At 40.4% G+C, this 144,179-nt stretch overlaps 1 protein-coding gene across 2 annotated transcripts; it reads right to left on the bottom strand.

The window, feature by feature from the left end:
- Positions 1-33,273: 33,273 nt before the first annotated feature.
- On the bottom strand, positions 33,274-108,721 carry LOC307084694 (EGF-like repeat and discoidin I-like domain-containing protein 3). 2 transcript variants are annotated; one of them, XM_079749166.1, is made up of 10 exons: positions 108,252-108,721; positions 91,031-91,060; positions 84,105-84,233; positions 70,514-70,627; positions 62,830-63,011; positions 57,720-57,875; positions 56,026-56,170; positions 55,078-55,262; positions 42,958-43,113; positions 33,274-35,772 (listed from the first exon to the last, which is right to left on the bottom strand). In XM_079749166.1, exons 1-10 carry the CDS (start codon positions 108,313-108,315, stop codon positions 35,623-35,625), a joined length of 1,311 nt encoding a protein of 436 aa, XP_079605292.1. In that variant the 5' UTR covers positions 108,316-108,721; the 3' UTR covers positions 33,274-35,622. The 2 variants fall into 2 exon arrangements, with proteins under 2 accessions (XP_079605292.1, XP_079605293.1); XM_079749167.1 differs by having other exon boundaries at positions 91,031-91,057.
- Between the last annotated feature and the right edge of the window lie 35,458 nt (positions 108,722-144,179).

Genomic DNA, 144,179 nt, shown 5'->3' with positions numbered 1-144,179 from the left:
AAATTCACAGTTCAATTCTTTTTCACAGTTCACATACCTTGTTAATGTTTACCTCCTCCCTCCCTTGGTTCCTATGAGCATATTTAGATACCCCACATTCATCCATATTCAAATATGTTTAAAGAAAAGTACTGTTTCCTATGAGACAAAATGAAAAAAAAAAATCCAGAACATCACATTGTCTGATTTTTTAAGAATTTATTTGCAAATTATGGTGGAAAATAAGTATTTGGTCACCTACAAACCAGCAAGATTTCTGGCTGTCACAGACCTGTAACTTCTTCTTTAAGAGGCTCCTCTGTCCTCCACTCGTTACCTGTATTAATGGGACCTGTTTGAACTCCTTATCAGTATAAAAGACACCTGTCCACAACCTCAAACAGTCACACTCCAAACTCCACTATGGCCAAGACCAAAGAGCTGTCAAAGGACACCAGAAACACAATTGTAGACCTGCACCAGGCTGGGAAGTCTGAATCTGCAATAGGTAAGCAGCTTGGTGTGAAGAAATCAACTGTGGGAGCAATTATTAGGAAATGGAATACATACAAGACCACTGATAATCTCCCTCGATCTGGGGCTCCACGCAAGATTTCACCCTGTGGGGTCAAAATGATCACAAGAACGGTGAACAAAAATCCCAGAACCACACGGGGGGACCTAGTGAATGACCTCCAGAGAGCTGGGACCAAAGTAACAAAGGCTACCATCACTAACACACTACGCCGCCAGGGACTCAAATCCTGCAGTGCCAGACGTGTCCCCCTGCTAAAGCCAGTGCATGTCCGGGCCCGTTGAAGTTTGCTAGAGAGCATTTGGATGATCCAGAACAGGATTGGGAGAATGTCATATGGTCAGATGAAACCAAAATAGAACTTTTTGGTAAAAACTCAACTCGTCGTGTTTGGAGGAGAAAGAATGCTGAGTTGCATCCAAAGAACACCATACCTACAGTGAAGCATGGGGGTGGAAACATCATGCTTTGGGGCTGTTTTTCTGCCAAGGGACCAGGACGTCTGATCCGTGTGACGGAAAGAATGAATGGGGCCATGTATCGTGAGATTTTGAGTGAAAACCTCCTTCCATCAGCAAGGGCACTGAAGATGAAACGTGGCTGGGTCTTTCAGCATGACAATGACCCCAAACCCACCGCCCGGGCAACGAAGGAGTGGCTTCGTAAGAAGCATTTCAAGGTCCTGGAGTGGCCTAGCCAGTCTCCAGATCTCAACCCCATAGAAAATCTTTGGAGGGAGTTGAAAGTCTGTGTTGCCCAGCGAAGGCCCAAAAACATCACTGCTCTAGAGGAGATCTGCATGGAGGAATGGGCCAAAATACCAGCAGCAGTGTGTGAAAACCTTGTAAAGACTTACAGAAAACGTTTGACCTCTGTTATTGCCAACAAAGGGCATGTAACAAAGTATTGAGATGACCTTTTGTTATTGACCAAATACTTATTTTCCACCACAATTTGCAAATAAATTCTTTAGAAATCAGACATGTGATTTTCTAGATTTTATTTTTTTCATTTTGTCTCTCATAGCTGAGGTATACCTATGATGAAAATTACAGGCCTCTCTCATCTTTTTAAGTGGGAGAACTTGCACAATTGGTGGCTGACTAAATACTTTTTTGCCCCACTGTATATATATATATATATATATATATATATATATATAAGACAAACACAAGATTATCTGGAGAACATAGGCTATATGTCAACGCCATGTTTTGTAACAGTACATAGAGTCCAAAGTACAACCATTTCTGTCTCTATCTTGTCATTGAAGATGTGTGTACCATTGAGTACACACTGAAGATGAGTGTTCCATTGTATTGCCAGCACTGTCTGCTTTAAATAAGCTTGGACTATCTGGTTCCTTTGTGCAGATGGGGATGTGCAGCTCGCTTGCCTATAGCAAGCAACGTCCCTGTTCCCAGCAAACACGGGGGTCGCAGCTACAAGAGAAATGGTTCCACATGTAGTTTGAGCGAGAGAGAGAGAGAGAGAGAGAGAGAGAGAGAGAGAGAGAGAGAGAGAGAGAGAGAGAGAGGCCAGCCAAAATGAAAGCTGTAAGCCAATCTGGATGGTCAATATGGAAAGATCATGCTCACTACCTTGTACACTTAAACCAGACACAGCTGCTACAGAGGTTGCACCTAGTCACAGTCAATTGACAATAAGCATAACTATGAAAGGAGAATGAATAAAACATCGCCATAGTGGTATCATAATCAACTGGGCCTTAAAAGTGTTCAGAGCATGCATCAACCTTGACTCAGACATTTATGATGAAATCATTAGCTACTGTGCACGTAGAGTATGCTTCCTCAACTACTCAATGCTATTACAACCAGAAGATATTCATTGGAAGGAAACAATGATGAGCTGGGGAGAGGGGGAGCTAGTTGTTTGGAGAAACAAAGAAATCGAGAGTGAGGTGACGAACAGTGTTGACCCTCACTTTGTTGTTCCTGCTGTCACAAAGAGTCAAGTTGACTGCTGAATGTTCTTACAAATCCATCAGAGGGCATGCTAAATCATTCCCAGTGCATGGAGCTTGCCAAAAATATCTGCAAATCGAAAGCGAACAAAAGGTTCCATGTTTTCTGACAGGGAATCTGTCAGAAGAATTTAACACACTGAAACTCAACAGCTTGATTTCTTCATTCAACAAAATGAAGGTGCACTAGTGAAGGTTTCATGCAGAAGTAAAAGTATACACTAAATGTCTGCGAAGACTTTGTCACGTTACCGAGTTTGAGGTATAAATAAAGTAGTAGTAAACGGTGAATTAATACTAAATTCAGTATTTATGTGGAAAAAAATCATAATCCGTTATACATTATTGATAAGATGAGGAGAAAATGGTTTAAAAGGTAATTTATAAATCATAAGTTGATGACTTAATAACTATTTATCAAGTGCAAATAATGCTTGATGAACATATAATTATGCTGCATCAATGATTCATTCAGGAAGTTATAAACCATTAGTTAAGTATTTTGTGTCGGCTCAACTATTACTCTTATTATTTGAGACTGCCGTAATGCCACTGGAGGCATTTCAAGCCTCTAAATATAATGCTTGGTAAGGCATATAAAGTCATCAGGTTAGATATACTTACGCAAAATACTTAATTTCACCATAATTCAGGGTTTTTCCAACATTGAAAATTCTTTGGCAGTCACCAAAAGTATTTCACTGTGTGCCAAGGTAAAATCCTGGCAGCCAAACAGTGAATGTGTAAAAGACTATAATTTCTGAATTGATCGACTTTGGGTCCAATGTGGTCTTTTGGCCATAAAATGGCAAATGGTTACGCTGTAAACCTACTAGTAACCAATTAAAGAAAGAGTAAAGTGTGTCCCATGGATAAGAACGGTCTTCGACTGGCTAGCATTGAAGACGAACATACTTAATATTGAGCAATTCAATTACTCAATACTGACAGGACCAGTCGGTTCTTATATTGGACCAGTCTGTCCTGTACTGCATGAGTGGCATTGAGAAAATAAGTGGATATTTTTCTGCATCAAGCTATATATCTCAGAGTCTAAATACATCCCAGACCACTTTATTTTAAAAGGATGTCTACTAGAATTACAGTAACAACAAAAGTTTGCAACGAAAATGGTAATGTGCCTCTATTTTCTTGTGACACTGAAGAGCTAAGCCCATTACTGTCATTTGGTCGTGTGTATATCAGGCTTCTTGTTTGGTTATTTTGACAGTCAGACTGCATGGAGATTGTAATAGTTTCATCGCAAAAGAAAATTTAAAATGTGATTATTTCTCTTTTGAAACTGTTCCTGCAATGATGTTTCTTTCAATCTGCAAAGATTTGCTCGTGCTTCCATACCAAATTGCAGTAACAAAGGTGCATAGTAGAGCCAGAGTAGCTTATGCAATGAGTAGAAATAGGTAGAATGCAGAAGGTCAGAAATGGTCAAACTGGATGTCATAAGCTGTGTCCGGCTAGTAAATCAAAATCTGTTCCAATGAAGTTCAGTCTGTGTTATAAAAGTTATATAATTGTATTCGTTCTCTTTGCTTTTACTGTTTGTGGACTGATAATGCTTATTGTTGTGTGTAGTCATAGCCTGGGAGGAACCAGACGAATCATGTGAGCTCATGTGTTAGAATTAGGTATAGAGCTTAGTGTGCTTATGGTTAGGGTCAGTACTGACATCACACAGAGGGGCGGTGTTGAGGAGCTCATTAGCTGTAAATGGCAACAGCTGGGTCTACAGGTGAGCCTCAGGAAGTGAGACTCTTGAGTTGAGCGTCTGTGGAGGTGGCTCTTTGCAGGTGAGACTCTGAGGTTTACCACAAAGGACGCACGGTTTTGTTCAAGACACTGCCATGAGGGAACTTTTGGTCATAAATATACAGAGGAAACTGAATTGACGGGTTTCAAAGCGCGGGCTGGTCACCTGGAGACGAGGTGCCGGTGCGGCGTGTCACTGAGAGAGAGCTGTTCGCTTAGGTTGGCTGTGGACCCGCGGTGAGTACCTTGCACGTAATCCCTCTAGATTGGTAAGATTGCATTTAGCCAGGGAAAGTTTATGAGCACGAATCACGTAGGGACGTTACGGGCTGGCTAACCGGGTAGTAACAAAATATCTCATTTGCTCTGCAGATAAGCTCTGGCTCACCTCCAACACAAAAAAGATTGCTACCCTGTACGAGATAGGCCGACCAAACACAGCCTTTTGTCTAATATGAGGAGGGATAAATACGATGACTGGGCAATTGAGTATAACAAAGATGGCTGAAGGAACTATATGTTGATTATGCTACCGTATATTTTAACTAAAAGAACTGTACTCAAAGCTTTTGTTGAGAAGAAATATGTTTTTTGGCCGTTCAGTGCTGCGTCACCGGTTTTGTTGCTATGTTTGGTTGTAGGCCTATCTAATTGCGTCCAGAGGCATTTGTTCTGCTGCCATTTGGTCATCGACAATGAACGGAGATGTTCCAGCCTAATTACAGTTTGCAATTTGTCTAGGATGCAATTCTAGCATAGTCACTCCCTGAATGCCCATTCTGACTAGGAAAAAACCCTGTAATTGCTATAAAGTTTGACTCAGGTTTCTGTTTCCTCACTATCATCTTAAATCCCTTCTCTCTCTTCAATGTTCAAATGGTCTTCTCTGTCCCCTAATGTTGCAAACACTCTTGCGGTCAGTTTTCATGTACAGATTGAGTTGATAGGCTACTCCATGATGTATTTTCGGCCTCTGGGTCTGAAGTCTTTCAGATCTTTGTTACCCAGTAGCTGTATTGCCTACTCTACCGTCAGACCTTTAACTGCCACACCACTCCTGCTGTAAGTTAACTAAACGTATCCGGTTGGACTGAAACGGAAAACATCTGGACACTACATTACACTGGAAATGGATTGCTTGAAGACCCTCATAGGGAAATGTGTATGCTCAACCCGTTGTAGATTGATATAATCAATCTACCGCTCATAGTCATGTTTAATGTTCAATGTAAAATTTATAGCACATTTCAGAGTGCATGTCAGGACAACTAATGCACATCTAATCTTTTACCATAGTTGTGTATCTTGTTGGGTAAAAGGACCCACTTATATGTATGTAAGCTTGTACACATGTGTGTGTGTGTATGTCTTCTTGTGGATTTGTGTCCTTGTAGAAAACCTCGGGGAGTTGCAGTTCCGTTCTGTTCTGTACATTCTGACTTCCTAGACCATGGCACTGGATTCTGATCTCCTCCAAACAAGACAACACTGTGCCATTGTTAAAAAACATTTGGTTCCACTTATGTGAAATGGCCTTTCTATGCATTCAATACTTGTTCTGTATGCCCTGTTAAGGCTCCTATCAGGATGTATAAAGGGTTAGCATTGGTCTAATTCATTTTATCTGGAAATGGATTGTTGTATAGTTGATACACATTTACTGACACTATACAATACAATTATAAAAATTGCACATTATTCTTTGCTGGACTGACTAGACGCCAGAAAATTCAATTTTCACCATTGCTCTATTGTTTATTTACCTTAAAACAATAATCTCTCTTTTACTGCTTAACATCAACACAAGGGTGTATTATATATGATGATACCCTTCCCAGTTTATGATCTTATCCTCCTCAAGGACCTTCAACTGTTGAGGGACAACAGCAAGACTTAGTGATTGTCAGATATATAGTAACAGCTTTCATGCGGCTTTTCCTCCGAGATTCCCCACTGAACAGTAACAAAGGAGTCTGCCATTTTTCCTTTTCAGGGATCCATTTTTTTTTATTAATGTCACAGCTGTCATTCATTTAATGGACTCATCTTAAAAATCATTTCAAAGGCTTCAGTGCCAATTCCAAACAGTGTTTGTTCAATGAATATGGAGAGCATTTGAACGATATTGTAAAAATACACTGATAACTTTTATTGGTGGCCTGAACTACAGTTCCCATGTGGATGGATGTGAAGACGACGTCAAGAAGTTATCCCCAAGACATGGGTTGTACTCTTGCCTTTGATTTCTCATGACTGTGGTCAAAACAAAAAAATTCCCCTCTCATAACTCACACCTTATGCTCATTAAGTAAGAGCACCAAATCAAATGAAAAGCACATGCATTGAAACACAATGAAAGTGCTGTGACAATGTATAACTTTATGTATTTCTTCAAATGCTACGTTAAAATATTATAGCAGCACTCTTCATCATTGTAAACAACAAAAGTCAGCGTGCCTGCAAGACCACCTGCTCACAAACACAGCAGGTCTGCTAATGATTGGTTTCACTGTGTTCTAATTATACGAAACACAGTGGTACAATCTGTGGCAATATTTTCAAACAGTGTACACACATCCAAGCACAAATTATTGCTCATACACACATGCGCACCCAAGGAAGCTAGTATATAATGGTTCATATGACACTGACAAGACAGAATAGATACATTTTGCCAGAAGATTGAGAAGATCTGAAAATGCAGAAGCTAAATAGATTCTGCATTATAGATCGTGCTCATTCCTTTTATCACAGGTATAATTTCAAAAGCTTGACAAGAACACATTGACAGCACAATTTAATAATTTACAATACAATTTCATTTCAATTAAAATTTTCAAATTGGAAGAAAAGAAAAGCCATCAAGTGAAATCAAGCGAATGAGAAACCCTGAGAAGAGACTGAGGAGAGAACCGGCATACATATCCCTGCTTGATAAGACTACATACCTAATGAATATATTAGATATAATAACGCAGATGTCAAATGGGCTTCATAATGTGACACGCATAACATAGGCAGAACATTCACCTCATTCATTGTAGGTTATTTATGGGAAACAATGCATACAATGTGAATATACTGACATGAAATATGAAATCCCAATGTGGCCAAAGAGAAAACAAATAATGAACCTGCTAGGCCAGCTCGCTTTAATCTCTTATCAATACGTGCAGACCTCTTAACGGATCAACGGCTGTAGGGGAGCATTTAAACCCTGCAATATGCATGTTCAACCATCCTCTTTATCTGTTTAAGTGTTCATGAGAGAAATTTAAAGACATCCAAGGAAAATATGGTATGTTCCGTCGTGAAAACAAAACGTAGCCAAACTCAAAACAACTATTCTTACTTGGTGTTAATATTGTTCAAGTATTTTTCAACGTCAAAATAACTTTTTTCTCTAAGGTTTGATTCCCCACAACACTGAATTCCCATTGGCTGCTGAACAACTGGACAAAGCAGTAGTTTCTGGTGTTGGGGAAGATATTAAACCTCCCAGAATCCCCTGTTCCTCCATATTTCTGCTAAGCCGTTTTTCAATTCCCTTTCCAAAATGTCACTACAAACGAATGCCAACTGCCTGCTTGGCAATCTGAAATATGCAGGTCGGTGTAAAGTTCTGCACACACACACTGGTCCATGTGGAAAATACTATGTATTAATTTTTCATATACTGTGAATTTCAAATCCCTATGAAAAGTTTGAGAATAAACATTTGTGAATAAGGAAATATAGGGATATATCCTTAATATGTTGGGTTACTTCTCAGCAATAGAAAATAGGGTTCCATGTGAAATTATACAAGATAATCTCTTTAGCGCATTTCCAGTCAGGCTGAGGCACATCATCTGTAGATGGCCAATGGAAAATACTGTATATCGCGAAACATGCTGGATGTACAGATGCACAGCAATGCAATGCAAGCAGAATCGCTGAGACACAGAGACTCATACAAGTATGTTATCACACCATCTCGGACACACCCTGTCAAGTCTGACTCCAACTAATAAATTATTATGCTGTCCTACTTAGGCAGATTAACCGTAATACTCGGTCCCCTGAACAATCTGTTTTCACTGATACTCCACCCGAAATATGACTCCACCCAACACACACACACACACTCACACGCAGACACACACTCTCAGACACACACACACAGACATAGGAACACAAACACACACACACACACACACACACACACACACACACACACACAAAGACAAACGCAGACACACGCACACACAATCACACACAGGCCCACACACACACACACACACGCAGGCAGACACACACAAACAAACACACACATATTCCACACAATGAAAAAATATATTCCAGTGACGTACGCAGGGTGTACTGGGATGGACCCCTATAGTTTCAGCTGTCTGGCTGGTTGTGTAAGCCAACTGCTTTAAAGAACTTTCGAAGGGAATTGAAGAACATCTGGACTATACTTTCCCCTTATGCAATGTTCTCCTAGATGATATGGACTGCCTATCCGTAGTCACTATGGGTATTGCTGTGCTAGGTTAAAGTGACTTTTGAATAATATTTTCAACCACATGGGTATTTTTTCCCCTCAGAGACTATAATTTAGCTTTAACTGCTACAGAGAGCAGTAGTGTTTGATCCTGACATGGAGTCAAGTGAAATCCAGAACAAATGAGCACCAGCCTTGCAAGTGTGTGTATGACATGTTCACATAAAAAAAAATGCCCCCTGGAGGTGATTTGGTAATGATAATTGCAGAAAAACTTCAAAACAAACTAAAGTAAAATAAATTAAACCAACCCCCGGCTTCCTCTGTGGATTCAGCCACTTTCTGTCCGGCACATGTGAAAATGATACCAGACTCTGTCTTCCCGGATTCTTGGTGTTCTTTGAGTTCTCCCTTACAGGGCAACAACTGAGGCTCACAACAGCAGAAATGTTAATGTGTTTGTAGGTGAGCTGAACCTACGAGAAAACTCATGAGCCTGGATCGATTCAAAATCTATAGTAAACTGAAAGCGAACAGGTCAGAGTGCACTTGAACAAATGGACTAACAATTTTAAACTTAAAGGAAATAGTCATTTATAGAGTCTGCTTAAACCGCAGTTACCATGAAGTCATGGACAGGGGCCTTGGACAACGGCCAAGGGCTGACAAAATTGTTTATCACCATGACACAGAAAGACACAAGGAACCATAACGGTTAACAGCCATGGAGGGAAAAAAAAGACATTGTTCAAAGGAGAAATCCTCTGGTTGGCTGCCTTCTCCCTGCCCACCCAGGGGTCTCATTTCACACTTTTGAGTGGCTCGTCCATATATTCCTGAAGCCCGAGTGCCAGGGATTGCTGGCAGCACATAATTCTCTCTATAGTTGTCCCATGAGTGCCGATCTAAGATGTTAGAATGATTAGATTTTAGAAAGAAATGAGTTTTAATAAGTGGAATGTGTTTATATGGGTGGATTTTTAACAGATTTCCTCTTAGCCAGCCTACTTTTTGTATGTATACACTGCTTCTTAAGTTAGTATAATAAGCGTTTAGTGTCACAGTTTGGTCCAGTGTGGGACCATCCAGAATTTGTTGTAGCCAAGACTCATATAAAGGCAACCCAGTAATCTAATGAAAAATCATGTCCTACCCTACGTCAGTACTGGAAACAGGAAACCCATCCCCTAGGCCTTGTACCACACAGTGTTCAGGAATGCTTGAGAGCACTTAATTGTTCTGTGACAGTGCTGCTTCAATCCCAGACCCGCTGGTCTGTTGCCATCAGGAAGCCAGACCCACGTTGGCTGGTCCACAGAGGCCATCATCTGGGCTCATTCAGTGCAGAGCTCTTCACCACTACATGAAACCAGTGCCATTGTGCGGGAAGATAACAAGCTAAATCCATTCCGGACATCGTGCGGTGTTGAAATGCGCCACCAGATTTGGTTTCTCATGTTGCTCTATTTCTAGCAGTGAAGACTGACAGCATGAAATGCAAAAAATATACAGCATGATACGAGGCCACGGTGGATGGGAGTGATTTAATACATGCACAACCACAAAGGGACCCAGAGGGTATATTCTGTCTCAGGACAAATAGATCATCTTCGTCTACATCTGGATTATAATGTTTGCATCTTTCCTCCACATCTGGGCCTCTCCTCAACAAGAAGTCTACACACGTAGGATGTTAAGTTCTTATCACCTTTGAATCTCGCTTTATGTCGGAGTCAGTCAAACATCATGAATACAGTGTCAGCATTACACACAGTGCGTGCGTTAAACAGGTAGGAATCCTTCTACACAGGGGACAAAATATTATTAAATGTGACTGACACTATAAATACGGATGCAAACCAGAGCGTGACATTCAAATGCATTCAACAGGAGAGGTCGGTAATCCTTGTGGTGAAGTGGCCAGGACTGTCGTCCTTCATACATTTCCAGTGGGCCATTCCCGGGTTTTAGAGGCATTTGTTGGCTCATGCGGGTGCTCGGATTGAGCATTTTTCGTAGTTGTCACTTGCAAGTGAAGGAAAGCCACTAGTGAGACGACTGGGGACACACGTCAAACACACAACAAAGGAAATATCTTCTCCTCAAAGCGCAGCGGGGAAAGTGGCGGAAGCAGTTGTCTCTAAGGCAATTGCGACGCAGACCACATCGGAAGCTGGGTAGTGATTTAGAGATTATCTCAGAGAATAGTACAATGCTGTTTGCCTCCAAAAAAAAGTACTGTGTGAATTTCTTTTTTTTATTACTAATTAATTTAATTAATTTGCCTAATTAGTAAAAATCACAAATGTTTTTTTTGTCAGAGTCTACAGCATTGTATCAGAGTGACTGGGAGCACGTAAACAATTGTAATATAAGGCTATGGTTATCTATGAACCAATTAGATTTGCATTTATTGCTAATTAATGGATTTACAGATGACTTGGCCATAGTGTAACAGCATCAGAAAAACAATGTAATTATCCTTTGTTATTAGCCTGCATTACACAAGAGACACATTTCTACTTAATGTAGACCACCCTTCCACTTCTGTTTTCCCATCCTGAGCAGTAGGAAATATTCAGGGAGAGCTCAAGCTAATCTAAAGGGAAACGCTTGATGCTTCAGAAACTATCATAACAATTTATGTATTTCAAGTATTTTAACATGTGGGCTTCATTAGCATCTGTCCATCAGGCTGGGTAACAGGGTTGATGAGAAACACCACGGATATGGTTCAAAACTACTCAATGAATGCGCCCATTCTGCTGGTGCTGGCTGAGGGTCAAAGGTCAAAAACAAAAACGTACAAGCTTCCTTCCGAGCATCGGAGCAAGAAGCATGTATTATTATTCATAATTATCTGCATGACGGCAATAAGTGCTCTTAACGATGATGGCCAATCTTGAAAATTGTTAGAGTGTGGCACTGTTTGCAAGACTAAATTTGCCTTTGTTAATTTCAGCTGTGCTTCAGTGAGCAGAAAACTCAAGTGGGTGTCACCAGTGGGAGAGCCACTGGGAAGTGGACACTCCTTGTCAACACGTTCTGGTGCCACAAAAACGGAAAGACTAGTCGGAGGTCAACGTGAAAGGTCATCATCATTCAGGAGTGGGAACAATGTAGGACACATGGTCAATATTGACCGTTAAGGAGTGTTTTTTCTTCCACTTGGAAATGCTGCATTCCTCTGGCTTTGTTGCAGTTGGGAAGTATAGGGCGAAGAATTGGGTCAGTGGTTGACTTTGTAGTATGAAAAACCAATGGGGCACGTTGATCTTCTTTGTTTGGCTATATACCACCCAACATGACAGAAGAGGGGTTAATAGAACATGGATTACAGGGACGACTTCTGAACAAACAATTCAAGAAGGGGTCAAATCCACTCCATCCAGCTGCGCAAACCTGAAACGTTTTAGGGAGCCACAATCAACAACGTGGGGCATTGGGTGGTTGGGGGGTCGGGAGTGTGATTCTTTGTCTGCTTGAGATCTAAGGGGTGTGAAGTTTCGTTAATTGAATGAGTGTATGCCTGCGTAGGCCTCTGAAACATCCAGAATAAATGCACATCATGTATGCAGGTTAACGAAGCGGATTTCCATTTTCAGGCAGGCATTTTGTATACCGCACTTTGATAACCACCGTTTACTGACCGAGTCAAAAGGGGGCCAAATACAGCTGTGTAAATTAAACGGCGGGATCTTCCTTGTTGAAACACTTTTTCCTCCACCGCCAGTCCCGGTGACTAGGCCTGATATCTCCATGCGTTGCCCGGGCAGTATTGAGCTGTGATTGGCCGTTCAGACCGTCCTCAGCATATCATCCATCAGCCCACATCCAGGTGGCCCATTTCTTTTTAGCCTTATTAGAGTCTCCGGGCCCAGTGCATTGATGGATGTGACCAAAGGGATACTGTTCATCACACAAGGGGATGGTAATGGGCCGGGGACCTCCCGCACGTTCAGTCACCACGATAAAGAGTGGGAAAGAGCATATAGATAGGGGAAGCGGTAGGAGGGGAAGGTTAAAGAACACACACTGTGTGCGCGACTCTATCTGTTAGAGTAGATTGGGGCTGACGCCTTTCGATTGAGTGTCAGCCTCCATTCCTCCAAGGAACATATGCGTTGTCTGCTTTGGATTATTTTACATGGATTCCATTATTGATCGGCGGAAAAAGATGCATTTCTTGCGTAATGCTTTCAGATTTTGTTCCCTTGTTGGCTTGTCAGATAAAGCAAGAACAAGACGTCCCTTTGGACTGTGGCTACTGGCTTTTGTTATTATGTCTTACATTTTATAGACAACATGATTCATTTATTAATCAATCAACTATGAAAACAAACATTCTTTGCAGCCCTTCTCTAGATCGCCATATAAAAATCCTTCTTAAAATACCTCCCTTAAATTCACATGTAACTGAGATTGTTCATTGTACACTGCACAAGTATTTGTTATGATTTAGCAAGGACAATAAAAAAAGGCTTTTTACATTTTAAAGCAAACTGCTTTTAGAATGAATCAGTTAGTTGGTTAATTCCAGGAGCTTTTTAAGGTTTTAAACAGCAGATGGCGCCATTGCACTCCCCATGTGTATACTGTTCTAATGCGCTGCAAGAAAAAAAATCTATAAAGACATTTTCATTAGCAGGAGAACAGTTTGGAGGGAAGAGGATTCGAGCAGACTATTCCTTCTCTGCGCTTTACGTTCTCTATGTGCTAGTGTACAAGAGCTTGCCTCCTCACCCTTGACTCAATGGCCTTTTTTATTTTTCATTTCACAACATTGACACGGACAATACCATGCATCCACATAATAAAGGTATCCACAGCAATGATTGGAGATAGAGTGCATTTCATTTTACACAGCACAACCATTTTGTTTAGTACATCAAATTCACAGTGCTGAGGTGAACCGATGATATCAATAAATGTGCAGTTTAACCGCTGGGGAAATGATCCATAGAACACAATATGACATCTATTCACTGTGTTGGTACTAGGATGCTAGACATTTCAGATAGAAGTAACATTCAATCCTTGAAAAAAGGACATACATTTTGCAACTAGATCCTAGGTCCTGGATGAATTAGATGTACATATCATAATACCAAGGTGATTTGTTACACAATTTTTATGTCAAATATTTACATGTATTTGGGCTTGTATGTGCTTTAAAACAATCAGGCAAACTAGCCCGCAGGTCAAATGATTACGAAAGGTAAGAGGTTGAAAGGGTTGAGTCTTGTGAATTTTGTTTTTGGAGCGTATAGGCTACAAGCAGGAACCAACGTCGAGGTTTGATGTTGAGCAGTGGAATGAAACAGCTAGAGGGGGAACGAAAGAAGATGCTCTGTGTGGGTGGCTTGATGTCTCAGAAACATCTGAAGCAATTCCAACCAGCCACCCTTAAAAATTCCCTGGTAGGGGACTTCTATATTAGGAGGAACCCTTAAAACTTGCTCCATGTGCAGATACCAATGGCTGGTGCCTCTTGCCCAGGGCATGAGTCGGGCGCTGAGGTTACTTCAGAGTGTGTGATTTAAATGGGTGGATGACAAAAGTTGAAGTGGTTGTGTTTTTTGGGGGGGATTTTCAAATAATTTGTGAAGGCGCGCTGTTTATTTCAATATCCAAAGATCAATCATAAGGGGAAACGTACTTCAGAACAGACATCAGGCTGCTATTTTTGGTATAAAAAAAGATTTAGGAATTTTCTACAGCCAAGCCATTCCATATGATTTATATAAAGCCCAATTTGCATATCTATGGCAGTGGTCCATATCAGTCCCCAGCTGAAGGGGAACTACAATGCATTTATCTCTCTTCAGATATGGCCATTCACAGGGCCTCAAATGCCCCCCACCCCTCGCTTTTCCCTCATTCGGATTCTGGTTTGGACAGGGGGCCAACAGGGAGCTGAGTCGAGGCCAGAGCCGCCGATGATTGTGAGATTTCTCCCCCCCCCCAAATAAGTTACTTCAGCCGTTGCCCCCACAGAGACCGAAATAATTACCTGATAGAAAACAACCTTCGCCGTGGATGTCCTTCTTTTAAATGAACCAGTCAAGCGATCAAATTAAAATGCATCCAAAGCAACAATACTCTGCTGCTGTGGCATGCTAAACATAATAATTAGACTTTCTTGTGCTCGCCGTAGAAATATCTCCTCGTAGTGATTAGTCCCAGAAGCTATCTGGCGGCCATGAACTGCATTGTGCCCTTGTTTCACGTGAACAAACTCCAAGGAAATCCCCCGGCACTCAGTCCAGACGCCGAGGTCACTGAGCTCAGGCTTAACCTCAGATGGTTTAGCAGGAGGAAATTACTTTCCTGACCATGATATTAAATGAACATGCTTGGGTTGATATTAAAGCTGCATTATCTCTCTCAATTTCCCTCTCTTAGTATCCCGTACATCTTGTTTTACTTCTCGTGGATTGTGGGGTTAAAATGGTCACAAGCAATTATGTTTTGGGTGACGTCGTGCTTTTTCCCCGCTCCCTTTTCTTCTGCTATCCGCTACGAGGCTTTTTTCGGCGTTCACCTGTTTCGTTTTGTCCTTGGTTATTTATATCTTTGCTTTCTTCTCTTTGCGCCGCTTGTTTCCTTTGACCTCTCTTTTGTTCAGCGGAAGAGGCGCGCTGTGGTATTGAGGTGCGCTCCCAGCTCCCCCGGCTGCGGCACTCTCTGGCCCTGCATTATTGAACACACTGCAGCACGGGCCAGGTCCGCAGCACACAACACACAGGGTCACCGAGTCACTGACACTCCCTTCCATGGCACCAGATAGATTCCAATCAGCGACGGGGGTGGGGGGGAAACGGGGGGAGTAACAGTTGTTCCCCAGAGAGGAACGGCAATGCTCAAGATGGCCATCAATTGACAGGAAGTCCCTGTCAAGAAGCGAGCGGAATGAAATGTCGCCCGCTCAAATTGACTTATCCTTCTGTTGATCATCTCCGAATGGATCCTGTCCAACTTTAGACGTCATTGATGTGGAGTTCAATGGGCTCATCCCTGCCAGCGAGACTTAATGGATAATGATTACATTCCAACATGCTTGGATCAAAGAACCGATCCGACACCACTGCTCAACCCACAAACGGAGGCAGAGAATCATTACAACGATGCCCACTTTTAAACCAGGAATTCAATCGACCGCTGGTTTGGTGTGTGGAGGTGGAGATAGGCATGTCTTCGCCCAAGTGTGGCTTCCGATAGATACCGTCTTAGGGTTATTTATATTAAGCAGTAGTGATTCATTACAAGAATCATTACAGGATCAACATTGCCCTCTCCTGGGCAGGATTTCTGAATGATTATCCATGTTACTTTGTGGTTTGCAGGCACCATAATGGATCCAGACCAGGCAGCAGTAGTTGCTGGTGGATGCATTGCCCTACACAACAGTGGCCATTAAGGGAAAGGTTCAATGCGAGCAACCACCGGCAGAGGAGAAAGAACTGGGGGGTGGGGGCTTATAATAATAAGCTGTATTATTTTTATATTGTATTATATATTCTGTTACACAATTGTGCCTTTCTATCTTTTTTTTTTACATTCTCATTAAAGGTCTTTTGTTTCAATTGTGTAGAAAGGCGGTTCTAAACACTTCAACCAGTGTGGTGTTATTATCTTAAGGTTGTGTTCGATTTTCCCAGACTCTTGTTTCTCCTATTCTGTCATGAACTCGCTGCTCTCAGCCTCTAATTTGGATAGTTCCTCCGTAAACACTCTCTGCCTCAGGGTATCAATGTTACTCGTTATCATTGCCCTTGATGCCACGCGTTTAAATCAAGGGTACCGTCGCTGACAGGGGCTGGTTCGGGGTGCAAGCAGGGGTCTGAGGGGCTGGGGGTAACAGAGGGCACCGTCGGGTTACCCAGCTCGAGTCCAGCCACAGCAGCTATTTGTTCTGGGCTGGCTATCTACCTCATCTGTATGTTGCATGAGCAGGGGGTTCTGTCTCACAGTGTGGTGGCTGCATCGGCCAACCACTCTGCTCTCCCTTACAACCAATCACAACCAGGGATTCCTCCCCCAGAACATCCAGCCTCAGGGTGGAGTAGAGCCAACTCCAGGTCGTGGATCACCTCCTATTGTGAATGGCTTTGACCTTGGATAATCTTCTGCTGCCTGGTTTCTTGGGTAACTCCGCTTTTTCTGGACCTCCTTGACAACTGTTACCTCCACCCCTTTGGCGTTTATAGCATTGGTAATGGTTTGACAGCTTGTTACACTTTGGTGAATTTAGCATGTAATGGAAATTTGCTTTCCCTGACTTCGCTGATAAATATACAAGTTTGCTTGGATCTAAGATTTGGTTTTGTTGTCTTGTCTTCCATGGTCGTAAGTTAAGCCACTATGTTGAAAGGTAGCAGTTTGAGGGCTGGTGCTCCAACCCAGTGAAACAGTGGCAGAAACAATCTGAATTTAGCTTTTGATGATCATTTAATGTTAAAAGGAAATGTTTCACAAACTTTTTACAACCCAAAACTAAGCATAACAAAACATACCGTAAAGTTAAACCTACTCATTAATAAGGTTATTGCTAGTTTGGACATTACTTACCTATTAGTAGTGCAACCACATTTAAACACTACTATGAAACTAAATAGTGGTTACTAGGAATTTAGTAAGAGACACCCAGTCCTGGGAACAAGGTAAAGAAAGAAAAATGAACTTCCTGAAAACAGATAGTACATAGAAAACAACAAAATGAGAAGCTTTCATATCTCATGAGCAAAAGTTACACAGATCAGTATGGGGCCACATGGGGCCATATGGGGCTCTATTTATAACTCTTTCCTGATGGCCACAAAGCTCTGCTCAACTTTCACGCATAGGCACAAGCACCACCAGCAACCAGTCAGGCTTCTGACATGAGGCTGCTCTTTTACATTTACATACACTTATTTGATCGGTAGTTTTTTCTTTCTTCACGTCTTTTGGTCTTTCCAGGCTTTGACTCTCCGTTTAGCTATGTGATGCCCATACTCAAACAGTCTTCTTGTTGGCAGGAATGCCAACGCAATTAATCCCGTGAACCCCTCTAGGTCACAAGGTGACATACACGGGCGGAATCCCATTACCTACGAGGAAAATGGTCCAAAACCAACCCTGACAAAACGACACGAAAACAAGCAAGGTTTCTGCCCCTTTTATTGTTGTAAACAATCGTTTAACATTGTGTCAAGCTTTTTGCTAGCCATCCATTGTATCCCCCTCAGTGCGTACTTCAACCCACCTGGGGACGCACACAACACACGTGTCCGAATGATGAAACCTGGTCAGATTCTCCACAGAAAAGCTTCAGCTCACCAATTGAGAAGCAAATATAAACACGCCATCTGCAGCGCCTCAGTATCACTGGCCTCCGCTCACACACACACACACACACACACACACACACACACACACACACACACACACACACACACACACACACACACACACACACACACACACACACAGTGGAAAAATGGGTTGCATCGTGTTAGGTCCTCCTGGATACCCAGGCAGCAAGAAAGCCAGTATAACAAACTACGCAGTGCCTGCCTACACAAGAACAACGACATAAAAAAAACGTTGGCCAAAAGCACTCTGGCATTTCTGGTTGACTCATTATACCGTGGCACTATTTATATAAGCTGAATAGTTGATGGAAGTCTAGGGGGATCGATACTGAGAGAGCACCCAGGGCAAAGTGAGATGAGAGGAAAAATAAATACAGCGTGGGTTTTGATCCTTACATTCTCTTTGTAACACGTGTTCATTTCTACCACACCGAAGGGCACCCAACCTGGAAGACCTCAGGGAAGCTACGTTTGAAAGGCAGACCTAGCTCACTCTACCTCCCCTCCCCACCGACACTCCTTCAACAAGAGTTACTGATGGTGTGTAAAAGGTGTGTGTGTGTGTGTGTGTGTGTGTGTGTGTGAGACAAAGATGCTATGAGGAAAGAGTAAGTGAGATCCTATTTGTGTGTTTAACACATCATGTTCTACATTGGTCTGGTTAAACATGCATTGAATTACACTTGGATCAAAGGTTATGTTTGTTGGTTTTGCTGCTCCTTTTCACTATTAAGATTCTCTCTCTCTCTCTCTCTCTCTCTCTCTCTCTCTCTCTCTCTCTCTCTCTCTCGTTCGTCCCTGGCTCATGCACTCTTCCCCTAGCAGATCATGCATGGGAGCCTGGAGTGTGTCATCTTGCCATCCTGGTGTGCGTGATGAGGAAAGAGTTTGCAACCAGGAAGCTAAATTAATAGATCTCAGTTGGACAATCTGTTATTTTGTGTTTGCGCTTACAGTACTGTGTGTGGCAGAGAGAGTGTGCATGCATGTGTAGTTAATGACGGGATACTAATCACAAAAACAGAAGGGATGCAAGATCAACATGATCTTAAATTCACTGGGTTTCCTTTTCGAGGTGAGTGTAATCAGACATGAATGTTACTGTTTGCTTTTCTATATTGTTTTGCATTTGCATTTATGCATTACTATAGTAAGTGAGTGAAACTGTGCAAAGTCATTTAGTTATTGATTTCATTACAGGTCCTTTAAAAAAATGTAATGATTAACATTGTGTGAAAGTGTGTGAAAGTGCTGGATGTTGTCTTGTTCTCAGTTGTGGCATTAGATAAAGAATCTTAAAAAAACACAAGATGACCCCTTATTGGCCAAGATTGAAATGATTCGGTCTGACATTGGTACAGTAAGTCCAAAGGAACAAACAGCAAGTATGACTGTCTAACCTGTCATAGTAGGTTATGAAATGTGCCACACTTGGCAGCAACATTAAGCTTATACTATTCATAACCAATTGGGGAATGTGCAGGTCTGTCTGTGAGCGTGTGTGTGTGTGTGTTTGTGTGTGTGTGTATGTGTGTGTGTGTGTGTGTGTGTGTGTGTGTGTGTGTGTGTGTGTGTGTGTGTGTGTGGCATCCTTTTGGATGCCTTGTAAACAGCGTGTATTTTGTGTGTACCTTGAGAAGCTAATTCCTCGCAGGTCAACCTTCACTTTGATAGAGCTCGAGTTTTCGCTGCATAAAGACGACAGGTGACAGATATGAATAATGCAAGAAGCCGGTACATGAGGCAGCGCGCACGAACAAACAAGTGACTGTATGAATATAAATAAATAAAAAACTTTTATGTATTCAAGAATGCAGGGACCTACACAGAGGCCGGCACCGTCCCGGGGAGCCCGTGAGGAAAACCATTAGGGGTGTTATTTACACAGATACCACACTGACGTCAAACTAACAGAGAATAAGCGATGCACACTGCGAGAGTGTGTGGATGCTGGCTGGTTTTGTAGGGGCAGCCGCCTAGGTGGAGTGTAGCAATGCGCACATGGCCGTAGCCAGCTATGAGGCCACCGAGGTCCGGACCTGGGCCATTTTTCTAGAGATAAAATTAGAAACCAAGTACAACTGTAGACAAAATCAGCGGTTGAGAACTTCCCAGAGATGAGCAACTACTTATTTCAGTTGAGCCTTGTTACTTTGTGTCTGCCCGTTGTGACTGTTGGGGTAACCCCCCTGCACCTCCCTATTTTTCAAACCCTGGCTGTGGCCCTGAATGCACATGCTACACGTCACCTAGGTGACTTGCATCGGGCTCCTCCAGACCCTAGGACGCAGGGTGGTGATGTTGAAGCCGGTTTAGTGTGGAGATTGCTGATGATGATACATGGCCGGGTGAGGTTGCTTAAACCAGCCGTCATCCACACTCCCCCGAACATACATTCACTGTCCAGAGCGCAACACGCCTGTGAACATATACAAACTTCCCACACATCCTCCGTCCAACTCTGGTCTACTCCATTGCTCACTCCCACTCGTGTTCTCTGCCTCACTCTCCAGGCTCACGAGACAGTCTCCAGCTGCACTTTAATGGCCAGCAGCAGAAAACCACGTTAAAGGGGGAAAGAAAGTATCAGGACTCACCATCTGTCGGTTTGTTCCAGGCTACAGGCAGCAAGCACAGTCATGTTGGTGATCAACAATGACACACCAAGTGTCTGCTATAGTTACACATGAGACAATGCAATGCAATGGCGGTAGCCCTTCGCCGTGCTTTCGGTTCGTGAACGGTTCTGTCTAAAGCTAGTGGTACCGAGGTGGGCCGGGCCTATGGGATGTCTCTAGTGGTGGAAGATTAATGATGTGGATTTATTGCAAATAAAAATTTTAATTTAATGAAATGGGAATGATGGTGTCACTTCCTTTGCTTTTACCTTTCATTTAATTATAATATATATTTTTAAAGGTCTCTTGGTGTTTTCGTGGAAAATGTCACATCATACGGAAATGGGATTTATTTTTCTTCTCAAAGAAACCCAGTAAAGGTGAGGAGAGAAGATGAATAGATGCCATGAGTTAGATAGCAAACCCAATAGTAATGATGAGGCTGATAACAAAACTTTGATATGATGAATAATATGAGGCATTTGAGAGAGGAGGAAGATTAATTTAGTTTTCCCTGGTAGAGCATGCATCTATATATGTATTTTTCGAGTGAACTGATTGGCCTATGTTTTTGTATTTTGCATGAAAGAATAGCTATTCGTAACAACTTGTTGTGGGCCTACTGAGAATAATCGGTATTGCATTCGCATGTGCCCCATGGTACCTAGCTTAACTGAAAAGCGGAAAGGATAACAGCGTAGGTCATGAAGGCACAAAGTTAATCTTCTGGCGGATATGGGCTTCCACACAAATGAAAACACTGCAACTAAAGTATCAATAGTTTTACACGTCAAATAGTACCCTGCAAACCGTGTTAAAACAAAACACCCAGACAAAAAAATATATACAGAACAAGTCCTGACCCCTTTACAATGTCATGTGAAATTAGCACAATGCTGCATCGGACAAGTGAAAATGAGCCAAATTGGCTGTTCAACAAACACAATGGATGACAAGAGCCTCAGTGCACCGGCGTTAACACAGCTCTTGAAAACACAAGGAGACTATGAAGAACAACAAGCAACCACTTAACAGCCCGTCTGTCGGCCAACTATTCCATTTGTGCCGGCATAGCGGATCCAAAATGGCAAGTGGGGAGATTGGATCACACACTGCATGTTAAAATACCCCTGAAGGTACAAAACTACAATGTGAATAAAGAGAAAAGCTTCATTGGCTCGCTCATCAGTTGCCAGCACTCTGTGTGCCATTCTTGTGATTTATTACGAGGTGTAAACGCAATGCCGTAAGATTTAACTACAGTATGTGAGAAAGGTTTTTGTGAAAATAACCGTTTTTATTATTAAAACTAAAGTTAAAATCACAGTATATCTATCAACATTTTTGATATAGATAACATGGGAAATTGAACATGAAGTGAAAATATAAAAAAATGTTTCTTAATCATGATGATTACAAAGCTTTCCTTGAGGGAAGTCCTCCACAACAGCACAATATGCTCCAAATAATAGATGCCCTGGTTCAGTCGAGTGTGAGTGTTTAGCTGCTTCAAATAATTAATGACCACATTTGCACATCCACGCCTGTGTAATTATCCAAAAGGAATATGAGCAGCCTCAGGCATTAAAGACACAGACGAAGACCAAAGAAGAATTTAATATTTATATTTATAAATATAACAGGACAAAACTAACCATCACTATCAACAATGTGTGGAATACTCCAATTGCTACTTTTGATTTTAACAGAATTTGGTTGTATCGTCATAAGTCAAAATTCCATTACAGATTTTATTAAACCACTGTTCTCCGCCCATAAGACAATCCAACATTTGTCCCAGAACGATAACCGTAAAAGGTTATTTTCACTAGATGAAGGTTTGTTGTGAAATAGCGACTCGAGTATTTTCCACTCGCCGTTAAACCGAAAACCCTGCAAGTATCAATACAGCGCGTCGTTCCCTTTGACCGTCACTGAAACACTGCGTGGTATACATTGTTTCTTTTATTGTGGCCTTTTGTTGCACAGAACAGAGCACTTGGCTGAGATAAGGCGTGTCCCCGGAAGCACCACCCTGAGCTTTGGTGTTCAACCCCTGTTCTAAGGCAGAGGCTGCGATAATAACAATAGCTCTTTGATTAAAACACCGTTCATTTGTTACCCCTCTTATCAGGCCACACAGACAGCCCCCCCGCCCCCCTCCTCACACAAACCACTAAATATAGGCACAAGGAGGCAGAAAAGGGGGCTTTGGTGCGTTCAGACGTCATCACGCATGGCCAGTGCTCGCAGAACAGTGCTCAGCAATCTGAAAAATGGGATCTGTGTGGCGGCAGCGGACCTGGTGTTTTGACAATAACACAATACAATTGCGGTCGTGTTACACTGGCTTTCATTTGTCGATATTGTCAACCCCTATTAATATCTCATTATAGGGGTAAATTTGGTTTTGTGATCGCCAGTGGTGATTATTCCCCACCTTTTCACATCTCATTACGATTACATATTGGAGCCCATGCATGTAATGAGACATGGAGAAGTTGCACACACACATATACACACTAACATACAAGCACACATACGCACAAACACAGACACACACGCACACGCACGCACACACACACACACACACACGCACGCACACGCACACAGAGAAAACCACACAAACACTTTCCGCAACTTTGGTCATCAGAAACATATTAGTTGTGTCAGTATGCTAATGATGACTGTGTGATGCTGCATCCAAATATATATAAACTGTTATTTCCTCAGAGCAATTTTCCAGACATACTATGCTCATTTAAAATGATAGATCTCTAGCTGCTTTGTGGTGAAAAACCAATTTCACATTGAATAGAAAAACAGGATGGGAAAAGCTGTAGGACCTGGATGATGAACCCCACAATGTCAATCAAGCCTCCCCACAAAAACACAAGAAGACAGACAAGACAGACAAGCGGGCAGACAGGCAGATGGATGTGTCAACAGAGAGTCAGGCAGGAAGGCAGATAGATGGATGGATTGATAGATAGATGGATAAATTGATAGACAGAAAGACAGACATACCGAGATTGATGGACTTAAAGACTGACAGAAAGATGAGTAAAGAGCAGACAGATAGATATATGCTGTAGATTGATAGTTGGACAGATAGATAGATAGACATACAGAGATTGATTGATTGAGACTGACAGACAGACAGGTAGGCATGCAGATAGGGAAGAGTCTGGCAGATAGACAGATAGAGAGACAGACAGATGGATTGGTAATTCAGAGGTGCCTATGAGCAGGCTTTTTCTTTTGCCCAGGTCAGGATTTTAGTGTGCTAAATTGAAATCGGAGTCTGTTTGCTGAGTCGGGTCTGGCTTTGCTTCCAGTGTTACACTCGGGGCACATTGATCAGACAGGGCTGAGCGATTGGACTGTGTCGGATGGAGCCAAGACAATTTCTCCAGCCAATTGGCTCAACAAGCGGCCGCATCATTACCGGTGATGCAAGGGCCCGTGGCCAACCCACTGAGGTCATGGTAGGTGGCCTGACCCCAGCAGATGACAACACGAGTGCGGACAGCTGTCGGTGGACAGATGTCACCGTTTTGGAGCGAGGGGCTCCACTTGCTCCTAACCGTCCATGTTATTAGCGGTTGGGTTGCTTGGCGTTCAGCTCTCTCCTGATGGGAAATGGTGGCACACGGCTGGCTACCGCAGCATTGTTTAAACACTCGGAGCAAGCTCACGCGCTCCCAGCCCCCGCGAGGCCAACACTTTTATGGAAATGAACCTTGTGTGACTTGCCCCCCACAGAAATGGTGTTTTGTCGTTCCGAATCCTCACTATGAGATTCTTTGGTCTTCTGCCCAGCCTCTCCCTTTCCTTTTGTTTCTGGGAATATTTGTACCCAAACGTAGTCTCCCTTTGCCAGTGTGAGGCCCCCATCACACACAGGGCCGTGTTGCAGCTCCTAAGCAGGCTACCCACTGACAGATTCATCAGCCCTATTTACGACAAAGGGGATAAAAAGGGCACGTTTAATGAGGCCTATCTGCATTTAATAATTTGCTACATGAATAAATAATGTCCAAGTCGCAGCAATTAAAGACGATGCAATATGAAGCAAAAGGGTCTATCAGAGGGAGTGGTATTTCACTGTTGGCCTGTTCCCCCTATACATGTAAACCTGTGGACACCAGTAGCACCGCGTTAAACATAACGTGCATCCGGCGCAATTGACTTAATCACTGGCGCATGCGTCGTTGCTACTTTGCAACTGGCGCAGAGCGTTCTTTTCCCTCCTGCGCCACGCGTCGGTAAATTAGGGAATGATCTTGCGCCCCAAGGGGCGGTTCGGCGAAAGGAGGAGGCGTGTTCTGGCGCAAACGTTCCCTGGTGCCATTTTGCAGTTTCAGAAGCCACTTGCGCCACAAACCAGGAAATACCTGGTTTAAAGTCAGTGGCGCGTTGTTCAGATGCTATTTTAAGGGCGCATGCATAATGTTGCTTGTGCACCTCGCGCATACACTTTGCTTCTCTCGTCTACCTAGCCACACATTCTTGGTAAATTATTTGGGAAAGAACAGCTGATACAGCGGTAATAAGTTGTACTTTTAAATCAATGCAGCTGCAAACACCGTACAGCAAACACATATTTTCTTGACACAGACATCGCGTACATGCCCATAACTTTTAGGGTTGATGAGTATTTGATCGTGAGAAAACATTGTTTTACCGCGAGTGTACAACAACAAAAAGAATGAATGAATGAATGCGAGCGCGCGTGTGTGTATGTGCAAAATAATTAATGAATGTGGGTGAGCGTGTGTGCGTCCATCTGTTTAAACACACGCAAACTAAACACGTAACGCATAATACAGTCCATGGCAATGTATATTAACGGGGGGACACATGCATATTAGGAACACAAGTCGATAACGATAATGCATACAATACAGATAAGAAATGATGTTTATAATGTATTGCGTATATCATTAAATAGAACCACAGTTACCGCATATCATATGTTATATCATGTAAGTTTTCTTTGCCGAAATTTATTTGAGGACTCAGTATTTCTGAAGTTGTGGAAGAAAATCTTATTCCATGTGTGAATTAGGCCATATTATTTGGCCATAAACTGAGCCATTTGAAGTTTGAAATTCATGTGCATCTGTCTCATCGGAGACTGCAGACGCGCTGTCAAAATATCAACTCGTCAGATTCAAAGGCGCTCATGGCTCTTAAAGGGGATGGGAGCTGGCGCTCTCATTGGTTTATTGCACGTTACGCCCAAACAATACCTACGGGTAATTAGGCTACTTCAGACAAACCCTTTTTAGATTTGCGCCGGCGCAAGAGTGACTCTGTGAAAAATTACTCTTGCGCCGGTAAAATAACGACATTGCCATAGAACCGCCCACAAAGCTACTTGCGCTCGCCGCTTCTCACTTGCGTTTCAGACCGTTAAAATAGGGCCCAATGTCCGATATTTGAATAATTTATAAGATGTGCTGCAGGAGATTTTTGGTTGAAGTAGGTTGTATTGAAATGTGAGTGTGTATGAATTAATCAAAGTTAAACCAATTAATCCAAATTGTATTTAATCAACATTATTTGTACTTTTCTGTTTGCTGACAAAATGTCAACACATTATTAAAGCTTTTAAGCCCTTACCTTTTAAGAAGGAGAAAATTCGTTCATGCTTTTGCAGCAATTAATTCCTACAGAGATAACACACGCGTAACTACACGGTGGGGGCCTGAACGTGAATCCACAACATCAACTGAACATTTGCCTCTTGGTATTAGTCATCCACACCTGTGTCATTATCCAAATATGGGCAGCCACAGGCATCAAAGACACAGACGGAGACCAAATTAGAAGAATATGATACATATATGTCTACATATAACATGATAAAATCCACTATCAACAATGTTTGGAATATTCCTATTTCAACTTTTGATTTGAAATGATTTTGGTTGTATCATCAAGTCAGAATGTCATTACAGATTTTGTTAAACCACTGTACGCCACCAATGAGAAAATCCACCATTTTGTACTTTGCTGTTTGACAAAATTATTTCTAATTGCATGCATGATCAACACATTGAGTTATAACCTGACACATTTCTATCTTACGTTGCGCCTTACTTAGTGTCTCGCACACCAGCTTAATGTATCATTTGACAGGTATTTCCCATTTGATCCCAATCCTACCAGTAACTCATAACTTTTTCCTGCTTCCTTCAGTGTATCGATGATGAGTGCCTGACGGGTTATTTGGACAATATATAATGGAAAAAATTGTCATTAAAAACTGTAATATATATACTTATTACATAAGAGGTATATGTGCGAGCCATGGAAGCAGCACAGCACACTCTAATGAATGTTCCTTAGCAGAACTGAATGTCATATCACATTTGCATCAGCTGAAGTGGTCGAATCCAGTCCTGCAACCCCTCATTAGTGCTCCGATGAGCTCTGATTGCTGATTGACTTGATTGAGAACACAAGCATTCAAGTTATTTCCCTTTCCCAAGAATCTCCTGTCTCGCCCAAGCTAGACCATAGTCTGCCTGTCTGGGAATGCAACCAGATCAAATTTTCTTTGCAGATAGCACCTCCAATGTAAAACTCTGTAGGTAAGGAGCAAATTATCCATGGAAAGATTATCTTGGGATCGTTTCACAAAGTAGTAGTAGTAGTAGCTGTTTTTGCTTTGAGTCTTCCAAAACTGTTCTGTTCAGCATTAATTTGGCTTCTGTGACATATTGGAAGAACAATTTGTTTTAAGAGACAAATTAAGGAGTGGCTTTCTGCCCTGTTGCAGTCAGTAATCTATAATTGCAGGTTGTATAAATCTGTAAGAAAAAGGCCTGATCAGTGAACACAGGTCAACAATTGACAGAATCTATTGAATTATTTGTTAGCATTGCATGACAACCACCAACCTCCCCTTGCTTAACTGTTAAGGAGACAGTGTTATATGTATGCATGCTGATGTCTGTGAATCTGGGGCCCAAGTTAAACAACAGTTCAAATTCACAAAATGAATATGTGAATGTTTTATCTAATCTGTAATAGTTGCCTTTTCTGTTCCTGTGTTGAGTGAGTGATATGGGAGCAGTTGCATATATAGTCAAAGGGACCCAACAGTACGCATTGCTTTAGATAAATATGTGTTTACTTCATCCATCACCTTTCTGCAACCTTAAACGTCTGACAGCAGGATGCATCAACGGCCCGAAGCTTCGACACAAAGTGCCCCCCTCAATAACAGCAACAACAACAAGCACCTGTACCTCAAACTATCTATATTGAACATTCATTCCGCAACATTCTCTTTATTTTATAGACTCAGGCTAGACACGTCGCTGGTGCATCACTCTTGGGTCGGCTTTTTCCAACCAGAGCCACATACTATTTTTACCCTCGGGCCACAGGATCTAGACTCAAGCTCTTCCTCCTCTGTATCTGCTGTCGATGGCAACAGTGTCATCCTATGTAATATCCTATCATATATATATATATTTAAGATCATAACCTCATTTGTGTTGCAGTACTCTCCGTCTGTGTGCAACATCGATATGAGTAATGCATTTGCTCAACATAATGCAATGCAATTACGCCAATGGAGAGCAAAGTTCAAGGTTGTCGGACAATAACAGATTCCAGCCTGAGACTAGATGCATCGCATTAACCTGTCCGGTCAAGTTGAGACGTCCTTAGGGTTTGATAATGATTCAGATAATATGTTTAGCATCAAGATAACAAATCTTAACCTTTAAATATCCTACAAAGGGGCCCCAAAGGGGAACTTTTTTATAGCAGAACTTCACAACAGTTTGTTTACTTTTGTACTTTTTTTTTCATCACTTAAATAAAAGGGCCTCCTAACTAAAAAAAGGCAATTTGTTGGTCCCTGGGCCATTTTAGAAGCTATCAGACCTTGTTAGGCTCTCTCTCTCTCTCTCTCTCTCCCCTGACACACGCACACAAACTCCCCGTCTCTCAAACTTAAGTCCTAATGGACGGCAAAAGATTTACCACACCATTAAGTGACTGCCATTTTGTATTAAAAGGCGTACTTTTATTATGTTGCAGCGTGAATTGAAGTGAGAGCAGTATATCAAAGTAACACTCCTGGTGGGACCAATGTACAGAAAGGGAGAAAGTAATAAACAATTGAAAACACTGCAAGGAAAGAAAAGGCATCCAAGCGCTGTTTAATGGTCACCAATGTTGTACAAAAAATACCAATGACAACCATTTCTTCAATTCTTATTGTGTCCTCAGTTAAGCAGTTCCTCACTTCATTTATTTTTACATTACAATGTCTGTTATGCTGTATGGCCTACAACATTACCGCCTACAACACATTTTTCAAATGTTCAACTGCATAAGCCTAGGATACCATCAACAAACATAAACGTACTAAATTTAAGGGCACTGCTACGATTTTCACAACATTCGGCTTGGCATTTGTGCCAGGAACTACGGGTTGACTTTTCAGAGGGTCCTAGAGTCTCCCGTTTCTTCTGACATAGATGGGAAACGTACTGGAGCTTGCTCATGCATCTTTCATGGGTGCTCTGCCAAGATCTTGTCACTTGCAGTGTGCTGTCACAGCTCCAAGGGACAAGGTTTCTTATTTCTCCATCTCCAGCGGAGGAAAAAGTCTCCCCAACCACTTTCCCTTTTAAGGAATTGCTAAACATGAGATAGGCTTTCCTCTTTCTGACCTTTTCTCATCCCTTAATACTCTAAATGACTCCCCTGTATAATCAGATTTTCACAATCTTGGACTGGCCTTTAGCGATCTAAAATCATCCTTAATGACGGATTTAACACAATAGGTAATGACTTTTTGTTTGCGCCCCTTCTTTTGTTGACGTTAGACACAGAACGGCAGTACAGAAATAAGCATGGACTAACTACAACCCCTTTTAATGGCACACAGTGAGATAACCTTTCAAAGGACCACAAAACACTCAAGCTCTGTACGTGATTGGCTCACCCAGCCCACAATTGCAACTGACCGCCTGATATTTGGACTGAGAGCAGACAGGGGGATGGCTGCTTGTCTAGCATGAAGGAAGGAGGAGGGTGTAGTATGCCTCTTGGGCATGCTCACAAGATGACCGCATTAGAACTTCCAATCAGAGTTTTATTTCTTCACTTGGGGGTCATAAAGAACAAATGTTCAACTTTTAACAATATGTCCAGGGTTGAAAATGTACTTTAGAGAGGGTAACATGGCTGGAAAGCCTGTGGAAATACTGTCGGAAAGAAATGTCTTCAACTCCTGATTAGACTTGTGAATAGCTAATCATTCTTTACCCGTGGCTTGTTCTGCCAACAAGGGGGATTTTTGATTAAATTGTTAGGCAGAATGAGAATGTGTTAGGTGGGGTGGAAGTTACATAACTATGCTGGGGGCAGAAAAACAAGTGACAAGGCTCACCTGGTCAGCATTGCTATGGATCTCGGACCAGGCACTAACTAGTAAACTTCTATAACAAGAAGTTAGGAAACCTGCCAGCGTTCTTAGTTGGTTCAGCCGCGAGCTATGCAAAGCACTGAGCCCCAGTTCATGCTGGTCCATTGGGAACACTCTGCAAATACCAGCTCCGGGAGCCCAGTTACAGAAAGATATCAGCTTTAAACTTTGCCCTTAATGGTATGACAATATAAATGGGGACCTTCATAATATTAATGATGCTGCTGATTATAATGTTGCTTAATTTACATGTGTGGATACATGCTTTATTAATTCCAGAAAAGTATATCTCACAATGTTGTTGTGAGTATATACTTTAACAGTATTACCACTGGTTACATTTCAACATTTCTTAAACATGTGCTTCTTATAGTTCAAGGGAATCAATCATTACAGGCCAAACTATTTTAAATTGTCAATCCACCCTCCATGTAGCATATAAACTTGTTGCAATACAGACTATTACCTGAAGATAGCTGTGCAATTGTAATGCAATGTTTGCTAACACAAAAATAATGGCCTTGTATTGTGGTGTCCTTTCTCTCACAGAAAAGAAAAGGGCGCAACCTTTTAGTTACCTCTTGCCTTTTAGTTTTATTGCCGCAAAAAGGCACTATAATTAACTAAAGTGATAAACAACAACATGGTTTTATGATCCTCAAACCATTTTGTATTCATTTGTGCTCCGTTAGTGCCCCGATAAGTAAGAAAACTGGAATATTTAGATTTTCATAAGAATGATCCTCACAGGATTGTCCCACTTTTGCCAAGTAATCCCACATTAAATCATAGATAACTAGAGCTGTTTTACATAGTAATTGAAAACACTATATCCCTCAATATTTAGTAGTTCCACTTTATACTCTTGTGTATTTTTATTGTATCTATGTAAACTTTCACGATTAAAAACCATTTTTTCACTTTGTGATAACAGTTATATCCTTAGGGTTAGCCCTAACCCTAACCCTAACCATAACATTGTTTATGGTTTCTTGGATGACTAACCCTAATGCACCCCTAAATATAACTTGCACCTTAACTGCAAAATAAGAGAGTCACAATGCAACAAGTACAAAATGCATAATAATAAAGAATAAAATAAAAATAAAATAACAGCAAGCAAGCTCATTTGAAAGTGGGGTATGAACATGCTATTAATGCTTAGCCTAATATATTTAGTTATATTCATTGTTTCAAGATGTGATAATCGTTCCCCAAATTCAGATTTGAAATCTAGTTAAGAGACCTTTGTGTAATGAGGGAGTCCAGAATGTATGGCTCTGATGAATCAATAATCGCCTCGGCACTTCACTCAGCTAGATTTAGACGCATGGAAGCCGCTCTCTCAGGTGGCACTTCAATCAGGGATTCTTATGCTGGACATAACATGTTTGTCCTTCCGTTTATGCTTTGATCCCCTGCTACATCTACAGGAAACATGAAACATGAAAAAGGGGCGGCAGGCACAACGAAATCAATGAGGAAAAGATATTCTGTTCAGAAAATGTTGCTACACAACCGAGTGTTGCAGAGCATAGCACTAAGCCATGCTGTACAAATCCAGAAAAATGTGGTTGAAAGATGTGAAGAATGTGTTGTTGTGTTTTTTTTGTTGGTTGATAGAACTCCTTAAGGCACGACACAAGACGTAAGCATGGTCAAATGTTTCTGTGGTCTACCAAATAAACTTGACTTATAATATGATAGTTTGTAAGAGCAATCCTCATAAGATTTGCTCAACAGATTTGCACAAGGACCCGGGCAAAGGGCCGAATCTATAAAAAGGGTCGGGAAACCTGGACCTTTCTCTCTGCACTGAGACACACCAGAGAGAGCAGCTGAGGCTAGCCTTTACTCTGTGTTTGATTTGGTAGGTTCCCTTTGGATAAATGTTTAAAAACAAGAGCTTGACAGGAACTGCAGAACCATGAACATCTATTTTAGGTAATAGTATTAAAGAAAAGTTGTGTTTAAGATGATGTTTATGTTTCTAACTAGGGGAGGGTACTGTGTTCCAGTTTAGGTATATTATTTACTTTTACTTTGCATGTCTTTTATAAAATGTTTCTTGCAAAGTTTCCTTTTGGATATTAATGTACTGTTGTTTCTTAGTTTTCAAACAAAGACACTAAGCGAGGAGCCAACCACTGCTTTTTTCCCAGGTATTTTAGATTTTTCCGTGCCTTTTAATTAATCAATCAAATGTGCCAATTTCCATCTTATACGTCTTTTGAGGCTTTCTTCTGGAATACAGAGGGACTACGTTTAAGAATAGCCATCTTGTATTTGTGTTCGAGCATATGGTTTGAGCCACCTTATTTTGCCGTGAGTAGGTACATTGGAGTGCTGTATAACAGTTAATTTGGTTTGATTTAGTGTGTGTGGAGGTCTCTTACTCATAATTTGCCTGCATATTTTGTCACGATTATCTCTTCTTCAAGACTAACCTCTCTGAGTGCAGTCTAGCCCATCATTGTTTACTTTGTTTGTTTGTCTATTAAGCGTCGATTTGAGTAATGTCTTAGGTCAATGGAGATTATATATTTTTGGTGTACGCGGCTCTGGTTCCAGTTTATTCCAGGTTTTGTATCAAATAATACCTGGTTTGTGTATATATGAGAACAGGAAACAAAGGACAGACCAAAACAAGAGCGTATACAATTTCACCAAGCTCACGGCTTTAGATCTGAGCTCATGGACCTTTTCATACGTTCACACTCAGAAGATCAATACGGCCAAATGCGCCATGCCTTGAATTAGATCTCACCACTTTACTGAGAGTTGAATTAGATGTTGACATCAGCAATAACAGCTAAATCATGTTATTTATTTTGTTGTGAAGCTTTCAGCCTTCACATATTTAATAATGGTTTAGTTTTTTTTACTTGGCATTTGAAAGGTATGCAAGACAAAAGAAAGATTTGAGATATGAGAGAAATGTCCCAATGTCCATAAATAGTATATTTCTGAACGTGCTTCTGTCTATCTTCTTTAGAATAATGTGATCCAAACAGAGCAATTCACAGATATGTTTTTATTAGTCAAACTGAAACTTGTTTGAAGCAACATCATTTTTTCGCCTGTACACAGAATCCGATTTTCAGGTTTGGATTTTACCAGGACATTATCTGTACATTTTCTAAATAGTGGTTGTCACTTGAACAAAGGATATGTCAAATGAAATATGAACATTTAATGGGGAGACACAGAATGAACAGATTCTTACATCCCTCATTTGCAGAAATATGAAGCTTCTCAACACACAAGACGATCAATGACAACAAGAACATAAGGTGCCTGTGAACCTCCTCACCTAGTATATATATAAAGTCCTTACATCATGCAGACCTTGTCAATGGTTGTTAATAATTCTGCTCTGTGAATTGTTCACAGGCAGCAAGTTTCTATAATAAATTGTAAACAAAATAATAATGGTAATGAGATGGTAGGACTTTAACTTTAACTCAAGGCATTTCCTTTTAGGAAATGTCCACAGATAAGATAGAAAATGTATCTTCCAAATATGCCCATACAAATGTTTTTCTTAACTGATGTTTACAGTATACTGTGCCAAAGACTGAAGAACATCAATCTACACCACTAACATTTTTACATTGGTTATGTACACTACCTTTTTGTTTAGCAAAACATGGGTTCAGCAACATAATCTGAGTGAATATTACCAAGCTATCCCACCCAATTATTGGACTAGTTATAAACCTCTCGGTCTAGAATAGTCATAAATCTCTCTTTTGGTTGAACTATCTAAATTTCTGGGTGAAATTCGATAATCGTGTCATAATTTCCATGACAATAATCATGTGATAGTTAATCAGAATACCATTATAGATAAACATTTTCATGTTACAGATTGAGATGTTAGTTATAGTACATAAGTATTTTATGTGGCCAAAATATTGCCTTGTCTGCATTGCAAATTGTGATTATTAAATAAATACAAAATCGGTACAATGTGGATTACGTTTCATTAAGAATCTGCTAATGTAGATGAATCAAACACTGATCTTAAATGAATGTATACGTCCAAAATTATTTGCTAACTGTTGAGACTTGTGTTAAAATGATTTGAAGGTTCACATAGTTTAATCTGACATCATTTGACAGTTTGAATACATTAGTTGACATCTAGAGTCTAGACGATACCATTCTCTCCCACTTCTTGCTCTCTGTACTTTAGTTTTGTATATTTATGTTTTGGTTAATATTTTCAGTTAATTTTTGACTATAGCTCATTTATTTACTTCTCAAATTATTTTACAATAAAGGGATGTCCAGCTTAAATGATACAAAAGAATACAAAATACTTTCTACAATTTGTAACTTAGCAGAGCAAATGCATATGTGTATAGGTATGAGTAGTTGCACATTTATCTGCACATTGGTTTTGCAGGCAGGCTCTAAAAAAAGCAAAATAAAAAGGTGTAAAAACTAAATTTTAAGGGAATCTATATGACAATCCTGAGCGTTTCAAATTGAACATAGATCGTTTTATCAAAACAAGAAATGGTATTGAAGAGACAAATCAGACGCGACAAACTGGTTCAAAATATTCAAGACAAGGCGTTATCATACCAGTTAGCTAGTTACAAATGAAACAACATGGAATCCCACACTGATAGTACAAACACACTTCAACTAGAGACAGTGAGCCTGGGAGTCTTCACTGTAGGGTTTTCACTGTCCCAACATATCATTCAGTGAGTGAAAAAATGCACATAAAAATAAGTCCCTAAATAAAAGCCATTGCTCTTAAGGGGATGGATTTCTTCTTCTTTCTTCCCATCATAATATACATCTATAATTTATAATTTATGAACCATGCAATTCCTTAGTGTTTTACATATAATACAAGAGCATTTCAATTGTTTCGATTTTGATGTTGTGATGTCAGTGGTGTCATTTCATGGTGACGGGATGGCTTGAACAAGTGTCTTTTGCAAATTAAATACATTTTTTATACTGTATATTTCACAACACGGATATGAACGTATGATGGTTTTTAGCATAGTTCAAGAAATAAAGAGTATGTCCGATGCATCATTTTTAATTTGTATTTGTTCATATCGCTGTACAATAGCTTACATGGCAGCGTATCTAAACAGTGGTTGATTATGTGACGACATAGTTGAATAAAAAAGTTTACTAACCAAATGAAAAACTATCAGAACAAAAAACAATCAGAAGACAAGTGAAACAGGGGCAGGTTTAAATAATTGTACAAAAACAACAAAAAACCAACAGCAACCCACCACCACTGAACACGTATTCTTGAAAAAAATCATTGTAAATCAATTTCTTTGTACAGGTTGCACAGTTCATATTGAAACACTGGCTAGGATGCACCAGTATAGCAGGGGGTAAAGGGGGTGTGAGGGCAGGGGAATCGGGTAAAGGGGCTGGGCAGGGCCTGGGATCAGTCTTCCTCTGTGCATCCGAGTATCTCTGCACGCATAGTGATTCTGCCGTACCATGACCAGGGAAGGATCCGGAGAAGGCGAGCGTAGATGGGTGGGTCTATCACATTTTTTCTGTGTGTGTCGTTGTCAAAGTTTCCTTGGAAAACCTAAGGAACAAATAAACAGAAAGGAAACAGTTCATTAAACACAATATCACCAGAAATATTAAGTGTTATGTTCATCATCACCTTTAGCGTCGCTTCCACGCTACAGATGTGTGAAAAGTTGCAGTAAACTTATAATTATAGAGTTGAACACTAAAATAATGCACACTGGGGAGTGAGACTTGCACCCTGGGGAGTAAGACTATTCATCTTACTTTTTTGTTGTAACGAGTAACATCACGCATATGTTTTGCAATTCAAGGTATCGGGTATTTGATTACGTTTAAAAATAAGCAATCAGTTATTATTAAAATCCCAGATGCATCACAGTTTGTTTCTTTCCCACTTCTTGGAAGGTTGCTGTGTATTGTGCATGTGTAGCTCAGCTAGTGAGATTCTATTTACAATGCATTAGGGTAGGCCTGATGTTTCTCTATGAACAGAGTGCAAGATGACTCCATCTGAACGTAGTGCTCTAAATTCTGCAGATTATTTCACATTGCAAGAGTTTTGCACTCGAACACATCTTAAAAGTAATATTTCGAAGACTTCAACAAGCTTCAACAAGCAGTCATATAGAATAGTGGAGAATGTTTTTTTAACTGACACACTTAAGGAATCGCAAAAAGTTTTTTTTTTCTTATCACACAATTTTATAATAACTATAATGGCAGTAATATTGAAATGTAACAAATTTATTTAAAAATACTAAAGATAACTAAATTAATTATAAATAAATCTCATGAGTTCTTTGATTATGGTGTTAAACACCTATTTTTTTAATCTTGCAAAGCCAAACAGCTCGGGGCGACCACTAAGTGCCTTGTAACAACCTCCTCTTTAATAAAAATCTGCATGAAAACAACCATCAGCCTTTAGTCTATCAATTAACATTGGTCCATTTCCGCAGCAGCATGTGGGTCTAGTTATCTTGTAAAGTCGGACAAAGTGGCAGACAGACACATTAATACGAGAGAATAAATAAATCTCGATTGAGGTGAAATAGGTCTCTGTTTCTAATATTTGACATTTGGATTGAAATTGCTGATTGATAAATGAAGGGAGACCCATTCATTTGAAGGACAATATCAGTCAATAGAAGCAGGTACATGTGTTCACAATGTGTCTAACTGGAATTTAAAAGTTGAATGGGTTTCTATCGGATGATAGAAGCACACATCTTCAATAATTAAATAGTGAAGCAAGCAACATACAATCTTTTGGGGTTCACACCCAGGGATGTGTTGTTACTATGACACCAGAAGTTAGAAAGTATAATCGCCCTTTTAAACATCTATTGTGAATAATTAATAACGATAATTACAGACTAATTTCAAAGTGTTCCTTTCAATAAAATAAACAGTAAGTGATTGACATTTATGTTATACTGTAGATGCTTTTCTATATTTCATATATTTCAGTCAGGGTTTCAATCTCTACACCCCACTGAGACTACACTCAAAAGCCTTTCAGTGACCTGTTGGCCGTTGGTGCTGGTCACTGTTCCATTTGAGTGTTTTCTTTAGACCTTTGACACGATCGATCTAATACCCGCTTTGGCCCGGAATTAGGTCTTAAGCCTTTTTGTTCAAAAAGTCGTCCCGCACAGTTTGAGTCTTTTATCCTGACTTGTGATTCAGAGATGATACAGAGTGATAGATTGCTCTTTGATTTCATCTCCCGTTGACGGCTGTAACTCCCAGTATCACTCAGTCAGATACTGTATCTATCCATCGCCTGCACACATTTCTTCTTACGCAGTGCCAAGAAATGTGACCATATAACTCATGTTTGAGTCTCTTTGACTGGTGGCATGTCACTTTGATGATTGATTTTTGAAATTCTTTAAACAACTTCTTTTTTTTTCACACTAGACCAGGTTCTGCTGCTGCTCCCCTGACAACTAAGATGATCTTTTATCCCTGAACGAGGCCGCTCCCAGCCTCTAATCCTATGGCAGGGCAGACGGTGGTCTGTTCAAAGGTCTAGGCTCAAATGGAAAATGATCTACTGCTGCTGTCTAGACCAGTCTACCAGAGGAGATCAGCGGATGCTACAGGAATAGATGGAAATATACGGCTGCTGATTGTAAGCATCTGCCGTTTGCTAGAGAGACACCTTCTTGTGAACAGGAGATGCACAAAAAACACTGTTGTCTTTGGTCCTGTTATTGGCAGTCATAGGGGATCATTATCACCCATAACAATCCCCTATGAGTGCCATGTCGTTGGTGTTGGCCCCATAGGAAATCATTATAGGTCAAATGAAAAGCCTAGAAATAAATATGCAACCACCCTTGTTTAACTGACTCGTATATACTCGTGTTCAGTTCAGCCATCTATGGCCCTTTTTAATAATGGTTAATAATGGCAGGATCTGCCAGATGCATTATTTGCTATATTTATGTCACACCTGTTGCAAGTGAGACCTCCTCTGCTTATCATCCTACATCCATCCTCATATATACATAATGTTTCTCCTGCAGCCAAAGACATCCTCATGCTTATAAAATCAATGCATCCCAGAGCTCTTTGCCCCTCAGCCACCATTTCACCTCCCACTCTGTGCCTTTTCTCTCGTTATTGCTGTGCTCTCTGTGTGTTACGTACAGACTTGGAATGCTTATTAGAGCGGATTTTTAGCAGAGTGGAGACACATCGTTACATCAAATATTGACCACGGTAAATGCAAGAGTGAACCCCTCTATTACTGCTGTGGTTGCAAAGAGTGTTGTTTTTTTGCACCCATGAATAGATTAATTCAACCTACTTGAGATAGAATTTAGTGTATGTTTGTAGTTGTAAGATTAACTCTTTGGAATATGTTATTCAACCACTGCATTCAGAACAAATGTCAACGTCTACACAGTTCATAATAACCTTAAATAATCCATTTATTTGTGCCTCAAATATTATTAAATAAAAAAATATATGAAGTCAAAAGATTCCTAAAAACTGTTTGAAGTTTTCCTGCATAATGAACCATTAAATTCACTCATATTTCTTACTAAAAACTGATGGTGTATCCTGGGAAGGTTCGGTATCGTTTATAACGACACATTACTCTCTGCTTGATATGATTCAAACCACCAAACGCCCATGTCACCGCGGATGAGAAACGGCATGTGAATTTACCAGGAGTTGTGTAGCCACAACAGTAAGGACGGTATACAGCACACAATAGAGCTACTGTATAAAAGGAAGGGCAGGCAGACCATAAAAAGCACAGGCTGATTGAAATATGACAAGAATCTCTCTGCCTTCTCTACTGTCGGGGGACCTTCACTCTTGGCAGCTATCTGTTCACAATAAACCATCTGGAACAAGAGATGAGAAGCCCTTTCTGCTCACAAAACACAACAAAGCAATAAAAATAAAGTGTAGATAGGTGAGGAATGGAGACTATCCCCACAACTGGCCCCTGTCATCTGGACATAGGTAACACCAGCAATGCTTGAACTGGACTGAAATGGACAAAAGCAAATACCAAAATGTATTTTCAACAAAATAAATGAACATAATGTCATGTGGATTCAGTTTTTCACATCAGTGATTCACTGCCCTAAAGTAAAAAGAATTGCAAGTTGAATACTTCTGCATGCCAGCCCACGCGTATATAGGCGTTTGTATGACACATCCTCTTTACAATATAATGATCATCCGTTCTCATTTGAAGTCCCCTTTAGGTTGAACTACACTCAGAATCACGAACACTGCAGCTTATGCCATCGCATAGCACAGGGTCTTCACACGGCATAATTCTCCATTAATACCCTCTGTTAGATCTCCTCGTGGAGTTAACCCCTAAGCCGCTGGGAAAGCTCCTTGTGCTCCAGTAAACTCCACAGCATCTTCTCATGTCCTGGGTGGCATGTGGATGGGCCCCTTTTCTCAGGCACAGCGGCAATCGAACGACTCAGAACCCGTTGAGCACTTTGCCTGACCAAGGGACTCTTAAATCCGTTGCCAAACATTGATTTTCCAGACCAGAAGAGTCAAGGGCAGCCATAACCCAGGGATGCACTAGAGGGGTGCGGGGTTGGTGGGTCCCGGCGACGCACAGCTAGCCATACACTCCATTATTTAATCCTGAGGAGAAGGCCAACAGGGCACTTCTCCCCGATCTATCCACCCTCTGCCCTCGCTGCTCCGGGACGAGACCAAGTCATATGAGGCAATCTTGGCTCAGACCTCCCCCTCTGAGAGAAGTCATCCGTGGTGCGTCGGCCACGGGGGAGATCAGATCCGTTTTTTTCCTTTTTTCAAGTGACGACAAATGGTCAACATTAATCCAAACTCTGGGAGTGGGCTTGTTTCAGGCCCGCCGACGCTGCTATTACCTGGACTGAAGTTGTAAGGGAGGAAACCACATCTATTACCGGCTAATCGTGACTCCGCTTTTATTCGGATTTGGACTCTTTTGACCTTTAACCTGGTGAGAATTGCCACTTCTAATGGCTAATTAACCCTGTGACACCCGGATAGAGCTCCATTAAACTTGAATCAATGACTTTTGCGCTTGATTTCCCTGAGTCAACGTTGATATCCAGCAAACCACGAGAGGTGCTGGGCTATTGACTGCAAGTTACTAAGGCGTGGAATATTTTATCACATATCAAAGCTCATATTATACATGTTTCAATGACCACAGGAATGTGAAAAACACTTCTGATTCAGACATTTTGGGAAAAACAAATGTTGGGCTCTTGACTGCATTTCCCTTCTACCCTGATGTTCAGTTTATGTACTGAGGAATTTTGGTTTTTACACCCCACTCGGGAATCATTGTAAGCAACCCACAAATCAGCCTCTGCTGTGGTGATTCCTACATAAGTGAGTCTGCACTACAAGATTCAATCTTAGTTTATAACTTAATAGAATTTGAGCATTAGGTTTTATCTGAAATACTTCTGAATACACAGGTGTTTGTTCTCTGGCCACATGACAAAAACTGCAAATCACACCACACCACACATTTTGATAGCGATACCACGTTGTTATTAAAAGTGCACCACAGTGTGTATGGTGTGTGTGTGGAAGGTCATCTGTATTCTGCCAAAGCCCCTCTCTCAAACTAAATCCTACTGCCGGATGCTTCTGCCACACAGCAGCTGAGGGGAGAGGCTGAGGAGAATACTTGGAGGCCTTTACCAAAGCGCATCAACCTAACACACACACAAACACACACACACACACACACACACACACACACACACAGACACATGTGCACACATACACACTCGTACACAGACTCACACACACACACACACACACACACACACACACACACACACACACAGACACATGTGCACACATACACACTCGTACACAGACTCACACACACACACACACACACACACACACACACACACACACACATACTGCACATGTGCACACATACACACTCGTGCACACAACACACATACATATAACAAAACCCACAAACGCACAAACCTACTACACGCACATCATACAACACAAAAACCTACACAAACACAAACAAATGCATACACATATATGACACAAGTCAGACATACAAGCATTCATCTAAACACAGACACACGCACGCACGCACGCACGCACACGCACGCGCGCACACACACACACACACACACACACACACACACACACTTTTCGTTGCAGGGCCTCTAGAGTCTAACAGCCAAACATGTCCTCAAGCACTAATGTTTAGGGCTGTCTTAGGATGGGAGCACACCTTGAAGAGTCCCATCTATCTTAACAGCCCCCTTGGCCCAGTCTGGGGAAGCACTGACTGACACCTTCAAACAACATGCTAATCATGCCCTCTAGTCCTGAGAAGCTTTGAAATCTTGGATAATGCTTTTAGTACCTCAAATGATATTCCTGACGGTGACTCAGCTGCCCTGGTTCAACCAAGTAAGTAGCAACAAATAACTAAATACTGGTTCATTGCTATTGTGAACAAGTTTGTTTTTATTTAAACATGTTTCACTTAATGCACGGACAAATGGGCCAACAAAGAAATAAAGAAATAGGTACATCATTCTCTAGAAGGCACATACTGAGTGGACTAACTAGCGATTGTACTGAGAAATAAGAAAAGTAATTGCACTCTCACAAATGCCCCCAGTTCTATTTTTATTTTACACAGATACAATTGCAGGAGCATACGAGCCCAAAGCAGTCGCTATCTCTTGCCCTGGTTCCATTAGAGTGATTGGATTTGATGAAGTTGCTTGGAATAAAATGTAACAACATAGAAATGTAATGATTGAAACAAACAAAAGAAGGAAGGGAAAGATAAAAAAACGGTTATAGCCGTTTCAAATCATTTGTTCTTTAAATTTTTCTCTTAATCAAATAATGTTTGCTCCATCTTCCCTGTCCTGAACCCACAAATGGGTTTACTGGACTGAAACTTATACTGATTAAGCTACTTGCAAGTATCGAAAGATTATCTGGGGAAAATAATGAGCTTATGATGCAGCATTTACCCCGGCACTGGTAAAGAACTGGTGACTTTTGAGGGTTAAAAGCAGGATTTGAATGTGCTATGACAAAGTGTGATGTGCACCCTTCTGAAAATCATCCAAGTCGGGAAAGTAATTAAAATCAAGTCCATCATCCATGAAAAACAAATCAAACTCAAACAAGTACAGTTTGATTTTCTTAAATAAATAGACATACAAAACACAAAATAAAGAAACAGCCACCACATTACTTATTTGGATACTTTGACAGCCAAAACTAGAAAAACTTTTAATTGTATGATAACATGCAGTGGCATGAACCTCTCTCTCGTTTTTTTTTTAATCTGCAAGTATTGCCAGAAATATAAGTTCAATTCAAGTAGAACCCATCATATCTAAAATTCCATTCCAAACCCATAAGCAAATAACCAGTTTGGGTCATTTGTGGGTAAAAAGAGACAACACAACATTGGAAAACGTATCTCCTTTCGCCGTTGAGGACATGCGAACATGTCCGAACGATAAGGAGGTACTGACATCCCACATGGCGTGTCGTCAAATGTACCAGTATATACCAGTCAAAATGTTTCAGCACGGCTTTACTGTTTTGCTGTATCGCACTGTATTGCTAAGCACTCAATCAAATGCTGACAATCTCTTTCTTTTGTGACTTGAACTGAAATAATCAGCAGCGTTGTTGTTTAATAGGATAGATAGAAGGTTGGAGTGCGCCTTACCTTATCCTTGCCTTGCTTTTGATCTTGGTATACAGTCCACCTCTCACCGTCGTTGCTGTGGGCCACTTTGTACGAGCCAACAAACTGGACGTGGCCAAAGTCTTTGGCTCCCTGGGTGATGACGCCTGTGATCTTTGTCGGTAGCAGCATGTCAACCTAAATGTAAGGAGAGAGAGAGGGGAGATGGACGAACGTGAAAACGGTGAAAAGGAAACACACTTGTTTTTCCCTTCAAAGCGTAGGTTTCAAAGCGGCAGATTCCTCAATTTTTCACAATGAATGTCTTCAAAAGATTTATAAAGACATTGGCTGTGAGAAGTCGCTTTCAATTATTTACAGGGAATTGAACAACAAGGCTAAGCCCACGACCTTGGCTCAGCAAAAAATAACAGCAAACGCAGTTGGCAGCAGCTTCCAACTCAGACACCTCCATTTGGGTCAATTTTTTATGCATTCTCAATGGTTGCAAACGACTTACAGAACTCTGGCACGGGGCAGTCAAAGCATAGGCTGTTACTTGTATTGACAATTCACTGTGCAACAAGGCATCATTATTTAGAGTCTCCGCCTCACAACCGTCTAATAAATATGTGTTACATACACTTACTGTACTGAGCTCACTCTTTCAACCAAACAGGATACATGTCCACCAGTATATCCAATTAAGTCAATGTTTTTCCCGGGCCATAATTACGCCGGATGAATAATGCATTTGAATCAACATTGCTGAACAACTACAAATCGTTTATATATTAGGCAGACAAACAAAAATTTAAGGCACTTTGGTGCTAACATGGGAAAATCTAGGGCAGCATTAAAACTTTGCATATTTCAACGGCAGATCAAGAGAGTTGTACAGACCAAATTACAGGATTCATCTTTCGTAAGTGAGAATGAATCTATTATGGGGAATTGTGTTTTTTATAAGCTGTTACAAATAATCAAAAGGGAGGAAAATAATATGTAGAAGAATATCTTTTTTGATTGTATTCACTTGTGTTTTATTGCTTTACTGTCAACATATAATAATGAACCCCAAGTACCAAGGACACTGTCATTGCTTATGCCGACTTTGATAGAAAGGCAGAGAGAGGGTGAGTTCAAGTTCAACATCACAAAATAATACATTCATGAATAAAATAATTGTATCATTTTCGCTTGCATTCATTTTGCTGAAACCAGAGCATCGAGGAGTCTCCCATACATCTTACTAATTGACCTGGTTATAGCCTAGCGCGCTTGAACGCCGCACAAGACCAAACACTGCCCAGCGAGACCAAATAAACCGAGAAGGAAACATGGTGTCCCTAATTATCTCAACCAATCATTGCCCGCTATAACATGTGTACCACCACAAAAACACCACCATTAGATTTGTTTACAATGCATCAGCACACCATGACACCGATGTATTTGCTCACAGGCTCTTCACTAGTGTGTTGCCACAGCAATGTCCACTTTAACTGTGCCTGCTCTCATAACACAGAGGGCAGTGCACAGGTCCAAAAGCCCCTCGTTTATCAATGCAGGACCCTTCTATTTGAGGATTCTTACGCCCCAGCTGTGAAGGTGGGAGCAGGGTACTGAAGGTAACACACAAGGTACTGACCTTGTGTGTTGTTTACCCTCACTTAACAATTCCTGCTAACAGGAAAACACCTTGAAGTTATCAGTACGCAACAAGGTTCTACACATTAAAGTGTCTAAATAATTGAGAGAGGCGATGTCAACATTTGTAGCGGTGCCTGTTTGTACATGTGCTCGTGTTTCATCCGGTTTAATGCATTATAACAATAAAAGCCCTGTGTGAGTATGAGGCTATCATGAATAATAAGTGTGAAAATGGCTGCAGCTCCAGGGCAGCAGCCTGGTATGGAGAGGGCCGCGACACCTCGCACGGGGAGGCTTTGATTACCCTCCAAACGCTGAGCGCCGGGTAATCTCATTGTAGCCAAGCAGTCAAGTCTGACACCAAAACAAAGGCTTTGCTTGGAGGGGGGGGAACCAGTAATTGCTGTTACAGGTAGCGGTCAAAGAATACGACTGGCCCATAGCGTTGCAAGCTCCTCTTGCCTTGATGGCCGTAACTGAATTAGGGGCCTGCGATAAGCTTCTTAGAGTAGGGGCCTCTGTACACCCCCCCTCCCTATTTCTCCCTCTCTCTCTCACTCTTTTTCATCACAACCCAAAGCCCATTACCTCATGCACAAGCGGTAGGCCTAGGTGCACCAGAGGTGTGTGTGTGTGTGTGTGTGTGTGTGTGTGTGTGTGTGTGTGTGTGTGTGTGTGTGTGTGTGTGTGTTTGTGTGCGTGTGCGTCTGTCCAAACCAACCCCTGGCCTGTCTCTGTGAAAGCATTCAGGGAGTTTGTTTTATGGGCTATGTTTGCCTTTTTTTGTTAGATGAGATACCACAATAATTGTGAAACAAAGCCTAGCACTCTTTCAACCTCCCTGACAAATCTGTTGTGAATCAGTAGGGCGTGGAAGGCCTACTAATGAGCCCCATCGTCATGTGTCACGCCGGGAGGCAGCATGCTGTATGCACCATACACCCTATACACTGGAGAAAACCCCTTCATGTGCTCATTAAAAAATGAGAATGGGTGTGTAGGTCCCCAGTTTCTGCATCGGAAGTAGCCATGCCCGTGGATAACATAAGTACAAATACAATGAGAAGCCCCCTAGGAAAAGACTTCCAGCTGACATTCTCCCTTCAGCTGTGCTAATTTAATTGTGTGTGAAGACACGTTTAATCTACACTGCTCAAATACCCTGACCCACTTCATAGCCTATGGGACGACAATGTACAAACGCGGTGCCTGTGTTCGTACATTTTCTTAGAGCCCGCCGAATGATCTAGTATTGTGAGCATTAACAAAGCAATTGTAATCCCCCCCCCCCTTTTCATGATACAGTAACGATCGCAATTACGCTCGCACAAACAAACACACAAGCAATGGGAATGCACCTGTCTGGAACACACACACGCGCGCGCACACACACAAACACACACACACGCACACATACACACAAAGATGCTATCCTCGATGTACACAGGGACCTCATGTCTCATTTTTTATAATGTTCAAAGTGCAGCTTTGCCTACCCTGACTTCTCTCTGACCCACCTGTATTCAGGGGAAAATAGAACATCAGACTACAGTGGTTTGAAAGGACATCAGTAGCCGTTGCTTACTGGCATCGAGCGAGTAGGAAATATATCCGTGCTACAATGGCTATACAGGACGGAGGATTCTGGTGTATGGTAAAATTCCTCTCTCAGTATGATAATCCACAGTGGCAAAGAATGTTCTTTAGGGAGCTTCAAAGCATTCCAGCTATAGAGCAGGGTTAACATCTCTCATCTGAAGCTTTGGGATGAAAGTCCCTTATTTTGACACTCCTGGCTTTCTTTGTTACATATCTTTCAATGGGAAACACAAATAAGTATATATATATATATATATATATATATATATATATATATATATAAATAAAGCAAAAGGATCAAAATGTCAACACTGCAGCGAAAATATTCGGAATAAAACTGTATACAGTAAATACGATCAGTAAAAATGAGCTGTCCAACTGTCATTATATTCAAGTACAATATACAAATAGACGGCAAGGTTTAAATAGCAGATCATGCTATGAGGCTACATACCAACCAATGCTGCAATGGATGTTTACAATAGTTTGCTATATTTATGTAGTTATCATTCTATTTTAAGATTTAGAGTATATAAATATTCTGGGGTTTTCCTGCTTCAGAATAAGGCTTATAGGGGGTGACTTTGCTTGACAGTTTCTGTGGTTTGACCGGCTTTGAAGCGTATACTCGATGTGTCTTCAGCGTACATTTGGACCGTAAGTTCAGGTCTTCAAGATGCCACTACATTGTGTTGAGATGTATAACAAAATTAAATGCGTGATTAAACATTTCAATATTATTTTCTGAAGGATTTGTAAACAACTGTACCCCTAACGGTCATGATGCATACAACCAAAGAAAAACAAATATTATTTTCAATTTGGTTAAATGTGATCACCTTGCTTCTCCCTAATCTTCCTCATATTGGGCTCTTTTAGTAAAGAAATCCCAGATTTTTCCTTTTCTCTCGTCCCCGTCATCGGACAAAAACAAGCACCTATTTATTTTCTATTGGGGTCTTATTAATTTGTTTATTATGGTTGTTGTGGTGGTGGCGGTATTCTCATATTCTTTTCTTTTTTATTCGTTTGACAATGAAAGTTATTTTATGTTTGTAATGATGCAGCATTAAGTGCCTAACCACCCAGGCTACACTTTTGTGATCTCTCGGCTCCCCTGTGTATGCCATCGACTCTTCCTCTCCAGTCGTGACAGCTAGCGCTACTGTCTATTGCTTATATATATATATATATATATATATATATATATATATATATATATAAATATATATATACCTCTTTCAGCATAACCTATCCACATCCATATATCTATATACTGTATATAAAGATCTGGTAGTTATAGTTCAAAACAAGTTTGATGAATTGCTTACCTTGTAACATGTCTGATTTGTGTGCATTAGCAAACATCTGTCGCTATAAGAGACAGCCGTATGTTCAACTCAATGACCAATTTTCTATCGCTATATATATATTTATATAAAGATAGTTGAATGGCCCCTGCTGCTCGGATGAACGAATTGAAGCAATAGATTCACGTTTTTTCTCCTAGAAGCTTAAGTGGGTTGAATAAGTTGTTCTTACAACTGATTTAACTAACCGGCGTCCGAGAGTGGTTTGATTTTGCTTTTTCTCCATTTCACTGGAGGAAAAAAATATTTGTGCAACATGTATTACTGTTTTATTGGTACAACAAAATATCCTATACTGGCAACCATCATCTTTTAGCAATTCATTTTTAGTTCCTTGGAACTGGTGCTCTGCATGCTCTGAAGCCCCTAAGCTTTTTTTCTTTCAGCTTTTCCCATCTACATCCCTATATCTATATATATATATATATGGATCTGGTAGTTATACTTCAAAACAAGTTTGATGATTTGCTCACCTTGTAACATCACAGTCTGATTTATGTGCATTAGCAAACATATTTCGCTATAACAGCCAGCCGTGTGTTCAACTCAATGACCAATACAGAGTATTCACACATGAGAATACTCTGAGGCCTCTATGATCTCACCCAGACAGGTGTATAGATGTTTTGTGCGCATCAACTGTCAAATGGCAATTAAGCTCTTCATCGTTTCTCATCCTAGTCGAACGCAACCTTCCTTGGGATCAAATTAACAAAGAATGCGTGCAGTACAGATCCACCTGGAATGCAAATAGGCAACTTAGGAGCATGCACGCGTGAACACAATTGCGCAACTTCCTTATGTTGAGACTAGGTTGGAGCAAACAGAGCTACGAAGGGAGTCGACCATAGCGAAAGGAGATAGAGTCTGAATCAACCACGGGGGATTATTTGGAGGCATTATGGAGAAGAGGAGGGCATCATTCGCACAGCCCGGCATGTCTGTAGTGGGCATAAAGAGACAGAGAGAGAGAGAGAGAGAGAGGCTGCTCAACGTTGCATGGAAATTGCTCCCGCACTGGTGATGTTGAGGGATTTCACACTCGCAATGTAATTTCACTTTGAGTTGTAGGGTTATAGTCGCTTATTCAAGGCAACATAGATTAGTGTGTCAGACTGGGTGATCTTCTTATCAAGATGGATAAGATAACAGGGAATGATTCAATACAGACGCATGTCCTTGGCTGATATTTCTTAACAAAGTCTTGCCTAGTCGTTGGCTAATCAGCTAATGGTTTTCTCTCTATAATCTCATTTGTGTTGTTCCCTCCCAGTTAAGAAGAACAGGCAAGAATGATGCAACTTCTTGGTCTATAGTCAAAATCTTCAGGGCAATCTTCAATCTTTAAGGCAAAGTTTGGGTCATCTTTGGAAGAGCCCATCTGACTGGAAAGTAATTTGTCATCCTACAACACTTAGACTAAATGTCATCTACACCTCAGGGACTTTTCTTGGTTTTTGGTTATTTTAATTTAGCTCTTAGAGAAAACAACACAAACATTCAGCTATGCTTTAACAAGATAGTGCCATCAAAATAACCATTAGTGCACCACATCCTACTAAACAAAATGATGGATTGCAGAGAGGTTTTCACCTGCCAGCAGACTTTTAAAGTGTTACTGAAACATAAAAGGACATGAAGGTCAATGTCGTTTGTGTGTCTACTGTTTTAGTTGTCAGCATTGAGGAACTGTTTTTTAATAAATTAACTCCTTTGGCAGAAGGGCGCCGCCATACCGGATTTACACACAGCCGGTGACGTCACCAGTGTGGTTTGTACACAAAGTACAAAGTATAGCCAGCCAATCAAACAGTCCAGAGACATGAAATTGATGTGGAAAAATATCTAAACTGTCAAAGAAAGAAGCAGGGATGCTTTTTCCCAGGGTGTATGACAAGACCATGTTGACGTGAATACATTATTTTTTCAAGATAATTTACAAATATCAAAACTTAGTTTCAATCAGTGTTTTATACAGTTCATGTGCATTACAGCCACACCGGAGCTCCAATGGTCACGCATGTCAGCAGCTAACATGCTTTATCCATTGGGGACATTTCTACACATGACAGATATCCAGTTTGATTGCTTTTTAGCTAGGCTCTTGTTTTAGGTCAGGAGGATCCTTTTTAATTGACCTTTTGTGTAGAAATATTGACTGAACGATTGGGGACTGTAACCGATGACCTTGTATTAGCAGGTATCGTCCCTATCAGAATGCATCCTGGGATGTTTTGTTGGCAAAGAAAAATTTGAAATCCACATAAATATACCGGAACCAGGGCTAATGAAAAGTGTTTTGCCAAGTCTTGCCTGAGAAATGCTTTGGCAGTTTCAAACACAATGTTTTCCCATAATGACAAATTATTTCACGATTGATTACTATGACCATGACCACAAAACCAATACTACCAACCCAAAAACGATCATTCCGATGCTCCTATGATTCTAAAAAGGACGTGTTCATTGTGATCACATTTGCAACGCCAGTTCAAAATGGTTGAATGAATACGTAACACAGATTATATATATATATATATATATATATATATATATATATATATATATATATATATATATATATTAAAAAAATGCTCCATGAGGAAAAGATACAATTCTTCAAACATAATACAGATATGTATGTGTTAAATCAAGCCTTGCAGACCAAGTTTAAGTCAATCTCATGTAGACCAAGATGACATTTGGAATTTCCCTAAGAAGCAGCCAGGATTCTAGCTTGGTCTGTTGGAAACCCATGAAGCAATCATTCCCTGATAAAGTTGATGTATGCCTCCTGTGTCAGCCTTGATGGAGTAAATGGGGTTAATAGAAAGGAAGGACAGAGAGAGAGAGAGGACCGGAGATCGAGAGAGAGAGATGGAGCGAGATAATTGGGGTGCAATGGGGAAAGAGAGAAAGAAAAAAAGGAACAGATAAGATGGTTTTCCCACATAATGAAAAGATGAGAGTAGCATCACATGAATTCAACGTAGTAAACGTTGAATTCAAACCCAGTCTTTAATATTATAGTGGATTTAGAGCCATCGTAAAAGCCTCCATTTGAATGCAAAAGCTGTTGGTTTCGCCGTTCCCTAAGAATCTTAATTTAAAGGCTAATTGAATCAGCATGTTAGCTGCATGGAAAGTGAATGAAACTGGGTAGAGCAACTCACTTTAATGAAAGTTGCAGTTGACTTTATCTTTTATGAGCCTGGTCCTCCTTTCAAAAATATTATTGGACACTTTAAGAATGTTGTTGAATCATATTAAATGTTCTTAAAGCATTGGTTTACTAGTCAATCGTGTAAGCAAGTAATTAATTGCTTACTGCAAAAATGTATGAAAAAATACACAGATTTGTACCCACAGCTTCAATAAAACATGTTAGAAAAACGACAGACTAGAAGGACATTATACAGACAAGCCCTTTCCAATATATTTCATATTGCTTTCTACTTTGGACGAGAAGGAAAACCGCAAGGATACTCTGTCTCTCCAACAATGTTATTTTAAATTAGTTTGGTAGGGCAAGTTTGCTACGCGTGGCATGCAGCTCTTATTTATTTTAGCTGTCCATTGTGTGATAATGGTAATAAGACACATTATGGCAAATTATAACAGAAGCCTGAATATTATGGCATTTCAAAATTCCAAATGTGATCCGAGGGCTGTTAAACGCATGTTTGCCTAAACATTTATAACAGCGGGGGGGGGGGGGCTCCTGCAGATCAATCAAACATCACACCATTGAATCCTTCTAATTAACTTTACATTATCCTCGCAATTCCTGCGTAAGACATTGCCAGCCAATACTATTCCCCTTGTTTCCAAAATCTCCCCCTGGTCATTCTTACTCAAGTTGATCACAATTCCCCTTAACTCCTTTATGCTGTTCTCTCTCCCCATCTCCTCCTCTACCTCATTCCCCATCTCTTTCTATGTCACGCTCTCTCTTTAAGGCCTCTGCTGCTCTTATGAAGAACGCAAGCTTTATTGTCTCTGAATTAGCAGTCAAGAAGAGACAAGAGTTGCGATGGGACAAATGAAAGCTGTGCTCCACAGCGAACAAAGGCCCAGCTAATTCTTTTGATTAGGAAGAAGTGGGTCGGTCGTCACCAGTGCCGTATTTGAAATGGATAAATTGGCATGTTAATCTCCTGTTAACAGGCCCCGATCTCAAATTATGGCTGGTCTCCTCTACTCCCCATATAATAGCAATAGCAAGTAAACACAAAGACAAATAAAAATCTGCTGACAATACACATGCATATCATTTACTGGGGCTTTAGTCTTATTATTAAACCATACATATTTCCATAATATAGACAAAGTATAAGACTGACATATGCAGATTAAATCACAGAACTTGAAACTCTTCAAATCCCTCTCTGATGCACTCAGAAAAAGGTATTTGTAAATATATTAATGTCGATCTATATCAGGGGTCAGGAGGATAAATGTATTTACCACAGCACATCTTATGGAACCACACACAACCTTCTGAAAAAGAATGCAAGTTGAACTTCAGGATCTTAAAGATCGTCTTTCAAGTGCCCTGTTTATCCAGGGAGACTTATGAGCTTTTAAGGAATGAACCAAAACAAATCTTAAATTCTGTTTTCTCTGATGAAAGACATCTAGTTTTGGCCATGGCCGACCTGGCTAAAGGGATGGTTTTGTCAATCTAAAGTTTGAATTGAAGTTCAAATCTACATTGTTTATGAGAACAAAAAAGGTATACACACGTTTGCTGAAACTGACAGTTATAAGAGTGATGCTTTTATTTAACTATTCATCAACAAATCTATGGTGTCAAACCTCTTTTCAACAAAGCGCACCATTAACAATGTAATCTAAAAGCTAGCATGTTAAGTGTTTCCAACTAACTCATGCGTTTGTTGCCAAATTAAACAAACTGTGTTCATTCATGCAAAAATCCTAACCAGAAGAAGAGCACATAGTGTGTTATGCTTTAGATATCTTCTCTGAACATGGTAACTAGAGAGCACCTAATGCCTGACTGGCAAATACTCATCAGTCCGTGGACACCTTAATGTCCATAATTAGCCAATCAGAATCTGCCAGCTGGAACACTTGGCTGTTCCCCCCGACAGCCTAGGAGTTCATCTTGAAAGCATCTTTAGAGATTTTGATTGACTCTGCTTTTGTGTGATGCCCCCCCCCCCGTCAGGCGAGGATGGTTGTGGGTCGGACACCACTCGAGACGCGCAATTTTGTGGTGTTGACACGCTTTAATTTTGGAAGTGTTGTCACTACTTAACCACAACCATTGGATAAGAGGAGTCATTTGAAACATAATAAAACAACACCCTTCAAAGTGAGTCGGGTGTGCTAATAATGGTTAGAAAACAGATGGATTAAAGAGTGAATTAGCATAATCTGGAGTGAAACTAAAGGCAGTTAGGCTCTGTGAGCTTGTTTCGATAACCATTGTGCCATGTGTTCTGGCCATCAGGGGGCACTGGTAGGAAATTTGCATTAGTGTGTGTATATATATATATATATATATATATATATATATACATATATACACATACAATGAATTTTTAAATGGGTGATGGCTGGTAATATGTTGACCACACCTTGCTTTTGCTTCAATGAAACCACATAGATGATAACCATAATGATTACACCCTGCATTCATCTAAATGAAATGAGGCGCCCAAGGTTTATCATTGAAATATAAAATGTTTAAAGCCTATATATTAAGTTGTATAAGTCTTTCTTCTCTCTACTTCTTCTCTTAGCTTGATACAATTTGAAAGCGCGGCAAGGCCGTTGTCATGATTAATTGGTGTACTTAAATTGTCATTAGGTCTTGTCAATTTCAGTAATCTATCAGGTTTCAAGTCTTGCTCAAAAGTCAAGAGAATTAATTATTCCCCGTAGCAACACATGTGAATGGGATATTAAGAATACATTTGAATGAACATTGTTTCCCTTTCCTAAAACCATAGTACCGTCCTATCTGAAGGATCGAGCCCGTGGAGGCCATTGTATCACTTCTGTATCAACCCCTCCACCACCCACAGCGTGTTGTAAGAGTACACACAACTTAGCCTCTGCCCATAGCAAACAATTTAGTAATCTGAGCTCCTTGATATCTGACACTCCTTACCCCAGTAATATTAACAGTATATCTGACTGGAAGCCCTGCTCAAATTGACCAACGTCCAGACAGGACGTGCAGCCAAGGAGTATGACGTGTTCATGCTGAAAAACACCAAAAGGGCTCAGTCAGGCAGGGAGGCCCAGGGAGCAGAGGAAGCAGATCTCTGATTTCACTAAGGATGAGCCGCATCAGATTTCCTATGTCTGTATTTGGTTAAACAGTGTTGGATCTCAACTTTAAAGCAAAGAGCAGCAGATTTTCAGGTCACACGTCGGTGTAGGATGACCCTCAATGCCTATGCGTGTATATTTGTTAACAGTGTGGGGTCTCTGCTTTAAAGCAAGGAGCAACGTAGATACAAGGTGGATGTTGGTGGAGGGTGACCTTTTTACGGAGAGGAATACTGATTGAAAAACCATGCTGTGATTTTGTGGGGTAATCATCATTATTGGAGATGGCATCTGTCTCCCGCTCTGTCTGGGGAACATTATTGACCAAATTTCTAATTAGACCAGAGACTTTTCGGGCAATGAAATTAAGAGAGACTAGAGAAGATGACACCTCGATAAACTAGTTTCTCCCGAAGTAGGAATAATGATTGATAATAATTAATGAGTGCTTAAAATAAGTCACTTGAGTACAAATTGTTTCTTGATTACCCACGCCTGCCACATTTAAGTACCTAAGGGTTGGATTGAATAGGGCTTGATGAGGTAGGCTAGCCAGGTACTTAAACACTCTGATGGGCACATTTCAACAAACAGGGGGTATCACTAGGGAAAAGTGAATCGCACGGCAGTATAGTCATATTTTTATACCTCGCTGGCATACCAATTCCTGCAAAGTATTTAAAACAAGAATAAACTGTTAAACTGTCCAGCAGACAGGCCAAAGACAAGCTTCTCTTGGCTTGGCTTTTTCAAGAGACATTTAAGACATCATTCTAGCAATGAAAACAAATCAATTAAGGATTTGACTTTAAATGGCGGCTGTTATCTTTGCAGGGCGCCGGCCAGTCTCACGGTAGATAACGCCACTAAATGTGATCCAACAGTTGAGGGAATGTGGGTGTGTTTACACAAGCCCAGAAGAAGACACAGATGTCCGTTCTCTTCTCTTTTATACTTCCCGACTGCTGCGCTATCAAACCAATTATCTAATACCTAGGAGGAATGTTTTAGAAATGTTTATTCAAACTGACCTTGTTTTGTATTGAGAAATATCAGATGCTTCAAACCTTGCTTCTTGTTTTTGCATTCAAATATACATTCAGTTCACACAATGACAGCGAGGTAAGAGGTTTAAAAAACGACAAGCCAAGTGCATGTATCTGTGTCTTTCCACCACCCTTCTGTCTATCGTCTGTTAAAGATGACACTGATTATAGAACATTGGTCGGTTCAATACCTGAAGCCACTGTGACTGGTCACTGCGTCCTGCTGTCCAGGCGTTGACCTTTCCCTGCTTGTCCAGCCTGGCTTTGCCGGGCTCCCAGGTGAACATGTCCATGTTGAGTGTCCTGAACATGCTGGAGGCGGTGATCTGGTAGTCCTGGATGTGGCCTGACTTCATTCCCATTGGCTCAGAGCAGCCTAGAGCCAAAACATCCCAACAAAACACATGAGCTGGCTTGCACGCTGATAAAAAGACTATGCAGGTCTGTCGATTTGGGGCTTCTGTACACTCTTTTGGGTTCCAAGTGTGTCTAACCACTTGTTGTGGTTTGAACCCCTTCCTTCTCCTTAGTCAGCTCTTAATTACTCTGTAATCACTAAATGGGCCATCTTGTACAGCAACGAAAACTGTAAACTTTAAAGCAGCTTTGTTGACAATTACATTTTACACTGAGTCATGTATCGTTTCTATTCAACTTGACGCCAGGGGAGTACAGAAAACAATCAAAGCAAAAAAATCAATATGAGCGCAAACACAAAAGACATGTCAGTGCTGTGCGGCCAACGTTTTGAAGACACAACCTAGTAGGGAGCAGCTCTGAGCTAGCTGAAGGACTATAACATCAAGGATCAAACCACATTAAAATCACACTTTTCTGGCCAACACTGCAATAGGAAGTGGTAACCATGGCGACAACACAAAAATAACGTACTTCACATTGGGTGTTCTTCAAAGGGTGACTCATTCACACAACATCGAGGGAAAGTGACACTTTAGACCCCAGAATTCTTAAAACAATGTTGAAATTGGTGTGTTCACATAGGCTGTGGAACTGCTGTAGAACACGGACATTTGACAGGCTACAACATAGTGGCTGCGATTTGCCGGCTGTTTGTCAGCCATTTCAATTCAAATTTGAGTATATGGGGGTGCCTTTTAGCATTGCCTTGTTGGACCCACCTGTCAGTTCACATCCGAGGAGCTCCATGCGCAAGGTGCAGTGCCTCCTGCAGACTTGTGGGTAAATGCGCACATACTGGGCCTCTATGGGTGGGGTGAAGGAATTGGCCGAGGGAGCGTTGTTGTCGACGTTCCCTCTGAAAATCTGTTTCAGGAGTGGAAACCAACAATAGCTGTAAACAGACATAGCAGAGCTAACATGCCACTGTGTGTGTGTGTGTGTGTGTGTGTGTGTGTGTGTGTGTGTCTCTCTCTCTCTCTCTCTCTCTCTCTCTCTCTCTCTCTCTCTCTCCCTCACTCACACTCTCTACCGCTCTCTCTCTATCTCACTCTCACTCTACTGCTCCCTCACCCTCTCTCTCTCAACCTCTCTCTCTCACCCTCTCTCTCTCTCTCTCTCTCTCTCTCTCTCTCTCTCCATCTATCTCACTCTCACTCTCTGCCGCTCATGTCTTCTCCATACTTGATACATTGCCATCATCCAAGGTCAACAAGATAGATTTACAGGGCCCATTTCTCTGCCCATTTGAGCTCGTAATTCATTCAGGCAGAATGGTATGTTTTTACATTAGTGGTCCAATTATGTGGCGATACCTTCTAGAGTGTATTTTTAACGTAAAAAGAGCTGAGACAGAGTATGACAGACCCAGCTATTTAACTGCATGATTTGTATGTGCGTGGTTGAGACAGAGGCAGAGATAGATGGAGAGAAAGAGGGAGAGAGAGAGATTGGTGAGGAGAGAGAGAGAGAGAGAGAGAAACAAAGAGAGAGAAAGAGAGAGAGAGAGAGAGAGAGAGAGAGAGGGTGATGGAGGAAAAGCAATATCCATTGAAATGCAGTACATACAATAGCACCAACTTGTAGAACAAATAGAGGTTAGCAACGACAACTGAAGGTTAGCAGAAATAAAGAGTAGTCCCGCAGAACAAGGTTATCAAGCACATCTAAAGCAGGACTTATTGCTGCAACCCCACTGTCACCATTACATTCCCACTCCCGTCCACCACAAAATGTATGAATAACTCACCTCACCCCTCTCCACACTCACACACAGGCACACACGGACACATACACATACACACTTAAGAATTCATACTATATATTTGAGTTTGCGAGATACGCAGCGGAAAACTCAAGTGCATGGAGATCGCTGGACCAAGCGATAAATGTCGAGGCTTGGCAGGCTGGTCATTTGGGGCCTGGCTGTTTTGAGGACAGCCACGGTGGGCTGTCAGAAATGATACAAAGCCGGGTGGGGCGTTTGGTGGCTATTTATCCCCAAATAGTATAAAAAAAATCCATTTAGAAGTAATAAACGTGGTAGGGGGCAGTGAGATGGGCCCGGTGTGAGCAAGCTAATTAAAAAGCCATCTCATCATGTCCTTCAATCTGCCCTTGACTGAGTGCATGATCTCCACTCGCTGTTTGTGGCTGCTTGTACAAATTTGTTTGAGTGTAAGTCTGTGTGTGCGTATGTGCGTGTGTGTGTGTGTGTGTGTGTTTGTGTGTGCATGGTTGCATGTAGACTGTTTGATAGAGATAGACTGATAGGAGGAGGAGACCAATGGGAAGGGGTAGTGAGAGACATAATCAGGTGTGTGTGTGTGTGTGTGTGTGTGTGTGTGTGTGTGTGTGTGTGTGCGGGTGCATGTGTGTGTGAGTGTGTGTGTGTGTGTGTGTGTGCGCTACTCACCATGTCCCCATCCGTGCCCTTGACCTTGTACGTCCTCCATGTCTTCCCGTCATCGCTGGAGGCTACTTTGTACGACTTGACGTACTCTGGGCTTCCGATGCGCTTTGCACCCTGGGTAATTAGGCCCGTGACCCTCATCCTCCTCTGCAGGTTAATCTTGGGTACAGAATAAGAAGCACAAAAAAAATAGCACCATTACCATTCCCATAATTTATTTTCTATAATATTTCATGGGAGCTTGTACATGTGATTGTTGCTATCAGCGTGAGAGCGAGATTTTGCATTATGTGCGTGTCTCTCTCTCTCTCTCTCTCTCTCTCTCTCTCTCTCTCTCTCTCTCCCTCTCTTCCCCAATCCTTTGTAATTTTTCTTAAGTCGTTGGGATCAATTTGCCCCCTGGTATCTATTGTGTCAGAACCATCCATCTTGTTCAGAAGGGGTGTGATGGGATGGAGCATTTAATCAATCCTGACACCCGGGATCCAGTGTGTCAACCCCCACGTAGACACTGTCATTACAGAGCCCATGCAAAGCGTCTTAGCGTGCCAGGAGCGTGCAAGAGGGAAGAGAGCCGAGCGTGGAGAATGTGATTGATGTTTAGATACACACAGCCCCACGATTCGTATCGTAGCACCGCGATCGGTGTCTGAGTAACTACTCCGTGTTTGATGATACCATGTTAATTCAAACCTTTGATGAGCACACTTTCTTTGATTTGTTTTTCACATAAAGTATTTATATTGGGAAGACACACAACACAAGACCGTCCGTGATGTTATTCTCTTATTCTCGTCTGTGGTCACGGAAGAGAAGGGATTTGATTGTGAGGTTATTTTGTCCAAAATGTATGTGGGAATGTGTTTGGTTTACAGTTCCTGTTGGTTTATTGTTCATCCTCTGGCTCCGTCTCTAAGTTGCAGAAGCTAAGACCCTACGATGCTGTGCTGCATGCCAAGCGTGAATGATGGTTTGAACTGGCAGCCAATCTTTTAGATTCACTTTGTCTTTCATGAAGATGTTACGTACAGATTATGTTTGTGGCTATAGACACATGCTAGAAAACAAAATCCCAGAAAGAGATTTGTATGTGTGTCCCCAAACCAACTCATTAAGGGCTGTTTTGTTTTAGCGTTGCTTCCTCTGCTGTATGTATGCTCCGAGTGAGAACATGTCTGCCTGCCAGTTTTAATGTCTTAATGTGCTTTTAAATCCTCTGCCCAGGGACAAGCACTGAAAACTAGCAGGTCAGCTAACACTGACATATTTACTTAAATGTTTATCAATGTCCGGCATTAATTAATCACGTCATCATGTTTGCAAGTCACTTTGGATTAAAGCGTCTGCTAAATGCCGTAAATGTATTTGAATAACGTGCTCCTAAGTTTCAGTGACACAACTTCAAAAAGGTTACCAAAGCCATGTCTGTATGCATGGCCAGGCTTTAGGGCCTTCTTCATTCATTAGTGCTGATTGTAGCCACAAGGAAACTGAGCTCTTTTGAAGTGATTGCTATTGTACATTAGCCATACTCTTTATGTTAACAGTAAGGGAACATAAATGTCAGAATTTCCCCTCAGAAGTGTGTGAAACCCTGCAGAGAGAAGTGTATTAATATAAAAAAAATGATTTCTACCTTTGAGTGTCAAGAGACAGCTGGTTCAGCAGGAGGTGAGGAGCTCAGTGTTTAACACTTCTTTCTAAATCCATATTCATGCAATAAAACACCTTTCATTCTCTGGCGCTATTGCTAGAAAGATATTTTGACTGCATAACATGACATGTTATTAGCGCCAAAGATGCTGGGATTTACACAATGTGTAAGGGTTAAGCCTCAAGCTTGTTGTGTGCGCTTAAAAACACCACCATACAGCAAGTCCAAAACAGATGTGATATCCAACGTGGATTATGACACCTTGTTGGTCCAGACAGTCACCTTGATCGGACAATGCACAATGAACAATGGCGTCGTATATGATCACGCCGTAGGGCAATTTGGGGATTTACAAACAGAAACGACCAGATATGCTTCAGTTCAGTAATAGCTAGTGGCTGAATTAGTGAGACACATAATCACAGTACTTAAGGCATAACAGCCACTTTTACACTTATGCACACACACACACACACACACACACACACACACACAGATTTTGATGTTCAAACCAAACCTGCTGAAAGTAAGGTAAGTGTTCTCCTTAAAATGTCTCCAAGTTTGGGTAATGGTCCTCTTCTCGGTTCTGAAGAACTTTCTCTGATTTCCCAGAGGTTTTTCAGAAGTACCCAGGAATGAGCACAGAGTGCGTCTAATTTGTCATGAGCTTTGGAGTCCCACCGATTCTGTCTTCATTAACGCTGGTACTTTGTTATATACAAAAGGCTGGATTATGTTCTTAAATGTCCCTTGGAGTAATAGAGAAATGGATGCTTGTTGGGCACTGGAAAAGGTTATTATGTGTCATGTATTACTCTATGTCAAACGCAACACAAATAAACCATTAATTGATATAAAAAACGTCCCAGAAGCAATGTATAAAAGACAGGCATACTATGAGATAACTCAATCAAAATGGTCACGGGTTTGGACTTATCAGACACTGTGACATGTTTTGTCAGAACAAAACTCGTAACAAGTCAGTAAACAGCCAGATAATACGAGCCAGGCCTTATTAACTTTTTATCGTAAACCAACACATCACTTCTGAAGCTCTCCCTCCAGGTACACTTGTAGAGAGTTGGCCGCTAATTGTTGAGGTCACTCTATACATCCATATGTATAGAGCTTTGTTATGTTGGAAATTAACTGTATACCAGTCCAACAAATACAAAGACGTGATTATCCCTGTGTAGGACAACAAAATAACACTTAATCTCAAACACCACCATCTCCTCTTACTCACAAACAAAATATAGTCCAGAGTAGAATAGGAACATGTTAATATCGGAGCACAACAATAAATGTTCCTTTATCCCATAATTATTTCATAACTATTTGGAGGGGTGTACCCCAAAGGTTGAAATCATAGTTCAGCAAGATTTGTATCTTCTCAAATTCTTTTTATTTTTATGGACACATGAATATTTTTACTATCCATCCATTATTTTCAACACTGCTCCTAGTGTAATGTTACGGTTGGATCAAGCATACAGATCGATCGCTCCGTCCCTTCAACTTGCTTCCGTAACCCTGGTTACCTTCAGGAAGTCAATCAACACATCCATAAGTCAAGAACTCGTTATAGATCCATGGCGTTTTGATCTTGTTAAAGCAATCTTCAGCAGGGAACTAATGGGACAATCCATGTGGGTCTAATGATGTCAACTGATGTCAATGAAAACTGAAAACCCTGATCCATGGCGTTAAACTGGGGGCAAAAAGAGAGGTGATCCCAGTCAGGTTCCAGCCATTAACACCGCTAGACCCATGGTTGGACCGCAGAGGGTTCCTTTTGCTTCCCACTTTCGATCGCGGAGCGTGAATATTTCTTAATTATCCATCCCTTATTCTCCACATTGGTTCCCTTGTAATGTTATGGTTGGATAAGCCAATAGATCTATCACACCTGTCCTTTCAACTTGCCTTGAATCGGCAAATAATCAATTGAACTGGCAAATCAGAGTCGAGAGGGCTGGAACGGGTTAGAGAGTGCAGGATGGCACAGCTCTAATTGTTTGGTATTTGTATGTGTCGATTTTTACATTAAACAGTTTGTCCATTCCCCACGGGTCTGGCAGCGTCCTGGTCTGACTTAACATGCAGATCCATCCACTTCGCCAGTATAATCGGTTTCAAAGCCCCCTAAGGCAAGCAAACCTCAACTGTGAAAGCAAACCTTCTGCCTAACACACTGCCAGTGCGTTGACATCCCTTCGCCGTCCTGTTTTTCTTGAACACATCGGCCCCTTGACGGCTCCATGGCGCCCTCAGCGTCGTGTGCTACTTCTCATGTGGCATCATTAGAGTCTGACAAACCGCCTGAATATTTCATGATCCATGCTCTGTTTGTTATTTGTGTTGCGGGCTCTCTTTATAACGTCCATTTCCTGACATTCTCTGTTGCTCAGTCTGAGTCAGAGGGTGACCTCTGGTCGTTTTTTTTCTTCTTCTGTGTTATTGGTACTCATCGTGTTGGTCAATATCTCTTTGAAGTTCTGCCTGGTCTTTTTTTAGTCCCACATCTCTTTCAGTCACTCACTCGCTCTGTCTTTCTATGTATCTTTCTGTCTGTCTCCGATCCATTCACCCATCCACCTAATCTTCTAAAGAACAGGCACCTGCTGGGTTTCTTTGTGTTGGTTTAAAGTGGAACAATCTGTTCACAAGTCTCAAAATATCTGCAATTATTTGTGGTCTCCTCGGGCCCCGATCCACCCGGTCAGTTAGTGAAAGAAGGACAGCACGGGGCAGCCAACTGGTGCACTTATAACTAGCCTCATGCTATCCATAGATGCACTACACGATCAATCATATTCTATTTCATGCTTAATTGTGCATCAAGAGGCGGCAATCACTGACGATCATGAATCATTGACGATCAAAATTTCAGAGATAACAAAACAAACTGAACTATAAAAGCAAAAGGCTCTACAATTAAACACGCAACTTAAGAACTATCACAACCCTATGAAGAATGTCGTTGTTTTCCACCTCCAAAAAAACATAGCACTGTATAAACACTTGCTGAATGAAGCGGAGCCCATGATAGCGCTTCCTTACACTCCACTAGGCTAGCAGCTGTTCAACCCTCTGCTTACACTTTTAATTGCCCTCCGGAATGAATCAGTAGCAAGCCATCAATTCATCTGTGCCAGTAATTAACTGTAAAGCCAGCCACATTAGAGATATATGATGGCGTTTCCAGATGCATTTCCATAAACAAAACAATTCCCTCCCAAACAAAGACTTTTCTTCTTTAAAGCTGACTATATAAATGTTGGTTTAAGTGTCTCACACCGAAAAGCCAAAGTATGCGTTGCAACAGTTTTGTTTACTTTTTTTGCTTTCCAGCCTTAAACGATGCCCTTTTAGGATTGTGTTTGACGGGATTGTTTTTGGTGGACTCATGTTGCACCGTGACATTCAGTGGCCCCAGTGTTTGTGGAAGAGTCTCACCTGGATCCAGGGCCATCGGTCATTCTCTGCAGCGGTCCAGGCGTTGACCAGGCCCTTCTTGTTGAGCCGTGCGAAGTAGGGGTACCACTTCTGCAGGCCAAAGAGCGCGCGGTGGGTGGAGGACGCTGTGATCTGCTGGTTGGAAATGATACCGCCCTCCATGCCCAGTGGTCCAGAGCATTCTGGGGAAAAGCAGGAGAGGAGACAAATGAGAGCCAGCATGCATATGTATGCTTGTTTGTTTTCCCTGGTTACAGTTGAGCGGTATTTCCAGAGCATCTTTGTCACCACACCGTGTTTCCAAGAGTCATGCATACATTCATAGCGTGTGAATTAACAATATAGTGCAGACGAATTCACATGCTGCACATGTGATTCATGCACCTGTCAGAGAAACCATGTGTTGCCATTTCACATTTTATTTAATAATGCGATCATCATGTGCCAGCCAAGATGGGCTACCCTTGGCTCATGGCTGGACACCATCTTAAGAGCATCCTGAATTTCATAATTAGGAGCAAAACCTGTCTCAGTGACAGCTGGGGATGTTTTCCTCTCTGGCTTTTCCATCCATCATACACAAAGGACACAAAGTGTCTATGGAGAGTCTCCGCCTGTGGTGCTAGCAGAGGCCACTTCAAGGTAGTCTGCCCCACAAGTCTCCAGTGGGTTGGTGCGTAGCCCGTTTTGTTTTTGTCAATCGAGTGTAGTCATTTCTTTCTAGGCGGCTGCCCCCTCTTTAGTCCTTCACATCATAACAAGGCACCATTGAAATGCTGGCGAAGAAGACCATTTTTTTTTCCTAACAAGCAGCACATACCTAGCGAATGTTAAATTACACAAGAGAATAGGTCATTCTGTTATGATATTTCACAAGAAGAATTAATGAATTAAAATCAGATCAAACTCAAAATAAATGGGGATTCCATTGAGGCTAGGAAAGGGTAGGACATGCTTGGTGATTCTTCACGTTGCTCATTTGGCCCACAGCTGGTTTACGATCAAAGATGCTGTGTTCTGTTAAGATTCCTCCAGCACAAGGCTGTATTCCATTAGAGGGACATGTGTTATGCATGCAAATTTGATTATTTTCCCTGCCATAGTCATGAAATAGTGCATCCTGCGGGCCGCCATTCTAATAGGAGGCACAGGTGTGCTGAGAAAACCCTGATCATAAACAATAAACTGGGCTTGAGTGCAGGTCTCTAATGACCGTGGCGCTCTGCCATCCACAGTGAGCCACCATTAAAAGCTGTTCATGGCTACTTTGCTCTGAATAACTTGTGCGGTAAAGCTCCATGTCATCTTTCCCACTGGGGCTAACCTTAGGCTCCAGTAGTGTCATAACCTGCTCGGTAGTTCAGCTCATGTCAATGACTTACAGCAATTAGAAGCTAGCCCTTGTTGCTTAAAACCCCATTTGAATTATTTGATATACAAGCACCGAGGAGTAATGAGCAAGAACAAAATTTTCAGCGTTTATTTTTACCTCCTCCTCAAGCTGTGGTTTTATATCGTCAACAAGAGCTTTGAAGAGAGGCAACATCTGTATTTTATATTCAACAAGAGTTGTTAAGAGAGGCAACATCCTAATACACTGTAGCATGTCTTTTAAAATAGGATTGTTTTCATTCTTCAGAGATATGTTCCAATCCTGAATAGGGCATTCATTGAGCATAAACAGGCTTCAGATGAAGGAAATTAAAGGTTGATTATTTTCATTTGTCAGAAAATAGAACCGGGGTCACCCCCATCAAAGATTGTTCTTATTTTTTCAGGTTTATCACGGTTCCTGCGTACTCCATGGAATACCTGCCTTTTGTCGTAGGCTTTATCATAGCTGTGTCAAACTAAAGCTTACTAAACCTCCCAGTGTTATCCTAGTGAATCTTTTGAGATCAACCGTTTTTATTGATTTCCTTTATGCGGCACTCACACAAAAAAATAAATACATATGTATATATATGAAAAAGGAATTGTCTAAGCATGTGATTATATGGCCATTGCCATTCAACTGTCAGAGGTATTTTTCAAATGATTTCTACCTGTGCAATGTTTGTATAGTGTTGTAAATTAAAAAGGACATTTGTATGCTTTCATAAATGGCCACAGTTGCAATGTTAGTAGTTTTTTTTGTTTCTTATTGTTAAGTTTTCATTTTTCGCAATTGGTCAAAACCAAAAACGGAAGACCACATTTATAGAAAAGTGATTAACATAAATGAATAGCAACTACCAGGGGCTATGGATAATGGCGTTGAAATTACTTTTTCAGAATGTTTGTTTCACATTGCCGCGACACATTCCCTACGCGACTGCAATCACATAGCTACTTTTGGTTAAGTATTAAACATTACCCCAAAAAACAGATTATACAACAGATAGCAATGAAACAGAATTATAAACTGTGATTTTGATGTAGCGATGATAACCTATTAAAATGGAAAAGTAGCTGCGTACCACATATATAATATAAATTAAGTTGTTGTAACAATCTACATTATAGCAGCCCAGTGTATTCTTTTAATTCAATAGGCTTTCAATAAAGCATGGGAACACCATAAGATGTAAAATAAAACCCAATCAAAAAAGGATATAAACATTTGATTGTGTTTATGACACCATAGGGTGAACCTGTAGAAGACCCAGGCCTTGATTATATCTTTTCATTATCTTCATGTCCTCATTTAGATAAGCACACACCCTTCCTCAACAACTCACACATCTTGTGAGGTCCGTCTGTTCACTTCTGAAGCTATTCATTGAATTTAATTCCTTATTTTTTTATCTCCAAATGATAATTAGATAGATAAGCTAAAATATGATGATTAATCAAAAAATTTAATATTTCAGGGAATCCCCAAAGGACTGGAATACATTTGCTTACTGCATCTGAATGTAATGCTCAGCCTTCAAGAAAAAGCAGCAGCTGTGGTCAATAAAAGCCTCTGTTGTGGAATGCACCTATCAGACATTGCGTATTTCTGATATTAGAAAGGTCAAAAGGACATTGCACAACACATTAATTGCCATTAGTTGGCACTTTTCTTTACAATCAGTCCACGATTGTAAATTAAATGTTTTTGTCCTGCAACTTTATTTTCTCCATAGTTAAGCTTCATACAGCTGTGTTTTTTATCATACAAATATCTCTTCCTTGAAACTAAACACAGAGTGAGATGTTCTGGTATTACTTCCTTACCTCTAACTCTCTTTACGATTCTAATAGTTCCACAGCACTAAGCGACTTGACATCTGTAACCACACACACATGGTCTCTGTATTTTTTTTAGTGCAAGCACAGGAATTTGTTAACAATAAAAAAAGTGTGCGATGAAAAAGAAAGAACAGACTTGAAAAATACTAACCATGTGTTTGAGTAGTTTGAGGATACAGCATCAAATAATTAAATGTCTATGGAGGAGCGAATGCCTCATCTTTTCATTTCAGACCCAACAGAGTCTGATGAACTGATATGTTGATGTTAAAGTGGGAACATTTTGCTTTGTTCACCTGAATCCCAGTATGAGCCTGTCCAGTTGCCTTTAACTCTTGCAGCCCCACAAAACAGAAAGAAAGAAGGGCTGTCCTAACTTATGCATCTCTACTCTCTACGTTGGAAAATAGAACCTGAGGCTATGAGTACAGTTGGACTCGCCGAATGTTCAAACAGATTCAGGAAGATCAACTAAACAGGGAGTCAGTCAAGGATCACAAGCAGCCAGGAGTTTTGTTTGTTTTGCTGTTTGTTGGACATGTTGCTGCAAAGGAGGAACTCCACTGTTTCGGAGGTCTCCAGTTTCGGGGTATATCCTATAACATTAATTGCACTCTTATACTCATGCAGACATAAAAGTGTCTGAACTGCTGTAGGTTAGTAATACACTATATTGTTGGTTGAAAATTAAATTACAATCATTTGATAATGGCATTAGTAATTTGATGTGCCATCAGGGTGTTGATATTTTCAACCTTATCATCCGATAGAGGAATCAGAACATGGACAATGATGTATACTATGTTTTGATTACTAAAAATATAGCTGGAGGTTGAAAGTTCACATCTCCCATTTTTTTTAAGATGTAGACATCAGACTGTTCTTCTAAGGATAGAATGTTTTCGTAGCCTCTGTGTTAAGGAATTTGTTACGTAAGAAAAGCAGACTCCTTCATGGGTATGTTAAGGCATTTATCTCAAACAAAACCACCAAAACTTTTTCACTCTTAGGTTGCACAGGCCAACTAGCGCAAAATTGCCACCATTGCAAATCAAAAGCACGCTTTTGGGCTATTCTACTGTGGATGAAATGCTTGTGTGAAATGTTTGTGTATGGTATTTCCTTACTGCTTATTATTTTTGTAAAACTGCTCACATATTACTATTACTATTATTATTGCTAAAGGGCATTCTATACAGTACATGTCAAGCAGAAAATCAGAGAGAGAGAGAGAGAGAGAGAGAGAGAGAGAGAGTCAGAAAAAGAGTGTGAGAGAGAGAGAGTCAGAAAAAGAGTGAGAGAGAGAGTCAGAAAAAGAGTGAGAGAGAGAGTGAGCTTCAGAGAGAGAGAGAGAGAGAGTAAGCTTCAGAGAGAGAGAGAATGTGGCAGCACTGAGAGGCAAAACAACTTTGAGCCCACAGAAGACTGGAACAATGAAAACAATCCTAGCACGTAATATCCAGCTGCTGGAGCAGTGGGGCCGGAGCCAACGGGGATCCAGCGAGACAATGAGTAATGTCTGAGAACCTTCCTGCAGGGTTCGTCATGTCTCTGGAAGCAAGCAAGATGTGTGTGTTTCAGCTGACTAAAAGCTGTTTGCATACCACTATATTATTATCAGCATTCAAACAATCTAGCATCTGTATTACCTACCCACACTGCCTTGGTTTAGCTTAGCTCTCGTCTTTTCTGGAAGTTGTCGAAATAAAGGTATGGGGTATTTTGACCCTAAAGGTCGAAATACACGGGGCATGGATGGGATACCTCTCGCAGGCAGGGCGAGTAGCGTTTCTTTTACCCGCTAGACGGACTCCGGTTTGTAGCTTGTGGTGACGTACGTTGCCAGTGTTCTTCCACCTGGAGGATCAGCGTGTTTTGCGAGGTGATAATGACGTTGGTTATGCAGGGCTTGAAAGTGTCGGCTTTATTAGCAGTGAATTAATTAACTAGGGCATTTTTACTGCAGGATGCACATTGATTTGATGGATTTCTTTGAATGTGCAGTGTTAAAACACCCACGAGGTCGCTCTGCTGTGTTTCATTGCCTCTGGTACAATGAAGTATTTATTTTAATCATTTTTAGACAGACCTAACTTTTCTTCGGAGTTTGTTCCTGTTTGAGCCGTGCGTGGAGAGAAAGAAATAGACCACCCGGGCAACGTTAAATGTGAAGCCATTGTAAAAGCTTTAGTTGATTATAATTTACACACTTTCTTGCGGGCAATCCGTGGCATGGATGTCCGTTGCACATGTCATTTTGCTGTAACAGTGTTCCTGATAAGTCTGTGGAAATGTCCAGCATGAATTGGGGAAGAGTTAAGTTTGTTTTGATAAAACTCATCTTTCTTCAGAAGGAATACCCGCCTCCCTAATACACCTCCAACCATGACCTTGAATGAAAGTTTCATTCCAGGTTTCAGAACACAGAGACAACCTTCACCCAACATAATGACATCCATACTGCTGTTGACTCCTGAAACATAATCAGTTGCACAAACCTTTCAGACGCTTTTATTATAATTATTATTATTATCACATATCTCAATGTGGTCTCAATGTTAGATTTATCCTGGTTTCCTGCTTTCTCACCTTGACTCTGAGGAATTTGTCACATTTTGGCTCTTCTGGATACAACCTGGAACAAGTCAACCAAGGCATGTACCAGACTCTGTCCACAGACTGTCTTCAGCAGCTAAATGCTTCCCCTTGGTCAGGGCATTCTACTGCCAATTTAGATTTTATTAGACCAGACACAGTTTTTCCTGTGTCTGGTCACTCCACCAACTGAAAGCGAAACTAAACTACCTGAATAGCACCTGAAACAAACAGCTCTCTCAACCAGAACACAGGGTTGCAAAGCGCCTCGCCTGAAAGTCGGACATCTTGTCCTGTCCATTGGAAGGCTACACCATCTCTGAAAACCTGAAGTCTCTGTATTTGAGTCCTGCAGGAAGTATGCCACCATCTCCGCCTACTTCTTCATCTGACAGCTAGTGCAATGTATCACAAAAGTAGTAAAAGTAATGTAGTATGTTCTCCAAGAGCTAGTTGATAAATTTTGAGGAAATATCCGGAGAAACGGTTTAAATGGCAGTGCCTCAACCTGCCTCAGTAGATCACCTTCTTCGTTCTCATTCATCATGTAGCCAGGTTATCTTTGCCAGATAGTTGATGTATTTCGTTGAACAGACACAACTCTTACACAGCTGTGGCTGTCCTCACCTTGCCGCTTTTATTGAAACCTGTGCTAGATGTAGTCTGTCAGGGCAGCTGGGGGGGCAACCCTCCAAGCCCTGGCCTGCTGGTCCCCGTGCATACATCAGCCCTGCGACAACACACATCACTAACACTGACACTGCTGGGCTCTGACAGCTGAATCCATCTCCCAGAAGCCCTACAACTAAAATCCCAACCGTCTCGCAGAGCCTTGCTGAATTAATTACACACACACGCACACACACACACACGCACACACACACACACGCACACACACACACACACACACACACACACACACACACACACACACACACACACCGATCATAATGTGGCATTGAGATAAAATTCCCATGATGAAAATTGGAAATAGGAATCGTGGCAAAATGTTACAATTAACCAAACAAATAAAATAAACAAAAAGGCAAGCAACCCCAATATATATTGGGTTTAGCGGGTTCAGGGCTGCATTCCATCTCTATCATAATCCTGACATATTACTTGGCGGAGAAAACCCAATTTCAGCACCGCATAATAAACAAAATAAAACCTATTGAGTTTTACTGTCTCATAAAATGAAAACCACTTGTAAAATAAGTGACAATGAACAAGCCCATCTCTTACTTTAAGCCGGGGTTTGGAAAAGGACGAGGGTTAGCTAACACACTGGCTGTGACGTCTGCACAGTTCAGTGTTTACTCCCTGTGATTGGGTTTCCAGGGTACGAGGCCGTTCAACTGCCAACAGTGCTACATGTGGGACTAGATATCCTGTAGCTTATTAAGACATGAAATGAAGAACTTAAACTGAGCATTGAAGGATCACAGAAGCAATATTGTGCCTCAACCATCCCGTCCGCCCGACCCATCCCCTGCCTTGCTCTTTTCTTTGTGATCCATTGGGTGGGGCTTTTCACCACAACTTCAAGCAGTGTTGATTCAGAGGATTGCGAAACAGATACTTGGAAAGGAGAACAAAGGAGTGGTGTGATCGAGTTCAATGGAAACCCCAACTTAAGGGTGGTTTGTTCAGAGAACAACACATAGAATGTGGAAGGTTAATCTCCACTCCAAGTGTCTTTAATGCATGCAATGTTTGGTTCATAACACAACATTCATTATTGATCACTCTTGATGCACACATTCAAGATTGGTTTGAAAGGGTTCCATGTGCCACGCTGGCCTTACCCTTTGAAGAGTACCAGGAAAATATGCTGTTTTAGCAAGTTAAAAGGAGAAACCATAGTACTTACTGTATTGGCAGTTCCTTCCCATGTATTCCCCCGGACATTCACAGGAGTAGTTGGCCACCAGGTCAGTGCAAATACCCCCATTTTTGCAGGGGTTTCTCTCGCATTCGTTAACATCTAGAAGAGCCAAGGGAGAAAAAAACAAGAGCGTTTGTTTCTTTGAAGCGGACATGTAGGCAATTAGAAAGCCCTCATTCTCATTAGCATGCATTGCTGGGGAGCATTTATTGAATTTGCTCCATTTGGTACCTGCTTTGGCCTGACCATACAAACTTTCACAAAGACATTGGCTTGGGGATTGAAGAAATCAGACGGCTCCTTTGGAAGTGATGAACGCTAGACACGCAGTCAACTTCTAGATTGTTAGGAATAATAAACATATTCTAAAGCTGTGTAACAAATGATTACATTTAAGGTTATATTTTTACTGAGTATCGTCTAAACATCCATTGTTTAGTATAAGTACACATAAAATGTAATGTATGAACTTCTAGTGGAAGAACTAAGATAGCATTTAATGTAACACATTACAATACCCATTTCAATTAAACAGTGTGTGTGCGTATGTTTGCTCATCATTTTGTATTTCAGCATGTGAGCCAAACTTCATGAATGTTTCATAAAAGGCCATTTTGTTGGATCTCAAATGCTGTCATCTTGCATATTAATATACCTCTTCCACATCTCACACATCAGGGAACCCTTTTACAGACACCAGAGTGGCCTACATTTCCTGTGATATATTTATGATAAAGAATCCTGCTCTGCTTGCTGTTACACTGTGGTAGTTAAAAGTTGGGATAAAGAAAACGTTGCATGCGCAGTTTTAGTAACCTGCAAAGTAGTGCATGGCATGCCCCACTGAGAACGATTATGGTAAATAGTGTTATTAATGGGGCTACAGGATTAGGATTAGCATTTTAGCACCTGCACTTTACAGAGGGAAAAAGAGATTAAGCTAAATGCAGTATATTGATTGTCAGCCCCAAAGTTATGGGTTGCTCAAGTTCAGGTGATAAAAATAAAAACACAATATCAAGTCAGTTTGACAATCCAGTCCTCACCTATGTTTCCTTAAATTATTATGTTGCTTTAGAAATGCAAATTCACAACCACTTTTACTCAGAAATATGTGACCAAAAATGTACATGGCCAGAAGGGACACTTTTTATGATTCATGCAGGCTGTGTATTTTACCAGCCATGTTGTCCAGGCTGTATGAAATTGGACATGGAAAGAAAAAAATAATCACTACAAATATTACGATTTTAAGAAATATTTGTCGTTCTGTGGACCTTTCCTCTAAATTGATGTTGTGTTGCATGCATTCTGGTCAAGTCTGTAATTAGCTGCTTGTAAGCCTCTTCTCTAACAACCCATCATTAATTAAAATAAGCAAACACCACACTTGGAAGGGAATCATCTTGATTGTGGGACGCGGTTACAATTAAGGGGGATTAGGTATTAATTAATTCCGGCTAAACGGATTCCCCTCAAACTCTTAACTTGACAAATGCCAACTAGCCCTGGCATTTTCAATCATCAGTTGAGTTTTTAAGATTCACAAAACTATTGTAATGCTCATTAACACAATGCTAATGAATTTGATTCAGAAGTGTATAATAATGTCGCCAAGCAAATCTTTTGTTCTATTAATTCTTAAATATATTGTGGAATGAGGGAACATTTATCTACCAACAAATCCAGTATATGTCAGCATTCTTTGAAGACCTAAAGCCAAGTCAAATTTGTACACACATACAAGTTAATGTTTTTAAACTGCTTATTGAGGTGTATAATGCAATTTGGACACAAAACACTGAAGACCAGTGTGAATGCTCGATTAAGTGACGATATCAGGCCGTCCACATATTGATGTCAATAAGTTGCCCTGATACCGAGATTAGCCCACCAGAATTTACAAAGAGCAATAACGTGTTCTGCATACAGCACAAAACAGCTTTAAGGGGTATTATCAGCGTTATCGCACAGCAACCAATGTTGTGATTCCTCCCTCTCTTATCTTAATGTTTCAAACCTGCCTTTATTCAAGGCTACCATTCAGGGCTGGAACGGGCCGTTGAGCAACTCCATATAGCCCGGGGGCAAAACGTATCAGAGCAGAGAAGAAAACACACAGCCAGTCTCACGACTACCCGGCCTTTCATTAGAAGCCATCGGCTCATGGAGGATCAACGGTGGAAAAGATAGACTTTTTTCTCTCGCTGAGTAAAGCTATTGTGGGGTAGAGGGGGTGGGCAGGGGCAGGGGGGGGGGAGGGGGGGGGGGGGGGGGGGGGGGGGCGAGAGGAAATGCATCACTTTACGGAACAGAGGTAATCCACCCAACGGAAAGATGAGAAGAGAGATGAGGAGGAGATCCAGGTGAAAAAAGGATGTGACAGAGTAGAGTCTTGGGTGGTAGTAATATGTTAAGAGAGGTATATCCGAAAGCAGATCGACACACTGTCTCTAGTCCGCAATGACTAGAGGGCCAGAGAGAGACATAGGGTCATAGAAAATAAAACCCTGTCCTATTATATTGCATTGATTGGGAACACAATAACAAACATGAGTGCACTGGCTTATTATCACTTACTAACTAACCTGCCTCCTCATATTTAATCACTCATTAAGAGACCAAGAAAAGTAACGTGTACACATTTTGTTAAATCCGTGCTCTAATCATGTCCTTGTTCATCAGACATAAAAGCTCTGAAACAATTCCAGCCGCGAAGACAGACAAGCAGCTCTATTGTTCGCCTTTCGCTGTGCTCTGATTGGAATAAAAGAAGTGCCGCGCTCCGTGTCTCTACGCTCCCCCTCTGTGCCGTAAAGAAATAAATAAAAAAGTCTCAGTTGGACAATAATGAGTGCAACGAACGGCGCTGTGTGTCAGGAACTGTGGCAGCCGCTGAGCGCTAAATTGGCTGTGGAGAGTAAGGGGAGCGGGCTCCGGCCCCGTGGTTGGTAGGGTCAATAGTGACCTCTCGTTGGACTGCACTGACCCTCAACCGAGACTGCACCTGCTATGCGGCCGGTGAAGCATGTCGCCCTGTAAGGTCCCCCGTCCTTCCATGAGTTACTTTGCAGGAATCCACTGGGGATTTACATGAAGAAGGGAACGCTCAATTTAGAGCAAGATGTGTTAGAGTGGTAATTTGTCTGGTCCTTCCACCGAGATACTCCTTGATGTGTAAATGTCTCAAAAGCGTGCTTGACCTGAACACTTGATTGGTTTAAGTATCCAGTAGAAAATGGCGTTGCCTTCATCCCAAAGTAAACACACATTTTCAGCTCCCCAAACATAATTAGCAGGTAATCTCCCAAAAGTCCTAAATCCAGCCCAGTTAAACAATCAGATGTACTTGAGCAATGAGGTTGCATTCAACTCATCTTTTTTAGCTGTTTAAGATTAGGAAAATGGCAGATTAACCGTTTTTTTGTAGATATTATTGATCTATTTGTCCCTGCGATGAGGAACACAAAAGTTTGACCTTTCATGAAATGTATGACGTGGGAAAAAATATCAGATGGGGGGGGGGGGGTAGTTTCAATATTTACTCACTAAACTTAGCATCATACAGTACAAACTCATAAGACAGAAAGGAGACATGCCATGTAATTATTTTGAGAGAGAGAGAGAGCGCTTTGGAGGATGCAATTATATATTTAGTCGTGTAAGGTCAAGTGTGTAAAAATAATGTATTCCCAAGGACACCTTTAACTGGGTTATTCTCAACAAAACGTGCCATTCAAATGTATGGCAGGAATATGTTGCAGAACCATCCTATTAATTTAAGAAGCTACGCACATCATTTTAGTCTTAAAGACTTGGATGAAGTTGTGCGAAGAGGACATTGGGTGTCTAAGGGGTACTCCACTCGGAATCGGAATGGCTGTTGTAGAAAATCCCTGCAGCTCTGAGACAGAAGCTTCGGAAATTGGTGTGTGAGAGACATAGTGATTGACGCGAAAAAAAATGGACCACTACGCCAAACATAGACATACATCCGGACCTTCAGAAACACAGAGGAAGTGTATGATATGCTGCACAATATTCCCATACCATTGGACATACACCTGAAATGATACACCTATTATTTCTAATATAAAAAAACTTTATGTCCATATATATTTTCTCAGCTTTACTCAGTCTAACTCAAACTCACTCAAGGGTATACCAACGTCTCACTATAGTCTCTAGATTACTGCCAATGACTCAAATTAAACATCTTTGTAAAGTAATATATGTGCATTCATTGTGTATGTATGCATATATCTGTATATTTATATCCTGTACTTTCTGCTTGGGCACATGCCTTTCCCATCTGGGATCAATAAATCTGTATATTACTGGCAATGACTCAATTGAAACATCTTTGTAATGCTTTAATTGAAAGAGCACTTCTATTTTCATTCTAGCCATCTGCCAGCAGACACACCTTCACACCCACAGAGTGCTCGGAAATGAACATGCAGTCCGAGGGAACTGCGATATCTAAACTTCAATTAGGGCGCTTGCAAAAGCATACAAGTCTTTTCACAGGAAGGATGAAACACACTCTCTTCAGGAAGGATAAATAGGCATGGTGGGTGCTAAGAGACTATAAGTGAGGGGTATGAGTGATGTGTTAGTGAAGAAACATCCTGCACTCTGATCAGAACAAGTTCCGGATGTCCGTCTCATGATAAGAGCTTTTTATATAGTTCATTTTGTTAAACTACTTCTTAAAAAGTGTTTCACAGACGGAACGTAAATCAACAAAAGGAGAACACATGCTAACGCACAGCAATACAGCACAACAATGCAGATATCATGACATAGTATCCATTAGCTATCCTATGGAAATTAAACTAAAGAAGGTTTTCTTCCACTAGCACCTTGTAAACCAGTTGAAACTACTCTGGTATCAGGCTTCCTGACAGCCCCTCTTTATGTATCTGTATCTTTTCAACTTTATAGAATGTAGTCGTTTTTTGCACGCAATTCAACATATATAGGGCTGCAGCTACAGCCACCTGTGTTCTCCTGTCTTGTTTATCCACTGTATGGTGCAATAACCAAAGCAAATGAGCAGTTATTATTGGCACAGAAACATCTTGCAGATGTTGCATCAAATTGAGCGCGACTATGCTTCGTCTGGTACTTTCTAGGCACTGAAGTGCACGGTTGACAAAACATTAAGTCTTGCGCCCAGCCCCATGTGATGTTCTAAAGTACATGGAACTGGTGTATAGATGATGCCCACATCAGATAAAATGCTGTGTCATCTCTTGAAGACGGCACTATCTGAATGATTAGGGACCTGCTAACCATAAGCAGATCCCTGCAACAAACTACCTGACCACACATGCTTAAACTTTGGATACATGGTTACACAAATATGAATGTAAAATGAACCATACCAGCTATATACAACAATGAATACATGGAAGGTGTGTCTTGGAAACATAGACCTACTTAATTACAACCTTGTGCATGGATACTAAAGGTACCAACATCTTCAGAAAATAAGCTTCAAAATCACACACACAGGTGTTAAAGCCGGGCTAATAATCTAGTAAATATACAATGTTTTTGTTTCTAAAAATGGCGGATCAGATTCATATATTTGGACGACTCATAGATGTCCATACCTTAACAAATACGGTGAATAGATCAATGTGGGTGCCACATAAAATGAACTGACTAACTCAAATAAATTGGGCCTTTTTGTGACCCCAATCCTTCATGCACCGTGGGCTAGCATACCATATCATGTTCTTAGGCGAATTATTTGTCTAGACTATCATGTTTTTTTCTACCTCGTTGTTACGATCTTAGGAATAGGGTTAGCTTTAGAGTGCTTCGGGTTAGGGTCAGTACTTATATCACACAGAGGGGGCGGTGTTGAGGTGCTCATTAGCTGTAATTGACAACAGCTGAGGCGGCAGGTGAGTCTCAGGAAGTGAGACTCTGGGTAGAAGGTCTCTGGAGGTTCTGCAGGTGAGAGTCCGAATTTGTTCGACCGAACTCCAAGGGCACAACTTTCTGTCAAGAAACTTCTAGAAGAGAACGTTTGTTTGTAAATACACAGGGAAACTAAACGACCGGATTCAAAGCCAGGGGTGGTCACCTGGAGAAGAGGTGCCAGTGTGACGTGTCACTGAGAGAGAGCTGTTTGCGTATGGTGGCTGTGGACCTGCCGTGAGTACCTCGCACATAACCCCCTAGATAGGTAAGACTGCACTCACCCACGGAAAGTTTAGCAAGATACCCCAAGTTCGATGCACCACCTAGGGGCAGACATTAGGTTACGGGCGGGGCTGTTTACCCGGGTAATAAAGAGTGCGGTAGGGATGCCGCGTAACACTCGTGAGGTTGATTAATGTGAAAATTCATGTTGTTATTGGAGACTCTGTAGTTGTGTGGTCACTATTGAACTGTGTGTACACTACTGAAATGCATTTTAAAACATGACATATTACATACAAGATTTTTTGTTTCGGCAGGGCTGATTAATGAGGAAGATAAATGATTAATATAACTCTCCGGAAAATTGATAGCAACTTTCACACATTAAATCAAGCTTATAATAACCAGGTGCAAATTAAAGCACAATGTCAACCCGCATTAACGGTGTCCATGATTTCCATCTTAGTTATTTTTTGCAACAAGAATATGGTGTCACGTCATTCATCTAGTGTGGCTGGTGTCTTTGTGCTCACTCTGGTTGGTTCCTTCTCCTGTATAACTGCAAACACCTCAGATCAGGTGTTGCTTGGGGATGTTTCTTGGTTTTGATGGGAATGACAGAATATACTTATATCCATTAATCATATTAATACATATTGGCCAATAACGTCTGTGGAAAATTTGTGAAAGAGCATTAACAAATCAGATTAATTTGAGAGAGAAAATCTATGGCAAATTGCTGATGCATTAACATCAGCTGACATGATGTTATGCTTCTGAAGTTCAGCGTTTCTCCCAGGGGTTCACCATGAGCCAAGCACCCTTGTTTATTTCCAAACCCTTTTCGACAGACAGGAAATAGAGTCATATCCTCTTTGGCTCGAGGAATGTCTGGTTGGATGCACACAGTGGCAAAATGACATTGGGATGTACAAAGCAGATCTTTGACTAGGCCTTTAACACCCATCAGAAAAGCACATCATATAGACACTTATGCACTCTTGTGTTCTTTCTCAAATTCGTGTTCTCTTTTTCACTGGTTTGTTGGAGATTTTTGTATTTTATTTGCACTTGTCCATTTGATAGATCTGTGATAGAGGGGGCCATCAGATCTTGTTTGGCTCTGGCCCTGTGAAGCCTTCTGCAACTGGAATTTATTTTAAGATCTATTTAAATTACCTTGACTTGACTCATTTCTCAAACATTCAACTGACATTACCTACAGAATGCAGAATTCTTTACCGTAAGTCAAACAAACAATTTGATTAAGAACATTAAGAACCACTCACACACCAATCACACTCTTAGGGCCAGGGTAGGTCATTTGGAGAAACCTGCCAGAGCGAACCAGATTTGTCTATCTATCCAATCAAAAACTTCATGCCTCTTTCCAAATCCACTCCTCCAGATCCTGTGACTAACTCTCTATCTTTAGCAATTTGTCTGCCTAGCCTTGTGGAAGACCCAGGTCATGAGCAGAGGGTATACAGGCAAAGTATACCCTGTGTCTAGCATAGTAGGCCATCCAATCTTTTCCTTCAAACCAACTGAAATGATTGGACGACAGCCACTGACACCTTTTTTGTATTTCATCTGACAGAGCATTTGATTTATTGATTGCTGTCGTGAAAATATGACAACAAATGCTTCTCAAATAAATTGCCTTGCCTAGCTTTGATAATGAATCAATTTGGCAAAATTGCTGTTAGTTAGAAATTACTTTGCTAACTTGCAAAGTACGTAATTACCATGTTTACCCTCGGCACTGTTGAAGCTCCCCACGTAGTATATCAGTCAGTCAGTGTCTATCACCAGACTCCATTTAAGAATGCAAATATCTTTAATTTATTATACAAGTTTTAATGGTCCATGATAACCTATAGGTCAAACTGTAGTGCTTTTGTGAATGTAATAACTAAATAATCATGTGGACAAGGTGGCAATAATATATTCTGCACTTAGAAAAACTGGGCCAACAACAAGGGCATATGTTTCTATCAATGACACCAATGAATTATGATGACACAATTAACAGGCCACTACAGACCAAACTGTTTCAGGCTTAAGTAGCATGCTAATATTGCCCTTTAGCAAAGAAAATGCATTGCATACATATATGCTAAAGGAATCCCAACTGCATTATTTAGGTTATCAATTCCATGGGAAGCATTTTCCCCTACCTTTTCCACACATCAATGAAAACCTCTATGATGGGTTCTGTGGAGCATAGATCTCTGGATGTGCTTTCTTTTTCTTTTCAACGGACACAATTTTGAAAAGCAGAATTCCAGTGGCAACACACACACAGACAAACACACACGCAGACACGCAGCCACACACACACACACACACACACACACACACACACACACACACACAGCAAGAGAGAGTAGGTGGTCTGTGGTCTCATAAATGATGTGCTGGGAGGGTGTCGCGTGGAAAGCGGTATGTCATCCAAACGGTTCTCTGTCCCAGTAATAGATCAAAGGAGAGAGTTTGACTGCTTCCAGCGGCCCGTAGATCTCAGGGCTAGCCGTAGAAGAGGAACATGTTTTTATGTGTGGTACAACAGTGTCCTTGGGTGAAATAAAGTGCTAAAAGAAATATTTTGCATACACATATACAAAATACTGTATATGTATGTGTGCATTTATATATATATATATATATATATATATATATATTACTGTGCATATTATAAGCACTGCGTTGTGAGGATACTTGCATATATAGTAGGGTTTGCCACAATTAGATATAAATCAAGATGATTAATATACTGCATTCTTGCTGTCCCAATGGGGCTGAAGTGGTTTACCAATAAATAAATAAAATGAGGATGTAGATTAGCATAATCCATGTACTTCTTAAATTTCCCTATGCAACTTAAAGGCTTAGCAGCAGAAAAAATAGTTTAACCCAACAGAAACAGACCGTAGGCACTATGACTAAAGATAAATTTCAGTTTATTTATTTATTTTCAAAATAAGTTGCTATTCTCTAGTCTACGTACTTCTTCTTCCATATATGGAATAATGGCTACTTTTTTCAGTTGCTTTTAGTCACACTATAACTCGATCTAAATCCAATTTACTAAGCTGCTAGACATTCTTTTTTTTAAATACAGCCAACAACTAAATTTAAATGTGTGCTTTTATCTGTAAAATTAAGTTAGTTCCCCTCTTTGAACAGTTTCACCATAGGTGCTTAGAAACGTTAAAGCTCCACTGAAATTGAGCTTTGTTGCTGAATGATTTAAAAAGAAATATATATATATAAATATCTTTCTTCCCTGGCCTTTCTTAGTGGATTCACACAATACCAAAGCCAAAGTATCAGGAGATCCCGCTACCATCAGAGCAGCAACTAACCCATTACAGCCTAAACCAAAGGATGTGTGCTACTAAGGTAAAGGGAGGAGAAGGGGGAATTAGTACCTAGGAATGAAAAGTTACAGCTGGGTGAACGAGCCAAAGGCGAAGAGGCTCTGGGAAAGGAATATGTGATATCCTTGTCTTGATGTGTGGATCGAAGGCTGCCCATAATCTTCCCAAGATTAATTGACTGACAGTAACGGCCCCTTGCAGCTTCGTATCAGGCCGCAATGGTAAACATTGGCCCGGCCGCTCCGGTCCCTGTGGCAGTGAAGCTGCCAGGGTTAACTCACCATGATAGCCAACTGTCAATACATGATTTAATATGAAGCCCTGTCCTAACCAAAAAAACAAAAGAAACAACATACATTCCATTTTGAGCCTCAAATCAATCCAATCCTGTCAGAGTATTTCGAAGAAAGGGCAGAGACTGATTAAAGATCAATAAAAGAGGAAGGGTTTGTTCCATAAGACAAGCCCTGGAGGATGGGGTTATTGAGAAGAAACGATTTAAGGCTGTAACACTGATCTTAAGCTAAAAATGAAAAAATGCATCTTCTATGTCTTTTCTTTTGCAGTGGAGGTGCAATAACAAAACATAACACAGTTCACCGACCACTACAAGTGACTAACGCCTAACTGGACTGGCATCCTGGCTTGCTGGTTGAAAGCTGGATTTTCTATCAGCTCAGTAAAGAAAATGTCAACTCATGCACATAGTTACATAAAAATAAGACTTGTTTAAGCGTGTACCTCCCAGAGTTGTTCATGGTTCACCATTTATGTTTGTGTTATATCACTCACTGCAAAATGCAGGGTGCTGTAACATTTAGTATTTAGGGTAATGCTCAAAAAGGTGTGAAATTGGATTCGGCCCTCCCAGACTAAAGCCAGTAGCAACAGTAAAGATTTAAATTTGGCTGGCACATGTATCGTATGAAAGTATCAGCATAATGTGTGCAGAACGCTAGCATGCAGGCTGACATGATCTAAGTCTCACTGTAAGATCACACTTGCATTCCATTTATTTATTTAGGTGACACATTTTATCCAAAGTGACTTACAAGTGAGGCAGTTTTAAGTGCTTCATGGTTTCTTAAGCAACAAGATGCAAGTGCAGTATAGCCAGAGGAACCAAAACACATGCTGAAGGCGACAATATCCGATGACAGTGTATACGCTAAAGAAAATGCTATGAAAAAACCAAAAGGGAAATACTGAATATAAAAACAGATATAAATCGGCCCAGGTACCTCATCCCTGAAGGACATTCTGAAGGGAACAGTATTTGATCTTAACTCACTGTGTAGACAGAAGTATATATTCATTTCCCTACATTTTTAAAGAAGAGGAAAAACGAGATAGAGATGGAGATCTTCATCGATCGTCATTCTTCGCATGAAATGGATTCTGACCTGGTGTTTTGATTTGGAGTAGTGTGGCGATGATACATATATTGTTATTTGCATATGGAATGGGGAAGCAAAATCCGATCACATGGTGCAGACGGATAGTCCTGTTCAGATATCGTGTTGATGGCAGATATGGCTCCAGCCTAGCTGGACATATCTGAATACTAGTAATAGTCACAAAATTCCTCTCTGAAGCTAACAATCTTTAACTCGGGACGATAAGTCGACTAGTTTTGACAGAAGTACCACTTGGTGTCTGCATGTCAAACTTGTCCGCCGAGATATGAATCGAGAAAGCACTATTGAAAGTAGTGAGCAATTTAAATAAGCATATCATAATTTGACTTTGTTTTCAATTCTAGAATTAACTAACATTAAACAGCATGAGGCTTATTTAATTAAATCTGGTTCACAATTATCGGCAGCACTTTTTATCCCAATCGGGTACTGCGGTCAGGTGCACTCCCTTCACAATCTGTTGGTCTCCCAATACATTATTTAAATTATATAAACATATATATATATAATAAGGACCATAAATGTTTGAACAACCTCGCACTTCCGCTGAAGGATAGAACTCTGAAGCTGTCTCCTATTGGCTCTGCAGCACTGAGCCCGCCCTGTTTAACCTTGTCGCTGAAATGTCCGTCCCGTCATTCCGTCTCACAGTAGTGAAACCATGATGTGCCTGATTATGTTGACCTAGCCTATGTCTGTACTTCATTTACAGAGTTTAAGGCAGATGGCGGCCCACTTGCCCACAGTAATCAGAAAGCGGATCGATAAAATAAATCTCAGGGACATTTTTATCCCGCCTTGACAGACGAAAATTCATTTTTTGACGATTATTTAAACTTCCAAAGCTGGACCACTCCTAACTGTCCCACATTCAGTGCATGAGCGCTGACTGCAGTGATGCATGTCACACTTTTCAGCCCCATTTTATAAAAAGGAATAAAATTATAATTAACCATTTCAGATGGCCCCTGCAGATTTATAGGCTGTTAGTTTTTTAGAATAGTCGACTAGATAAATAGCCCTACTTTAAACATATTGACAAAGCTGCTAGGAACCCCACTTGGTAAGGAACTGAGACAACTCCAAGACATAGAGGAGGGAGGTTGACCTTGTGGGCGACATCGATTCATGATGTGCTTATATATCACACCCACAGTGGCTGGCTGATAGGCCACTGGTCCGTGTCAGTGAATCCATTCCGAAAAGGAACATCTGGACGTTGCAACTATGTTGTTACATTGTAATAGCCTCCTGTAAGACTGAGAAAACATAAGACACTGTCTGATTATTAAATGTACGCTTGGCTAATGGTTTGCCTCTTCTCATTTTTAGCAGCAAGAATGCTACCACTTTTCTCCATTAGTGAACATAAAACTGGAAGCAGGAATTGCTTTATCTTGTCTAACTTGTTCTGAAAGGACAAATAAACTAAATGTCAAAATGAGGAGCTTTACTTTCACCCAACAAGCACAGAAAGTGGCATGGCTATATGCATATGCATCCACTTAAATTAGAACAAACATGAATATGCAGTTTGGGCAACCAAAGTTCTCTGCATAATGTTAACGTAGGTAGTCTGACATTATAATGCATGGTAGATTGTCTTTGCTCACTCTTTCTGTTCCACTCCTTAAAGACAATCTAGCCTCAAAACCCAGACTTCAGATTAATAATCTATTCATCTAAGCAAATAATTGGCAAGAACTCAAACAGCAGTAGTAATAAAAGGGTAAAAATACAAGGTAAAAGGGTCTGTAAAGGTTTAAAACCAACACCATGGCAACTGTAGTAATACTTTCTTAAATCCCATTCTGAAAGCTTGCACTCGTGCAAATGAGTGTGAATCTCTTCAGTACAAATCTCAGCAACGAAACAGGAAACAAGGTGCAACCCCACCCTTTCAGTTTCTGGTTCCGGCCCAGGTTCTTTGCTGTTCTGCTATGTATAGCTATGTTTAAGTACTTAATGTTTATAAGCTTGAGTTGTATTGAGTCTACAACATGCCCCCTATTAAATAATGGAATTTGACTTCCAAATAAAAAAAAGCAACAATTAACTGCTATACCTGCTGGAATGTATTGCAATGACACATTTTAATAAAAGTAACTTTGCCATTGAAATGTGAAAATAGCACAAACTAGAAGGTTTTGACTTGTTGGGAGTGATATTCTTGAGAAAATAATGACATTGGTAGACGAACGCAGACAACCTTTGTTAGACTTTTCCATTCAAAATACAATGAATTAATTGTTGATGGTTGTTGGGAATAAAGCAGAAAAATTATCGAGAACAATGGTCCGGAACCTACACAGGATGTTACCGCAAAGCTTGTCACCCCCCATGAAAACGCCTTTTAAAATAGCATGAAAGAAAGCCTCTTCAGCACTTTCCTTTCCCCAGCACAATCCCGATCATTTTGCTGAACCTATTATTTAAACAAAAGCTCCCTTCATGTCAGCTACACGCCAGTGAATCACTAACCAAGGTCATTACTCTGGGATGTGAAATATTCAAACAACCAGCGTATAACTGGGCTAAGACGCAGTAATGAACTTATAAAAGATGGATAAGTGGGAGCAGAAAAATAAAGAATCAATGGCTAATTGCCTGACTTACTGTGTTGGCAGTGAATTCCACTAAATCCGGGTGGACACTTGCAGACGTAGCCAATAAAGGTATCGCCCCTGAAGCTCTCACTGATCTCACATATTCCTCTGTTGTGGCAAGGGTTTGGATGGCAGGGACCTGGACAAGAACACACTTGCATGTTAGAAACATCTCGCTTATGGAATACTGAACACTTCCAGGTAAGATAATCAAATGTGATAAGTACTGGGGATAAGCCAGTCCATTTCAATGGTTACCAATAATGAGAATCATTATAATGATCATGTAGAATATCCCTACAATACAAAGTATATCTCTATGAAACCAAATGCATATAGGGAAATATATATTCTCTGGTTATTCATAAAAGCAACGATATTAGCACCAGATTTGAGCTAAAAAGATTAGCAAGGCGCACAAACACACCCGTGCGCGCCCACACTGAAACAGATGCATGCACATACACACACACACACACAGTGTAGGAGTACAACTATTTGACATGAACAAGAAAGACATGACGCGGCAGACAGGGCTGGAGATGACTTGAAATCAAATCAATAGGTAGCTGGATGTCAGTGATTACATAGATCCCCTCTAGGGACAGAAACCCTCATCACAATCCTCCTGGTTCTCAGAGGACTGCAAGGAATGGCTGTATGGCACACCATAAAAATGAAGAACATTTAATCCAATATATGCGCTAGCAGCCTATATAATCTACAGCGCGAACCTCACACTAAAAGAGTTAGGGGTACATGCTTTACTGCTGAACTGAACTTTGGGTGTGCTATTTATTTTAATAGCAGTTGTAGGGTGTAACACAATAACATGTTTCATTCATGGAGGTAAACTATGTAAGAATGGTGGTATTTTCTAGATTTATGCGCTGGGGTTATTGAATAATTGTTTGCATTTTTTGCTGTGAATACAATTACTTAACTTGTTTAAATCATTCCCTGGCCAACTGTTCGATATAAACAAGTGAAGTGCAATTATTCTAAATGAAAACAAATTAATTAAAATCCTAAATGCAAGGAGACACTTCAGCAGAATGGTTGACTTGAAAATGGTGTTTGTGGTTGTTTTGTTCTGGTGTGTGGAGAATAAATGATTTATGTAATGGTATCACAGTTTATACCATTGTTTGAAGAAGAAAGAAGAATGTAATTCAAGTCCAAATCACTCTTTTATAGAAAGGAAAAGTTCACAAGAAAGAAATCAATTAAAAGGGTGCACTGTCAAGGGCTGTTGATTATTCAGCAATATACTCCTTTAGCTGCTGTGTCCGCATCAGGCGACCATAACTCTGACTTCTAAAACCTCTACCTATCTAACCTGCGGTGTGGTCCCAAATGTAAAAGACAGGGCCTTGATACATGATTATTGGATTCATAACTTAAGGCCTGCTGGGGGCTGCCTCATCTTTTATGCATTGGAGCAGCATTACTGCATGTGGACAGTCAAACTTTGAAGAGGTGGAGGCTTGGAGAAACTTGTGAGATCTCTCCCGGGAGATGCATTAATGCAAACATGGCTGAGGTGAGGACAATACTATGAAGTACAGTAGAGCATTCAGTGAGAAATGTCAATTACGATGACATGGAAAACCATTGCGTTAAATCAAAAGATGGTGATCAATAGACTGGATTAAATGCATTTATTTTGGAATGTTATTTTTAAATGATTTAAACTTGCCTTTACACTTGCCTCTAATGTATTTTTGCTGCTATCTCCTTTTAGAGAAATAATAAGGTTTAACAACAAAAAAAATGGTAAAGTTGAAGACAGTCGTGTACTTAAATTAATTTTGACATATGAAAAGCCAATAGCAATGGATACCCTGATGGTTAATGCATTATCTCCACCAGCCATACCCAATTAATGTACATTCCAAGATGACAACATACTATTAAAATAATAACGATAATAAAACACTACAGGAAAGCTTGCATTGTTCCATGTAGTGTAGAATTAAGATTGTGCAGAATGCATTTCAGTAATCCTCCATCCAGTCCTCTCCATGTTGGAGGCTAATCTTGATTCAGCAATAATAAGATGAGGGGCTAATCAGTTGAACCAGGGAAAGGCTGTTTTTTTTATTTTCCTCCCTCAAAGGCCTGGCTCAGCAAGAGAGACGGTGACAGGGTTCACATTCATTTTGGTTAGGCACTCTATGGTCCTGCCAATGCAGCCCGACAGCCTCCCTAATGGGGAGTGCATTAATCAGAAAAAGGCATGCAGGGAAGATGGTGGAAGGTGTGTTGGCAAGGAAGGGCAGTGGAGTGGGTGTGTTATAGTGAGAATGTGTTGTTCTGCGCTCTTAAAAGAACCCACAATTAATCATGAATTGTACTGATACGTAAACATTAATTGTATGTATGTATACATTTGAGGGATTTGCATCAGCGTGTATTTGGATAAAAAATTCCCGTAATCATAATTTTGACGATTAGAGAATAGCAGCGGCACTGTGTACAAACATACATCTACACATGCCAATGTAAACACACATGCGCTAGAATACCGCTAATGCCATCTGTGAGCCGCGCGGCAAGCCGAAGCATGCACACATAAACATTTCCATGGATCTTGATAGATCTTGATGCTTTTCCTTTGGTTTAAGTTGTGTGTGTGTGTGTGGGGGGGGTGCGTGTGGGTGTGTGTGCATTTTTGTGTTTGTGGTTGTGTGTGTGTGTGCGGGTGCATGTGTGGGTGCATGTGTTTCGGTGTGTAGATGATGTATGTCTAAAGGAGAAGGTGAGGAGGGGCATTTCTATGTGCATGTCAGCCCCTGTTCTGTTGTACAAGCTAGCCCTCGGGCTGTGATTGATGGGAGCCTACGGTTTGTCCGGCAGGAGCTAGGTGATTTCTTTACAAGGCTGCAAAGAGACCAATCAATCAGTGGTGAAAACCAGAACAATGCTTAACACAGAAAAGCAGCCCCTGTTTATTTTCAGATCATTCACAAGGCCGGCAGTTTGGCAAGTTCCTGGTACATATGACTGTGATTCTTCTCTCTTTCGGGATGGTAACTATCATGCACATCGTACCAACAATCATATTCTCGAAGTCAGTGTTAATTGGCAAAACAGGATGAAAACGAACTGCACTGCAGGGATCTAAAGGGATGGATTATTCTGTTTTAAGTATAGATATGCATTGAAGTATTTTCTATGCAAAGCCAGTTGCATATTGTTCATGGTAAAGAAGCAGAACAATTAAACGCTGATTCTCTGAACCAACCCTGTGATCAGTAAAGTTCAGGATGTTGGACGGGGTCACTGCAAAGTCAGTGCCTTTTCCATTTCATCTCCTTTGAATCCCCGGCTGGCTGTGCATTGATTACGGTCTAACTCATCCCAGTCAAGTAGGTCAAGACAAGGGGTGACCATTTACTGTAGTGGCTGAGACCGTGCCCTCTTGCATATTTGGCAAGAAAGCGCCAGCAATCCCTTAATCTTTCCCTGGGCTAAATCCAGAAACCATCTCCCTGAGCAATTCATCGACTTGGGCATGCATTTTTGTAGCTACCTCAGCCATGTAATTGCAACCACTGCAATACAGTATCAAAAAGAGGTGTAAGACTACTGACTTCGTACACTACCCTATAGTGTAATGTGTCTTGTAACGCTAAATGGCAATTACGATCTTAGACGCTGTTAACTTAGACGAGGAATAGTCCCCTCTTCTGTTAATTCGTCACAATGCGACTCGTACGGACGTCTCTGATTTAATATATGTATTTATATATTATTCATAAATGGATGGTTGATTCCACTTTGCATGTTTTCGGCGTCTGCACATCCTGCAACAATATTTTTAAAGAGGTTGAATCACTTAATATCAATTGATGCCCACAGCACGGTTCAAATGCAAATGGATGCCCTGGGTGATCCCATGCCTGCTTTATTTGATGTCCCGACCATAACCTTTGCCATTGTGTCATGGTTAAAAAGGGGCCTCCTCTTAGTTATTTTAGATGATTACACACTCAAAAGTGCATTTGTTATTTATCAACTCAATTTAAAATCCTGCAAAAATAGGTACATTCTGTGACTCTGAGCCGTCATTGCAGGAGAAGATGGAGGCATGTCAGATACTAAATGCCATGGAAATGTCAGAGGAACCATGTCATAAAAAGTTCTAATTGGAAGAAGCAACTTTTTCCAAAGTTGTCCAGCAGGCAAAGCCTGATATGCAAAAACGGACTATAATCAAATCTAATATGGGTTAAGTCAGTTAGTGAGTCTGGCTCCGAACATTTCAAGTCCTTACTTTATTGCACGTCTACTGTAATGTATTTACCTTGCAGACGTTCAATCCATTATCTGCTTATCCATATTAGTAGTACAATTAAAACATTTGATGTAACCTGTAGAAATGACTTACATTGTACGCACGAAAAAAATTAACTGGCGCTTGACAACAATTTGGACTTAATAGTATACTGCACATGATACAACTTAATTATGTATCTGCTAAACAAAAAAGAGTTTGCAAATACTAGAGTATTTGCAGATAAAAGCAAAAAAAGATAAAAGCAATGCCTCTGTCTCTTGCTCTCGTACTCTCTAAGCATTTCTCCCAGCATTTCAAAGGTAACTAGCTTTTGATAAAGCAAGTACCCTACTACAGTAGAAGCAATGTGTTCTTTCGAAGGTATGATGAATCAAACACACAACGAATTTATTTTCAGAAATGTCCAGGATATTGGTTACATCCAGATTTTATTACGGGATGAGAAATGTGTGTTGCTTCACCCTGGATCCACCCCGACCGTGTAAAAACAACTCGCAAGACAAAAGACGCCAGTGCCCGTCTATGAGAGATAAAAAGATGCAAGACGAAATGCCTCCAAAGGCGCTGGGAGGCATGCAGTTCCGAAGCCTGCAGAGCAGCCATCTAATCCCAGCTCCACCAGCTAGAAGCACCAGTCATGATGGCACCAATGTGAAATATCACTGCGTGTTCTGTCTGCATATATTATGTACAGTATAGCAGGAGAACCAAATATATTCAATATCGCCCAAACAAATATGTCTCTCGAATTGTACAATATGCCTAACCCTTAATACAATAAGTGTGTTGTTTTTTTCTGAGACCCTGGGCCGTGCACGCAGTCTGGTTAGAGCTCTCAGCGGCTTGATTCGTTATTTGTTCAGTCCTATAATATAATACATAAAAGGTTGATGCCATTATCACTATTGTTATTAATCCTAAACAATGTAGGCACTTCCTATTGTCACCCCTCAAACATGTTCTGTCAGCGGCCTAATACCTATCTTATCGTGGTAGGCCTAATAGCCTAGATCGTGGGGGTTATAGTTATGATCGTTACTAATATGTCTCTTGATAAATGGGCCTACATAGATGTTTTTTTTCAGCCGTATGTTGAATCGGTGAAGAGGCCGTCGGTGAAAGAAGTCGCTCTGAATGGCTGTTCAGCCTAGGCAAATCCTTGCACGAGAAGCGAAAACGAAGGTGAGCAAACCAGCAAACGGCTTTGTCAAGAGGGAACGTACTAAAAGATTGCCTCATTTTCCACTTCATTTCATCTGATCATTCATAATTTTCAAATATTCTTTACTTCGAAGTGGCTATATAACGAACCCTTCTGAGCGAGAGTGGTGTGAAATGGAAGGCAAACGCTGCTTTCTTTCCGGTTTGAATACATCCGCAGTCGTAGTTCTTTGACGTCGATTTGGTTTGTCAGGGCCTTTACATCGAAGCAAAAGGTAGTCGCACCCTCGCACGGTTGGGTGACATCGCTTTAGCCTATGCCTGTCCACATTAAACATAAACATTAGAAACCGTTGCCAAAGAGGTTGTTTACAGGAGAAGCCTGTCAGTAATGTGACATGTTGTTGTTTTTTCTATCCAAAGCACCACCCCTTTTTGATGCCTGTCACATGTAATTTGAACCCCTGCATTGCTCTGCCCTATTTCCCCCCCCACGTCCAGTTTCAGGTCACCGCTCAACAGTCACACCTAATACAGATCTCTTGATAACTGGATGTGTGCGTGTGTCTGTGTGTTTCTGTGTGTCTGGGTGCATACACGTGCCCCTGGAACAATCATATTAGTGATGATTACAGTACAAGGAGCTCTTGAGTAACGGGACTAGGACAGGTTAAATGTGTGTCTATGGTGGTTTGCTCTGTTCTATGGTTAACTCTAAAGGGATTAAGTGGTTCAAGGTTGGTTTTTAGGGAAAAGTTTAAAGTGAGATTTAAATTGCAACTTTTATTTTTATGGATTATAAAGTGTAATCTAGCAAAATAAAGGAATTGACCATAGCATGGATTAAAAAAGGCAGGGAATTCCATCTGCCAGGCAATGTTTAGCTTTCTTCTACAAATTGTCAATAAGATTTCCTAAAATGAGATTCACCCTCGCGTTATGAGCCACAGATGCATTATTCAACGTTCACTTTTTCCTTCCTTTGAAACAAAACTGTTCAGTTATTTTGATGGATTAACATAAAAACGAAATAAAAATACAAAAAATATGGTAAAAATGGTTTCGTGTTTATGTGTGACAAATTGTGTCACCACTGAAAAAACACTTTAGAAGTAGTACAATTGAGGGATCTACCATTTGACACCAAACTACCAAACAATAAAATCTCAGGCAGGTAGAGTGAATAAAAGATTGGTGTATATTCGCTGCTGCCCAGGTCTGTTGAGTGCAACAATCGAGATGGTGAAGCCAATCGGAAAGATGGAATAGGTAGAGCGCTTGAGAAAACAAGAGATTGCTGATAATGTGTGAATGTGCACCAGAATGAGACAATGGAAGTCCCTTTGGATGAAATGTCTAAATGTGATTGCACACACACGCACAACTCAAATGCATGAGTGCACACACTTGCGTGTGCCCACACACACAAAGACACGCACACACACACGTCACAGAGCATGAACATTGCCCACCTGGTGTAGTTGGTTCCTCACCATCTGCTGCTGTAGAGAAAGACAGAGTAGGAGAATAGGGTGAAGAGAAAGGAGATCCGATTAGTTTTCCCTGTGTGGTAACACATAGCATAAATGTGTAGCATGTTGCAAAGGCCACACATTTCCTCAATGTTTAGAAGCATTGCAGTTTGTAGAGTAAGATCTGAGGTATCGCATATGGACGATAAACAACAAATAAACAGGCAAGAGCATATACACACACACACACACACACACACACACACACACACACACACACACACACACACACACACACACACACACACACACACACACACACACACACACACACACACACACACACAAAAATCCTGAAGGATAATGTGTGTCGGGCAACCCCTCCTCTCCAGAGCAACAACCCTGGATGGAGGCCTCTGGCTAAAATGTGTTCATCATTCTGGACCACTGTAGGATTAGCCTGTAAGGCATACATACACGCCCCCCTGACTCGTAATCCCAAGGCTAATACCATAGCCGAGCGGTGGAGCCCAGGTCCGGCCTGTCTACCATCATTACCACAGAGCCTGACCTCCCTGCTGACGCGCACCAGTAAGACCACAAATAACACAAAAGGGACAGATCACTGGATAGAAATAAGAGGGAAAACAACAGAACATCCAGAAATATTTGAATTATTTAAGCGTTGTGTCCAAATGTTATGAGAGCAAATACCTTGTTCCAAAAAAGCTTTTAAACTTTCCCTAATTTTTCAGGAAACAGGCAGCCCCATTTTATACTAGATATGCATTATTTGTATCAACTTTTATTTGTTATATTTATCTAAACTTAACACAAATATATAATTGCTAAACTGATGTAAAATGCCTATCGGCATGAATGGGACCATTATAATTGTTGTTAAGTGATTAGTCTATCCATCTATAACTGACTTTTTGCAGCATTTCCAAATAAAGCACCAAAAACTCATATGGATGCATCTTTCAATGCCCAGTCTTTCTATTGTGTCTGTTTTGTTTCCTTGAGAGTTCACACAAAAATAATGCTACATATGCTTCACAGACAGAAGACACACTCACTGCATTCCCTAGATGTGTTAATGTCTGTGTGTTTGTGTCTGTGTGCTTATTTATGTCTGTGTCAGTGAGCATTTATCACAACCACTAAATGGATATGATCTGAAAACCTTACAACACCCGACATATGGTTCCTACTCTGGAAATATGGTTATGACTCTGCTGAGCTAAAGAAGAAAATGATTAACTTTGACACTGTGCTGGAGGGATACGGACCACATGCACATTCTTCAGATGTTGAAACAACATGGTGTTCTTCAAGTTACCTCATAAGAAGTGAACGAAGTCTCGGTTTGGCTAAAGAAGGCCAAAACATTTTTTAAGCAGGGAAATGGACCTAATACTCTGAGATGCAATGTTCTACACACTCACTATATGACCCATGAAGTACAAGCTTAAAGAGATAGATAAATAACATGTGAAGACACAGATAAACATCTAAAGTAGTGCTTACTGTTGTTTGGCAAACAGATGCATTTTTTCTGTTACTCCATTTATACATTTTGTTGTTCATGAGGCACAAAAAATAAAAAAAGTTTAACTTATCAAAGTTCAGGTCAAGTGGAGTTCTAGTCATGGGACTTGAACTTTTCTCTAAATCTTAACAAAGGAGCACTTTTCATTTTCCAAATCCCAGGAGAGTTATCACTGAAATGCAGGATAGCTTACTAGCAGGCCATGCTTATGTCCTTTTCGTGGTGCCCCTCCAACGTTTTTAACATTCCTTAATGTGATGATAGTTCTTCTCAGTCCTCATTATTAATATATGAAATACATTTCTCAATGGCATACTACATAGTTTAACTCTTACCTCCATAACATTTGTATATTCCTTAGAAGATGTAATCTATGGAATATGTAGGCTTTTAATAGAAAGCCTGGAGTGTGTTAAAAAATGAGCGGTTCTTCAGATACGTTGGTCAAAGATCTCTTTTCAGCAGATCCACGTCCGTCCGGCACGGTAAGCCATCATGCCAGGACAAACCGGTTTAATTTGAAGGACAGCCGGAGGGATGCAATAACATCCATAATCTAAACGGGAACCAAATGGTCTGTCCGGCATATAGGGGCTGATATGACCCCAAGGTGTACAGAATAGATAACATTCACCAGACATGCATGTTCAACACATAGTTTCGCTGGCGATGAGACAATAGTCATTTGTCATTTTAGGCACGTTTATATATATTTTAACAGCAACCTACACACATGTAAATACTTGTCCATATTACACAAGGGGTTGGACACAAAAACAAATACAATTTCACATTCAAGTCAGCAAGATATATAGACTAACCCTGACCTTAAAGCATTACAGGAGGCCTTAGCTATTCTGGTAACTGCCTTTTAGTTCTAAGAAAGCCATCCATTGATTGTCAATCATCTAGTAAGTGAAAGATATAAATATCCTCGTGCTATAATTTAGTTCAACAATAGAAAGAGGAGTACGGAAACTGGGCTTGGGGCAGGGCTCGCAGGTGTTTGCGGGGGCCGGAACTCATTTTCCTGGTAAAGACCTCCGTGGCAGGCTGCCAGGAGAGGATGAGAGCCCGGGGGGAGAGCTGAAGCAACCAGCTGCGGTTGGGGCTTGTTGGTTGGCGCCGGAGATAACTATGCAACATTGCCCGGACTTCAGGGACCACATCCTTGGACAGGCAGACTAAGGGGGCAGCGGTGCCTATCGCAGAAGGAAAGGGGGCCGGAGGGTGTGTTTAAAAATTAGTCAAGCGTCAATGTGCCTTAACCTCCCTGGGGAAACCCTATAGATTCAGGAGTAACTGGGATGAAAAGGTCCAGCCTGTAAAACCAGCTCTTTCACCTCTCAGGGTTGTATGGAACCAAACAGCCACTGTTAGCCCTGCCTATACGTGTTTAATGAAACCCTTACCAAACTTAATCGCCGTGAACTTTATGTGGATGTGACAAAGTGTCAGTGGGTGATATCTTGCAATATAAATAATGGACACTATGAGACATAAAAAGTGGGTGATAGGTGTTTAAACATTGAATCATAAACCCTCTCATAACACTTTTCCTTCACTGTACTACGTGTATGTGTGGGTGGTTATGTGGGTGTGTGTGTGTGATTTGGTGCATGCGATGCACTTGTGCACTAGCAGCCATGTATTTACAGAATTCAGGTGAGATTAACATAGAACAGGCTCATCCGTTTTTTTAGGGGGTATGCAGTCTGTGTCTATGGTTGTAGCACAATACAGTAATAGCATGACTGAGAATACAGAAACAACCTCATTACACCAGGTGTAACGCCACGCTAAAATCTACCATCTGACATCCACTAGCAAGCAAATGCCACAGCTTTGTATTTGTTGAGACTAAACCCCCTCGCACATTGTCACTAGCAATGTGTGAGGTTAGGGAGGAGGATGTGCGTTTTCATTGCAATGTACATGAGCGTATTTTCCGTCTAATATTGAACCAATTTGCGTTTGACTCATTTTTTATTGCCCATTGAAAGACAAAATCTGTATTTATTTCTTGAATAGTACGAAAATATTGTTATGGGAATATCCAGTATCGTATTGATCGAGAGCTGAGAGTAGCAATACACCCCAAGGAGATTGTATTAGGCTTTCTGAAATACAACCATCTGCTTGTTAAATTTTGGATTGACTTTGATTGGGGGCTTTATCATGGGGATGGTGCTGTAAGTGCCAGACAATGACATTTGGCCAATTGGATTCATCAAAACTTTGTTGAATTATAATGCATTCTGTGACAAACATATTATTTATGTATTTAAAAAAAATGCTTTTCGGGGTGGGTAATCATTCACACCTAGCAATTCACGAGTCTCCACAAACATTTGTAGGCAGATTATCACCACATGAATGGCATTTATCATTAAGAACGTGGATGCTAAATATAATGACTTGTTTGTGCTCATTAGAGTAAACAATAACATTTTCATAGGAAACTTTATTCAAGTCGCACATTGTGACGGCTTTGGAGAAGTTAATAGTTCTAGTTTAAAAATGCCAAATTGAACTATTTCCACACTGCAGCACAGATTGCAATGTATCAATCAGTATCCCAAACATTTCTATCATACTCATTTTTTCCATTGTTAAATAGATAAGAAACATTATACTTTATATTTATAAGACTGATTCCCATGGTTCCATGATTCCAGTGACTATATCCCAAGAAATGTATAAAGTTGGTGTCCTTTTGTTTTATTACCCCAACACCCATGGCATCACCAGTAAGTGAGAAGCAATCTCAGTAATGGATTTCGGCTATCCATTTAGCAGTCGTACAGTAACAGTGGACGGTCACCAGAAATGCACCTCCAGTCGCAGGACTTGACATGACCTAAATTATAGAACTATATATGATATGCCTCAACATATCAGCCCATTTACTCAATTTGGATTCATGCCACTTATACTTCCTTGTATGTGACATGTGATCAATGCAAATCTGTCTTTTGAGTAATCGATCTTTTGATTTATTTTTTCCAAATAAATATTCACAAATACAGAACTATAGTGTAAACCTACCAGCACAGAGGACTAGAGACCAGAGAAATAATCGGTTGTCATATTATGACTCCAAGCGTATGCTAGAGTTTCACTGGAAACATCAACCATCCATATATTTGTTCTGCAACAGTCCTGATTAGCATTAATACACTCAGTGTTGCGTGGGTGGTTGGTATGAAATGACTCACACATTAGCAAAAGCCTTGGACTTCTTAGAAAATTAAACATAATTGTGATAATGAGGAGGATACTGTTAATCTGATATGTAGATAGAAAATACTGTATACTGACACTAATCATAATAATGAAAATGCTAATAAAACAATAGTTGTTTAACTGTTCAGTCTGAAAAGAATGCAAGCACTACAAATACAACCCTGAATAAATTACATTATACATTTAAATGTATCAAAGTAATCCATTAAATATATTAATGGTGATTTTTCCTCAGCAAGCAGTTCAGTTCAGGTATTTTTTTCGTGCGTGTTCATAATACAGATAACTAATAAAAAGAGCATTTGAGGGCACGAGTGCAAGAGAATGGAAAAGTTGAAGGCAAAATAAAGCATAAAATCTCAAAACTCAACAGATGGGCTTTATTTTAAGAACGTGAACACAGACCACCTCACCAACTGTTGTACATGCTAATACCATACTGTCAACCAAGGACAGTACACATATGCCAAGCGCAGTGGAGCAAAGAGATTAGTTGTTTTTAAAAGTCTGTGTATTTCATTGAAAGGGACTGGTTTACTTTCCCAAGATCGTATTGATGACAGTTGTTTCTAAACATCCACAGCTGTGTACACCACAACCTCACTGACCTCATAGCTTTAGTATTGCATTCCACTTTGCTGTTCGCTGGTTCTGACTGAGGTTATATGGTCATAACCAAGCCTGAATCTGGGAAGACTTCCAATGGTATGTAGATGTAGAACATTTTCATATAGGCTTTTCATCAACATACATACTGTCCAAATGGGACATTACACATCATTGTAAAACATACCTTTCTGGCAAATTGCTTTTTGCAGATTGCCATTACTAAAGAGAGATAACTTATCTTATTGATCAAGCTTTGGTTGTCAATATAGCATGTATGCATAAATTGAGACTGATGACAAACAATCAATAAATGTTCATCCTATTAGTGTGCTAAAATATTGTATATCACTGCTCTCCAGATTTGTATTAACTTTGAATACTGGAGCACTATGAAATCCAAGCGCCTTAGTGCCCCAACACATGTGCATCCACATGTGAAGGCCACAATGACCTGTTCATATAATTTAGAGCCAAGTCCTTCAGCAAGCAATGGTCGGGCTATGTCCATTCTGTGCAACGCTGTCAAGTAATAATCCACCATGGAGAGTCGTGTGGTAGGAGAAGGCAATTTTGGATGTGAGCAAGCACAACGTATTTCCTTGTTTCCTTCTATTGCTAAAATTGTGTTTCTTCCTCAATCACACAATGTCAAATGATAAAACAAAAGGCCATGAAAGTGTCCCATTTATTTTTTCTTTTCAATAAAGAATTTAGAGGCCAGTTGTTCACTTCACAACCGGGAAGATAAACCCTTGAATCAGTATTTCAAATGGTTTTGTGTAGAAATGTGTGTGTGTGGGGGGGGGGGGGGGGGTTGTAATAGCTGGAGGGAATGAGCTCCCTCTGGCCTTAGGGATGAAGCGACGAGAAGAGAGAGACGATGTTTAGAGAATACAGTGAATGTAAACATCACAGTGAAAAAAATAAAAACAAAGAAGGCTGTAGCAAGCCAAAACAAACAGGGTCGGTTCTCTATGAGATACAAGCCTCAAAAAGCATTGCTCAAAGGAGCCGTAAGATTTAACACGGATAAATTGTGTGGTTTAAGTTATGTAAAAATCAATATAAATCAATATATAAATCTTATGCTTGAACATGAACTTTAAACCATTTAGCCATTTAGTATACTGTGTTTTGTTAATGAATCTCTTTACTTCAAGAAACACCCTCGGTACGATGTTGATTACAAACAACTCACTCACATAATTGCCAAGGTCAAAAAGAATTGTATACAACAAGGAAAACAAATTCATTGTCCATGCGATCATAACCAATAACACCTTATGTGGGGTAGAAAAAAACTTTGTCACCTCTAGTGAGACACAAAGCTACCACAACCATGCACCATTGAATAAAGTCTGTGCAACCGTGACTGCAAAACTACTGCAGTGTTTTCCACAGAAGCGAGGCTTGGCATGGAGCCAAACACATAATCACAGCTATGTGGTTAGGCTTTGGTCACCGCAAGGTAGCCTGGTGGCTTCTCTCGTCCTCATTCGCACTCCAGAAAACCTTCATACCAAAATCTAACTTTAATGTTCCTACTGTCCAATAATTGATTTTGGCTCTGGTGTCTTCCCCATCTACCATTCCTCTAAAAGGTGTGAAGGGTCCTTAATTTCACAGGCCATAAATACAACATGCTATGCGTACCAAAAAGAACCGCATTTGTGAGGATTTCCGTCTAACCACGTCTAGGTTTTCCCTGATGCACTCGGTCTGTTGGGAGTCAAATAGCAGTTTGTGGTATTTAAATAAGAAACGGCAGTCAGTGGAATAATGAATTCCATTACAGACAATATTCTAAGATGGCTAGACTTTGAGAGTAGGAAATCAAACATGGAAACAATTGCAGCGTGGATTAGTAAAAAAATAAAGTTTGTAAAGAATTCCTACTCCTGTTAGGCCTGATACCTTCCTCTTGTTACGAAGAAGCTGGTACCACATTTTACCGAGTATTGCCCTTATTATTTTGCACTCTGGATGGTCCTCCCTTTAGTAAACTCTTAAGCCCTTTAGAGGTGCTCAACAGGCTTTTGTCTAAGGAAAGGATCGATACTCACTTCAACATGGGCCCTGTGCAGTGATAATGGACTCTGCTCAAGTGCTAGCTTGTGCTGGGTTCACAGAGAACCTCAAAAGAAATGGGCTAGCTTCTCGTAAGGTGAACAATTATGGATGGGAAACATCAACATTCATCAGGAATTGCAACATCCATCATATGTAATTACATCTAAAGTTTCTATGTGATGTTGTTTTTGATATAGTGATTGCCTTTCTTTTATGGTACTGTAAATAAAAAAAATCTATTCAGTTTATTGTTGATCTTTTTACTATTACTATTGTTGCCAACAAAGTGTCACAATGTGACCCGTGTATCAAAATAGTGTGCAAAACCAATTGTACAGACTCCCTTCAAGACTCCATGGCAACCAATGTATCAGGGAAGCTCATGTAAAGAAAGCCATGAAGTTGCTTTGAATCCTACAGAAAATAATGGAGAAGATCCTAATCATAAAAATCGTATCTTATCACAGCCTCATGTTTAACTATGCAATTTTACTTTCTCTCTTTACATGCTCGCTTTATCTCCCATGCAATCCTTTCCTTCTCCCTGTGTATACTCCTCCTCCCCACCCTTCTGTATTTCTCCATCTCGTCTATTTATCTGCCCCACAAACCCTACTGTGGTCTCTCTGCATGCTCATTACGGCTGGCCTAGTTTGCTCAGGAGAGCCTTGGTAGCCTCATTACAAACATACACGCCGCCCATTTTTCTGTACCTCTTTCAATGACTAAATATCTCCCCTACATGTATTCTCGTCTCCCCAGTGCACAGAGCGGGAAGACTCTTCAAACACAAATCAACACCACTGTTGGATTCTTTCTCAGTGAGTTTGATGAAGAAGGTGTTGATGCTGGGAAGTGCAACTGCAGATTCACACCTGGGAGAAGACTTAAGTGCTAATAAACAATGATTCCCCTGAATATCTTTTTTACAATATTAGATGTCACGTAATGATACATGTATTTTACCCAAGATTTGATAATTACAGCAAGTTTATGCTAATATTTTCTCTGATCCGACTGCTATAAATATAAATAGTGTGGATAAAACTTATTCAAAAGTAGATCCAGTACAAGGCAGCAGCAGGGAGAAATTGTTTGAAGGACAAGCACCCCAAGCCCCAGATTTCACCTGAAACTGTTGATGCACAAACGGTCAGTGAGACGCTTTGGTTATGAGGAAGCTGTTATATTCAGATCACAGGTGCACAGCAAGCTCATATTTGTTCGTTCCAAGGATCACATTGTGTTTTTTTGATATTCTTGTCTTAACACATGCGGTTTCCTGCTCTCAATCAATCACTCAGCGAATATCCCCCTTGTTGGAATTCTACCCATGCAGTCGGAGGGCAGACAGGCTGACGTGATTAATAAAGGGGAACTGTTGGTATATTGGCAAATGAGGTTTAGATGCACAGCCACACTGTGCAAAAACAACTTGGGGAAAAGCTGCCCGGAATCTGTCTGGACTTTATCTGCTGACATTTTTGGGTTATCTCTCAAAGCTTCAAGCAGGGATAAATTCACACATGCGCAGGTTTACACACGGGTACACACACATTTACACATTCACACATGGCTGACAGCTCCTTATGCATATCAAAAGGGAAGTTATCTGGGCAGTGAAATGCTCCAGCCCCTTTAGAGCAGATCACAGGAGGACGATGGCGTGCAACACCCGGCTAAAAACATAACTTTGTTATTTTTTCTTAAAGGGGCAGTGAACACAAAACCGCTTCAACCTAAGTTGGCTTCTTTTCGTGACGTCGTAGTGCCTTTTCCCAAGGCACGAACAAGGGAATAAACATCATGAAGGTGTATCAATGTGTCAAGCTCCATCTGGGCAGTGTTGCCACGTCTGAGAGAAGGTTAGCTTCTCTGAAACTTGTAGTTTAATAGTATGGAGCTTACGCTAAATCCCTTTGATACTGTTTTTAAACATCTAACATCAATTTACTATACTTTCCAGGGTTTATTTTTTCAATCTATGAAATATAGTTCTTCATCTTTATTTGCAATTTATCACAGGCTGTCATTTCAGTTCAATTTCATTTTCACTATTTACTTCAGTGTGCTATTTTGCAATAATGCTTAACATCAGGAGGCAAGGTCTTCACATTTAATATTTATAAATTGAATAAATGAATCAAATGTATTAAAGCGATACATAAAAAAGGCTTTATTATTATTATTTGTGTAAGCTAGCTATACATCTGGCAGTATGCTTTGATGCCATATGCCACACGGGGGATCAGATTTCTATGGATCTTATGAGGTCTATAGAATACCGCTGTGGTACTATAAAGCTGGTGAATAGTCTCGGGTGAGCTCACTGCGGCTAGCTGTACCTTAGCCACCCATGACAGTTTTTTAGTAGATTTCGATTGTGTACCTATCACTTTTGGGGAAAAACGTCCAAAAACGTCCCAAAATAAACCTTCAACAGAGTTGGAACTAAGACATTGGTGAACATTTCAGTATGCAGCAATGCAGTAATGCAGAACGGTCCGGGACTGCATGTCCAATCTAAATGCATCGTCCATATCTGGGCTCCTTGCAGAACATAGCAAATCGGCAGGTTTAACAGTGACTACGCAGCCGTTTCCTGCTTCCTCTTCACATGTATGTATGGCAAAATACAATCTTCATTTTCCAGGTTTCCAGCCCAGCAAAAATGTGTGTCCTCTTACTAAATTACTGATGTATCGCCATAGGAACATTGCAAAAATGTAATATGTAGTGATTCTGAGACAGAATCCCTGAGTTGTTTTTCATATGGGAAACTAATATCTCATTCCAGTGGTTGGTTGCTACAGCCATTTGAAGACATATTCTCCTGTTCAACCCAACAGAAAGCAATGTCACTGTGTAACGTCTACAAAAATGTTTGGGTTATGGGGGCATTTTTTTATCCTTATTCAAATCCAACAGAACACTTCCACTAAAGCACCAATGAAACAAACATCATAACCGTTATAAATATATCATATTATCTATTAATTTACTTTGAACCCTGCAAATTATGCAGTCTGCAATATTTCTGAAGAACTACAACCAGCTTTTGCCCTTTTCATACGGCTTGTATGAGGTAAGATCTTAAGCTACCTGCACCCATTTGATCCCAAAAAAGAAGAATGGGCTTAATGCAAATCTGATGGTTTTCCTGCTGACCATGGAGAGATTTTATCAGAATGAAGTAAAGCTCATAGCCTTAACCCCCTAAAGCCTACTTTGTCTAACACATGCGGATAGAATCCAGTATACTCAAAGGCTGCAAAGGCCACAGCAGGACAGACATATCCATTCAAACGCAAGTACGCTATATAGGGCATTTTCTAAACATAAACGGTCCGTTAATCAGGGAACTTGACCATAGAGGCTTGAATAAAATCTTAAAGGCCCTTGGAAAAGTATTCTTTGTAATTCTGGAGATACAAACGTCATGACAACTGGAGGAAGACATTGCCAGGTGCAGGCAAATGTCAATGTTTATTTACCGTGGGGAAAAATGTTCCTCCATGTGAATTCTGTTCCAGTGCGCCAAACAGTTCATTGCCACCGGACCAGCCAGACCCAAATCGGCTTCCCATGATATAACCACTGAGTAAATTGAATCATGAAGCAAGAATTGCTTGTGTAACATTACCAAAAAAAAATCTAATCTCTGTAAACAACCTTTCAGCGCATGGCCAACACCCCTGAATCCGGGAACTGCGGGTCCAGGGGAGGAGTAATCATGGTGATTTGATGGGATTAATGCCACTATGAGGTCTAACCGACTGGCCTAGGCTTGAATGGAAAGGCCGAAGCCCGCGCTCAGCCAGGGACATTAAGCACACTTAAAACTCAGCTGACACGACAGATGAAACGTCCTAATGACCACTTTCATGTTTGAGCGTGATCCCTTCCATGCTTGTTACTGCCACCACATGCTGACATTTGCATTAAGTCCTCCATTTTTCTTTTATTTTTTTTCACACTCCTTGTCAACATTTTGTCATTGCCTTAATTAAGCACTTAGAGGATCAGTGAAAGAGTCTGACTGCACGCGCCCAGAATTGTCAGAGCTTCGAAACTACCATGATCCATGTGTCTATGGATACTGTGTGTTCTATCAGAGTTGTTCCTAATTTAAGACAGACAGGACAGTAAGTGGCTTTTACTACTAAAAAAGTGTGTATCATAGTAAAGTACTTTTTGACAATAGAATAAAATTGAGTTCAAAGTTCATTCTTGTTTTTATGTAATTGTCTACTTTGTTGTCAATCCAAAAAAAAACCTATCAATCCAAATGAGGTTAATTATCAGGGAGCAGGACTATGCATCTATTACCATCCAATACGCTTGGCATTTGAGCTCAGCATAGTTGATGAGCATAGCGTTGGATGACCCATCTCCTATGATTTAAGATTATATCATTCACAACATTGGAAAGGTCATCGGTAGATTGTATGTATCTATTATTAAAAAGATACCCTTGCAATGTCCATAACCTTCAGAGCAAGATGAATGTAATAGCGTTTTAAATAGATTGCCACACTCTGCCTGCATTTAAGCAGGCCAGTTCATCATCACAGGTACTCTCTATATATTCTTGGTCCTATTTATTACTGAAGTGGTGCAATTATTTGTTTGATATCCAGCTGAAATGATTTCAATAAAGAATGAAACAGATCATCTAAGTATATTTTTGCCATAAATATAGGCATACCATTTGACTTGTAAAAGTATGGAACAGCATGGAAATAACCTTCATTGTATGCAGCAAGGCTTCACACTTCTCTTGAAGCTTATGTTTTGAACTAAATGTATACAAGATGCAGTTTTTGCCATGTTAAATATCCCTCTAAGAATTTCATGTCGACTGGATGAAGATTTCCCTTCTCATGGTCATTATGTTAATGTTGTGGGTGTCAATCATCACAGTAAGGGCTGAAACGTTCATCCGGCAATGACTTCAATCCATACACACACTCAGGAATCAAAGCAAACAATGCAATTGAACAGTGGATGAGACTTGAATGCATTAATTTAGTAACAATTAATTAGTTAATTTGCTTACAATAAGCTCTCCAATTGGTTCGCAGATGGCAGACCATTTACTTTAAAGTCTATAATGAACAATTACTGCAATAATAGAAAAAACAAAACAACATAACACTGGAGTTCACACTCTTGAACACACGCACACACACAGACACACACAGAGACACACGCACATGCACATGACTACATGTTCAGATAAAGGATGCATTCAGGTTCCATGTGTGCAGCTCTCTCTCATGGAATGCCCAATGGGGCAGACTGGATCCAAGACAATGGGACAGCAGGAACAGAGGTACAGGAGCCAGAAGAAGAAGGAAGGCATTGTCTGAACCATGAAACAATGGAGCCTCTTGTACACAAGGCCAGATAGCTGCTAACAATGTGTCTACCTTTAGTCAGAATTTCAGAAAGAGAAAGAAATGGGTGAGGCTAGTTAAAACATTGAAGTGCAAACACCAACTCCAAGGCATTCGATAACAGTAGTGTTTCTGTGATCATAAGATTCTTCTCATTTTTAGTACAATAAGATAATTATTGCTTTGTAGCCATTTTATATGCCATAATAAAACATAATGCTCTGGACATTGTCTCACAGCATTGTAAATTCTGGTTTCCTTTGCCATTTATAATCAGCAAAATAACTGTGAAATAAACTGTGGGTGAGAGACCACCACCTTTCAGCATTAAGGTCATGCCCCGTCAAAGTTGATCAATTTTGCATTTTTTGTAAGAGAAAAAGAATCCATGGAGACTAGCGATACTATATACTGTTTGTGTGCTTAATTGAAACACAACAGAGTCACTTCTCCTTTACAGGCAATGCAAGCCTAGCTAACAAATGACATAAGACAACATATTGCATTTAATGAAGTCTAGTGCCGTCCTGCATTAGATTCAGAGTCGTGCATTCCGAGGGAAAATGCAAAATATGACAGGAATCGAGGCTACAGGGTTCCGTAAGGCGATGGCCGTTCAACAGAGATGTCAGTCCATCCTTCCTAGCTTAAATGTGATACTAACTGAACATATTGTCATTGTGGACGACCAAGCCGTAAATGCCTCAACACAGTTACATATTGACTGCACAAGAAGACCGGAATGCATGGATGAAAGGAGCCCGACTTTGTTTCCATAAATAGTGCTTATCAAAAGGAAATCTCATCATACCAGTCCTGTCCAAATGGCTGTGTTTGCTGTTTATTTGATAGTCCTTTATTCTGCTCTAGAGGCCTGAGATGATGAGGCAGAAGTTGACTGCTTTATCATCAGAGAGAATGTGAGCCAGGCTTCAAGAGGACAGCCTGGAAGCCGTGCTGCTTGTGTGTGTGTGTGTGTGTGTGTGTGTGTGTGTGTGTGTGTGTGTGTGTGTATGTGTGTGTGTATGTGTGTGTGTGTGTGTGTGTGTGTGTGTGTGTGTGGCCTGTTAAGAGAAAGCCTAGCGGTCTTCCAGCCCTCTGCTGTCGAACCACACTTGGTGTAGAAGAGACTGAGGTTTGTCTGACTCTGGAGGCAAGTATGTTTCCGAATGGAGGAAGACAGTAGGGGAAGCCGTGACCCACTTACACGCCTGCTTTCTTTTACATGTTGACCGCATACTGTGGAAAGAAATTGTCAGTGGACAACTTATTTTGCATTTTTCTGGCCCGCTTCAAAGAGAACTGACAAGTCAGAGAGGGGTAAACGTGAGCAACATGTGGCTGCTGACCCATGGATCAGACCGAGTGTCTCCAAGTCATTAACCTGCTCTTCTGCCCACAGCCTGGCAGTGCTACTTGATAATAACATGCTGTTGACCTGCTAATGATACCCTTCTAGTTTTTACCCATAACTAACAAATAGTCTCCAACACACATCTGCTTCCTAAAACACATACGTCCTGCCAAGAGAAAACAATTCTCCATTTTCCTTATGTAACCATTAAACTGTAAAGGGGTATTATAGCTATTCATCGACTAGCCTATTAAAGTCACAATAGCCTTGCCATTAGGCTAACGTAGTAAAAGTATTATTCCTTGGTCTTGGTTTGTGGTCAACTATCGTCCGAGGGAACAGTAAAACGGACACAAGATAGAAAGTATATTTACGAGTTAAGGGTTGTTAAATGAAGTTGCTCATTACTGTTCAGTCACCAGCCCTCAGTTCTACACTGCTTTCTGATCTCCTCAGACCAATGAAAGCTGGATTTTCAGATAAGGGTCTATTGCCGGCCTTTTCAATTGGGCCTGTGGATCTTTTCTAACCTGCAAACTTAAGTTGTGTATTAGAATATAATCATTAGAATACATTTTCCCAGAAAAAATCTAATTCTGAGGAAGAATCAGAGCCAGTTCAATGTCCCCCGAAATGGAACCATTTTATCAGCCCCTAACCCGGTCGTGACCCATACGCCCTGAGCAACATCTGTCTGCTCTGGCAAAAGGTTTCCCAAATGTTAACAAAGAATGCAATTGGATAAGGCACTGCACCACAAATCACTCTAAATTCAATGGAATATACTGTCAATCAAATGGGTTCGAAGTTGAGAGTCTCTTGGACCATTACCAACAGAGAGCAGCTATAGGGGTGGGCAGTACACCTATGTCATCACCCGTCTTCATCGGGATAAATCAGTAATGGCCGAATTTTAGAAAATTTGGCCATTTAATTTTCTTCCAAAGTTAAGTTGTGGTATGGATATTGCGTCTGTAAACAGCAGTGGTCGCAAACCCGTCATTCGCAGTGACCTGGTTGATCTTGCTGTTATTTTAAGTGGATCACAAGCATGAGGAACACTTTGTGTCCCAGTTTTCACAAAATTTTCCTTGTGACACTTCAAAACATTAATGTTACCTTGTGGTCAGTTCACAAGTTATAACTCCTCGCACAAAGTATCAAGTTATGTCAATACATTTTAGATTTGTTTTATACTGTTCCAGTGACAGTTATTTTGTCAAATAAATGCTTGAAAAATTGTGAATTGCCTGCATTTATCTAGCGTTTTTCAGACCAGTGGCCATTCAAAATGCTTAACAATTATTGCCTCACATTCACACACACATTCATATAACAACAGAATTGTCAGCAGTGGAAGGCGGCAGCCAAGGTTAAGTGTCTTGCTCAAGGACACCTTGACACTCAAACCGGCAACCTTCCAGTTGCCAGACAACCCACCCTACCTCCTGAGCCACTGCCAGCAGTAATAATATTCTCCTAGGTCTATGTTTCATAAGGAAGCATACCATTAACTGTTTTTATATCAAAATGTTAACTACATTTACATAAAGGGACGAGAAAAGGCTACTCCCCCCCCCCCTAAAAAAACCCTAAAAAAAACTAAAAAAAATAACCCTTCAAAGATTATGAATCAGTGAAAGACTGCTATGTCCTTGAAGTTACAATAATAATATTAATAATAATAATAATAATAATAATAATAATAATAATAATAATAATAATAATAATAATAATAATAACACAACAACGATCAGACGAGACGAAGCTCTTCAGAATCTTAATCATGGTGGGTAAGTTAAAACAAGCGTAGGGGAGGTCGCTGGCTGTCGATGAGACAACAGACCCCAGCGATGGAGCAGAGTTGTGCATGCATGAACGATCCTTTGATGTTTGAGTGTTTTCTCGAGAGCATGTGCTTGGACTTCTGTTGAATGTAAATAACCCGATCACTTGTTGCCTGCTGCATTTACATTTCTGGCAATGCCTGTTTAATGTTAATAATCGGATCAGCTGTTGCTATCGATTTTTCTGGACATTGAAGAAAAAAAACAAAGGTAGCCTATGTGTCTAAATGTATAAAGACTGCCCTGTTTTGTATGTTAAATCTAACATGTCCGAATGTGTGTGTGGGTGGAGAGCCACTGTCCCCGTGGAGGGAATCTTCCCGCTCTGGGGACACACCGTCGGAGGGGAAGCCACCGAATGAACGCCTTACACACACACACCCCTCCTCCAGTGCGCCTTGACGCAATCACCGCTGATTCGCCCATCGAATTGATGTGTAGAAATCCAAAATGTTTCCTAGATTTTTTGGCAAATAGTGAAATAGGCTGAGCTATCATCCATCTGGTATTATTTTAAAAAAAAGAAAGAAAAAAAAGGAGAACATGCAATGGGTGACAAACTTATCTATCATGAGGAGGCTACTAAACATCTTCACGTTGTTACGATAAAAAGCTTTTGCCTACAGCATAATGTCACATCAATCTTCCACAGCACCATTCACCAACTCCGATTCTTTGGGAAGACGCCGAGGTCTCCGCGTTCACGGGAAGATTGGAAAAATGCGGTCCATTGCCAAGTTATGGATATCAACTATAGGCCTATTATATAGTTTCAGGATAACCTCAGAGAGAAATAATAAAAAAGGAAAAGGGTCTCTATCAATCTTAATTGGGAATTCACGTCAAATTACAGCCTAGGTGAATACATTATTCATCTCAACCCCACACCGGCTGCTGATGCTCCACATACCAGCAGCCAGTAAATGATGAACCATTTTAAGCACACGCACATTCTCACGATTAATAATTCCCACAGTCGCCCTCCGAATCAGTCATTTTCTGCATGCCAGATGGAAAAACACATTCTTGAATGGCATCGATCAAACACAATTAAGCCGACGGTGTAATCCCATAATAGAAACCACGGGTGCCACTGACATTGTCCACGACTACAACATGCAAAGCAAATCACTTTTCCGCTCACCTTTCACCAAGTGCGGGACAGCGGCGCTCACACAGAGGACGATGGAAAGGAGAAGCGGTCCCATCCTCGCTCAAAAGAAGGGCTCTCTTCAAACCCCACGGATGTAGCCTATTGTATCACGGAGCAATCTACTTAAGTTACGATTGTTCCCTTTTGGATGTGGGACCCGTCCAGATTCTCCGTAGATCCCCCAGTGGGGCGCGTTAAGTCCCTTTTTTTGTGGTCTCCGTCTGAGAGAAAGTCGGTCCGGTTGACCAGCCCCTGGATGTTTCACCCAGAGAGGAGAAACAAGTGACACTGACAGTGAAGTGCCCTCCTGCTGTGTCCCCCCTCTCGCTTACCGCAGCGGTGCGATGGAGAACAGGAGCGATCGCTGCTGCTGCTGCTTCCTCGGCCGCACGGAAGGACTCATCCAGTGTTGGTGAGGGTATCAGACTCAAGGAAGAAGGAGTGCGCGAAAGCGAGAAAAGTGCGATTCACTGTGGGTCCTATTAAACCGACTGGGGCGCTGTCTCACTGATAAATACAACGCCTTGCTCCTCCCCGCACGTGCACTACTGCCGGATGAAAATAATCGCTCAATGTTGGATTGGGGTTTAAAGCGTCAAATAGGCCACTTGGAGCCCTGGCCTCGGCTGGACCCTAGTGTTAACCCCCCAAATTTTTTTTCTCACATTCTCACAGTTGATTAGGACTTGTGAATGAGCGACCACTGGGGGAAAAAAACCATAAAACACATAAATGTTTATTGCATACTACCATCCATTGATAAGAATAGCTTTATTTGTAAAGTGTCTTTCTAATCGAGATCACACCTCACAAAAAAACTCTGCTCTACAAAATAGGTAGGCAGCAGCTTTAAGAAGCTTTTCTTTTGGATGTAGGCTTTCAATGCAATCTTATTGGATATGTAGTAGGGCCCAGAAATGTAAGATAAACGAACAAGCTTGATAATAGTCCAGTGCAGCATTTACAATGTTTTATTTTCCATTAATGGTACTCAAAATATGTCTACTGTAATTATCCAATTCACATTTTTTGCAACAAAACCAAACCACTTTCTTCGTACATTACAAAAACGACTATTGGTACAATAGTCCTGTCTGCTAAACCCTTAATGAATTAATGACATTCCTGTGACTAGTTTCAGGTATTCTCTCTCTCTCCTCACTCTCTCTGTCTCTTTTTGTTTCTGATGCTTCAGAATTATTTGAAAGACTTCTGTGAATGTCGCTGCCATGCTTCTATCTACAAAGATGCAACCAAACTTCAGAAACTTCTCAAGCTAATGCTCCACTTCGTCCTGCAGTTCACAGCTGGCTCAACGCAAAAAGCCAGCTTCTCTCATTAGCATAGTTTCAAAACCTACTGGAGCACTGCAGAGATTTTCCTCTCAAGTGCCGGCTCCCTGATTTGCTTCACAAGATTAGTCTTTTATTTGATGGTGGTACCACTAGCGGGCCAATGGGACCCACATGACTGCCGGACACAGTAGCTTACATGCATGGCTCTTGGTGAGGGAATTCTACCGGTATTCAAACCTGAGAGCACTAGTTCCATTCGCTGCAGGCAGATGTGTGCTTAGCTCCACGGTTACCATGAGCTGCCATCTCACATGAAACGCAGACGGCAGTGGTCCATTGTCGTTCTTCCCTCTATGTAAACCTGATATAAACCACCTAAAATAACTCCATTCATGAAAGTGTTTCTGTGTAATATGTCATGTTCTGATGTTATCGACTCCAAAGGGAAGCGAGCCGAAGAGAGTCAACGGACAGAGACGGAAACGACCGGTTTTCTCTGGGACACCTGCATGGCCAGGTTCCTTCACCTCCGCTGCACTGTAGAAACTCCAATTTGTCCAACAAATCCTACAACGTCACCACACTAAACCTACTCACAACGGGTCTTTCTTTGAACACGAGTGCATCGGCGCGCCTTTGACCTTGTCTCCACTTGGCTCGTTGGGAGGCTCAGACCGGTGAATCCTCCAGTCTACAGCACACCATCCATCCTAATTTAGACCGCAGGGACCCATTTAGGATGAGCAGCGGCCCGGAAAACACGGTGACCTTCTCATATTTGACTCTTAAACTGTTGTGGGTTTTTATTTTTTCATACTTGCCAGAGTGGACACAGTATTTTCCAGTTTGTGTCGCTCGGAAGGGCTGCGTGTGCCACTTTTCCAGGTTTGTTGACAAATTAAGGCCATTATGGTCTGGATCACCCTGACCCACATGAGCCCGCGAGTGATCAACGTTTTATGATGAGCCGCCTTCAGGACGTGGTGCCTTACGGTGCAAACCCAACGGTACTTTACGTCTCAAAGATCAATACGTTTAGTCAGGATTCCTAATATTGGACGGAGCCATTGAAATCGAATGTGCCTTTAGCGTTCGTTTAGCACTGCCATTATGAGGTTTATTAAGGTTAACATCCCCAGTAAAAAAAAAAAAAGAAAAAAGATAAGGAATGAGAGTGGGTAAGGGCACGGCTTCCCTCGTCTGTTTCATTGCCTCTTTCACCGCCTGCATCAGTATTCTCCCGCCTCGCTCTCTGTGTGTCTCTCTCTTCTCCTCCTATTGGCTCTTACATGCCGGGATATGGGGGTTGTGTGTGTGTGTGTGTGTGTGTGTGTGTGTGTGTGTGTGTGTGTGTGTGTGTGTGTGTGTGTTCATGAGCATGTGTGCACGTTCGTTCATGCGGGATCCTATTCTCTCTCCCTTCTCTCATCCCCCATGTCTTGTCGTCATTGTGCTCTCCCTACCAATCTCAATCCGTGCATCAACTTCCTGGATTCCCTCAGCATTTTCTTCCAAAGAAAACCTAACAAAAGCCTTGGGCAAAGTATGGGCAGGAGAAGAAGACACCGCGAAGGGAACGGGAAAGAGAAGGTTGCAGTGTTGTGGTTGAGAAGAAGAGTGTGGTGTGGTTGAAAGAAGTGTGTTTGTGGGTTTGTTTGTTTGTGTGTGTGTGTGTGTGTGGCCGGGGGACTGGATGGATGGATGTGTAGTGGCAGATAGAAGAAGAGATGTATGGAGAGACTGGGCCAGCCAGAGTGCTGGGCTGATTGGCGCTGTAAGGCAGCCCAGTAACATCAAATTAGATAGTCTCAGAACAGAGGCACTGAATTAATTCCAAAGAGAATATTGCAGTGTATGTATTCTCCCCTCCCTCACAAGACATGGCCCAACAAAGCAGAGTATTGTGCTCTGAGCGGACATCTTGATTCCTCTCGCTCCCTCCCAGGCCATTGATAGTGCTGCCATTTGCCCCAGACTTTTTCTCCTTTATTATCCCTGTGCTTATTATACTATTTATATTGACAAAGTATTCACTCTCAATAAAATAAGGAAATGCTTCCATACATTTCCTGAGAGATCTGATTGTGATATTTATTAGAAATCATTTCACATTGATCTCTGAATCTAAGATTGCACGTGTTCGACTTGACAGGGAAAACAGAATGGTACTTGGAAGGGAACATACTACAAGTCACAGAGTCATTAACAGTACTTCATATTATCGTCTCTCCTACTTTCGAGCTATAGTGGCCACTAAATCCCTTCTTGTTTGGTTTCCACTGTGAACATATGCTAACATATGCTACAAAGATCTGAAAAAAACCCTGCATTTTCTATTAGCTTTCAGGGATTAAATGAGGCTGGGTGTTCTACCGGGACCTTTGTTTGTAACCGTATAGAAGTGACTAGTGTCTTATGCATTCAGAAGTGTAGGATAATGGTTGCATTCACCGTAACAACTGTCGTCAGTAATAACCAAGATGTTCACAACATGGTAACAAATATTTCAAAAGCACGGATTTGTCTGTTGCTCAGCAAGGCTCCAGTTAACTCAACTTCACAGAATGCTTGGAGGTCCTGGCAGGGTATCATTTTAACGGGCTCTTTCAAACATGACTTTTTGTTTGTTGTTGTCTCTGTATTTAATGCAGTTTTCCCCCACTTAGGGGGTTGTTTTCTTAGATGAAGCTGTTGTCCCCATAATTGTTCATTTGTTTAGAATCTCATCATGTCCAATATTCAGATGTTTATTGCTGTGTGCACATTAAAATGCATTTGAACAATAATGAAACACAATGTTTAAGGACCCTGCAGTGGTAGTTTCTTCAAATGGTATCATGATGTGGGCTACTGCCCCAACCCTGCATGGGAGACTACCTGTGTCGGAGACTGACTTAGTTCATGTCAAGTAAAAATCCAAAGCTACTATATTCATATTAGGCAAAATGTTGCAAACATGAGAGGAATTATTAACCCAGATTCAAACACACACACGCACACCAGACGTACGCACGCACGCACGCACGCACACGCACACGCACACACACACAGAAGCATGGCGGTCCGAGGAACAAGTCAAATCAATAATACGGACTTGACCTTCTTTCTGAAGGCTTCTGCAACTCATTTTTTACATTCCTGGTCCTCATATCAGCAAGGAGTACAGATAGCAGGGGAGGTCTATATATTTTAAGTAAAGATCAATAAACCTAGCACCTGCATGAGCCATCAGGATTTATCATGTTGCAGAGCTATGAGTAAGTCATGGCCATATACCGCCCTTTCCCTCACTTTCTACACTGCTGATCAGGAAATACAGAATATCCGCCCTTTTAAAGAATAGGTGCAGAACAAGAAGCATCAATGATCAAGAAACATATTCCATTTCAAGCGGTTCCTGAAAGAATTCAGTTTTATTTCTGATGGATGGTTGATTTAATTAGCATTCCAAGCAATCAGCCTTTTCTGCCTGTGGCTTGATCAAATCAGCAGCCACTGCACGCCAAATGATGACTCTGCATGATTTATTTTATGGTAAAAGGATTAGTATGTTTTCTCTCTGTGTGTTCTCTGTTTCTTTGTCTCTTATCAGACGTATTTTATCGCCTCGAGATTGATGCTACTGCTAAATAATTCTATCCAAAATCTATAGGCCCTACTATTTAACTATAGGCGGCAACTACAATGCTAACTTGTTTTAACGGCAGAAAACGAGTTTTTATTAGCGTTTTCGGGAATGTGACAGAATTGTCAGATCACTATGTCAGTATATCATTTCAATTTGCACTGGTAAATAGCATTATATGTTTGAGCTTTAGGAAGGAATACAATCGTAGATTGTACAGCCATTGTCTCTTCTGCAGACACTTTCTTCTAGGCAGCTGTCGTAACACTCATTCAATAGTGATTTACTGGGTTCATTGCAAAGGTTAAGATATACTGGGGACGATTTATTTCTTTCTTACTTAATTTCTTTCTTCGCTCATCCTGTAAACAGACTCCAAGCGCATTGGCGTCTGTCTCCTATGGGCAGCATTGATCACATGTCGTCATAAACAATTGCACTTGACAACATGTTATATAATTTGTATGGTTTCTCCTCACAGGCACTATCTACTAAATATTGGTATTTCACAGAAGGACTATAACCCTTGCAACACATAAAAGGTTCAATTCAATTAATGCTACAGACCTTTACAGCTTCAATCTATTGGAGACATTTCCCGGCTCCCCACAAGCAATATATAGGAAACACTATTTTGGACTAATGTTGCAATTGCCCTTTGGTTAAGTTTTTCAATCACCATGGACCATGGTGAGCAACATGGATGAGTGATACTTCTGGTGATCCATGGTTCTATAGGAGAAACATAAAAATGAATAGCATTATAGTCAGCCTCCTGATATGCTCTTTTTGCTCATTTACATGACAAATTCTTCATATTAGTATTTGAATATGATTATATCTTGTTTTGCATACAGCCAATACAAAGATAAAACCATTTAGGGGTTCTGTATGTAAACAAGTCAAAATTGTCATATCTTAGGAAGCTACAGATTTGTTGTTAGGAGTACAACATTTAAAACATTAAAAACATTACAGCAGTGTACATGGGGAAAGGCCAACAGTTTACCTTTTCATCACAATTGACTGTCCTGCCAAAATTTATTCAGTAATCAATATGTTGTGTACCGCCACAAGTGAAACTGGCCTGGCAGTTGCATTGACGTATTGGTGTAACCCGTGGACATGGGAGTTCAAAGTATTGACGTTGATTATCTTGATATCTTCTTCTTGTTCCAAAGACACTAGGAAATGGGCTAAAGCTGAACATTGTGATATAACAGCTGTTTAGAATGTCTGTAGCTTTCACCATTCAGACAGCCATATAACGGTTGTTTATATACCACTAGAATATGTAAATAATTTAGTGCTTCCGCTAAGGCTTGTCTTGGCTGAGGCGGTGTCAGGCAATGAGTGGCTTACTCTGCAAGGTGATGGCAGGATTTTGAAATTCCTGTTGCGTTATGCAAAGCAATACACTTGACATTTTTCCATTCCAATTCATAGGGGCATGTTGGATGAGCGTGGGTCTTCCAAAATCGGCTACTTTACCTCCTCTGCTTCAAATAAACAAACAGTGAGGAATGCAGGCGCCAGAGGCTAATTACCACATTGCTGGCGCAACCCAAGTTTGAGATGGAGAAATCCTCTTAACCTCATTGCCCATGGGCTCAAAATACAAATACAAAGTACTTATTTCCAATGGGTATGGATTTAGGGGGAAGTTCCTTAATTTCTCTCTAGCGTCCTTGCTATGTTTTAGTAAAATAATGTATGCTTGTAATATATTTCAATATATTTTATATTACTGTGCAATTATCAATTAAATTCATACTGAATACCTATTTTCCTATAAAATGATGTTTCGCCAGATGTTCTCAAAACGATTACACACTGCTCTTTATGTAGTAGACAAGGACTTGATCAAAATGTATTGTGTGGCAAGTTTGGCATTTTCAAGGCCAACAAGATGATAAATGTGATACATGAAAGCATGTCCTTCGGTATATCCACATCCTGAGCAGGTATGAGTTATCTCCCTTCAACCGCTATCCACATTGGTCTCCATAGAAACCATGCATTCAGGGTGTAATGTAGACAGGGTAGGCTTGCAACCAATGCATATAAATTGTTTTCTTCTGCATCCTTACCACCGTTAATTGCGGTGTTATGTTGTTGATTTCTCCATATGGTATCTATTGACTTCACAGATGTAAAAAAAATCATAAAGTGAAGAAAACATAATGAAAAATAATGATTGAGAACCAAATGAAGATAGACGATAGGAAGGCGTATTATACTCTGGCGTCTTTCTATTCTTTCATGTGCCATTTTCCATCATTTCTAATTGCTGTTGTTTCTCTTATCCTCAGTAATAACAAGCAAATAAAATGTGTCAATGTTTTCTTATGATGTATTAGAACCTAGCAAATGGCAGACATACGATTACCTAAGGGGGCCAGTGACTTCCAAGTCACAGAGCCCTCCTCTTGCTCTGATCCGCAGAATCAATCGTTACGATTAATTGGTAGGGACGGATGAAGCCGAGATAGTAAACAGCTCCCTGGGCATGTGCAGTAACTTTCTGGCATTTAAATCTGCCTGGTTTACGTTTCATACAGATGTTTTACAGGAATTGCGCAATGGCCACATTAATCCTAACAATGGATTCCGAGGAACCTGTTCCTGTTGTTTAACAGGTCCAAATTAAAGTCCAGAGGTGAGTGTACCTGCCGCTTGCTTAGTCAGACAGCACTTACCAGTAGGGAAAAAACAATAGCTTTAGGATGTGGCAATAATAGAGACTAAATACAAGACATTTGAGATTAGTAATATGTATTCTTTGTTTTCAATTTGTTTTTAACAAAAAGGTGTGGGCTGTGTATAAAATGCTTAACCTAGATTTAAAGTTCTCACTCCCTGAATTATCCCTCGCTACCACACTGTAAGTTCAGCGACCTTCTATAAAAAATACAACTCACTTTTTCAGAGGGAAAAGCAAACCTATTCTATGTAGGCTAAACACGTTAGGATACATCTGTTGTCAGGAACCCTTGGCATTGCTTGTGAACACTGAGACTTTGGGGAGTTAGGAGAACGACATCCCTGAAGACCTGTCTGATTTTCCAACCGGAAAAAACACAGTTGTTTTCCGTTCATCAGCTGGAAATTTGCTTTTGGGAATTTGCTGGTTCTTTTTACGTCGTCAATACCGGAACAAACATCATTTTTATTTGCCGTGCACGCACACCCACCGTCTGCGGGAGAGACATTGAGTATTGCAACAGCAACAATACAAAAATACATGTGCTCTTTGGTATATGAGATGAATAACAATATTCTAAAAAATGCAGCCATTTGAATACTTTTCGGTGAAACATGATTCACTGAAAGAACCAAAAGATGCAGAATCAAGATCAATTATACATGGTTATTTTATGTGATTCTTTGTGCTAGTTAGATACACTTAGTAATATATAATGATATATATTCAATACAAAATGTATCTAACTAGCCTCAAACCAATATGTCAATGGTATGCATGCATTGTACATCTCAATAGCTGATGAATTATTGCTCTGTTGCCATTCCTCTGACCTCTACCAAGGCCCTATCTGCAAAGGAGTGATGTTTCATCATGTCAAGTCTTAACTCTTTTCCTTTCCTCCCTTTTCCTATCATTCAAGTAACATCCAGTACATAGACTCATCAAGCACACATCCTGAATATAGAATAAGATTTTGTCCTTTTACATCGACCACCTCAATTTACATTGGAAGAGTTCTCCTTTTTTTTTTCATCTACTTTGTTGTTACGCAGGATAATAACTTTGACTTTTTGAACGGAAGGAAAACGTGTGTCACTTATTGACACATACACCCGGTAGTGAGAATACGATGCACCTGTCAGGCTTCAGGGTCACATTCAACGTTTATATTTTCCAAACCACCTCCCAATCACAGCAAGCAAGGTTTGTGTCTTGTTGTTAGGCTAAAATATGAGGATGCCTGCAAGTATGAAGTAGTTTGCATTCTGCGTGCACCCTTTTGTTTGACAAATGCATTTACATCGAGCAGCATTTGAAAAGCGAGAGAGATGTACAATTAAAAAAATATCATCCAGCTCTGGGCATCACGTGACACGATGTGTCGACTCCTGAAGCCGCCGTATTATGTCATAGCGTAACGAGATTAGGAAAGCAATGTTGGAGTAATTACCTTAATCTGATGATATGCTGTCTGCGTTGTGTCTTTTGTTTTTCATGGAGTTGTCAGAATCATTACATGAATGCAACTGTAATAATGGTGGTTCATATTCAATTAGGTGTACATTTTAATTGAGTTATCGTTCAGTCATTTCATCATGTATTCTATATCTCTGGCTATTATACCATTTGTACTATAAACGATGATTCATGTTTCATGTTTCATCATGAAGAGTACTTTTATCGTTTATCTTTCTTTTGTATAAGTGGGTTCTAGATCAGGTACACTTGCTACCTTAAAGCCAAATCTAATCGTACAACCAAGTAACCCTCTTTGAGTTATTCAGGCAATAGGCCTGGTTCTCCTAAAGACTTAGTGTATTAAAATATATTCCGCTGCTATCTCAAATACATTATTATAAAAACATATTAGATTCTTTGAGTGATGAGTGATGTTTTTTTTTGAGCAGTTAACCCATGCTCCAGCAGGTCTCGGTGGCTCTTTAAGTAGGAAAGTGACATGAAGGGCAGGGGGCAAAACACATAAAACTCAAGCAGCAAGACGTTCATTCATAACTATTCCCTTGACTATTCCCTCTGAGGAACTTGCTCTTTGGACAGAGCTTCTAAAGTTAAGTTTGCAGCTAGCTCGGGAAAAACAAATGACTTTAATCTCCCCCTTTTGGCGAAAAGAGAAAAGTAAGAGTGACCTGCAAGACCTGGAAGCCATTTCCCTAAACAGAGATATAGGGGTATATTAAGCTGCAAAGTATCAACGGCTCAATTTAAATGATGGAGGGGAAGACTTAGCTTCCATTTGCCGTCTGGTACCCACATGTTTGACAAAGAGCCTGAGACAGACGTGGCAGCTGATACAAAACCAAAGAACACATACAACTAATTAGGAGCATGCCTATTCAGAACTAAACTCTCTTGTATTGAGATCACCGGGACAAAATAATAAATTCAATAAAAGCTGAGGAGAAAACCAGGGGGGTAATTGTCCAAGAAATGTGCCACAATATTTCTCTTATTTTTGCCTTGCTGCAGAAGATGCAATGATTTTTGAATGTTTTGAATACTCTTCCATTGAATGTGCAGTGCTGCTCGGTCTGATAGCTGGAATTGTCTTCGTTATCATGGTGTTCCCATTCCCTACACCAGTCGCTCCTCACTCCTGGGACAGTGCCGCAAACAGCAGAACACACTGCTGGTAGAGGGGGCCTGGAGACTTCAGCGTTCCAGTTTTTTCTTTGTGTATGTGAGCAGTGCAACTTGTTCTGTGGACTGATAAAGAGAAAAACTAACTAAAGTGTGTGTCTGTGTGTGTGACTAGGCTTGTTGTGAGCTTGCCCATGCTGCAACAACGAAATGTTCACAATGTCTTTGGGGGTGGCAGCCATGAAACACCGTCCTCCACTACACTGCTGGCTGTACATTTATCACCCAATGCGTATTGTGAAGTATTATGGGGAAGATATTGTGTAGTATTCTAAATACTTTAGGCTGTACCAACTGCTGCTACCGTTGCTAAAATGCTGTGTATCGGTGTCAGTGTGTGTGGGAATGGTTCTAAATCGTTAAATTGAATCCACTGCCTATCCCATGCGCCAGCATATCAGTGTTTTCCTCAAGAACACAGAGCCTCTGTATAATCTAACACATCAGACTGGGCCAAAGAGCTGAGTCCTGCGAATCGGTTCTCTGCAATGTGGGCTCACTCCTATTGCCTTTTCTGCTTACCCTCACACTTTATCTGCATGCAATATTTACTCAAGACATGAGCTTTCCCCGCTCAGATTGGAGAAACCTGTGTTCGGATGTGTTTCATATTGGATTTGTGTGTGATTAATATTGCTCACCTATTGAGAAACCTATCCATAAAGTTGTCGACTATGATAAATGGGAGCTGTGTAAACAGGACGTGTGTAGCTGTGTGTTTGTGTGTGTGTGTGTGTGTGTGTGTGTGTGTGTGTGTGTGTGTGTGTGTGTGTGTGTGTGTGTGTGTGTGATATGTAAATGATTTCTTCTTTGGTGTGCACGCACGGGTCCCCCGCCTCATATCACATGGGAGATTCTCCATCGTCTTGGATACGGAGGGGGGATGGGGCGGTATATGAAAGTGGATCCTCGGGAAGGGGGCGATGGGTTGGTGGTGGTGCTGGAGCTGGTGGTGGTGGTGGGGGCTGCTCAAGTTACAGTGGGAATAAACTCTCAACTCTCGCAGGCAGTGGTTGTATCAAAGCAAACTGAGTTGGAATGTGATCATTGATGCAGTGCGTCGGTCTGGTTTGAGTCCGCTCCAAGTTTACGTGACAGATTTGTTTGACAGGTAGAGGATCTTTACAATAAAAACGTGCTCCAATTAATCTACGTCAAGCATGGGCGATGATAAAACAAGTGTTAAATTAAAGATGATGACCAGTGTTGTTAGAATTCCTTCACATTGAAAAAGGATGCCGCAGTATATCAAAAGACAGGTGGGTGCAAGCAGAAAGTGTGTGATTCCCTCTATTCCCAACAATTTTAATTATGATTTCATTTGAATGAATAAGTAAATCCAAAATAAGGGTACCATCTGTTTGTCTGTATTTCTTTGTTACCTTATGCTGAAGATCTCACTAAATATTTGTGGTGAAGATTACGAGTTAATAATTGAAAATAATTTCTTAGCTTTAGCTGATATCCACTTCAACCCACAGGAACATCCATTATTAAAGAAAACAACTTTAAAGCCCCATTTATATATGAACATATAACAATGTATACTTTCTTATGTATTCCCTCATTATCTCTTAGGAATTGATAAGACCTATCATGTGCTGCTGCTGCTGATGTGCTTTGACAGTGTCCTCTTCCAAAGTCTGGCTCTATTACTAGATGTTTCGACATGTTATTAACTGTTTATAATCTGGGTAATGATCACAAGCACAGTGTACACCTTCGCTGCTCTGGGCCAAGACTACCTCATTAAACCTGCAGGGAGATGACCTCTGGCAGGTTTCCAGACAACCTCAACATGTCTATGTCTCCTGAGAGATAGTCACAAACAAGGAACCACACAGCAATCCTGAACAGAAGAGCGAGTGAACAACAGTTTTACTTTTACTTTAGGCTACAACACTATAATGTATCGGTATAGTCTGGCATAGTCAGCTGGTGACTTCATGTTTAAAGTGGATGCTGCCGTATCTTTGTCTAACACTTGGATTCACTGCAGTGCGATGAGATTAACCTGTTCCACAGAGTCTATCCCTCCGAGTTTCTTTGACAAGTTCAGTTACAGACCCATCCTACCACTGCTCATAATAGATTATATAGGAAGATAGCCTATTCCATGTCATACAATGGCTAGTGTCACAAATCACGGATGTCTCTAGATTAATATTCAAAGTCTGATAGCAGACGAGCCAAATCTGAGTGATGTTGTGTTTCACTTTGTTTCGCGTCATATTTGTTTGGACCAATCATTAGGTGGGGATTTGTTAGCGCGTAATTGGCTGACAGAGAACACAAACTCGGCCAAAACTAATAAACTTTTCCCTGAGGGAAGAGTTTTGGTTTCTGGCCCAGACTCTGTAGCATCTCCACCAGAAATTCTGCTATAATATAATTGGATTGCTGGATCTGGGATAACACAATTGAAAACTCTTTAGCAGTGGTCCATTGGAGGAAGAATGGCATGGAGTGCTCTGATCACTTTCCGCCACTGCAAAATAAAGATACTTTAAAGGTGACATATTATACCACCAGGTGTGAGTGTGATTAGCCATTACTAGCCGTTCTTTTGACATCACAAGTGGGCGTGTCCACCTAGATGTATGCTGGATAGATCAGTCTACCAGCCTACCAAGTGGACTGTAGCAAACGTTAGTCATCTATCCGTCAAATATCTAGGTGGACAAGCCCACTTGTTACACCTGGTGGTATAATATATCACCTTTAATATTCTCCTTTAATTCTTTCCGGACAACTCTGGTCAAACAGCTCCCTCTTCCTCTGTTCCCTTAATGCACCCAACGTTCATCTGTATAGAGCCTGTATCTTCCTGTATAGAGCCAGTATCTTCAGACCTTCAGACCAGTATCTTCAGACCTATCTTCAGAGTACATAAAAGTGGAGCTCTTATAGTTGTAAATATGGAAAACATATAATGGAACATAATGGCTTTTATTAAATTGCTACATGTTTCAGTTTAAACCAAGCACTTAATCAAAGTGCACTTTTTAACTCGTAAAGCACACTATTCTTTGGAGAGGAAATCATCAAGAACATTACGGATTTTCTTCTGTTCATTTCTAAAAAGGCAGCACATTATGAATAATGTTGGGTAGTTTTGTGAGAAATGAAAAATGCTGCAGCAACTGACTGGGATATTTAAAAGTATTAAATATGTTATCATTTGAGCCTGCAATGTCATGGTTTAAATGCGATGAAACAAAAACAAATAAATACTCCTGAAAGACGAAGGGAAAGCAAAGGATAGATTATGAAAAGTAAGTAAGAGGTGGAATGAAAGTAGTAGTCTGAAGGAATGAATATGCTTCTAGCAGGAGAGGTCATGACAGCTGAAAAAAATACATTAATAGTCAAAATCTAAAATATGCTGTAGGGTGTCTGTATACGTATTCATTTGCTAACTCCAAAACCAAAAGCATGTCTGTCTCCCTAAATGTCTGTGTGTCTCTCTGTCTCTCTATACAACTGTCTGTCTGTCAGTTTGTCAGTAAGTTAGCAAAAAAAGGACGTTGTAGCCTGCTTTTCATATGCAATCATACATCGGTTGATAATGGAGTCATAAAGCTGAACAAACACACAAACAAACGACACGCATATATGTGGATTTATGGGGTGCACTGAAAGGATGCATTTAAGTAACAGAGATGTATCATGATCATCATAATATATAAATATTATATTGTTGATAATTAGGGTGTTATGAGTGTTTGGTAATGGGATGGCAGATTTGGGATATGAAAGTAAATATATTTACAAATAAACACATATTTTCCTTCTCCAAACTGCCTTTTTACTTTTCAAAACACATTTCAACAGAACAGATTGTGCTTTGTGACACACTGATTTCCTTTTTTTAGTGAGACACAATTCAGTGTGTGTGTGTGCTATTCTCCACTGTTTGAGCGCACCCTGGCTGGAACATGACAGAGAGCCCAACAATAGACCAACAGTAGCCAAACAGTGCATGATTGAATGCAGGTTGGCCCTGAGATGCAATTGGGGGGGGGGGGGAAACCTTATCATGTCTAAACACGTTTTCAATACCTCGCTCCCTAATACAGCATTAGCATGCCAGTCAACATTTCATTGTCTTTGATTGTGCCTCACATTCTATTTTGGGAAATTAACGGAACACAATGGACTGAACTCAATGAGTGATTTGATGACATTGCTTTGCCAACACTGTTGGAAATGAGGAACCTGCTTCTCAACGTAAAATTTCAGCCCGGCAACGTTCATAACATCTAACAAACATATAACTTGATAGATTAGTCTGTGAGTGACTATTATAGGTATTCCTTAAGATCATAGAACAATCATCTTCTAACATTGTCTTATTTGTGAATATATATGTCCAAGTGGCTGGAGGTAACTAGGCAACTATATTTTGGAGAGAAAAAAGGGCTCGAACTGAGAATTTATCCAAACTATATAGGACACAGTCTTAAAAGGAGAAGGAGGTGGAGGAGAAATGGAAAGCAACAAATTGAAGAGCAACAAAGAGAGGCGGGAGGCCAACGTTTCTTTTTTCCTGGCTTGGTTCTGACCTTTCAGCACTACTGTATACAGTTTGTCAGACCCATTTCTCCACTGTGCTGTTTTGATTTCCAAGGGTTATGCTTTAGACCTAACATTCCATGGTCACTGGGGTTTGCCCAAACTCATGGATTTAAAGCTGCACTATGTCACTTTTCACTGTACATTTTTGCTTTTGTATGTTAATGTGAGTCAGTAACTTAATGTCAATCCATGACTCAATTGACCCAGGGATTCATGCACTCTAATTAAATTGTGTGCTGAGCAATTGCTGGAAATAACTATGAGGGGACCTGATGTCCAAAATGAAAACCGGACTGATATTTAATAAAGTGCAAAACCAATTTAGTTTTTCTGGTTTATTAGTAACACCATTACCTGGCATGAAGACATGGTTGATAATTGCTTCTGAATGGTTTTCCTTTTGTTACTTTTCATGTCGGTAATGTCACTGTTATGCCAAAGAGCCAATGCTCAGTGGTGCTACTAACTCAGGCCAGAGAGGCCGCTAATGTGCAAAGTTCCATTGGAAATTATTCTAAATAATATTTTTTTACACTCAACAATAAACCACATAAATATTTTGCTGTGATAATTGCTTTTGTTGATGGAATTCGATTTGTTCCTTTGCTCAATCACTGTGCTCGTAATAAAGCAGTCCTCCTGTGAACCGTTAGTCTATCTACAGAAACAAAGTTCTTTAAGCGGCGCGCCAGGGTTTTGACAAAGTGGTGGCCCATTGAGAGCACCTTGGAGGCTATCCTTGTCACCGTATCCTTGTTAGGATACGGTGAACAATAAAAGAAATGCAATTAGAGTCTAACATATTTCACCCATCTTCCTTTGCGAACGTGTTTACATTCATATAAAGTACACCTATTGAGATTATGCTGATATGGCTTTGTCATAGGACCTGTTATAATATTACATTGTACAAGATTGTTGAATCGAACAATGGTCTCCGTTGGAGCCACTGTGGGGATTTTCTTAATTTTTACTTTACTGTACTTATATATATATATATAATATATATAATATAAGTATTAATATATACTAATATTGTTGAATCATTCACTTTTTGAAGCACAAAAGTGTGCACACACACATACACACACACACACAAACAGACACACACACACGCGCACACATACACACACACACACACACACACACACACACACACACACACACACACACACACACACACACACCCCCACACACATTGGCTCTTTGCATTTTAATTGTGTACATAAATAGGAACTAATTAGTAGGTTGATGGAAACCCTCTTTTAATTGTATTGGAGGGTTTGTTTAAAATGGATTTCATCTAATTGTGTTCTGGTAAAACGAATTAAATAAATTGTTAATGCTATCCATGTGGTCACAACATACCTGGTCAGCCACAATTTTACAATTATCTCCATACAACTTAAATATCTATTACAGTGTAACAACCCCCCCCCCACACACACACACACACACACAAACACACACACACACGACACACACACACAGACAAAAACAGAAAGGCACACACACATACACGCATACAAACACATGTATACACACGCGCACATACTCACACAGGCACACACGATACACACAATCACACATAAAGAGAATATTCAAAGACCCAGATGACATAAGGAGGAGGCCTACATAAACATTACTATCCTGGCCTTAAGCGTAGCCATTATTCCATTGAAAGCATACACTTCATATGTAAATGCCAGAAGTGCTGATTATGTTATTTTAATCAAAATAGTCCTTTAATATTTTACAAGGTTGGAAGGCAAAATAACAAACAGCAAAGCATGGCACCGCCACATCCCTTTCTAACCGTGACAACTAACTTTGACTCTTTTATTTCTCCATTTACGCACTGGTCTTTTTTTTTGTTTTTCATATTTGCCTCAAGATAAGTGTCTGTTACACTCTTTTAAATTAGTATGTGTACGACTCGCTGTTGCCCTGCCATGGCTGTTTGCATATCGACCCTCTCCCTCGTTCCTACATTTTACCACTTTCTCCGCTTGCGTTTGAAGTTTGAGAGTTGTCACGCACGCGTTAAGAGGAACTGGCCCCTGTCCTAGAGCTACATCCTTTTTGTTGACATACTGTGGCTTGCATTATGCTCCATTGACTCTTGCACAAAGTAAGTGTGATGGTTTCATTTGATGACTCTTTTCTGGGCCCTGAGTTTGAAACTATATCATGTAAAAAAAATAATGACAATTCTAATGTTTTTTACCCCCTCTCTCTCAATTAAATATTCATGAAACATGTTTAAATCAAGGCTATTATAATTAACTATAACACTGGATATTTACATTTCACCCGCTCGTGATTTGAATATTTTCACATTATAATCCAAGCAGAAGGACAAAATTGCATTAATACACAAACACATTTAGCTGTGTTAATAACATTATTTTACAATTATATATGAGATGTGTGATTCTCAACAAGAGTGCAGAAACACGGTCATCTTCCAATAAGGGTATAATTGATTGCTACAAAAACAAACCATTCATCTTCATAAGACCATAGTGAATTGCTGACAATATAGGAGTCTACATCAAACCCAAATTAACTTTTGCCCCACATCAATGCAGACTCTCTGTTTTGAAAAGAAAAGAAAGCAAAACAATTCCAAACAGCAAATCATTCATTCCGATTTGTATAAATATACCATTAAATATGCAAGGCAGTGCTGGTAACACTTCACCTATGAACACGAGCACCTTCAATCTTTGGCAAAAAGCAAGACATTCTGCTATGACCTGCATATTACCTCAGGCCGCTCAAAGCCCCGATTATCTGTGCACTTTTCCAGTTTGCCATTTCTTTTCCTCCCAGAGAACAGTGGAGAGATGCTCCTGAGTCCCCCAGGTGTAAGGAATTAGGTCATGTTCTAGAGGAAAATGAAAGGATTCTGTTTTTTTTGTACAATGCAGTAATGTATGCAGGTTTCCAGTCTCTCTCTCTCTCTCTCTCTCTCTCTCTCTCTCTCTCTCTCTCTCTCTCTCTCTCTCTCTCTCTCTCTCTCTCTCTCTCTCTCTCACTTGGGTTTTCTATTGGGTGATTGTGTGTCCCCCAACCCTCCTCTCTCCATTTGTTTGAAACCAATCAGACCTGGGGAGTGTATTTTTGGCAATAGCTGTGTGATGGTTAATTAGTCTGGAGGAATAATCCTCTGCCACATTGTGAGTGGAGTTCTTGTGTTGCGATGAGATCTCTATAGATAATACTGTACACTCATGGAAAATGAAAAACAAAAGTACAAATACGTATTTACACTGCAACTATCAAAACATTGTTTGTAGCCTGTATATCTATATATATAGATATAGATATACAGGGGCGTAGGAATGAGTTTAACATTGGGGGGGACACATATCGGAAACCTGACAGATCCGGTATAATTTTTAGGTGGGACAAATGCGCCTGTCTCCGATATTGGAGGGGACACGTCCCCTCCGTCCCCCCCGGTTCCTACTCCCTTGTGTATATGTATATATATATATATATATATATATGTGTTTGATGTTAAACCAAAACTAAAAAACTATATTCAATTACATACAAATACAAATAAAACTGTATGAGCACAAAAGTTGCGTGAAAGGTTTATAGTTAAAGAATGTGTCATTATATGCAATATCCGAAAAAATTGTATGTTATAATTTATAATGTAATTTTCCTATCATCAGATGGTGAACAGCGTATGGGTTCACCCATAAAACATCCATTAACATGTTGCACCCTGTCTCTGTAGAATAACAATTACGACAGTATGCTCATTATGATATATATATATATAATGTTTAATGTAATGCAACAAAAATGTTTGACCCAGTAAATTAAATAACTAATAATAGGTAATAATAGTTACAAAGAAAATAAAAATAAGATAAAAAGATGATTTTCTCTTTATTATTTAGATTCTTGAAGTCTTGCCCAGGAATTGTGTCACAATACAACCATTTAATATTTTTTAGACCAATTCATGAAACTTGAATGTGCAACTTAGTGCCCTCTGTATGAGGATACATTTTTATATTCTGTACATGTGTTATAGATAGACGGGTATAAGATGACAAATGTTAATTCTCTTGTATCAAAATGTCAATTCAAGGTCAGAGCGTCCTTATAAATGTTTGTGTCAGTGATATAGTGCCTCCAATAACCTTTGTAATGGTTGGCCAGGCCCTCAGGGAAACTGACAAGGCATACATTATACCCACACTGAAGCTACATCTTCACATCTGAGTGTACTAAAACTGAAAGAAAGCAAAACGATCAGACAGAAACAAATTCTTGTTTTGTAATTGTCTCCCTCAATAGGTGATGGTAACCTTTTCGGCTTTCACACAATCTGCGATTTTCTTTTTTGAAAAAAAAACAGCAACAGTCTTAGCTAAGTCTTATTTTTAGCTTCCAATGAGGGCTGCGACTATTTGCAACTGGCATGGGACAAGCCTAATGCTAATGGCTGTCCTTCCTCTGGTGAACTATGGAGTTGATTCTCTCTGTGGTTTTGGATAATGATGACGGCTATAGTGCTGCATAGTGCTGCATAGAGTCAGCTGTGGCATACAGGTTCAGTGCATAGTTATAGGGAACAGAGAACAAGAAGGAAGAAAAAAACCTGCATCAGCATATTGCTGACTGGGCCAAATAAGAATCCCATCAACTACAAAGCTGTCTAGCGTGACTTATACTAATAAACACACACACACACACACACATGCATGCACAAACATGAGCATGTGCATCTATACACACACACACACACACACACACACACACACACACACACAATGGCACATCTAGATTCATATACTTTAGATAAAAAGCTATTGTTCATGCATTTATAAGTTGATGCGCCCATATTTTCATAAAACGTATTGAGTAGGATGGTGACACAATAGAGTATTGGTAGTATACAGTATAGGTAGGATTATAGATGTGAAAGGATTTACTGACACCCATCAAACCGTTTCGCTGTTGGACTATTAAAACTTCTTGAAATTACATCTATGCCATAAACTAGTTTATTCTTTTAACGTGTGTTACTTTTCTAAACTGAAGACCACTTGGTTTTGAAAAACACTGCTCCAATTGATGTGGGGAAAAGTCTTAGTTGGAGGGCAGTTGGTTTCCTAAAAGATCTTAGCAGTGTGTATTACTCCATCCCTCTTGCTCACCCAACCCACTGAGCTGAACACAGTGGCTTTGGAGTGTTGAAAGCTTTTTCTTTTCTTTTTGCTACAGCCGGTCCGAAGTGGTTCTGATCCATTCAATATGGGCCAGTTAAAGGTGAGCCACAAACAATAATAGTGTGGGCAATCATTTATGAAATATGGACCATATCATTAATAAATTATAAAATACCTCATATCTGAAAAATATAATCAGTAAAAATAATAAATCAGTGAATATGTGCATTTAATTACATTATAATATGCATTACACATTCATACATCACATCACGTATCATAAATAATATCTATATCTATATAAAACACATTGATGATTCCACATACAGCACATTAATCTTTTACTTTAGAATGATACAGGAGCCATTTCCCTTGTTTTCCTACCTTACTTCCTACTGTGTGTGTGTGTGTGTGCGTGTGTGTGTGTGTGTGTGTGTGTGTGTGTGTGTGTGTGTGTGTGTGTGTGTGTGTGTGTGTGTGTGTGTGTGTGTGTGTGTGTGTGTGTGTGTGTGTGCGCGTGCGTGCGTGCGTGTGTGTCTCAGTCTCTCTCTGGTCATAAAATGGTCATAATTCCTCACCGCTAAAATAAACCAAACTGTAAAACTGAAGAGAAAGGAGAATCCATTTCACGATTGGATGATTTATTGTAAGTGTTGAGGGCTAGATGTGAGCTTGCACTTTTGCATTTGTCAGGACTCAAGTTTTTATCATCATTTGAAAGTTTGTGTTTTCCATTCTCGTATCTCATATTTTTTCCCATCCACGTGTGTGAGAAACTGCAAAAGTCTGACATACCTTTTTATCAGACATATGCTTTTCAATATGTATCACCCGGTAATGAAAAGACACACTTATTTTCAATCGTTTTCTATAGTCACACCCATTGTTTTACTTAATTTACAGTTGGGCATTGTGAGATTGTGTGGAGTAAACCTATTCACTGTGCCAGAGCGATGGCCGTGGAGGTTTGAGGAAGGATGTTTTCTAGTTAATACATCACTAGCTGGAATCTTGGAGGTCCCGTGGACCCCTGGTAGATCATCATTTCTATCTTGGTGATGGATGGGCTTTGGGGGCGCTCACAGTTTAGCTCTGTTACGAAGGGAGTCACCGGCTCTTTGGAAATGTAATGGCCCACAGCCCACTATCATTCCTGCATCCCCAGTGCACAGCAAGTTCACAGGCTTTTTAAACCCATGTAAATCAAAGCAGGTTGTTGTGTCATAAGTGTGGGGGAGATGGTATTTGAGGAATTTGGATGTTTTCTGTTCCACAAAGCAAGTCTTTTTGAACTGGTTTAAGTGTACAATGGTAAATCAATGCTGTACATTTTTAATACATGATATTGTACAGTTAAATCTGTATGGGTTGAGGAAGTGACGATTCTGACATTTTGTCAGTAAGGAATCTGTGCTAATGGTTTCAGTAGGTAATTTGATTAAGTAAGAATGTAAATGAACAAAATCCATTCAAATAAGACCGTGCTATATGGAAAGGTATAAAAACGATAAAATCCCAATTTGAATTGGTGGATTAACCGACGCGCATTCACACGCGCGCACACACCAAACGCACATACACACACGCCAGACAGAGAGGAACTTGTGTTCAATGGGCTCTTCAACATTTCACAAATGTGTCCCCTTAAATCTGCTGTAGTAACAGTTAAAGCCTCTACGCTCTGTGCCGTCTGTTTTAATTATAGCTCACTGTTAACGTCAAAGTAGGATGAAGTTTCAAATGTAGGGCCAAAATCTTAAAAGGAGAATCTTCAAGAACCCCAATCTATCATTCAGCAGGCGGTACAATGGCCTATTTCTATACAGTCTAGATACCATTACGGAGAGATGGTGAATAGTAATCCTACAAACTAGGGTGGAGGAATAAAATTTCTATTAGCTCTAATTACTTCTCCCATTTATCCTTGGGAATGACATGAAGATTAATGAAGCTCTCCCCTATTTTAAGCAAGGTTATTTAAATGAGTCATTTTGCCATCCTCCTATCTCTGCATTAATCTTCACATGAGACAGAATGTTTCAGATTCATTTTATATATTTTTTTATTTAGGATACGTTTAGAATTCTATAGGCTTTCCTTTTAACATGGCAAAAGAAAAGTGACTTCAATTGAAATGGCCATTCCTGGCAGGCGCGGCCAGTCTGTTTAGTTTTTGTATAATTATATTTCTGCCATGGTGTTAACAAATCAAATCAACTTAACATATATATATTTTTAAATATGATCCATGTGTTTCTTCTTTGCTCATTATATAGTGATGGAAATATATAACATAGTGTGGAAGTAAAGAAGCAAGATTTAGTATGCCCTATATATCATTTACATAATAGATCTCCATATATAATTCATTAACACAGGCACAATTTACACTAGTTGAGGCTGGCTGAAAGCAATAAAGAAAACCTAAGGGACATTCACTAGGTGAATTATGTATACATCTGAGTGCTGAATGATCATAAACTAAGACTAGTAAAAATGGAATAAAGGATAAAGGTATGTGGTTGTTAGTCAACATGAGTAGAATGAGTACAAACCTTTTCATTAGATTTCTCTCTCTCCCTTCATCTGCTATCTCTCTGTCTATCATTATGTGTCCATCTTTCATTCTGTCTCCCTCATCCACCCCATCTGCACTTCTCTTCTTCACTTCACTTTTCCTCTGTTGAACTCATGCCAAGGTCAATCCCAGGCTTTCTCAAATTTTCTCCCGGGAATACATTCACTAAAAAACAACTCCTGTGTTGTTCTGACATTTGAATGTCTGCTTGGAGCAGGACCAGGAGGCAAAAGAGCAGACTGTGCCTTCTTACACCCAATCTTTAAGTGCATGCCGCCTGTTAGCAATGGGCCTGCATCCTCTTGACCCTGTGACACTGCTGATGAGCAACCAATGGCTAATGGTTTCCTACCAAACCGAGTGTTGTTGTCTGCATACACGCTACGTGTTGCGTCATCAAACCCATTGTGTATTATGCCTCCTCCACAGAGCTATATCACTTTCTGTGCGCTCCCTCTCTGACATTATCCAAATGTTCTTTTTTTTTCTATTGAAATTGTATCCCTTTGTGAAAAACATTGCCTTGTTTTTACTACATATTTTCCCAGCTTAACTGGGACTCATAGGCACAGAGCCACAGTGAAAAATATATATATATATATAAATGTGTATATCTCACAGCCCACAGTTAAAGACATTATAGGTACACCTTTAGGACAATGTTTGTGCTGTTTTATACAGTCTGTTTCGTATGGGTGACATGCAGTCACAATGCTGAAACCAAAAATATGTTTTTTCCCACACAGTATTGCTTGCCTAGCAAACAATATGACTAAAAAGTAAACAACCCTGCTAGACAATCTCTACTGCACTAGGCAATCGCTGTTGACCAACTGTATATTTATTAAATGCATTGTATGGCTTTGGCGATGGGAAAACGCATTCTGGCTGTACTGTTCGATTTGCTTGCTAGTTTGTTTATGTTTGTGAACTGTTAACATGAATAAAATACACGCTTGGAAGAGGAATAATCAGAGGATGCAGAATTGTTCTGCGGACGAAAGAAACTGGACGGCGCGAACCGGACTCAGCTCCGATCCACTGAGCCCAAGCTGCTCTGGGTGGGAGGCTATGGCATGAGCTGCTGTACATGATGATGATCCTTGCTTCGGGAGACCCATGTTGGAGCCACATCGAGCGGGCGTCTATGATAGTCTTGTAAAACAAACGCTTGTACATTCCAGCTTCAGTTAAGAGTGGGGGAGGAGATACGATGCCATATAAACACTAATGTGAACTTCTTTTCAAGATTGAAAAACAGATTGGACAATATGTGTTTGCTGTATAAGCTGCTTTTGCACCACATTTAACTTTCCGATTTCGGAAATCAACAATGGATTGCAATCTCTTTTGGCAGGGTAGTATAAGTATATATTACGAACCATTTACATAATAAAAGCATTTACTTTGCAAGAATTTGTTTTTCTTTCATAGGCATTTGTGGCACAATCAACAGATGAAATGATGGCCAGTGAAGCACAATCCTAGTTGTAACTATGGAAGTAATTAACTAAATAAGGACTGTAAAAACTGTACTGGATTAAACTGTTGAAGAAAAAGAAGTGCGACACAAATGTATTATTAATTAAAGATTGATCTAAATGCTGTGTTTTCCTCTGAATGAAAACATTTTAATTAAAATCGTATTCATAACACATGCATCCTAATGACAGAGGTTTTCTAATCAATGGATTTCACAAACAACTCAAGCTGTTTGCTATTCTCATCATGTTATTAGTGCTCACTCAACTGCTCATTATTCCTTAACAAGGCATTTTCTTTTCTAATTTTCTCCATTTCAGCAGCTATTTGTCTGTCTTTGTTTAATTGTATTAATTGTGTATGTATCAAAAGGGAATACATGTGTCCACATACACAGGCCTGATGTCATGGGGTGGTAGTAGATCAGAAGAGGGGTTATGCGGGTTGACTTGTGACCGAAAGGTTACAAGTTCAATCCCCGGCTCATCCTAGCTGAGATTAGAGGTGACCCTGACTATGACACTCAACCCTAACCTTGCATGGTTGACTACACTGTCGGTGTGTATGAATGGTTTAGGTCGCTTTGGATGAAAGCCTCTGCTAAATACTTTGGCACCTCGCCATCTGAGCATGGTGCAACAGCAGTCCTCTTTTTTTATAAAATTCTTTCATTAGTATTGTAAAAATATGTGCATATTCCCAAACCAATTTAATTGTTCAGTGACTTTATCAATTCCTACTTTCTGTGGCTAATGAAGATGCTAACAGTTATGTGATCACAGCTCTTTCTGTAGGTGAAACAACATTGTCAACTGATAGTTCGAGAGTGACTGTGGCTCAATTGTTGAGAAACATTGGACTCTTATTCAATTAAATTCAATTAAATTGTATTTGTATAGCCATTAATCACCATTACGGTCTCAAAGGGCTTAACAGGCCAAACTTTATGACACCCCCCCTGACCCAAGCCAGGCCAGCCCTTATGATTGGGCTACTTGCTTGCGTGTCGTGCTGAGTAGGTACGACACACTTAGAGTCAGTCAATCGGCCTCAAAGAGGGGGGGACTGCGAGAACCGCCTCCTACAGCGAGAGGCGCTGAGAGGCCGCTGATATTTTCAATTTAAAAACCTGAAAGGGATGAATGAAGGTTTGTCACAAAGTTGTTTCTTATAAATGTAATTTATATACTGTATGTTCATTTGTATGTATGCATGTATGTAATTATTCTCATCAATGGACTGTCACATTATTGACACTATTGAACTGGATAGCATTTAAATGCCATTGGTTGTTGTCGATGGTTGTGTTAATGGGTGTGGATATTTAAGACTGGTTACGCTATTGCATTGTTGCACACTGAAGAAGGCACACGCCGAAACGCATCAGTGCAAAGATAAAAGTGGATTTATGCAAAGTGCGGCCTCCCTCCTACTTTACTTTACTTTGCTACATTGAGTGACGCCTGCTCCTATCCTTACTTACAGTGCTGGGTAGGCAGACAATGTGGATTTCAGGGGACAAGCCTATTTTGTAGTCTTTGACCATAGTCTAAGCTTTTAAAATGAAAAGCAATCAAATCAATTACTTCCTGTCAGCTATCAAGTTATTTTATTAAATTTTCTTAACGGCAATACAAAATAATACCGCTATTGGGTTCTTATGTAGATGAGGACATTTTAATTTCTCAAGGGAAAAACAAAAAAAGTAACATCAAAAATGAATAACTAATACAGTATGACACCTGAGATCACACTGTGCATGGGCAAAGTCACATCAGTAGTTTGCATTGTTTCGAAAGGTGTGTGGTATCATCCAATAGGACTTAACATATACAACAGCATGCTGTACACAGAATGCCGCATAATGCAAACAATTATCTCCCTAATAATAGGGAGGGGGTGGGGGTAGATCTGTTGGTGTGGCTAAGTGGTCCCTGAGATGCAGCATCAGAGAAATCTGTCACCTTACCTGATTCGGTCAAGAGATAAATGTGAACAAATGGAAAAGCCTTAACTGTCCAAAACTCATTAGGGACAAACAGATTATGGGGTTTACTCTAATCTGCCCATAATGCATTTAATTTCTTCTTTATTTTCCACATAATCCCCCAGAATCCTATTTCATTTGAATGGCCTCGGCATTATTCTGTCTTTCCAAATTGAATTTTCTTTCTCTAATACTGTACAATATTTATCCCATTTAAATGTAGACGTTTTATTTAGTGAAATCATAACTATGATACTATATGAAAAAACAATGACTAAAATAACAAAAATGTCATAAAAATGAATCACTGTCAAAGGGTTAAAATGTCAGTTCACTGATAAAGACAATTTATAAACCATCTTCTGTCCAAATAGAAAAAAATGGTTTGATTAAACATTGCGCCGGTACTAAGATAAGATGATTTGCCATGACATATCTGGCATGTTTTTATTCCCAATCTTTGTCTATATTCCAGCTTCTGCCACTTTGACAGAATATGTAATAATGAGAAAAAAAAGACTCCAATGGTATTCAAGGTTTGGAAAAAGAATAGAAAAGTCAACCAAATGGGTATATTATTGTAACCTCTTTTTTTTTTTTTTAATAACATACTCAAAGTACATATAGTATATCTCCACAACTGCAAGGACTGTAATAACTTGGTACCAAATTAAAGATAACACCTTGGAGATTGTGGTGCGTCTGAAATAATCAAGGTGGATACTACTTGGTTAGAGTGAATAAAGCTTAAATACAGGATAAGATGATTTAATTTCCACCTGAAATAAATGTAATGTTTTAGAATAGATAGACTAATCACAAGCATTTATCTAATATGATGCGGGATGAATATTATGACAGTGCTGTAGTGGCATTTTCAGAGACAAAGATGGCTGCCACAGATGTAGAATGGCCTATCGTGTATTTTCACTAAAAGAAGAACAAACCACTGCGATTAAAGCATGAGAAGAAAGATCTCATATTTCCGTCGCTTGCTACTGTGTCACCCGTGTCGTTGGTAGGATTGGTTGTAGGCCTTTCCAATTGTGTCCAGGGATATTTTGGTCTGCGCCCGCTGGAAATCTACTAATTGCAGTTTGCAATTAGTTTGGCAATGCCAGGCTAATTGTACTGTAGGGCAATAGCACAACATCTGGTAAGAACCTCAGCCAAAAGTTGATGCAATCAAGTCAAGTAAAGCTGAAGATAGGTTTTAGTAGAGGTAGGTTGAGGCAGCTTCTCCAAATAAATCAATCCAATGCAAATTTGACAATATCAACTTGACGAATGATTGATTTCAAATCATATGTTATCACTACACAAGAGCATTGAAATGTCACCATTGCCTCGACTATTCTTCATATAAAGGGCGCCTTCACTAGAAATTAATCTATCTGACCTTCATAAAATTTGATTTTGAATGCTAACCCGTGGAGGGAAAATAATCTTCATCAATAGAGCGTTCAAACTATTTATAAATGTGTCTGAGTATATGTGCCTTCAGAAATGTCTGACAAAATAATCCTTTAAATTCAATAGGAAAAGGTTTCAACTTTCGAAAACACAGCTAGTTAAGAAAATAATAAAACAAGTTATTGACAATTTATCATCCTAAACATATTATCTCTCCAATTCTACACTGTCGCTGCAGCGCATTAGTATGAGTTATGAAAGGACCTGGACAGACATCCATAAATCAGAATGAGTGGATGGAGGAATTTTTCACTTTGCTATCACCTGCGACCACACGGCAAATAGAATACAAACACAGCTATTAATTGCGTTGATGTGAAAGTTAATTAATTCAAAACTCAGACTCAGATTTACTTCCTTTGATATTTCTGGATGTTTTATAAGGCGTCTGCGTCTCTGGGGACTGAATCCATCTCCGCTGAGTCACATTTCAGAAGGCTGGTACACTGAGCCTCACAGTTTATCACAGAGGTAACCAGTGGGGAGATTGGCCAGTCCATCAGTACAGGCCACAGGGGTGCCCTCTTAACGCAACAATGTCTTGGTAAGCAATCTACACATGGACTTTATATAAGAGACACAACACACACACACACACACACACACACACACACACACACACACACACACACACACACACACACACACACACACACACACACAGAGGCATGCCCATTAACACACAGATATGGGCACATAAGCACAGATACAAGCACACACACACACACACACACACACACACACACACACACACACACACACACACACACACACACACACACACACACACACACACAGTTGCACAAAGGCAACAGCTATACTTTTTGAGGACACGAGGCAGGAGAGACCTATAAACCTACAAGCTCTCAAACAGCTAGGACCCTCACACAAGTACTTAGTATCTACTTGACATAATCATTTAGACACAGGGATGAGGTGGAGAGGCGAACTCCATGACTTTGAGCAGGAGTGTTTTCTACAACCTGAAGCAAATCATTGCTCCATCCGTCCTCATAAGTCATGGGTTTTTGATTATTTGTGAGTGTTTTGTGTTGTTAGCTGGACAATCCAATAGAAAAGTGACTTGGCAAATTAGTTTTACTGAGTGATTATGGCTCCATGGCTTACTGGATATTTGTTTGGGTTTTGTTTAAGTGTTCACACAATGAGGGACATGGAAACACTCACACATGCAAAGAAATACTTTAAAACATCAATAGCAATAGACTGTAAATAACAAATACCAGCAAGCAAGACAAATATGTCGAATATGTAATTACTTGAATGTGGCAATTCAAATATGTTTCCACAAAAAGGGATATAATCAAATATAATGAGTTTTTAAGGATCGTGTTTAGACTTACAAAAGAGGCAAGCACTTTCACCTCTCCATAGAAAGTGGCAATTTCTTACTCTGCCTCTTCTTAATGGTGAGTGGTTGTTAAACGGACAAATTAGAATTATCATTGAAGTATTTTGTGAAAAGATGAAGCTCTTCGGCATTGATGTGTCTCGTAGAAAGCAACACAAAGTAACAGAGGAATAAATTGAAATGATGAAAAAACAATTAGTTTGATGTTTGTTTAAGTTAATTGAAAATGCTGTCATGTGGTCATCGACTTGTGTCAGCAAAGAATCACCCCACTGTGTTGAATTTGTGGGGAAAACCATACAAATAAAGGCAAATACTTTTAGTGGAAGATTTATCGAGGAAGGTATCTTAATGGGAAATATTTCCTTAAAGGGGACATATCATACCACCAGGTGTGAGTGTGATTAGCCATTACAAGCCGTTTTCAAAATGTGCAGCATTGTGACATCACAGGTGGGCGTGTCCATCTAGATGTGTGACGGATAGATGAACACGCCAACCTGTGATGTCACAATGCTGCACATTTTCAAACCTGCTTGTAATGGCTAATCACACTCACACCTGGTGGTATGATATGTCCCCTTTAACAAGTGGCTAAGCCAAGATGTGTGAGAAAAGCAATACTTTGGTTTCTTATTTAATTGGTTAAAATCGCAATGTGTAGCAATTCAACTAGCCAGCCCGTACATCTCCCGTACCTCTCTCTTTGTTATCTTAATATGGACTCTGCAAAAAGCACTCCCAATCACACCAACCCGCCCGAAGAGCTACGCTAGTGCACGTTACACTATTGCACAGCCAGTATGAGAAAACCTCCTAACTTGGATGGGCAATCTGAAGCATTGCGACATTAAATATAAACTCTTATCTTTCTTTGTCATCATGTTAATTATTTCTCTAGATGACCTCGGAAAGATAAACAATACTTTTCTACGAACTAAACCCAAAATATATTACTCTATGAAGTTTGTTATACATCGAATAACTTTTTGGGTCTTTTTATTTGACTCTTCACTAATTAGTTTCAGGGGGCTATTTTGATTCATTCAGGCACCATGTCCCTTTCGCTTATCTCCACTATTAAGGATTTATAGTCATTTATTTTTATTCCCTGCTCCTTTTCAATGAACAGTTCTTTATTGCAAATTAATCTGTGCATTTATTGTTAAATAAGGTTAATTCAGATTAGCTTTCCTAGCTGGACCAAAGCAATGAATATTTCATACGCCTTTATATTAGTATTTTTAGATGTTTTCTCTATACTCTCACCTTCATTTCAATTTTTTCTTTAACGTTAATAATTCATGAAAAGTGCATAATTTATTACAGTTTTGTTTATGTAAGACTTTCTACCCAAGGGTTTAGTTGCTTGTTTTATTTTCCATGTATTCTTGTTGTTGCAGATAGTTTGAAGGCTATTTTTTTTAAATCTGATGCCAACCCATGCCATACCAGGCTTCGGAAAGGTTTAAGAAATCACGTATTGATTTCATATGTTTGATGGAAAAATTGCAGGTGTGATAAGGCTCTGGGCTGATTTATACCCTACCATGGAGTCCTGCTCATGAGTAATGGGCAGGACGACCCTGGGCAGCGGGGAAGCTTTCTGTCTTCGCTCAGGGAAACTGACCTCAGTGGTTCACCTTGGATTACTCCTTCAATAGTACAGATCCTTCCAGCTCTCTCAGGGAAGCCCAACCAGGGGTCTAATTCAGACAAATGCACTTTGGCTAATGCTGCATAGTTTATGATTTCTTCAGTTATTTTTCCAATACTATTGGTATTACTAGTCCCACTGCTCCAACTTCTTTGACTTCAACTAATACAATTCTACTGTTGCTGCAAAACAACTAAATCCTCACTTCTACTAATAACTTATTGAACAACAGACGCTCAGAATAAACAGAAAAAAAAATGAACTGCAAAAAGAGCGGCAAAGACAGATAACAATGCCAAAATGATATGTTTTTGTTAGTAAACAGTAGTTCATACTCTGTTTCTTTGGCCCACATCCAAACAAATAAATCTATTTTGGCAAAATGCCATAGTTTCTTTATCAAGTTGCAGGTATTCCTTTTGAGTTCTATAGAATATAAAAATATCTATCTTTCTGTTTGTGTTATGAATGGGATGCTTTGAGTATTAACAGTGATAACAGGCCAGTGGACCTTCTGAAGATGTGTTTGCGTCTAATAATAAAGTCACCCGATAGAACCAGACACTCTGAAGGTGACTCCCAGAGACAAATGGAGCTTATATTTCCACGCTTGAAAGAGCCAGCATCCTCAATTCCTCACTGTCAATGCCACCTACCATAAAATGCCTGTATGTAAGATTTATGAAAATCAATCCAAAAGGATATCAAGGATAGCATAATTTGGTCATATTTTATATTAATTGGGGGGCTGCTACACATGGTGCTGTTCAGGGATCAATACCTAGTCTCAGAATCAGCTAAATTCAAAGCTATGACACAATGGAACATTTCCTGAAACACTGCTCAACAAAATCAGTCAATCAAAGAGCTCCAGCCAGTACTTGTTAAAAAAAAATTGATACAAGGCTAGCATGTAAACAATGTTGATTCATACAGAAATAGAAGAAATAATCAAATAGTAAAATAATGTTCAGTCAACATTCCAAAATTGGTCTACGTTTGGACCCCCCTAATCAAGGGGGGCTCCTGGACACGACGGCTGGTGTCTGATTCTCCCCCATCGAGTGGCTCCAGAAGGTCCAGGCCATCCTCAGCAAGGGGACGCAGCAAGAGGTGAAGCAGTGCTTTGAGGCAGCAGGCAAGGCTCCTGCTAACCAGGGAACCAAGACACTCACTGGGCCTCACTGGAGGAACCCTGCCAGCAGCCAAACGCCTCTGCATTTACACCATCTGCCGCACGAAACTCATGGGAATTCAGTATTATTTTTTGCAGCAGAAATGTGTTGAAATGTTGTGCTTTGGAACGTTGTACTCTGCATGCAGACTCTGTAGAGTTTGTGGACCCCCTCTCCACAGAGGGGGGTCGAAGTTGATTCTGGCTTATACTGTGGGTTCAACTTGGATGGCAAGACCCAAGGGTCAAGGTTGCATATATAAATGTATAATCAGACAGAGAAGGCTGTCAGTCTCTAAACTATGGGGAGGGACACGTTTAATAAGTTGACACTTTAACAATGCATCTGCAGCTACATTGTTCACTGCTTCACTGATAGGTTGCGGTCTTAGCACTTGCCTATAGACCATTTTAATTTTGAAATTGTATCACTCTATTTTAACATTTTATTTTGAGTTTTTTTGAGTTTATTAAACCATCAGCTGATTGAAAGAATATGTCTGTAAGGATGTGAATCAACACACAACCTGCAAGGTCATACGATTTTGAACCTGCTGTTTTTTGGTTCCAGCTGGTATTACATTTTCATCAAACTTCTGTAACAGAAGCTGTTCTATGTTGGTGGAAAGGGGTAGAGTGGCTGTCCATGTTGAACCGAGTTTTAGCACTTGGAGTAGTGGTTTCAATAAGAGATGCTATAATACATAAACAAATGACGTTGAAATATACATGTTGTTAATACAAAAGCATTAATGTGCCAACATAGTCAAACTGTTACATGACAAAAAGACACAAACCTCAAAACCAGTCAATGAATAGAGTTTAAGAAATTCTTTCTGTTACTTTAATACCCCTCTTCTGTGACTGTGAAAATAGGACTTGGGCCATTTCAATTACTTTAAAGACCTTGAGTTTCAAAGCTGCAGAAGAAACTCCCAGTTCTCTCTATTGTCTGTATTTTCAAATGAAGTAATTCCCTCGAAAAAACTAATTTTAGCTTATTTCTTTCCCGTCCGTTTGATGTTTACATTTGGGTATGTGCCTGGGAGGGTGGTCCCCCGTCTTTTAAATATGGAATTATGTTAGTTCAAAGAGTGAAGTATGAGTGTATTCATATTTTTTAAATTATGAATTATCAAATAATGTCAACGCTTTTATAGACAGATATTTTGTTACATTTAAAAAAAACATGAAAAGTCCTCGTCTAAATTAAAAAGACGTCTATTCAGTGTAATGTGCAGTGATTCTTTTGGGCCTGCAATGGTAGCGAAAAGGCTGTCAGTTGTGGAATGTCAACAACATTTCAAGCCATGAATATCCACTTTTGGCGGACTATCTACAGATAGACATAGATAGACAATATGTCATTGAGTATAGTAAGTAGCTATTAAACATGCACAACATTAGTTATCTGTTAGTTAATGATTACCTCTTCATCAACTAACGTTATTATAGCGTGTGTTACCTACTATGGTACCATCATGTCACAATAACAAACGAAACAATATGGAAGAAATTAATGACTATATTCTAAGGTAAACCTTGATTATTATTAGGCCTATATATCTAATGGTAGAAAGCATCTAAAAACGTCTCTGGACTCATATCTAGGAGTCACATCGTCAGGGAGTCTGGGGTCAGAGCGTGAGTTAGAAGCCAACACGTCACCAGAGGCTATGGGGTCAATGCGTGCTGACGTCAGCCTGGTGTTTTAGATTAGTGTTGCCAGCCACTCGCTTAAAGAAATTTATGACTGATCGGCCATGGGTGGCCGTGGGCGGACACCTCAAACAAGAAACAACTTTGTATGTGAGGATAAAAAAGAGGTCGGGATCTGTTGACCGGCAGTGCTTTGCAAACTACTCGGCTTTGTTGTTGTCTTTGTAACGATAAGTCTTTTTGTCATACTTGCTCCGGACCCCTCGATTTCTTTTGCTCTCTTAATTAGTTGAAGTGATAGAACGCGGTTCTTTTCTACCACAACAACTGTCCAACCCTAAAAAGAATATGTCGAAAGAAAATAAAAAAAATAGCTGCAAGAAATCTTTTCATCAGGATATAGCGAGCATATTGGAAGTATCCGTCTCCCTTCCGCAGCATTTATGAAAGTGGCATGGCCGCCGTGCTGTAGCGAGGAGCGTGATCGATACGCTCCGGGCTGCTCTGGCACGCCAGGGCCCCGGGGCCTCAGTCATGGCTCATACTCCGCTTCAGGGTCCTGCGTTCCGCTTTGGCACCGGACGTCTGTCCAGAGGCACGGGGGATTGGTCAGTTTGAAAATCCTTAAGCACAGTGTAGGGCAAGGGGATTGTGCAGCATGTCTTGAATTTCAAAGCACCGCAGAATCCGTGCACTGCCATTGCTCACGGTTACATTTATTTATCTTTCACTAAGGATTCCTGGGGAAATGAATGATAAATAATTGCAGATGTATTTGCACATATGATTTGCAGATATGTATGTGGGTACTTGCAAGTGTGTGTGTGTGTGTGTGTGTGTGTGTGTGTGTGTGTGTGTGTGTGTGTGTGCGCGCGCGCGCGCGTACGTGTTTGTATGGGTGTGCGTACGTGTTTGTATTTGTGTGCTTGTCTGTGCAATGATGTGTGCTGGTGTTTGCGGTTCAATATAGGTGGATGTGTTTGTTTGTGCTTATGTGTGTGCGTGTTTGTCTATGCATATGTGTGCGTGAGTGTGTATGTGTGTGCTTGTCTGTGCAATGATGTTTGCTGGTGTTTGCGGATGCATATGGGTGGATGTGTGCGTGTTTGTCTATGTCTGTGTGTGTGTGTGTATTTATCTGTGCATGGTACAACTGACAGTTGTATCTGCTGGTGGGGGCTGATCGAGGCTTAATTGTGCAAAAGAAACTCTTCTGCGTCATTATAATTTCCGTTGCTCCAGGTGCTCTGATCCACCGATAAGACAGGTGCATAAACCAGAAAGAAGATTGCAGGGCAAACATTTAGTAAACCGCTTAGATTCAGCCCTTGGCAGACACATTCTTTGTAGTCTGAAAATTGGAATTTGGCCGTTTGATATGCTTATGATAATAGGTTTATTATTATCTCTCTTATATGTATGCTGATTCTTAAAGGATTCAAAGGAGAAGGCCAGACAGAACGAGCGCCTGCTATCTCAATGTCTATCTTTCTCTCCCCAACTCTTATTATTCCCCTATGATGTCTTAGCCTGGGTGGCTATATTTATATATATATATATTTTGTTAATCGCATAGAATGTTTTAATATTGAGAAAGTGTTAACACATTATCTTAGAAGCAGTGTGAATGAAAAAGAGCAAAAGGACTTATTACTGAATATCTTCTGAACTGCTACTGCTCATGCCAGGAGAAACATTGAAAACTTCTTAAGCACTACATCGTCTCATAAAATAAACCCTGTTCCAATCTGAAAAGAGTGGGAGATTGTTCTCAATTTAACTTCCAAAGCTCATTCAACGGACTATCTGATTAAGATATCAGCACAATTTAGGGTCCACTTTCAGTTGTTTTCACTGACTCAGCAGAATCCTTCAGTAAACATTGAAATGCCATAGCCAAAGTGAGAATGGCCTCAGTAAAGTAAGATGAATAATAAATAAATTACGAGGTGGCAAAATGGTATTGACTAAAGTTAGGCAGGACTTACCCCTGAGCAAGACATCAATAGTCTTAGGTTGAAGGAACTCAGAAGTCATTAGTGAGATGTTGTTGTATATATGAGCTGCTGGATATTTTGGAATTACTATTCATGCAGAGCTTCTTCCTTCTGTCTGTCTAGCTAGGAGAAGAATCAACAAACCAACACTCATTGTACACAAGTGTTAACACAAGGGACAACAAATGCTACACTGCTGAACTCTAAGACTCATATCTTTCTCGATCCTGTATCTTGCTCTATGCTTGGATTTTATGATTGTAAGCTTCCCCCCCATCTGTAAACTTGTACGCCATAATAGAGGTAGCAATAGCAGAAGTGTATGGTAGTGGTAGCAAATGGTAGCGATAAATATAGAAAAAGATAACGGTATACAAAAAGATAGTGGTAGCAAAAGGCAGTGATAGCGGTAGCGAAATATAGTCAACGATAGCAAAAAGTAGCGATAGCAGTAGGCTATTTCTTTCAATTACAATCTC

Source organism: Pollachius pollachius (genome assembly GCF_949987615.1).
Source record: "Pollachius pollachius genome assembly, chromosome: 1".
In the NCBI taxonomy this organism is placed as follows: Eukaryota; Metazoa; Chordata; class Actinopteri; order Gadiformes; family Gadidae; genus Pollachius; species Pollachius pollachius.
The sequence above is the reverse complement of the archived record's forward strand: the minus strand, read 5'-3'. Positions and strand labels throughout refer to the sequence as shown.

Excerpts from the sequence above, each read along its gene's own strand:
- LOC307084694 (XM_079749166.1), bottom strand. The coding sequence starts at position 108,315 with ATGGGACCGCTTCTCCTTTCCATCGTCCTCTGTGTGAGCGCCGCTGTC. Across the intron at positions 63,012-70,513 it reads GGGAAGGAACTGCCAATACA|AATGCTCTGGACCACTGGGC; the intron begins GTAAGTACTATG and ends GCTTTTCCCCAG. Across the intron at positions 56,171-57,719 it reads AGGGCACGGATGGGGACATG|ATTTTCAGAGGGAACGTCGA; the intron begins GTGAGTAGCGCA and ends CTCCTGAAACAG.